The sequence below is a fragment of the Morus notabilis genome, unplaced genomic scaffold, assembly GCF_000414095.1.
Source record: "Morus notabilis unplaced genomic scaffold, ASM41409v2 Scaffold40, whole genome shotgun sequence".
Lineage (NCBI taxonomy): Eukaryota > Viridiplantae > Streptophyta > Magnoliopsida > Rosales > Moraceae > Morus > Morus notabilis.
The window spans coordinates 138,586-267,569 of record NW_010367845.1 but is presented as its reverse complement, the minus strand read 5'-3'; the positions used below and the strand labels follow the sequence as shown (position 1 = coordinate 267,569).

General features: G+C 33.4%; 16 protein-coding genes and 1 non-coding gene across 19 annotated transcripts in view; 9 read left to right on the top strand and 8 right to left on the bottom strand.

Moving 5' to 3' along the window:
- Positions 1 to 2,541: 2,541 nt before the first annotated feature.
- LOC21393119 (actin-depolymerizing factor) lies at positions 2,542 to 5,299 on the top strand. The gene is made up of 3 exons (XM_010113615.2): positions 2,542 to 2,824; positions 3,435 to 3,700; positions 4,934 to 5,299. Exons 1-3 carry the CDS (start codon positions 2,801 to 2,803, stop codon positions 5,082 to 5,084), a joined length of 441 nt encoding a protein of 146 aa, XP_010111917.2. The 5' UTR covers positions 2,542 to 2,800; the 3' UTR covers positions 5,085 to 5,299.
- A 1,096-nt stretch (positions 5,300 to 6,395) lies between these two features.
- LOC21393118 (inorganic phosphate transporter 1-4) lies at positions 6,396 to 10,568 on the bottom strand. The gene is made up of 2 exons (XM_010113614.2): positions 10,535 to 10,568; positions 6,396 to 8,345 (listed from the first exon to the last, which is right to left on the bottom strand). The coding sequence occupies exon 2, from the start codon at positions 8,295 to 8,297 to the stop codon at positions 6,672 to 6,674; it is 1,626 nt and encodes a 541-aa protein (XP_010111916.1). The 5' UTR covers positions 8,298 to 8,345; positions 10,535 to 10,568; the 3' UTR covers positions 6,396 to 6,671.
- A 24,024-nt stretch (positions 10,569 to 34,592) lies between these two features.
- LOC21393116 (ethylene-responsive transcription factor 1B) lies at positions 34,593 to 35,462 on the top strand. The gene has a single exon (XM_010113612.1). The coding sequence runs from the start codon at positions 34,593 to 34,595 to the stop codon at positions 35,460 to 35,462; it is 870 nt and encodes a 289-aa protein (XP_010111914.1).
- Positions 35,463 to 38,369: 2,907 nt separating this feature from the next.
- LOC21393115 (ethylene-responsive transcription factor 1B) lies at positions 38,370 to 39,152 on the bottom strand. The gene has a single exon (XM_010113611.1). It carries the CDS (start codon positions 39,150 to 39,152, stop codon positions 38,370 to 38,372), a length of 783 nt encoding a protein of 260 aa, XP_010111913.1.
- A 3,296-nt stretch (positions 39,153 to 42,448) lies between these two features.
- Positions 42,449 to 43,451, bottom strand: LOC21393114 (ethylene-responsive transcription factor 15). Its single transcript, XM_010113610.2, has one exon. It carries the CDS (start codon positions 43,403 to 43,405, stop codon positions 42,668 to 42,670), a length of 738 nt encoding a protein of 245 aa, XP_010111912.2. The 5' UTR covers positions 43,406 to 43,451; the 3' UTR covers positions 42,449 to 42,667.
- A 14,296-nt stretch (positions 43,452 to 57,747) lies between these two features.
- On the top strand, positions 57,748 to 58,230 carry LOC21393113 (ethylene-responsive transcription factor ERF098). Its single transcript, XM_010113609.1, has one exon. The coding sequence runs from the start codon at positions 57,748 to 57,750 to the stop codon at positions 58,228 to 58,230; it is 483 nt and encodes a 160-aa protein (XP_010111911.1).
- A 5,866-nt stretch (positions 58,231 to 64,096) lies between these two features.
- On the top strand, positions 64,097 to 64,760 carry LOC112094545 (ethylene-responsive transcription factor ERF098-like). Its single transcript, XM_024175728.1, has one exon. The coding sequence runs from the start codon at positions 64,213 to 64,215 to the stop codon at positions 64,639 to 64,641; it is 429 nt and encodes a 142-aa protein (XP_024031496.1). The 5' UTR covers positions 64,097 to 64,212; the 3' UTR covers positions 64,642 to 64,760.
- A 3,978-nt stretch (positions 64,761 to 68,738) lies between these two features.
- Positions 68,739 to 69,146, bottom strand: LOC21393112 (ethylene-responsive transcription factor ERF096). Its single transcript, XM_010113608.1, has one exon. It carries the CDS (start codon positions 69,144 to 69,146, stop codon positions 68,739 to 68,741), a length of 408 nt encoding a protein of 135 aa, XP_010111910.1.
- A 13,870-nt stretch (positions 69,147 to 83,016) lies between these two features.
- Positions 83,017 to 85,893, top strand: LOC21393109. The gene is made up of 5 exons (XM_010113605.2): positions 83,017 to 83,508; positions 83,768 to 83,818; positions 84,376 to 84,509; positions 85,165 to 85,265; positions 85,381 to 85,893. The coding sequence occupies exons 1-5, from the start codon at positions 83,092 to 83,094 to the stop codon at positions 85,557 to 85,559; spliced, it is 882 nt and encodes a 293-aa protein (XP_010111907.1). The 5' UTR covers positions 83,017 to 83,091; the 3' UTR covers positions 85,560 to 85,893.
- Positions 85,894 to 86,885: 992 nt separating this feature from the next.
- On the bottom strand, positions 86,886 to 89,222 carry LOC21393108 (hyoscyamine 6-dioxygenase). The gene is made up of 4 exons (XM_010113604.2): positions 88,987 to 89,222; positions 88,624 to 88,877; positions 87,870 to 88,188; positions 86,886 to 87,293 (listed from the first exon to the last, which is right to left on the bottom strand). Exons 1-4 carry the CDS (start codon positions 89,188 to 89,190, stop codon positions 87,039 to 87,041), a joined length of 1,032 nt encoding a protein of 343 aa, XP_010111906.1. The 5' UTR covers positions 89,191 to 89,222; the 3' UTR covers positions 86,886 to 87,038.
- Positions 89,223 to 94,680: 5,458 nt separating this feature from the next.
- Positions 94,681 to 95,745, top strand: LOC21393107 (RING-H2 finger protein ATL16). The gene has a single exon (XM_010113603.2). The coding sequence runs from the start codon at positions 94,681 to 94,683 to the stop codon at positions 95,743 to 95,745; it is 1,065 nt and encodes a 354-aa protein (XP_010111905.2).
- A 1,474-nt stretch (positions 95,746 to 97,219) lies between these two features.
- Positions 97,220 to 99,831, bottom strand: LOC21393106 (protein KINESIN LIGHT CHAIN-RELATED 1). Its single transcript, XM_010113602.2, has 2 exons — positions 98,074 to 99,831; positions 97,220 to 97,544 (listed from the first exon to the last, which is right to left on the bottom strand). The coding sequence occupies exons 1-2, from the start codon at positions 99,756 to 99,758 to the stop codon at positions 97,343 to 97,345; spliced, it is 1,887 nt and encodes a 628-aa protein (XP_010111904.1). The 5' UTR covers positions 99,759 to 99,831; the 3' UTR covers positions 97,220 to 97,342.
- A 553-nt stretch (positions 99,832 to 100,384) lies between these two features.
- LOC21393105 (autophagy-related protein 9) lies at positions 100,385 to 105,987 on the bottom strand. The gene is made up of 10 exons (XM_010113601.2): positions 105,565 to 105,987; positions 104,423 to 105,077; positions 103,983 to 104,303; positions 103,239 to 103,461; positions 102,824 to 103,003; positions 102,525 to 102,731; positions 102,168 to 102,245; positions 102,010 to 102,080; positions 101,755 to 101,865; positions 100,385 to 101,441 (listed from the first exon to the last, which is right to left on the bottom strand). Exons 2-10 carry the CDS (start codon positions 105,001 to 105,003, stop codon positions 100,598 to 100,600), a joined length of 2,616 nt encoding a protein of 871 aa, XP_010111903.2. The 5' UTR covers positions 105,004 to 105,077; positions 105,565 to 105,987; the 3' UTR covers positions 100,385 to 100,597.
- Positions 105,988 to 112,858: 6,871 nt separating this feature from the next.
- On the top strand, positions 112,859 to 116,533 carry LOC21393104 (CDT1-like protein a, chloroplastic). The gene is made up of 7 exons (XM_024175723.1): positions 112,859 to 113,236; positions 113,368 to 113,487; positions 113,914 to 114,148; positions 114,732 to 115,493; positions 115,653 to 115,854; positions 115,936 to 116,026; positions 116,185 to 116,533. The coding sequence occupies exons 1-7, from the start codon at positions 112,884 to 112,886 to the stop codon at positions 116,240 to 116,242; spliced, it is 1,821 nt and encodes a 606-aa protein (XP_024031491.1). The 5' UTR covers positions 112,859 to 112,883; the 3' UTR covers positions 116,243 to 116,533.
- A 2,720-nt stretch (positions 116,534 to 119,253) lies between these two features.
- On the bottom strand, positions 119,254 to 119,325 carry TRNAD-GUC. The gene has a single exon. It is a non-coding gene; the product is annotated as a tRNA-Asp (tRNA).
- A 415-nt stretch (positions 119,326 to 119,740) lies between these two features.
- LOC21393103 (hyoscyamine 6-dioxygenase) lies at positions 119,741 to 121,761 on the top strand. The gene is made up of 4 exons (XM_010113599.2): positions 119,741 to 119,991; positions 120,107 to 120,354; positions 120,468 to 120,789; positions 121,513 to 121,761. The coding sequence occupies exons 1-4, from the start codon at positions 119,788 to 119,790 to the stop codon at positions 121,759 to 121,761; spliced, it is 1,023 nt and encodes a 340-aa protein (XP_010111901.1). The 5' UTR covers positions 119,741 to 119,787.
- Positions 121,762 to 126,360: 4,599 nt separating this feature from the next.
- The window catches only part of LOC21393102 (transcription factor bHLH155), an 8,830-nt gene continuing 6,206 nt past the window's right edge, over positions 126,361 to 128,984 (top strand). For all 3 annotated transcript variants that reach the window (XM_010113598.2, XM_024175717.1, XM_024175719.1), the window contains exons 1-4: positions 126,361 to 127,290; positions 127,672 to 127,842; positions 128,066 to 128,150; positions 128,262 to 128,306. In XM_010113598.2, coding sequence (XP_010111900.1) covers positions 127,196 to 127,290; positions 127,672 to 127,842; positions 128,066 to 128,150; positions 128,262 to 128,306 — 396 coding nt within the window. In that variant the 5' untranslated portion in view covers positions 126,361 to 127,195. The remainder of the gene's footprint in view (positions 127,291 to 127,671; positions 127,843 to 128,065; positions 128,151 to 128,261; positions 128,307 to 128,984) is intronic.

Sequence of the window (128,984 nt, the reverse complement as noted above, 5' to 3'; positions counted from 1 at the left end):
AAAATAATAATTACAATATCATATTATAATTATAATATCATATTATTAAAATAATTATAATATTATTATAATATCATATTATATGGTAAAATAATAATATTATAGTTATTAATATAATTATGATATTATATTATATTATATTGTATTATGAGTCTAAATTTTAGATTGAGAATATTATAAATTTTAAATTTCATTAGCGGTATTGTGAAAGTTTTATTAATTGTACTATATTGATTCCCGCACAATCTAAAAGTTAAAATTGTCTTTAGACTGTTTCTGATTTTGGTTGTAGATTCTTGAAAAATTCTTCAAAAAACACTTTTGAGGAGATTTACCAAATACTAAAATCAGTTTCTGCTATAAGTAGAAGCTGATTTTGGAAAGGAAAAGTAATACCAAATTGAGCCAGAAGCAGCGTTTAAAAAGCTCTTTTGAATAGACTTTATATGTGGAACATACTTGCTATTGGTAATAGTTTTTAATACTAGTGGTATCCTAAATATTTTTTTATTTTTTTATCGGTTTTTTTTTTACATGAGATCTCTTAAAAAATCACTAGTAGAACACTCTGTTTTGACTATTAAATTATTTTTTTAACAATTAAATTTGTAAAGAGAATAATTTTATACAACGCGTAATAAAATTTTAAGATGAATACGTACAAATCTAACCGTTAATAACTTAATTTAACATTTAGAATATTATATTGATAAGTTTTTTTTTTAAAAGAGTCTTATAGCAGAGGCTCCCGTTTTCATTTGAGAGAAAAAGATGAATGAGACATTTGGTTTATGTATTAGAATCATATGATTAGAACTGTTTTTAATTTACGTGTATTTTTTATGAGAGAAAATACTGTAACGAATCATGAACTATAATTCAAATCATAATTTAAGAGTGCGTTTGGTTTATGGATTAGAACCATGTGATTAGAACTATTTTCAATTTACGTATATTTTTTATGAGAAAAAATACTGTAACGAATCACGAACTATGATTTAAATCAGGGAATGAATTCATCTACTAAATATCACAAATCTTCTAACCAAACATGCTTGAAGAATTGGTAGGGTTCTCAGTCCACTCCAGTGCGCACTTAGCTAGGCTACACGTGCTGGTTGGGATTAGATTCGCGGTCCCTGGTTTCTGGTTCTGGTTGGAGTCAATAAAATAACAACTTTACCAAAGTCAAAAAGGATTCCTTGCGTTGCTATAACGCACCTCCCCCTTTTCTTTTCTTGTCTTGTCTTTACTCTTTAGATGTCATACATCACAAACTCCACCGACTTTTCTCATCTTTATTTCTTTATTTATTGAATTTTCGTCTTCATTTTTTTATTAGATTGAACAAAAAAATAAAATAAAAATCAAAGTAGGCATACTATAACGTTTGATCTTTATTGTTTGGTACGACATATCGGTTCCACAATTAAATTTGGAGCCCATTTAGTTAGAAGATTCGTTCTCTGATTCGAATCATGATTCGTAATTCGTTTCAATATTTTTTTCATAAAAAATACACGTAAATTAAAAATAATTCTAATATCATAGTTCTAATTCATAAATTAAAAAGGCTCTTGATGATTAGAATTGCTCGCTGTGGAAAAACAATCAAACCCGTAACAAACTACCATTTAAAGGAAGATGATTATGGGAATTTTTCAAAAATTTGCTCATTCAAAGAACCTTATAAATTAATTAAAGAAAAAAAAGGAAAAATATGTATTTCGTTAGCCACCTCTTAGATGTTCATTGTATTGTACTTCCCATTTATTTATTATTTTCGGAAAGTTGCACATATTTTTTCTGTTATTTGATGCACATTTGGACGATCTATTCTGCGAATCATGGCAACGTGGCTGTGTCAGCGACTTTAAAGAAATTCCAAAAAAAGAAAGCTCCTCACACATCAAAATGAAAATATATATCTATATGTAGTTCCGATAAATTATTTTTTTTAGTCTTAGTGTGAAAATCTAAAGTCCCAGAGGGGGTAAAAACTCTAGGGTCCATAAATTGTTGCTTGTTAACGGTTACCACGCCATGTCATTTTCGGCTTTTGAGATCCGTTTAATTCGTTGATTTAAATTTTTAATTTGAGTTGAGATGTGATTTTATGTGAAATTTTTTTATTATAATAAAAAAAGTTAAATGTGATTGTTTCTGAGAGTTTTTTACTATAACAAAACTCAAATTATAAACTCAAATCGGTAAAATGAACAGAGTATGAGAATTATAAAAATAAGAGAATACAAATGATAGCGTATTTATCACTCTCATATTCCTTTATAACATTTAATATTTAATATATAAACTTTATTAACCTGATATATTATTATCTAAATAAAAAAAATAAGATAATGCAGTTTATAAATCAAACCGTAAGTATAAAAAATGACAAGAAAAAATGACATTACCATTTTTTGCATAGCGCTAGGCAGTGTTTAGCCAGTATTAAATAGGTGTATTTTTCTCTCCTTACAATACGAAGCTTCCACCTTTTGTTATTTTCTCCTTTTAGCCACCCAGAAAAAGGAAAAAAAAAAAAAGGAAAAAAAAGAAAAGAAGCAAGATAATAAAGTAAGGGAATATTTTGTGATCGTGTTGTTTTTTGTTCGTTTGTTTGGTACCATCCCTCCTGTGTTTTCTGTCTTTCTGGTTCCCCATAATTTGCCATTCCGTGCAATACTTACCCACCAAGGCCACCGCTCAGTCTTCCTAATTCTTCTACTTTGCTCTTATCTTCTCATTCTGCCATTTCTCATCACCATCTCAACTCAAAACTTTCTTGGTCGCCGCCATGTCTTTCAGATGGCTTAGTCGGGTATTCTCTTCTTTCTTTTCGTCTCTTTTGATTTGATTTTGTATTTTTATTTTATCTTTCTTTGTTTTTTGGTTGTTGGATTTGTTTAGTTATGTTTGCTTCTAGATCATGATTTTATATGTACGAAACAAAAGCTGTTTTTTTATTCTTTTTAATCTTCCAAAGGTTCTGCTTTTACTGCAGACACATTATATTTGGAAGATTTAGTTGTTAAAGATCTAGGCCACTTGTTTTTATATTTGTATATTTGGCGAGATTGGCCGGAGGATTTTGCTTTTTGCTTCCTTAGTAATGTAATGGTCACATTTTTTTAGCAATCACTGGTTCATGATGATCTCTGTTTCTTTGGTAAGAGTTGATAGAGATACTAAGAGAAAAATATTGGTAAGAGGGAAATGTTTTATTATTTGAAAAAAAAAAATTTATTCAAAAGGCCTTCTTCAATGGATGAGGACGTGTGATTTTAACGACAAGACCTTTTGGAAAATTGATTCAAAATACTTTTGTTATTCACGAACTTTGCTTACTGTGATATAAATAACATTGTTATGTTTGGGAGATTGGTTTTGATGGAATTGTGTTTTGAGCGCAAACTGGTTGTGTTATGCAGCCAAATGCTTCATCTGGCATGGGCGTTGCCGATCACGGCAAAAACGCGTTCATGGAACTGCAGAGGAAGAAGGTTCACCGCTATGTGATCTTCAAGGTTGATGAGAAGAAAAGAGAAATTTTGGTTGAAAAGACTGGTGGTCCAGCCGAGAGTTACGACGATTTCACTGCAGCTTTACCTGAGAATGATTGCCGATATGCTGTTTATGACTTCGATTTTGTGACCTCTGAGAACTGTCAAAAGAGCAAAATATTCTTCATTGCATGGTTAGCTTTAAACTCTTGACCAATACTCTTTGTTTATGATGTTATTGTTAGAGGCTATTGTTTCAAGCATTCACATTTGTGAAGAATCAAAGTTTGGCCCTGACATTGGCTTTCTGCTTGCATTTCCTCAACTTTCATATTGCCCTTCGCAGATGTGAATTTACCAGACCAAACTTCTACCAAAAATTATGAACAGAGAAAAATCGAGACACAAACAATTTACTTGGTTCGGATTTTCTTGAGAAAATCCTACATCTAGGGAAAATTCCCCAACAGATCCACTATCAGAAACAAGAACGATTACACCTTCTAAAATCTCACAGCACAATTACAGAGATAAGTCTCTCTCTCAGAATACAAGCTCTCAAAACCCAGAGCAAAAACCCGAAACTCACAATCTCTCTCTTGTTCTCTCACCAAGAATTCAATCTCTAGAGAATTACACAATATCTTGCTATGACTTTTTTTAGAATAAATAAAACTTAATGACTCAGCCTATTTATAATACAAATACAATAAACTAACTAAATGACTTAATCAGAGTTAGACTTCTAACCACTCATGGTTAGTTAAATATAAGTCAGTGGTTGTTGTCCTAATCCGTTACTAACTAACTTACTTAAGAATCAGTCTTATCAAGATAGAGTTATTTTTATTAACAACAGATAATTAGAGAAGGATCAAAATTGTGCCTGAACATTGGTTTTCTATTTGCATTTCTACAAATTTCTTATTGCCCTTCACAGATATTTGTGAAGGATCAAAGTTTGGCCTTAACATTGGTTTTCTGTTTGCATTTCTTCAACTTTTTTGTTGCACTTCACAGATAATTTTTAATGGATCAAAAGTTTCGCCTGAGCATTGGTTTTGTGTTTGCATTTCCTTAACTTTCATATTGCCTTTCACAGATATTTTCTGAAGGATCAAAATTTGACCTTAACATTGGTTTTCCGTTTGTGTTTTCTCAACTTTCATGTGGCCTTCCACAGATAATTAGTGAAGGATCAAAGTTTGGCCATAAAATTTGTTTCTGTTTGCAATTCCTCGATTTTCACTTATTGCCCTCGACAGATAATTAGTGAAGGATCAAAGTTTGGCCTTAACATTGGTTTTGTTTTTGCATTTCCTCAACTTCCATATTTTACCTTTCGCAGATGCATCGTTTCCGATGATATATATGTTTCAAATATCTTTCATTTCAATTGACTTTGCTCTTCGTACCAATTTGATAAGGTCCCCTTCAACGGCAGGAGTTCGTTCCAAGATGCTCTACGCCACATCCAAGGACAGGTTTAGAAGGGAGCTGGATGGCATCCACTATGAGATTCAGGCAACCGATCCCACAGAAATGGATCTCGAAGTGCTTAGAGAACGAGCAAACTGAACTGGTCTCTTCAGTTTGAACATTTCCTCCTCTATAACCACAGAATTCTCTGATTGCTGTCAGTTAATTCTACCTGTTGCTTCTTATAGATCACATTGTGAGGTTGTATTTTGCCCATCTGTTGAATAAACTAGCATGTGGGAATGGTGTGAATTGTGAAAGTTGGGCTAATGTTTTCTAGTCGCTGAAAATATTGAGTTTTTTTTTTTTTCTTCTCAGATGTATTATTACTTTTATGCAATCTCAAGGTACTATATAATTCTACATGTACTAGCCATATTATAAAATCAAGACACCAATTTCAAAACACTCAAAAGAAACTTCAGAGATCACATGACTAGAATTGTTCTTTACACAAGCAGAAAACTCAACTATGAGAAAACTCTTTAACTTGTATTGCTTGACCTTCTCTTGATTGATCATGATGCGGAAACTGTTTTGGCCTCGAACTACTTGTTGTTTATTAGTGTTCTTCAGCTTACTGTCGTTTCTATTGTCATTACTTGAATGTTGTCGTTTTGTTCATGTGTTGTCTCTTTTTTTTTTTTTTTTTTTTTTTTTTATGTTAAGCTTCTATTGTTCGAGAAAAGAGACAGACTTGGATTGGATTTAATTCATTAATGGTTAAGTAGTGCCATATCTTCAATTTCTGTGAAATGGAATACAAAGTTGTATGCAGTTTTTCGTGCAATTCATACTTCATAAAACAAGAAGAAAACAATTAATAAGTTAGAAAACCATGTTCACATGCGAATAACAGTAAAACGTGCTGAGATTCGAGCGTTGTTTTTTCTTTTCATATTTCTTAACAGCAAACAGAATCACTACACTATAGTAGATCACCATGTCCTCAAAGACTATAATTTATCCATTATAAAATTTATCTAATCTATAATGGCTAATGATGTCAAGGTAACACCTGGTCAAACAATAATATATCTTCACATATGAAATCGTACAATAAAAGAGAAATACTTTTGTATTCCATTCATGAAATGCAAGGGATGAATTTCAAACTCTTCATAACTACAAGCCAGGTAAACGACTTCACACGCAGGTGGATTTCAAATATCTTAAAAATCAGGTTTTTCTACGAAGTGTTTTTCAAAAGCGAAATCAAGGTCGAAAGTCAAATCTGTTGAAACTGGATAATATAGTAGCATTAAACTCACTGAACTGTCCGTGGTAATGGTCCTGATTCACCTTTCGTTTTGACCTTTACATGACTTTTGCAATCAAATGTGGGCCCCCCCCTTTAGTCAGACAATTTTTGGGGAAATTAAAGAAAAAGTATGATGAAAGACTACAAACTAGACTTCAGTCTCATACCAAACAAGAAAGTAGATGTTTTAGAACATTATTTTCAAAAATCGGCTGAAGTGGAACTTCAGGGCAGAGCAGTGAAAAATTATTTGAGACTTGATGTAAAACTGGTAATAGCTACATTTGCTATATTTTGCAAATTATAGAGCATCATAACAAATGTAAGATTCACTGGAACATTAAAAAAAAAAAAACAAAAAAAAAAAGGGGGCCTTAGAGCATTCCACTAAAAACTAACTCTTTCTTACACAAATGGCCGAAAGCCTAAACCGGAACTTTCCTATTGTTATAACCAGATTGTTGTTCCAGCTCCACTTCTTCAGCATTTTCATCTTCATTCTCGCCTGACATTTCCTCCAATGATCTTCCTTTGGATTCAGGTACCAAGAAAGTGAAAATCATGCCCAAAAAGTTGACCACCCCCAACACAAGGAGCGAATTCCTCACCCCAATCCCAGCAGGGTACCCTGCATCCGTCTTGGCCTTGTCCTTGTTCTGAGCCAAATACAAGAACCCGAACGCGCCCACCATCGCCCCGAGCTTCCCCGACGCCGCAGAGATGCCATGGCAAGTGGACCTTAGCCTGGCCGGGAAGATCTCGGCCGGCACAACGAAAGTGGTCGCATTAGGCCCGAAGTTCGCGAAGAAGAAGGTCAACGAGTACATCGCGACGAACCCGAATCTGTGGTCCCTATGAGTCCAGTGATCGTAAGGAATTGCGAGGGCAAACATGAAGACAGTCATGAAGAAGAACCCCATCAATTGGATAGCGAATCTCCCAATCTTGTCAATGAAGAACACCGTGAACCAATAGCCAGGAACGGTGCTGCAAAGAGCAATAAGAGTTTGAGCCCTGGCGATTCTGTAAACCTCTTCAAGAGCGTTCATGGTCTTAGAAGAAGGAATCCAACCAATTGCACTAAAGATGTCCTTTTGGAACAGATTTTGACTGTAGAACGCAATGTCAAGCAAGAACCAAGTACTTGTCGTCCCAAGCAAGTGAAGCCCATGTCTCCTCAAAAACTCCTTAGAAAACAACCCAAAAGAGTTGGCAGGTTTCCTAGACATCTGCTCAACTTTCTGCTGCTCAGCCTCGATCTCAACCTGCAAAACTTTCGCCATGTCGGAAGCCGCCTGCTTCGCATCTTTAGCCACAAGAGCCGTGTAACGAGCAGTTTCTGGCATTTTCATCCTCCAATAGTACGTCAACCCGGCAGGGAGAGCTCCGACCATTAGAATGATCCTCCAGACGAAATCAGCCTGCGGAACAGTCGATCCAACGGGGTCGAACTCGTACGCCGGCGCGTCGAATCTCGCTTTAAACGAAGCCGAAACGATGATGGCGAACAAGCCGCCGGCCAAAATCCCAAACCCTTGCATGGCAAACACAGCAGCGATGAATGCGCCGCGAGTCTTCTTGTTTGCGTACTCGGACATGATGGTGGCGGAGAGAGGGTAGTCCCCGCCGATGCCGAAGCCGAGCCAGAACCGGAAGAAGCAGAGTGTGGCCATGACGGACTTGGTGTTGTGTCCGAAGGAAAGACCTGAAGCGACAGAGCAAATGACCATGAGCATGAGGGTCATTCCGTAGACTCGTTTTCGGCCCATCTTGTCGCCGAGCCAACCGAAGAAGAGCTGACCGGCGAGTGTTCCGCAGAAGGCGACACCGTTGACAGCGGCGGAGACGTTGGGAGGGAGAGTTCCGGGCTTTTCGGAGCCGTCGACGTGGTAGTATATGCGGCCGAGGAGTTTGGTGACGAGGGAAATGCAGAAGAGGTCGTAAGCGTCGGTGAAGAAGCCCATTCCGGCGATGATGATGGCGGTGAAATGGTACCATTGTGTTTTCGCCACGTCTAGGGCGTTTAGAACCTGAAGTTGATCACCCGCCATGACTGGCTAGCTCACAAGGTCTTTTTTCCCCCTTCTTTTTTCTCCTCTCTGCAAAAGATGGAAAAAAATGTAGAGTAAGAATTGGTGAATCCAATAAAAAGATGATTTAGTTAAAAATTAATAATAACAAAAACAACAAGGTAATTCTTTTTTTTTTTTTTTGTCCTTCTAATTTAGTATGAGAAAAAAAAAAACATAAAAATACTTGGGACACCCGTGCTATCCAACAACACGAGATAAATCTATTTATAAATAAGCAGAGTAAATCTATTTATAAAAGTTAGGATATAATATTCACTTTTTATTAATGTGTAACGTTAGACATCGTTATTATATAGTTCAAAGTCGATGCTCAATTTTCATTAGTTTTCAACTAATCAAAGTGCAACCCAAGGACCATACAACTGTTGGGGGAGGGGGGAAGTAAGCATTTTTGACTTACCAAAATGCCCTTCAATTATTTATGCACAAATTATGACTATATTTTCAAATTAAGTGGGTAGTTGAGTCAACTCATGATATGGTTGGTCCCCCAAATTCAATTTTCTCTTTTCTTGTTTAATAATTTGGAAGATATTGGGGTCCACTAGGCAGCAGATGCACTTTCTACGGGTTAAACCAATATGAGGCTTTCAGCAAAAGATAACAATTAAAAAATAAATAAAACAGAAATTGAAGCCAACAAATGTAACTTCCATGCAAATAAAATGGGCAAAAAACTTGCACACGAATAGGACAAAACTCATTAGTTGTTAAAAGGCGTAAATATCTTTCAAATCCAATCCAAAAAATAAAAATAAAAATAAAATTTTCAAAGAGTCAAACCCTCCCTTAAGTAAAGGAAAAGTTGAAAGAAAGGACAAAATCCGTGATTTATTTTATTCCTTTAAATAAAAAATTCTGTAACGATTAAATGTGCACTACGGTCTCGTTCATTTGACCGATTCAGGTTTTTAATTTTAAGTTTTTACAGTAAAAAATTTTTAAAAAATATCACATTTAATTTTTTCTGCTACAGTTAAAAATTTTCAAAAAATATCACATCTCAACTCGAATCTTCGAAGTGAACGAGGCCTACAACACATAGCAAAACCGTGAAATGACACGTTAATACACACCAATTTGGGAAATCTACCACTTACACATAATTACATTAGGAATCAATCTTCCCAACCTACCATTCGCTTGAATTAGCTGGGAAAAAAATTATACATAAAAGTATTATGAGGCTGGAATTCAGTATTTACAATAATTCTTGTGATAAAAATGGAATAAAAATTTGTGTAAAATTAGCTAAGCAAGATAGTTTCCTAGGGGTTGTTGAACCATCGAAATTAAAGGAACCAGAACAGAGAGTAGTTCACCAAAGATCATTCCTAAAATGGAAATTTGAAAAATATTAAAAAGAAAAACAGATAAATAACAATTCAACATAAAAAAAATAGATAAAAGAGCATTAAATGCCATACGATTTGAAAATAGGTAGGTGCAGATCCAAGAATCATGGCCAAGAATATTATTCTCAACTTTTTTTCCTAAATTGCTATGAATGAATTACTTCCCGTTAACCAAGGCAATATATTCGGACGCAGCTTTACCTCAATCCGTATATTAAATTCATGTTTTAATACGAAATATTTTATCAACTCTGGTTCTCGCGAAAAAAAGAAAGAAAAAAAAAAAGCTAAAAGTTTTCATGAATTGCAATACAAAGAGAAAATTGATTACAAACATATGGAAAGACAAGCACACACAAAATATGAGGGTGTTTGGTATAAGGATTCGTATCATAGTTATAGCTTGTTATAGTGTATTCTCTAAAAAAAAACACGTAGACTGAGAATAATTCTGAATCATCGCTCTGAATTTGTGAATCAAACGTCCACTTAATTATCATGAAGTTGTACATTACTTCTTTTCAATGTTATTTCTTTATGATTGATTAATGCCACAAAAGAAAAAAAAAACCACATAAATCCCAAAAAGGAAAAAAAAAAAGAGAAAAGGAATATGATCTTTCAGGATTCCACTAACAAAGAGGAATAAACGCCCAAGAGTTTCTGGAGATTGTATGTGAATGCCAATGCCTCTAAAAGAACAATGATGAAGAACATTTACAAAACTATAATGACTTCAAGAAAGAAAGAAGAAAAGAAAAACAAGAATCTAATAAAACAAACAAAACAAAACAAAAACTAGCACGTTATGTTATGTAATAGGAAAATAGTGACACTAACCTTTTTTTGTTTCCTCTCCTTTTCCTCTTTTCTTTGTTGTTGATGGTAATGTTTCAATATAAAGGAGAAAAAAGGGTATTAAGAGAAAAAGAAGGTGAAAAATGGACAAGGAGAGAAAGAAGATGAAATAGAATGGTCGTGGGAAAAAAAGAGGACACACAATTAAGAATTTATAAGCAACGAAGGTTCACGTAAAGAATCCCAAAATATTCACCGGTATATTCTATATTCCCCACTTCATTAGCTATGTTTTTTTTTTTTTTTTTTTTTTTTTTAACAGTTCATTAGCTATGTTTAGGTCCAAAAAAAAAAAAGTTTAGTTCAGCCAATCCCGCACCTTTACGACGCCGCTTTACCTCTTTTCTTTCCACACCTTTTTTTTTCTTTTTCTTTTTTGGTTAGTTTTGAATAAAACGTTTTCTTATACATTCAATTTCTTAATTATTACTCTTCCATTTCTAGCCTAGCTAGCCCCACAAAACTTAGCCATTACACCTTCTAGCACGAAAAGAAAAGGTGGCAACTATTTCTTTTTTCTTTTTCTTTTTTCTTCTTCGAAATTTTTTATTTTTATTTTAAAGATTTTTTTAAGTAGTCAAACAATTTTTTTTTTTTAAATGAGAGTCTTTTTTTTTATTGGTATTCGTAGTGTTGTTTGTATGGCATTTTGGACGGTGGCCCCCAAAGTGCGAGTCTGTCCTGATATCAGCCATGCCTCAGCCATGCCTCGCGAGTACAATCGGTTTAAACAAATAAATAATAACGCGCATCAGTCAAAGTTGTACGCGTCATGCGTATCAGGAAACGAGTTGGTCGTTTACTTCTGAGAGCGACCGTTTTGTCATCTTAAGGATATTAAGGCCTTGTTTATTCAATGAATTTAAGTTTTTAATTTGAATTGAAATGTAATATTTTTTAAAATTTTTTTATTATAATAAAAAAGTTAGATGTGATATTTTTTAAAAATTTTTTACTGTAAAAATTTAAAACTGAAAATTCAAATCGATTAAATGAATGAGGCTTAACTTTTAAGAGAGAGAGAGCAAAGCAAACACTAATCTTTTGGTCTTTCCTTTCTTATTTTTAATTTCGACGATGTCTTGAATTTTAGATTTATTTTTAATTTGTCTCTTAAATTTTTAAAATTTTTACTTTTATTTTTTTAAAAATTTTAAATTATTCTCATTAATCTCTTTTATTGTAATTTTTATTAAAAACGGATAGAAAAAAAAAATAAAGTAATTAAGTGGTTTTTCTATTGAATTTCTCTTAAAGAAAATCAGATAAAAATTACACAGTCATACTTAATTCTTACTTTTTTTTGTTTGATTTTAACAAAAATTCTAGTAAAAAAGCTTAAACATGACAAATTCAAAATTTTAAAAGCAAAATTATAGCTTTCAAAATTTATGAGGACAAAGTGAGAATAATTCAAAAATTCAGTAGACAACATTGAGATTAATCATAATATAATTTATTTATATTTTCAGTTTCACCCCTAAATAAGCATTCCCTTATATATGTGTGAGTCAATAACTATGTAACGGAAACTCTCGTGGCATTCTCTCTCTCTAAATCTTGAAGGGGGTAGTTCTTGTTTCTGTTGGTACCAACAATGAATATCTTAGTTTAGCAAAAATGAATGCTGATTTTAAGGGTTGACTCATTTTTAAGGGACTTGTTAAAATCCTCCATCTCTGTGTAAGAAAACAAATAAAATTAAAATGAGATGTAAGCATCCAAGTTGGAAAGAGAAGGATAAGAATGAAAACAGAAAACTGGTATTTAGGGTGAGTTGGTGACAGATTGTTTCTCCTTCTTCTCACCAGCTTCACTGCACTATTATAGCTTTGAATTTTTAATTTGAGTTTATATGTAATTTTATGTGAGAATTTTTTATTATAGCAAAAAAAAAATAAATGTGACTGTTTCTGATAGCTTTTTACTGTAATATTAAGGTCTCATTTATTTCACAAATTTAAATTTTTAATTATAAATTTTTATAATTAAAAATTTTCATAAAATATCACATTTAATTTTTTTTATTATAGTTAAAAACTCTAAAAAATTTTACATCTCAACTCAAATTCGTAACGCAACAACACCTAAATCGGTGCTAATCATTATGGTTGGTGAAACCACGCACGAACGTACTTGAAACATATGTAAAAACAATACGTATTAAAAGAGGGATATATTGATTAGCAAAAAAAAAAAAAAAAAAAAATGAGAAAAACTTTTTTTCTTAAAAGTAATTTCTTAAGTAAAAGTACCTCATATTAATCGACACCCACCCGTCCGAATTTTTGTTTGTCTAGGACTTTGTTCACTAAATTACTTTCTTAAAGCACTAAAAATCTAAAAATTATTTTTCATTAACCCCCTGTCCCGACCCCCACGCCCCAAAAATATTGTGCAAGCACTATAAATACTGAATTATTTTTTATTATAATTTTTCCCTAATTCAAAAGTGGATTAAATTATGGTTGTTTAACTTAACAGTAAATAGGTCGACACCGAAAAGATTGATAAACACAGTAATTCCATATACATAATAAGAAAATGAAATAAAGGTTGTTTTATAAGCGTGATGGACCGTTAATTTGAATTTTGTTACAGTAAAAAGCTCTCACATAAAATCGCATCTCAACTCAAATTAAAAAATTGAATCAGTAACTAAACGGACCATAATCTCCTTTTCGATAGAACTCAGCCGCCCTTTATCGTTATAGATACGTGCATGGCCTTTATTTGCAATCACAGTCATCGTCTCGTGACCGATCTCTAAATTAATAGGATGTTGGAAAGTTTGATTTTTTAACATATGAGAGTCGAGGTTGATGTACCCTTGTCCGATTAGTTAACTTTCTATACGAGTAACAATTTGTTGGTTAAATTGAATAACATCAACTTTTCAATCGGAAGACAAAATGCTAATGAACAGTATTAAAGATTTCTTAGTGTCTATGGAAATAATTCGAAAGGTAAAATGCTAATAAATAATAATAAAGTAATTTAAATCATAAAATGTTAGTAAAAATTTAAGGGATATAGCCGATTAGAAGGGCACATCCACATGGTGTCATAGGGTAGGTGCACTGTCTCAATTTATTTATTTTTTTAAAAATTTGTGTAAAATTTGATGAAATTTTTAATACACGTCGTATCCTCTGACTTAATTTTCTGGCTCAGCCATGCAGCTTAGACCTTAACCTTTATTATATCGGTTTTTTTTTTTTTTTTTTCGTCGGATTGTAAGCTCCCGATGTTTCATATTTTCTCCAAATAGCAATATATTGCATACCTTACCTATAAAATAAAATGAGTTTCTCTGATAGGCCAGTTCTATTATTAGTGTCATATTCTAATTGTTAAATCATGTCAAAATTATATTAAATTAAAAAAATATAAAATATATATATATAACTTTTAATATAAATTTAACGGTTAAAAATAAAAAATTACTGATAGTTTATTTTTTTTTATTCTATCAAAAAAACTCCTTAGATAAATGAATGAGTTGACCAAAGACATTAAAAAGGAATTCAAATTTCTAAAGGCAATAAAAATATAAATAAAAGCATATTTATCGATAATTAATGTGATGCGGAATGGCTAAGGTTGTCGGGTTAAATTGACCTACATTGTAATGTATCTGTTTTTGCTACTAAATTTTTGGGTATTACATTCACTTCTTATTTTCTCATTGTACATTATATTTCCTTCCGCGTGTTATTAATTGCTAATAATGTAAATTCAGCATCTACAGTATAATAAGGACCGCATGAAGAAAACGTTATATATAATAAGGACCGCTTTGGCAAATTCCTACTTCCTTTTCTCTACCCAAAAAAAAAATAAAAAAATAAAAAATAAAATAAACTCTCCCACTTCGTTTGGTTATTGTCAATGGACCATATATCATGGCTTTGAAAGTTTTCATTTGACTTATCTGCATCTCATTGGGATAAATGGGTTGCTTGACATAAGTTTCTCATCGCTACATTCATTTATATGCAATATTATGATGTCCATTGACTTGCCTCTCCACGTGGGCACCATAGGTGGTTCTGCTGTATTGTGGAAAGTGACATCATTTAAGATACGTTTATTTACACAATTCAAGTTATGATTTGAGTTGTGTATGTAAGATAAAATCACTATAGTAAAAAATTAAATTTAAATTTAAATTTTTACGAGAGAAGACACTGTAATTATATGATTTGAATCATTACTTAAGTCATGAAATGAACAATGCCTTAATATTTATATTTTTCTCAAAGAGGCCCAAAAATAATTAATATTAAATAGTATTTTTGCTTTATTATGTAAAATAGTATATTTTTTTTTAACAGTTATGGAGTGGTAATCTAACGTGGTTTCATAATGTTCTCCTCTTCCGCACCACACGCTTCAAATATATTAGTTCATCATGTCCTAGATGTTCTCTTTAATTATCTTTTTTTGTTCTTCGTTAAATTATGTTTTATGGTTATCATTATGTGAGGATTTGAGCTAAAGTGAGTATTTGTGTTTTCAAAACGTGGGTGATTAATGTATAAATAGGATATATTAGATGTCAAAGGAGTTTTTTTTTTTTTTTTTTTTTTTTTTTTTTTTTTTTTTTTAAGAAAACACCCTCAGAGTATGATTATGGAGTCAACAAGAAATCCATTTACAAATCTCATGTTTGTGATGTTAGCCATATTATGAATCTAATTTCATGCTTTCACATGCTAACTAACAATTATAAGTATAAAGATTATAGAGCAATAATTGATCAGGAGGTTAGACATTATAACTATTCGTTTATTAATTAGAGATAAACACACACACATGTCCTCTAATGTCAAACCTAGTGGATATATATATATATATATATTGAAATAAGTAATGCAACGTTCAATACGTTGCTAATTTCAATGTCACACAAATTTTCGTGGATATATTCTAGTAACCAAGCATTCACATGGCTTTCATCTTTAATTAGTTGAAGCAAATCTTATCCATATTCTGATTTCTGATCGTTACTCGTTAGAGATAATTATCATGCAGAAGATTAAACTACAAAGAAGAAAATTTCAACTCGGCCTCGAACAAGGGGAAAAAAACAAATAAAAAAGAAGCAAACTTGAATTAGCAACATTCAAAATAATAAAAGCAGGAAAGGAGAGGAGAAAGAGAATCTGGTCAGATTGAGGTGATCGATATCAAATGGTAACTAGTGGTTGAAAAAAAACTCGAACGAACAATATGATTTTTAAGTCTTATCGATCTAACGATTGATATTTAAGTTGCATAATATATTTAAAAAAAAAAAAAATTACTCTAATCTTGCTTGCAAAAAGTAGTTCACAGCAAACCCGCTAACATATTCAAAGACATTACAAATGCAAATTCCAAACTTATGATGCCATAAATTTGGAATTGTAGGCTAGGCTTTCGGGATTCAGAATAGTTTCTACTTTTTTCATCTTTCTTTAAAAAAGGGAAAAAAAAAAAAAATTCGTGTCGCAGCGTTTCTCAAAAGAAGTCATAAGATCGAATTGGTTCTTAAACAATTCCTATGGTCCAGAATTTGACACTGTAACATAACCATTAATTTCCCATCACTACCTTTTTTTTTCTTTTTTTTTTTTTTTTTCCCCGCAAGGGCGTTAGTGTACACACAGATATATATTTTTTAATGAAATAGTATATTTTCTCTTTAAAAAAAAAAGAAAAGCGTGAAATAGGATATATATTTTTTAATCTATAGGTAATTGTCGACAAAGAAGTATACGGGGTTATTTTTTTGGAGTGTAACTTGAGTGTAGTTTTTGAGTTAAATTTGAATTATAACTTGAGTTGAAGTTATAACTTGAATAAAGTTAAAACTTAAAAGAACGTGAACTTGAATAAAATTAAAACTCGAATTGTTTTTTTTTTAATTTTTTGGACAAAAGAACATGCCCGACATTATTTTACAAAGGGATTACGATTTTTTTTTAATGGAAGGTCGAGAGGGCAGCCCGGTGATAATTAAGGGTCAAGATTCGATGTCACTATCGGGGCCATTCGGTGCAATGTTTTAAACCTTTTTTTTTTTCTTAGAGAATATTTAAACCTTCATTATTCTCTCTAAGTTGTAATCATCATGATATTCGCAATTTGATAGTTTGATTAACTGATTAGTTGGTGACTTTGAAGTATATTTGTCTTAAAATAACAAACGCGGTGCTTACAAAAGAAAAACTGTTGTCATTGGAATAAAGTATTAAATAATGGATCACTAATAAACAACGGCAGAGTTAGGGGACGTATATTAATTTTTTTTAATAAATTATCTTAGTGAGGGCATATAAAAAAATATATTTATTTTAGTGGGGACATATATTATTTTAATAGGGGTTTAAGTGTAAAATTTTAAAATTTTTTAAAGTAATATTTTTTTTTTAAAAATTTGAGTGAGGGCGGCTGCCTCTGCTCATCTTCAAGTGGCTCTGCCACTGCTAATAAGTATAGTCTAATATTACTTTAACACTTAACTTCATCTAAAAGTGTAGAGTTCAAATATTTAATCTCCAAATTTTTTTTTTTTTAAAACGTGATTAGTGTTATAATTAGCATTATTTGTATGTGAACTTTAAGTATTGTGACAGTTTCATCTTTAAACTTTTAAATTTAAGATATTATTCACTGAATTTTTATTTTTTTGGGCAGCTTTGGTCTCTTATGCTAAAACTGACAATTGTTCTTTGAAATTTAATATAAATAATCACGTCTATATTATATAATAATTAAAAATTTTACATAAAATAAAAAATGTTTTAGTTCTTAATGGGTAACTAAAATGAAGAGAGCATTTTACACATAATATAACTAGTTTTGTAAAATTCTAAGTTATCATGTGATGAACACATAATTATTGATTTTAAGGTCTCGTTTATTTCACCGATTCGAGTTTTTAGTTTTAGGTTTCTACAGTAAAAAGCTATCAGAAAATGTCACATCTAATTTTTTCTGATACAGTGAAAAACTCTCAGAAAAATATCACATCTCAGCTCGAATTTAAAACTCGAATCCGCAAAGTAAACGATACCAATTTTAGAAACACTTTATCAAACTTTAATGTCAGAATCAAAATTGTAAAAAAAGTCTCGTTTATTTCATCAATTTAAGTTTTGTTACAGTTAAAAATTCTCACAAAAAGTTATATCTATTTTTTTTTATTACATTAAAAATTTTTTAGATAAAATCACATATACACTCAAATTGAAAAATCGAATTAACAGATTAAACAAGGCCTGAATCTATATAAAATTACTAAAGAAAAATGGGTTTTTGAGCAGGTGTAACGAAAAGTTTCGTTATTATTTTTATTTTTTTGCTGTTAAGGAAAATGATTCAGTGCGCTTGGGTTCACTAAACTTCCCATGCGTCGGCCTATGATTGGAGACATCTTCAGTGGTATCCACGTGGCAGGATATGATTCAACAGTTCAATTAAGTGAACACTTGTCAATTTTCTATTGTCTACAAAAAGGAGCTCAGTAAGACATTCCGCAGCGGATCCTACGGAACAAGGGAGTGGCCGTGCGATCATTCGTTGGTGGGTGAAAGCGGCGGGGCCCGCTGGCCTGGCACTGCAGACCTCCACGTGCCCTTGTGTGGGTGTGACTTTCACGCGCGAATCTCAGCCGTCGAGTGTCTCGATTCCACGACCGAGATTTGTTCCGGATTTAATTATTAATATTATTATCTATTTTATTTAAAATTAAACAATAATACACTAAAATTAAATAAAAGCGCACTAAATTAAATAAAAAATGAGCAAAACAAATTAAAATAGAACTAATTTAAAACACAACAAAATAAGTTAAAATCTTTTTTTTTTCCGTCTCTCACTTCATATTTTTTTCCCTTTCTGCCTTAATTTCTTTCCGGCCTTTTTTTTCCTTCATTTTCTTTTCTCCTTAAATAATTTATATAACTGTTATTTTAAATGAATCACGCAAACGTCTCTCCACCCGATGACCATAATAATTATTAAATTTCTTTTATTATTATTATTTATTCTATTTGTTTTTTATTTTTAATTATTTTTTGTCTGATTTTGTCCCTTTTTACACAATCTTGCACCAAATTTTCAATTCCACTATAAATAATTTGAATAAAAAATAAAATTGAATAAAATACATTAAAATATAATAAAATCACACATGATTAAATAAAAAATAAATTAAAGAGAATAAAACTAATTTAAAACACAAGAAAATAAATTAAAATATTTGTTCCTTATTTTTTGATTAGGATCTTTTTTCCCTTTTGTTTTAATTTATTTTCTATCTTTTTTTAAATAATTTATTTAACTATTATTTTAAATAAATCGCGCGTGCATAGCGCACTAGTACATAAGTAAATGGAGATTAAAGGAATAATCTGTTAAGTTAAAAGTTCATGATTCTGTTTGTGTGTGTAAGAAGCTCAGTCAGCGAAGAAAAGTTTATATGTTTTTTAATTTTAGTTTTTTAATTTTATTTTTTTGAGTTATTTTAATGAACGTTTAGTTCATGAATTTAAAATTATTCTCAATTTATATATATTTTTTTTATAAAAAATATACTGTAATAAATTATAAAATATAATTTAAATTATGATACGAATACTCGTATTAAACACCCAATTAGTGGCATGAAAATGGTCTAATACAAAAGGCAACTACAAAATGCGAAATAAAAAAGGGCCCACCTCTTCCACCCCACTACGATATTTGCATTTTGCTGCAGGCCACGTGGTGGGAAACCCATTCGGCAGTCATATGAATTCATTCTCAAGGGCCATGGTTTAAAGTAGACCTTCCTTCCTAGATATTTCTCATCATATGGTGTGATTCATTCTTCACCTTCAAACCAAACCCCTCTACAGTAAAAGCTTCCCCACTTTTCACTTTAAAAACAAAAAAAGGGAAAAAAAAATTATTGAATTTACTGTGTATGAATATGAATTTTTACTCATTATTTTTAATTAACACAATTTTTATTAATTAGTTATTTGATTAAAAAAGACATTAATTAAAAGTAAAGAGTGAAAATCTAAACTCATATACTTTAAGAGATATTTATCTCATTTTCTCTTAAAATAAACATCCATTTTGATCTGAAATTTTGTGACTATACATACTTGCTTAGAGTTTTCAATTTGAGTTGAGATATGATATTTTCTGAGAGCTTTTCACTGTAGTAGAAAAAGTTAGATGTGACATTTTCTGAAAATTTTTTACTGTAAAAACTTAAAACTAAAAACTCGAATCGGTGAAATAAACGAGCCTTTAAAACTTTCAACTAAAGTTGATAGTGGGGAGCCCAATGAAAGGGAGTTAAGTAATTCAAACATGAATCACGCACAACTCAACAACTACAACTTTAATTACCCTCCCTATCTTTTTTGACCTTTTTAGCTTGTAGACTAATTGTTCATTATGAGCAGTCAAAAAAAGATTAATATTTCCTGTAAGGGTCTAGGAAACGTCAAGCTTTTTAGTAGATCGTTTATTTTATGTAGGTTTTAGGACATGGGTTTGACGAAAGACAAAAAATACACTGAATTGAGCTCCAAAATTCCTTGTTCAACTTGGCGGCCAATGTATGTCTCCATTAACTTTATCTATGGAGGTTTTACTTACCAATTAACGTGACATTTTAATGACATATAAAATAATAAAGACACTATTTGGCTCCGTTAAATACCGAGCCTAAAAGCAATGCTCATAAAATGAACTCCATGTCTTGGCAAACAACAAATGGTCCTTTGGTAACAAAATAAGAGTTACGACCTAGAAAAATAATAGAAGGTAATAAACTTTTCCACTAGTTTTTTCTCCATTATTTTTATTTTTGTAAATAGACGTGACAATTTTATAGCAACGCTTTCAATTGTAGTCACTAATGAAATTTGGCTTGGACTTCTAATGGGACATTTAGTTCATAGATTCAGAACTGTGATTTAGAACTATTTTCGTTTTACTTGTTATTTATGAGAGAAAATACTGTAGCGAGTTACGAACTATAGTTTGAATCATTATATGAATTTCCCTTCTAAACGTCCCATAAATGGTTTGCTAAATAAGAGGTTTTAAGTTTGAATCTAATAATGTATGAAAGCGCTCAAGATTTTTTTGTAACCCTTTTATTTCGCTTGTTCAAGTTACAATTAAAAAACTCAGAAAGGCTTGTGGATCCTCATTTTAAACACATGTAATTCAAAAGTTTAAGACTATTGCTATGTTTGGTTCGTGATTTAGACATGTTTACTATAATATTTTCTCAAACTATAATACGTCTTGTCAGTCCATTAAGCAAACGGGCCCTACTTCAAAGGTAGTGTCTATCGCATTATTCACGTTTTGCTCTCAGGTGAGTTGTGGTGAAGAAGGCCCACTGTGTTTCTGTTTTTGTTTGTTGCGCAAAACGTCTGGCACACAATAAGAATATGATACTGTAAATTAGAATGAATATTTTTCAAAGTCTGTAGTTATTAATCCCTATCACTTTCTTTAAAATTAGGCTCCTTTTTTTTTTTTACAAAAGGTAGTGTATTTGAATGTCAACCCTCTAAACTTGATAATCCTCTTATTCATGATTGAATATGATAAAAAGATGGGCCGATAAGAACTCAGATATTTTGAATCCGTTTAGTTCGCTGATTCGAGTTGAGATGTGATTTTATGTGATAGCCTTTTATTATAGTAAAAAATTAGATGTGACTGTTTTTAAAAAATTTTTACTATAACAAAATTTAAATTTTAAATTTAAATTAATGAAATGAACAGAGTCTTTATCTGTGAAAAATGGCCCAACTTTTCCTAATCGACCAAGGTTGATACCGGCACATGCCGCGCATCAAACAAGAACGTGGGTAATTGTGAAGAAACAGTGAGAGCACTTAAAACAATTAAAATTTCTTTTTAAAAAAAAAAACTTTGACATGAAATGGAAATAGTTCAAGAATGAATGGGCGTCTCTTTCTCGGCGATCAGTTCCTAAAAGTAATGCTCAATGATACGTGTTAAAACAGTCACCGTCACAATATGGGAAAGGACTCGTGCGACACTTTCTATCCGACAATAAAGATAAGTCTAAACCCATTTGATCAGTTTTTAATTTCGACGTTTAAGTTTCAGTCTTATCTAAAAAGGTGGCGATGTTGTTGGATAATGAATTTGTGTCACATCGTTAAGTTGTAAACTGTTGGCATATTTATATATGGTTTAGACACACCTTTTCTCTTTTAACTGATTTTTAGAAATGAGTTCAGTGTCAGTTGTTTTTATTTTTTAATTTTTTTTAATTTTTTTATATCAATTCATGTTGTATCGTATAGAATAACATACGAATAAAATGAACAAAAAGTTTACGTGTATCACTGTTGTTGTCACAAATAGATCAATTAGCAAATTATAAAAAGTGTGCCAATTGAGAATTTGAACTATGGATCTTCTCCCATTATATATATATATATATATTTTTTTTCTTAATACACGGTTATAAAACAAACTTATTGATCTTAAGTGTTTTTTTTTTTTTTTTTTTTTTTTTTTTTTTTTTTAATTTTTTTTTTTTTTTTTTTTTTTTTTTTTTTTTTTTTTTAAAGTTTATTACTGTGACGGGCAATCCATTTATGTAAAGCGAAAATATGAACGACTTGGATTAAGCGAAAATAAATCACAGGCCCAGAAATATGTTAAAGGCCAGCCATCGCAGGCCGAGAAATATGTAAAGGCCCAGCCATTCGTCTTATTGTTGGCCCTTCAACGACAATCTTGAAAAGGTTGAACGAAGTTTCTTCCCCCCCAAAAAAAAGAGGGAAGGTGAAATATGAGACACATAATAATCTTCACTTACTATTATATTTATACCAGTTGTTAAAATACGTTGTTAATTTACAAAAATTGAAAAATCTGTCTAACTGATAAACATATTAAATACGGCTCACAATCAAAAAGCATCATCTGTTGACAGTAACAAGATCGGATTTGCTTCAAATGAAAAAGAAGATATAAATAATATGCCTTTCATTCATGAAAAAAAAAGGCGAAAAACTAGCACGAGTTACATTTAAAAAAAAAAAAAAGAGCGTAAGAGAATATGATGCTTGTTTATTTTATTAATTCCAGGATAGCTGAGTTTTTTATGTGGTGGAAGTGAGTTTTTTTTTTTCCTTTTATGAGAAAGACAGATGACCTGTTTTGATAATATAAATTGTATTCAAATGTCTTATTTATTGACACAAACAGAAAAATTTAAATACTTATACTAAATATGAGCTGGCCTGGAATCAAAGTGCATTGTTTATTGATGGTAAACGACTATTCCATACACCTTAAAAATAAACATTAAATACGAATTGAAATCATAATGTATTATTTATTCTCTGTAACCGATAAATCTCTACACCTCTAAAAAAATGAAAAATGTAAATTAGAATCTAAATGCATTTTCATTCATGTAAACTGACAAATGCATACACCTCATAAAAGAAATAAGAAAATATGCGCATGGAAATTTTCTATACTCTATGGACAAACAAATTAGAAAAGGGGGAGGGAAATTAACTTATTTTCAGTTATTGTCATGGAGACTCTAGGACACTCTAGTGCTTTAAAGAGTACAATTCCTCAAACGAATGGACGGTATAGTAACATGGAAACTAGTAGCAAAAAAGTTCACCGATTCGAGTTTTTAATTCGAGTTGAGATGTGACTTTATGTGAGAGCTTTTTACTGTAGCGAAAAAGTTAAATGTAACTGTGTCTAAGAACTTTTTACTGTAATAAAACTCGAATCGGTAAAATAAACAGGGCCTAAGATTACAAAATTCTATCTCTAAATCTTAAGGTCTCACCTTAATTCTTTTCATTTCTTCACCGATATGCTTCATTTCCTTATAACTTGGAGAAGTTATGCAATATCAATAGGAAGGAACGCTGCTAAAAAAAAGAATTCAAATCATTAATAGCCGATCTTCTTGATAGGGTACTTGTATTGCAATAGATTCAGTGGTGATAGAAATGGATGTACAAAATACGAAGGTTTAAGGGAGAAGAGATTTAGAGGAATTAGCTAAGGAGGTTAACCAAAAATAGTAGTTTTGGACAATATATTAATTAAAGAGGTTTCTCAAGACAAATGAGAAATGTCTTTCCTTCTTTCTTTCTTTTTTTTTTTTTTTTTTTTTTGGGTAGAAACAAATAAATTATTATTCAAATCTCTTTTGATATGGGTGAGTTTTTCTGAATAAACACGTGTCACTACCTTTTTGTTGCGGGGAATTTTTTTTTTTTTTTTTTTTTTTTGTTAAATTTGTTCGTGGAATTTGTGTAAACAATTCAGGAGAAAAAGAAAATGTGAGTTTTGAATTGAGTCCATCATCCAAGGTTCAAGAACCAAAAGCGATAAAAATTAATTCACCAAAAAAAAAAAAAAGAGGCGAGAAAAACGAAACCTAAAAATTTGGTGATTACAAAAGTGGAAATTAGTGGCTTACGCAGAAAAAAGTTAGCTTTAACTTTTCATAAATTTCATTATAATAACCAAAAATCGAAGTTCTAAACACACACATATATTATTTGATTGTGGAAGTAATCATATTATAAATTTATATCTTGTGTATCTTGTCTGTGGCGCCGCCGCTACATGACAAGAGAATGAGAAAACATAAGCCTCCTATTTTCATAAACAAATGTGAAACAAATATTATATAATATTAAACAGTAGGATCACAGGGAGAGAGAGCTTGTTTTTTTATTACTTTTACAAGCGGGAAACTAAAATATTATGTTTTGTTTGAGAGTTCAAACCACTTTTGTTTTTATTCGTGTTTATTATCATAAAATTTTAAAAAATTCTACCATATTTTAACTAACAAAATTTGAATTCTGATTAAAACCATGTACTTATAAGGGAAATTCTGTGATCCTTGGTAGTTTGATTAAGATGTTTCTATAGTATAATATTTGATAGTTTGTGGGATGATGATGAATTGACGATGTCAAAAAATTTCCATTGCATAGTGGATTAAGTATACTTTATCATAAAGTTTGCACAAGTGATTAAGGAAAAAGCAGCAGCTAATTATTACACAATTCCATTATAGGTAGTACTGCTTGTGTCAAAACGAGATGAAAATATTATTTTTCCCAAAAGAAAAACTATAATTCAAACCGCTGCATTATTAGAGTTTAGAGGGTTGGGTGGCTCTCCCTTTCTTACCCATTCAATATTAACGTTTTTTTTTTTTTTTTTTTTTTTTTTTTTTAACATTGTTAGAAGATTAATATAAAACAGCTCTTAAAAGAGCAGCTAGATCTTAAGTTTATTCATTTATTTATTTATGCTAATCTAAGTTTAAGTTAAGAAGTAACACAGCATATGAGACACGTAATCTTCAATAAGTTTTAGATTATTACTAATTGTAAATAGAATGTATTGTTAATTTACAATAATTGATAAATCAGTCTACCTCATAAACATATGAAATACGACAAAGAATCAAAATACATCATGTATTGACACTGAACAATGAAAGAACGAAAGAAAAGGAGATAAAATTGCATTATTCGTCTATGAAAACCCAAGCTAGCACAAGAGCTTCATGAAAAACAAAAGAAGCTAGCATAGGAAAACATGACGCTCGTTTATTTCATCAATTTCAGGATAGCTTATAGTTTCTTCAATGGTGGGAGTAATTTTTTATTTCTTTCTTACTTTTTTTAAATGAGAGAGACACGGCACATGTTCTTATAGTATAACTTGTAATCAAGTGCATTATTTATTAATAACAACTGATAAACTTAAATACTGACATTAAATATGAGCTGGCCTGAAATCGAAATGCATTGTTTATTCTGGTACCTGACAAATCTATACGCTTTAAAAAATATTAAATACGAGTTGAAATCATAATGTATTATTTATTGTCAATATCTGACAAATGCATACACCTCTAAAAAAAAAAACTCACAAATATGAACCGGAATCTAGATGCGTTATTTGTTGATGTCAATTGATAAATTAATACGCCGCATGAAATGACTAAGAAAATTCGACGGAAATAAACATGCTTAGTTTTCTAAACATCTCCATAGACACAAATAAAGAAAGAGAGCAAGTCTAAAATGAGTTAATTTTCTGTGATTGTCATGGAAACTAGTGCTGTAATCAATATAATTCCACAAACAAATGGACCTTAGTAACATGGAAACTAGCAGGAGAGCTACAACATGCTTAATTCTTACCTGTCCTTCGTCTCTATTCTTCCTTGAAATTCTCCATAATCACCAGGGCTGCTAATTAAAAAGAGTTCAAATCATTAACGATCTTCTTGATGGAGTACTTGCATATAGAATTTTGAAATAGATTCTTGGTGAATGGTGATAAAAATGGATTGTATAAAATACGAAGGTTTAAGGAAGAAGAGATTTTAGGGGGAATCGTGGGAAAAAGCTATGGAAGTTAACTAAAAATACTAAAGTTTATGACAATATATATCAAGGGGCTATTCTCAAAATAAGTGAAATTTTTTGAAAGCTCTTTTGATACGAGTGGCTAACTTTTTCTGAACAAACACGTGTGCCACTCGACCTTTTGTGCGGGGACACTTTTTTTTTTTTTTTGAAGGGGAAAAAATGTTTTCGAGAATGAGTTTTGAATTGAGTCCATCATTCAAGGACCAAAAGCGTTAAAAACGAATTCACCAAAAAACAAAAAAAAAAAAAGGCGATAAAAACGTTCGAGCCCGTTTAGTTGGAGGATTCGTTATCTGATTCGAATCATGATTCATGGTTTGTTACAGTATTTTCTCTCATAAAAAACACACGTAAATCGAAAATAATTCTAATCTCACAGTTATAATCCATGAACCAAAAGGGCTCTCTAAAAATTTGAAGTGTACTTTCCAATTTTTTTTTTTTTGAAGTGATAGTAATTAAGTGGAAATTAGTGGCTTATGCAAAAAAAAAAAAAATTAGCTTTAACTCCCGGTAGTTTTCATTATAATAACGAAAAATCGAAGTTCCATTAACAGATATATATATATATATATTATGGAACACCAAAAACGGTTAGTTTGCTTGTATATTCTCACAAAAACGTGAATCAAAATAAAATATGTTAATCCCAGATATTTATAGTAATATACTTGGTGTCACATACATGTCAGTATCAACCGGCATGAATTACTGATTGTAATTAATCAATTTTGTATTTCAAAAACTTTGTTTTTTTCCTTTAAAAAAATCATTTTTTTTTTAAAATCTGGACTCATCATAATCTATTGAATTATCAAGGCGCTGTTGATCGGTTTCCGACCTTATCATTCCTTTTTTTTTTTTTTAATGAAAAGTCCTTATCAATTTTCTAAGCAACTACTTTATTTTTTCTTTTTCGATACCTAAAGTTGTGTGCTGCTATTAATTGAATAATAGAAAAATTATAGGAAGAAAAATGCAAGGAGATTTTTAAGGAATTGGTTTCCTTTTATCAAACATTAAGGTACTAAAATAATGGTCCTTCTGATAAAAAGCGACTAATTAATAATGGGGCCAATAGTTCAATATTCACAAAGATGTGTATCATTGAAGAGTTCATTAATTCGTTGTCTTCGGTCCCAGTCGTTAGTAAAGCTCAGGAATTCACAAATTCCTAACTTATACCGGCTTTATTAGTACGATAATAATAATAATAATAATTAACAGGGATTAGATAAAATAATTATCTAATTGGGAAAGTAATTACATTATAAATATATATTTATATATCTTACCTGTCTAGCGCCGCCGCTACATGACAAGAGAATGAGAAAACATAAGCGTCATATTTTATAAACAAATGCGAAACAAATATAATATATATTGAACAGTAGATTAAGACAGATAAGGATATGCTTTGGGGAACCTGCAAATATTATTATTATTATAATTGTATACGTAATAAGCTTAGATTTGAGCTTAATTTAGAACACAGGAATCTAGCTATGGTAGCCACATCTTGAGCATTTTACATATTAAAATTTTCTTGTGTCAACCCAATTTATTGATATCTTTTTTTAATTCATTGCCTACCCTTTAATTATTATTATTATTATTATGTTTTTTCGAATTTTGATACTATCTGCATTTGTTGAGCGCATTTACAAAAGGCTGTTGTTATATATAATATAGCTGTGCCTGTGGGACATGTTCATCTCCTTTCGAATATTTCTTTTTAAAGAAAGAAATCCTGTGGATTGAGCTCACGATTAAGTTTTTCCATTAATGAAATGAATTACTTTCATATCAGTACATAAAATACAATGTCATGTTCCCTTCAATTTTCATAACCTACTAGATTATCTTTTTATTTTCACTAAAAAAATTGTAAGTTGCCTCCCACTCTGACGTCGATCGCCGGTCACCAGCAATAGTCAAGCAAATTATGTTTTATTATCTGTCAGATTATTTTTTTAATTTCAACCAAAAAAATGAGAAGTTATTTTTGACACCGATATTGATCGCATGTGCCAGAAAGAGTCATAATTTGCAAGATTATTTTTTATTTTTACAAAAAATAGGAGGTTATTTTTGGCTCGACAGTGGTCACAGACATTCTGTCATAATCTGTCAGATTACTTTTTATAATGTACCGGAATTCTATATTACCCTTTTAGCGCTATGTATGTTTGTTCGCGGTCCTCTCTTTCCTCCTGATATATATGAAGAAAATTTGTCTTGAGTGGAATTCAAATCACACAATTCGAATACTTGAACTAAATAAGATCTTAATTTGAACAAAAAAACTTTAAGATGAGGTGATTTGAACTGCAATTAAAATGTAATTTGAATATCAACCATTTGAATTAAAAATAAAATATGAATTTGTGATTAGATAGAGTGTTGAAAACAATCATTTGAAAAAGTTTTGGGTTCAACAACAAATCTTATAAAAACTCTATATTCATGCAAGAATTATCTAAGCTTTATGGATCTAGATTTGTTCATTTTTTCATTTTAAATGCATAAAAAAAAATCATCTCAATCAAAATTAAAATGAACTAATTATAATATTTTAATACATGAGTTTCTTATCGATAGAATAGAGAGAAAAAAGCAATAATAATAATAATAAAATAAAAAATAAAACAGAATTAAACGTGTAACCGGTACACTTTTGACCCAGATTTGAATTTGCTCAAATGCCCACAATTTAGTATCAAACTAGTGGAATATCCGCGCGCGAATATTTAATAATTTAATTAACATTGCAAAAAAAAAAAATTTAAAAAGTGTTAAAAAATATGATACATAATAAAAAATTGTATAGAAAAGGTATTTAAACAGTTCAAAAAAGAATACCAACACAATTACAAACAATTTCATCCAAAAACAACAATTATATGTGAAAGAATTGGTTCATGTATTTTTTTTCCTCGCTACTAAGATATATCAATAATAACTCAAATATGACTTAACAAAAATTTTGGCTGCCAATGAAATTATTAAAGAATTTGTACATAATATGACTAAACTGGAACATCAACCAATGGAAGAAAACATGAAGAGGGTAATAATAGTTATATGTGAAAGAGTTGGTTCAAGTTTCTTTTTTTTTTCCTCACCACCAAGATATATCAATGAAATGAAGCCCAGAAGCTTCACAGAAAGGAAAAGAGAGAAGAAAAAGGATAAAAAAAAATGCCCAGAAAAAATGAAAGCTTAAGGAAAAGGAATAACAAAGGTCAGACATTGAAAACTGTAAAAGAAAGAGGACTAAATCAAATGACCAAAATGCCTAGAAGAAAAACACAAAAGCAAAATAAAACTGAGAGTAAAACAGTAAAAGCTTGGATGTTTAAGTTCGGCAGAGAACGGAAGCCGGACTGTAGACGTACTCTTTATATATATATATATATATAGATATATATTTATATAACCTCACGGTGTTGGATCTTATAGAGTTTTTTTTTTTTTTTTTGGTTTCTCTTTTTTATTTATATTATATTATGTGATTTTGATAAATATCTTGCATTTAATATATTTCTAGCTAGTTAGCCAAGTTTAATTACTTTCTCTTATTAAAAATAGGTAGAACAATCTTTTGTGTAAAAAGAAAATAAAAAAGAAATGGTAGACTATGTTATTCTTGGTAGTGCACAAGGTTTTATACTCCGTTTGTTTTGAGAGTTATGGTCTGGTTCTGGATCATGATTCTTAGTTCGTTACATTGTTTTTCTTTCACAAAAAATTTAAATTTTAAAAATTAGAATCATGAACCATAGTTCTTATATATAATGGATTAATTAAATTTTAATTTTATTATTTGTGATGGACTTAAAAAATATATATTCTATTTATTTCTGAACGCAGATATGATTAAAATGTCTCTTTAGTGTTAGAAATGATAGTTTGTGGATGATGAATTGATAGTTTGTGGATGACGAATTATAGTTTGTGGATGATGAATTGATGATATCAAAAAACTTCCATTTGTATAGTGGATTAAGTAGAAGCGATTAAGGAAAAAGCAGCATAATCCATTGTAGGTAGTACTGCTTGCATCAAAACAAGATAAGTATTCCCCCCAAAAAAAAAAAAAAAAAAAAAAAAAAAAACAAAACCCCCCAAAAAAAAAAAAAAAAAAAAAAAAAAAAACCATAATACAACAAATTGTTGCATTATCAGAATCTAGAGGGTTGGAAGGCTCTGCCTTTCTGACCTAATCAATATTAAGTTTATTTGGCTTTAAGATAATTTCTTGGAAGATTAATATAAACAGATTTAAAGAAATCTCCCTCATAAAAAAAAAAGAAAGCTTTTGTTTTGTTTTTTTTTTTCCCCCTAATTCCAACATACAGTATTTCTGCCTTTTCTTTTTGTTAAGTTTTTTTTTTTTTTTTTGATGGAGGCCTTTTTTTTGGGACTATTTCTGGTAGGCCGTTTTATTGATAGGATTAGTTTTCTCACCGTTAGATCTAATTAAAATTAAATAAGATTAAAAAATTATACATAATAGACAGTTTTTGATATAGATCTGACGGCTGAAAACAGTTGAAAAAAATTATACTACTGATAGTTTTATTTTTCTGATCTTATAGGAGAAACTCTCGTTTTGTTTTTATTTGTCTGTTTGTTTTTTTTTTTTTTCTCTCGAGTGAGTAGGTGGATGGATGATTCTACTCTTCTATTTCGGTTTTACAAGAGTGTTTCTTTGGTTTTTGCTTTAATTTTAGCTTTGTACTTTCGACCTTGCGGCAGATATGTGATATGTATTCTTAACTGTTTTTTTTTTGTTTGTTATTTTTCTTTTTTTGATAATATCCCAGTGGGGGTCTAGAGTTGGATGAACTAAAAATTTAGTGTCAATTACTTAACCGACCTTCTTTGGTACGCTAATATACTGATAGTTCAAATTTTTTATCCATTGAATTTTTACAAAATCACGTAAAGATTAAAAAATACGCAGATCTAATAATTAAAAAAACCTGACCTACTGTACGTTAGGCGTACTAGAAAATCTCTCATTATCTCATAGGATTTTTTTATATCTCATAATAATTATCTTCTCTTGTCATTAATTTAAAAAAAAAAAACACAAATCTACTTTAAGTTCAGAATATAAAAATTATTAATTAGAGAAAGAACATACACCTGTCTCACTTGTTCTAGCTTCTTTCAATTTATTTTCTCTACAACATTAATACAACTATTTAATACTGTTTTTGTTGCACGGTTTATTCAACCAATTAGGTGTCCTCAGGTATTATCTCCATGTGTGCATTGTTTTTGTTTTTAATTTGTTTTAGGAATAAAGGATTCACGCGCTTATGGACTCAGCAAGATTATTTCTTAAGCTTTTGCCTAATTTGGAGTGGTTTCCATAAATTAATCTGCTATTAATTGAGAATTCTACCATAAATTGAGAAATACAAGTGGCCGGGGTCCTTTTATGTTGTTGGGACACTTTTTTCTAGCATCGTGCAGGGAAATAGATAATTTGTTAAATGTTACGTTAAAACTTACAAACTCAAATAATAAAATTGTAAACTTGAACGATAATATGTGAAATTTTAAATTTTACGATGAATCGTTCGACTTTGTAAGTATTAACGTAAATTATCATAAAGTTTAAATTTCACGAATTATTGTAACTTTTACGACTTTATCGTTCGAGTTTATAAATTTTAACGTAAAATTTCACAAATTATTATATCTCTCAACACGGTGCAGATAATATTTTTCCGGACAACATAAAAGAATCTATACAATTGATAACACATGTACATTGTTTCGAATGATTAGTTGTTAAATAGACTTTGCTAATATCTAATGATAGTATATATCCTTTTTTTAATCTATCGCTTTCTAGTATGAACTCATCGTACTTCAATATATATATCCAAGTTGTATCATTATTCTTGTTGAGAAAAAACACACCAGAAAAATAAATTGAAATAAAAATAACAAAAAAAATAAAGAAGACAAAAATTTTAGTGGTTCGAAAAAATTTCTTATCCACAGAAAAAGGGGAAAAACTTCATTAACAGTTTTAGAATTATACACTTGCTAAACTTTCTCTCTCTACCCAAAACCCCTTACACCCTTACTTCCCTCTCTCTCTCTCAAAAGGAGGCACTCTGTCTCTGCACTTTTTCTCTGTACACACATAAAACCTTACACAAAGTACTTATTTATAGACCCCTAATAACCCTTGCCCAAAATAAAAAACAGTAACTTGCCCAAAAAAATACAAAATTATTACTTTCTCAAAACTAATTTGAGTCACTTACCAAAAATCTCTATCTTGACCCAAATTCTCTCAACTCACACATTTGGATATTCAATCTCAACAACCGTCATTGCATCGACAACGCAAACTTCAACAAGAATAAACACGTATCAAGTTCAGACTCTCATCAAACTTGACATGAGAATCTGTCTTCTTCTTCTTCTTCAAAGTATCTTCACTGCTACAAGTCTTTACCATCTTGTCTTTATCATCTTCAACTGTTATCATCTTGTTGCACTCTTTTACTCCTGTAACTTCTTTCACAACAGAATAAGATTCTCCACCTTCATAGCTCTACCTACAACCGTCTCAATCAGCTTATACAACTCCAACAAACATCTTCACCTTCATAGTACCTATTCCAACAGTTTTAGCACTAGAATCATTGGCCATCAACAAAATACCGGCATCACATGACTTATAAGAATCAAACCACTCCTTATATAGGCACATATGAAATGAGTATCCAGAATCCAAGATCCAAGAGTCAGATATATTTTCATCAGCAATAACATAATACACATTATCTCCTCTCTCATACTTGTCACCAACAACATTTACAGAATCTGAAGTCTCTTGAGTTTCTTACTTTCTCTTTTCCTTAAGGTGCTTTGTCAGCTCTTCACAATTTCTTCTAATATACCCCTTCTTATGACAGTTATAACACTCAATATTCTTCTTTGGATGGGATTGGAAATGATCATCTCTCTTATCATAAAATCTCCCTTGTGATTTGCTCCTACCCCCATTTGAATCTGACTGTGGCACTAAAACTTATTCAGTATGAGTTGTAACACTAGGCTTTTTCACATTTGTAATCTTTAATAGAGCAGTCGACACCTCAGCTACAATCAACGTTGTCTTTCCAACTAACAGTGTAGTTACTAAAGTCTCATATGATTTGGGTAGGGAGGCCAACAAAATTACTGTTTTATCTTCCTCATCAATTTTGACCTCTACACTTGATAATTGAGTTATGCACTTATTAAAATTATTTATATGATCCCTAACATCACTTTCCTCATCCATCTTCAACTCATAAAATTACTTCTTCAAATATAATCTATTTGGTAGGGATTTCGACATATAAATTTTTTCTAATTTTTTTCATAACTCAGAAGGATATATCTCATTCATAACACTATATTTCGGTTCAGGAAGCAAACTTAAACGAATAGTGCATACCACTTTCGCTTCCAATTCTTCTCAATCTTCATCTTTCATATTTTCTGGCTTCTTTCCTTACAACTCTTTCAGTAATCCCTGATGATTCAGAACATCTTTGACCGTACTCTGCTAGATGTTGAAATTACTCTTTCCATCAAACCGCTTAATCTGCTCAAATTTTATCCCAGACATCATCTTGACCTCTTTTTTTTTTCTTTTAATCTTCACCACAACTCTAATACTAGTTCTTAAGAAAAAAAACACTCCCCTACACCCACATAACAGAAAAATAAACTGAAATAAAAATAACAGAAAAATAGAGAAGACAAAGATTTAGGTGGTTCAGAAAAATTTCCTCCGTTTATGGAAGAGGGGGAAAAACTTCACTAACAATTTCAAAATTACACACTCAACAAACTTTCTCACTTTTTCTCTCTACTCAAAACGCTTTACACCCTTGTCTATCTCTCTCTCTCAAAAGGAGGCACTTTGTCTCAACACTTATTCTCTGAGCACACATAAAGCCATACACAATACACTTATTTATAGACTAAGTCATACACAAAGCACTTATTTATAGACTCCTAATAACTCTTGCCCAAAAACAGAAAATAATAACTTACCCAAAAAACACAAATACTTTTTCAAAACTAATTTGAGTTACTTAATTAGCCATTCTAGATATAAAAATATACATGTAATAAATATAGGAATTGTCTCCAATCCGGTATTGGATTAGAGCGACACATGTATATTTTCTTTAAAAACATGTATATTTCTTTTAAAAACATGTATATTTCTTTTAAAAATATGTATATTTCATCTTAAAAATATGTATATTTCATCTTAAAACATGTATAATGTAGAGAGACACCTATAATTTGTCTAAACACTTATATATATATTTTAAGAGGAAATATACATATTTTTAAAAGAAATATACATGCGCCGCTTCAAAGATTAGAAATTTTACCAATAAATATATAAACTTGTTACATGTAAGATTGTAGACATATAAATATATATGCAGAAACACGCACACAAAAATATATATGTGTGTGCTGAAGCAACACTCATCACACAGCTAGGATCCAAAATGGATTTTTATCCTAATTACAGTATCATAGACCATAACCTGGAAACTTTTCCGGATTTATCAGATGTTTTGTCCCCAAGATGTTACTCATGGGATGATCATAGGTTTCCCTATAACCAAGACTATTCACTTTCGTTTGACAGCTCCCCAATAGATGCTCCTGATCATGATGATCAAGATCCTCTTACAGATGATCACGAAGAGAAAAAATTACCACATCATCAGACGGTAATTTCCTCCCCAGCTGCAGATCATCACCATCAAGATCTACAAGAGACCAATGTAGCACATGAGGAGATCAGTAGTACTCGTACTAATATTACGACGGCAGACTCCAATAGAAAAGGCGCAAAGGGCGGAAGAGAGAAATCAATGTTCATAGGGATTCGGCGGCGGCCGTGGGGGAAGTACGCGGCGGAGATTAGGGATTCGACGCGGGGCGGCCACCGGGTTTGGCTGGGGACGTTCGACAGCGCAGAGGCGGCGGCGCTCGCCTACGACCAAGCGGCATTCTCCACGAGAGGCTCCGCAGCGGTGCTCAACTTTCCGGTGGAGAGGGTCCGACAGTCGCTCCAAGAGATGAAGTTGTTGAATGATTGCGAGTTTGGGCGTTCGCCGGCGGAGAAATTGAAGCAGAAACATTCTATGCGAAGAAAGAGATCGAAGAAAAATATCAATCATGATCATCATCAAGAAAAGAAAGGGAAAGACCACTTAGAAAATACCGCCCATGTTAAGAAGCTGGTTTTGGAGGATCTTGGAGCTGAGTATCTGGATCGGCTCTTAGATGCCTCCTGCTCAAGTACTGACCAGACTTCTCCTGATTCAGAATTAATATATAATCAACCAATTTATACAATCTTTGATTAATGTCTTTGATATTTTTTCGATCCTTTTATATTTTGTTTTATTAAATATATATATATATATATTTCCTGTGCCATTTATCATCTTCTTCTGAATTGGAGATTCAATTTTTCTTGTACTCTAACTGTATCATGTTCATCTTCTCTTTTTGTTGTGTGGGGGAGACATATTAATTAATTACCCTACAGCGCCGAAAAATGATCAGTTTTTTTTTTTTTAATTTATTTATAATTTCTTTCTTGATTTCAGTTAATACTTGATCGATATTAGCTTGCTGATCCTGGTTTTAATTCATATTCAAGCACCACTTAAAACGGTTAATTAAGCACTGGGCTTTAATCAAGGCCTACTTGCAAATTTGTTGAGGACGTTTGGTTGGAGGATTCAAACCATGTGATTCGAATCATTTTTTATTTACGTGAATTTTTTGTGAGAAAAAATACTGTAGCGAATCACGAATCATGATTCGAATCAGGGAATGAATCCCTCTAGCACGTTTGGTTGGAGGATTCAAACCATGTGATTCGAATTATTTTCGATTTACGTGAATTTTTTGTGAGAGAAAATACTGTAACGAACCACGAATCATGATTCGAATCAGGGAACGAATCCCTCTACCAAACATATTTGATTCGGCCTAGCTAGCTAGAATCCAAAGGAAATTACATTAGTTCTAGACTTTCTTTATGACGAAAAAGGACATGAAAGATCCTTTTCTTTTCCTTTTTACCACTGAAAGTTTTTTTTTTCTCTTCAAAAAAAAAAAAAAAAAAACAAAACTGAGTTTTTCTCAAAAACCCTAAAACTTATTTGGTAGGGGGAAATTAAGTTGAAGGGGTAGGGGTGGGAGTAATTTAGTGAAGGAATTTTAAGATTTATGTTTAGGTTTTAGGAAGGATTAGAAGAGAGAAACAAATTGAGTTTGGGGTTGGCCTATACGCCTTAAGCATTAAAGAAGTGTTTGAATTTGTTTGTTGGGTGTGCTCACAGTTTCATAAAAAACTACTCGAAATAACAGCCTAAAAGAATGGCCTTTTTTTTTTTTTTTTTTTTAGTGAATAAAATGATAATGTTTGGAGTGGATTCTCTTTTTATTAGTTGCAACTTTTAAAAAAAATGGTTGCATAAACTCTAACAGTATTTTTCTATCCTTCTTACCATGTACAATTTAACTTTCTTTCCGAGATAGATTCATAGAATAGTATTACATCTCATTTCCAATTTTAATGAAAAAGAAATTGGTGTGAAAACTAAATACATTAACAACATTAATGTTCAATATTGATACTAATGCACCATATATGTGATATATTCCAAAGAACTTTTTATTGCGAGTGTTTGGGACTTTTTCGAAACTACGAACTCATGAAGTGGACTATAATTAACTTATATAGTGGCAATTACTATCTAATTTGGTGATATGTCAAAAGTTCATAATTCAGAAAACAGAAAGAAGACAGATAAACTATATTATTACAGATGATGACATCTACAATTTAAATGCTTAATATCTTTTCAAACTAATAGCATTAGATATATTGTAGTAGATTTTCCACCGCCAGCATTGTACCCTCAAATCTTTGGTAATACAATTTACTCTGAGATCATAACAACTGAACCAGAAAGTCAAAACGCAAATCCTTTGTAGATTTTAATAAATAAAAACGGTTTACGCCTTATAATTGGATTGTATTTTTTTGGAACATGGCACATCACCAGACAGGAATGGGACATGTAATGTCATAACAAATTAAGAATTCGATCACCTTGTTGCAGCAAGCTCTAAATAGATGGATAACAAAATAAACACACTCAATAGTGATGAAGCCAGAAATTTTTGTGAGAAGGGGCTAATAATTGTAATAAGAATTAAAAAGGTATAAAATTGTAGTTTTAATTTTTCAGAAGGGCCTTTGTTCAAATTTTTTTTAAAGATATTCTTATATAAATATAGAGAAAAAAAGAAGAAGAAAAGAAATTTGAGGGGGGTTTGAGATCCCTAGTCATAATATAGCTACATTCCTAACTGTATTTGTGAACTTAATTTTTAACTAACAGTTGATAAAGTCACGATGTGCTTCTAACTTGTTAATGCCATTAAAAATCAACTGATTTATAATCCACTAATTAAAACTTTTATAATTAAAGGAAGAGTTGTATTTCACAAATTAACGTTGTTAAATTAATTTAATTGCTATATCATGGATTCATGTTAGTCAAATCTAGTTAACTACTTTTGGAGTTGAGAGTGGGGCGATTCGAACTCTAAAGTCTACACTTTATGGTAGAATAGAGTGGAAAAAAGAACTAATTAATGTTATTACCTATAACCCCGGCCCTTGCAATATTTTTTGAACGAAAAATTTCATTAATAAATTAATAAATTACACAAATAGTCACAGATAACCACACAATTTATAAGGAAATTTCACCTCATGAATCTATTAGTGAAGATAGATGAAGTTTAAGGATGAACATAAATATCGAGACTCAATAAAGAAAGATTTGTTTGGTACAAAAGTAAAAATAATTATTGCATATTGACATTGCATACCATGGTTCCACTTCCATCAAAGGGAAAAATAATTATTGTGTCTTCAGAAATCTAGTGACGATGACATTTTTTTTTGTTACACAAATAGTCACAGATAACCACAATTTAATGGTCATTTTCCAGACGTATTCGGAGAAGGAAAAATATGATGATCTCCAAGAAAACCCAAAAGCCTGATAACACAAAACCGAAAAGTACAAAAAGGGGGAAAAAAAAAAAACAACAACTACAACATAATTAAGAAAAGGATTGAGAAGATAATCACAAATTGATATCCATGTAGTTGGCTGAACATAGATTTTAATTCATTAAGGACTAGCTTGACCTTAATATTAATGAAAAGAACAAGAATAAAATTAGCAAGACCCTAAAAGTTCCTCCAGATATTCAGCTCCAAGGTCTTCCAATACAAGCTTCTTCATATTCGCTTTCCTCTCCAACTGATAATTTTTATTACCATTATTTACCAATATCTTCCGAGCACTCTTTTCTCTCTTTCTTCTCAAGTAATGCCTCTCCTTCAAGGCCTCCGCCGGAGACCGCCCAAAGTTGCAGTCATAAAACTGCATCTCTTGGAGTGACTGCCTCACCCTTTCAATGGGGAAGTTGAGGACGGCCGCCGGACCCCGCATCGAGAATGCCGCTTGGTCGTAGGCCAGCGCCGCCGCCTCGTCGCTCTCGAACGTCCCGAGCCAAACACGGTGGCTGTTCTTCGTCGAATCCCTAATCTCCGCCGCGTATTTTCCCCAAGGCCGCCTGCGGACTCCTATGTAAGATCTTCCCTTGTCGTATAGCTGCTTTGATGTTTTTCCTTCGTAATTTGATTTAGTAGTACTACTCATAATGATCTCCTGATCATGTACTTTATTCACGAGTTGCGGGCGAGATTTCTCTTCTTCATGATGGGGTTTTGGATTGTGATAATCAGGAGGAGATTCCTTTTGTCGAAAGCACTGATCATCAACGATGAGGTCAGACGAATTAGGTGAATATTCTAACTGGTCATAATAGCTGGGAAAGCACAATTCATCGTACGGCCAAGAGAAAAATGATGATGATGATGAACCGATATTATTCGGTGATAGACCATCTGATTCAGGCAAGAAATCAATATTTTGGTCAAGGAAGAGAGAATCCATGAGGGGATCTTGTGGGACTGATCAGGGCTTTTTTACTGTTTGATATAAAACCGGAGATCTAGCTGGTGTTATTTTATGTTTTCTAGGACATATTTATCAAAGTAGCAAAAAAGGAGAAGAAAAAGAAAAAAAAAGTTCGATAGGAGATATGTTTGACTTTGCTGTGTTTTGACAAAAAGTTGGATATACCTTATATATATATATATATATATATGTTCATATGCTCATACCACATGGATTTGATAGAGCAAAAGTTAAATAATTTTGATTACAATAAAAAGAGGGGATTAGCAACTAATTAATTATATAAAGAGTACGAAAGATAACTATATTAGCAAGGAAATGTAGTACATCACATGTGTTTCCACTTGCCAGACTATATACTCAATGCCTATCTCCTCTAATAATATGGCATATAGCAACAAGGGATACTAGGGCAGTCCCCCCTCCCATGGTCTTTTGTTTTCTTTCCAGGTTTTTCCTTTTTCTTAATTTGTACCAAAAATATATTTAAAAAAAAAAGAACCTGATTCTTCGTTGAGACTCGATCCATTATATAAAAAAGTCATGAACGCATATTCATATTATATATGCACATGGCCGTCATTTTATCAGCCAAGAATCCACAACAGAAACACAAGTAGCACAGAGAGAGAGAGAGAGAGAGAGAGAGAGAGAGAACGCTAAGTTTCGTTAATCCCTCATTGTCTGTGTTTTTTTTTTTTTTTTTTTTCAATCTAATAACATTGGCATGTTTACTTACCAAGATTAAAGAATGAGAATCAATCTCATGTTTACTTGTTATTTTTTATCCTGAAATAAGAGTGAGATTGATGGGTCCCACTCAAATTTAAGATTGAAGAATGAGATTGGTATTCTCATACTCCCTTGAGATTGAGACTCTCATTCCTAATATTAATATCAATTTACTATTATATCCTTATTTTACTTATAAATACACAATTAAAAATAAAATTCAAAAAATAATAAATGCAACATATATTTATTATTTTATTTATCTAATATTATAATATTAACATAATTATTATTAACTTCAATATAATAAATATGTACTTTATTTTTTAATAAATTAATAATATATTTTATTTTTTAACACTATTTTTTATTTTTATTTATTTTATTTAAAATTTTTTAAAATTTATTTTTATATTTTAAATAGTTGTACAATTTATATTTATTATTTTAGTACCCAATTATTACATTAAATATTTTAATTATGATTAATTTTAATATAATAAGTACACAATATATTTTTTAAATTGAAAATATCAAATTGATTTAAAAGGTATATTAATATTTTTACATTTTTTTATTCTGATTCTGGGTGTAAGTAAACGTATGAATGAAATTTGGAATGACTCTGATTCTGAATCCTATCACTAAGTAAACAACTTATTCTGATTTTGATTCCTCACTCCGAATCTTACCCACTCTAAATTCTGTCCACTTTAATTCATGTTTATTTTAATTACGCGTAAGTAAACATGCCACTCATGTATGCATATGTATGTGTGTGAGGGTGGTGTGATAAATAAGCAAGTAAACATGAATAATCAAAATAGAATGTTAACAACACGACGTTCAAGTTGAACTTAGAGTTGGGTGCGAAAGTGTGTACCGCTGCCACTTGCAACCTAGCTGTAATGATGAAGTCATTATATCGAATATATTAGTGTGTATATATCTATATATACACACAATATAGTACCATATTTCTAGGCTTGTAGCCAATTATGATTTACTGTAGCATGATGTTCCCTCTAAGGATCAGATAACTATGGTGTATATTGGCCATCACAAAAGATAAGTGTGGTGTATTTCCTTAATTTTAAAAGAAAAAGATAATATGGAAAAGGGATGAACTCCTTTTATTCAAGTGGGGACTGGGTGATCACTGATCACTTCGTTCTGCCAGACAAATTTAAACTACAGAAAGCGGATATATATACTTTAGAACGGATTGTTCTTTTAGAATAAAATTTTTAAAAAAATTTTAACTCAAATTATAATTTCATTTAAGTTTATGTTCGTTTATAAAATTTAAATTTAAATTTGAGTTTGAACTTAAATTTATGGTTAAAATCTGAGTTCAAGTTTTTCGTTCAACTCAAATTTTTAAAGGAAAATAGTAGAAAATAAGCCAATATAAAAAGTTTAAGAAAGTATATAGGCCAATTTTTAGTTATAGAAATTAATAGGCCATAACATGTCAAGTTATGATTCATAACCAGATAAGTTATGGACAAACTTGTCAAGTTATGGTTCATAGTCAGACAAGTTATGAACAATTATGGGCAATAACTTGTCAAGTTATGGTTCATAACCAGACAAGTTATGGACGAAAACAGTAATTTGGCCTATTTATTAACTTATGTAAACTATTGGCCTATTAATTTTAATTCATCTCAAGTCTTGGCCTATTTCCCTCTTTCTCCCATTTTTAAATTCAAACTCAAGTTAATGAATAATATTTTTTCTATTATTAAAAACGTCATAATTTTTTCGTTTTAATTCCGATTGAAATTATTATTTATATGCGTTTACAACGAAAAGAAGAATAAAACCCTATCTATATACCCTATTAAAATTTTTCATCACCATTGATTTTTTATTAAAATACTATCTAAATACAAATTTAAATTTTGACCCACTTAAACACAAATTAAAATATATTCTCAATTCAAATTATAATTCAAATGTGCACATTCAAACACAGACTCAAGTAACAACTTCAACTTAAATTATAACTCAAATTTAACTCAATATTTACACTCATGTTACCATCTCAAAAATACAACTGATCAAGCCCTATATATTAACTTCACCGTATGTAGATATATAGTTTGTTCTCTCGGCTAACAAGTAAGATGCACATTCGTACCACAAAATTTAGGAGCATGGTTTTTTCTTTCACAAAAGAGAAAAAAAAAGGAAAATTTTTTTATATGATCATATGCACATATGTATGTGTAAACAAGCATATAGATACAGATTCAGTGACAATTTGGTCAGATATCATTATGAAAGATATATAGACTTGATTCGTTTACTAATTTCATATTGATGTCTCCTTTTCAATTGATATTCCAAAGACAATTTCTACAGTAGTTTTTCTATGTCTTATTTTAGACAGCAATTATAAAGCCATGGGGCCAGATCACATTATTAATACTATTATTTTTCATTTCCTGTCCTTTTCAACCTTACAACCTAAGGAGCTAAACAAATCAAAAGCATTAATTAACTAATTGACAGGATTGCAATTAGATAATTACCCCACTACCATGACACCGTCAAATCTTTACAAAGATCTTCTCTCATTGGTCTTATCGACAGGGCTAATCAGAAACTCCAAAATTACCACCCCATAAAGAAAACAAAACAAAACAAAACAAAAAGAAGAAAAAAAAAAGTTAAAAATGAAAAAATTGGATAAGGGTGAAAGTTGAAGCTAAATTAACATCATGAACGAGATGGAGATGAAATTGTTACAATCACAATGATTGACTACTACTTGTACAAGTCTCGGACGATGAACTCAACATCAAAAGCTCTTCCAAATACTCAGCCCCTAAGTCCTCCAAAACCACCACATGATTTTTGGCCTCCGAATTAACCTCTTTACTTTCTTTACTCTTCTTCGCTATCCCGGCGGCCCGCCTCCGTCGCATGGAATGCTTCCTCTTGAGCGCCACCACCGGCGAGGCGTCAAGTTGATCGTGATGGTCCAAACGACACAACTTCATCTCTTGAAGCGACTGCCGTACAACCTCAATGGGGAAATTAAGCACCGCTAATGAACCCCTCAAGGCAAATGCGGCTTGGTCGTATGCCAGCGCCGCCGCCTCCGCGCTGTCAAAGGTTCCGAGCCAAACCCGAATGCCGTTCCTCGTCGAGTCCCTTATCTCGGCGGCAAACTTTCCCCATGGCCTTCTTCTGACCCCTCTGAAGGACTTCTCTTTAGCCACTACCACTTTTGGATTGGAAGTGACCTCCTCCACCTTAACGACGACGTATTGTTGGCTAACTAGTAGCTCCGGTTTTGCCTCAATATGATCATAATTATGATCAAATATAGGATTGAAAAAGGGAAGAGAATTAATAATTTTGTTGGTGTTTTGATCATCACAGAAAATCTCATCCCATGAGAGAGAGTCTAGAGAATTGTTCATGTTGCCAAAGGAAGATTCGGGAGAAATAGATGATTCCATTAATTCTAAGAGTGAGAACATTTTTGTAGAACTATATTGAGTTAATACTTGGTTTTCAGTACTGGCAAGTAACTTTGAGATTGGTATACCGAATTTTAACTCTTAATCCCTTTATATACCCGGAGAAAAAATAATGAGGGGTTTGAAAGTTTGAATGGAAGGATTAGAATAGGAATTGATAAAAGGAAAAAAATAAAAAAAAAATGATGAGCGAAAAGCGATTGAAAGGTGAGATTATTGGCAAAGGAGGATGTTCATCGACATTTTAACTTTTTGCAATGGTTCAATTCAAGACCATGTCTTACTTGGAGAGTTTGGGCACGTGCGTCAAAGTGACGTACGGCGGCGGGACTGGACCAAAATTGCGCGTGTCATAATTATGAGGTCATAATTCGATTATGTTGTCTTTATTTTTTCATGGCTCATTTCACCACTATCTTCTTGATATTATTGGTGATCAATATATGTGTATACAAATATATATTGAAATAATACTTTTCAATTGAAAAAATATATATATATACACATATATATGATCTAGATATATCCCATATATATAGCATGTGAATATAATTTTGACTAGCGTAAGCACAAGAAAATCTGTCGCCAAATGTATCCACTCCAAATGCCATTGCTAGAGCGTAACAAAATCTGTCCTAACGCTAACTTTTTAAGAAATTACATTTGTTACCCGCTAAATTACATATTCAACTGTATATATTATATCCATATAATTAGAGAAACACTATACGTCCCCGCGGAGCATCCCACCCTCTCAAAGGGGGTGGATTCCACCTTATTCCTTGATCGGGTCGGGTTGTAACCCCACAGGGTTATAAACATTTAAAAAAAAAAAAAAGATAATTAACCCCTAACGTGTTAAGCTCTACAATAGAGTAAATATATTTTCCTAAAGAAAAAAGAAGTATTTTGATATACTTTTAATGTGTTCCTTCTAGAACAAATGTGTACTGGCTAGCTAGGCAGGGCTTGTTTTGCTAGCAGACAATTTTTCCACCATTAATGATCTATTAACGAAGGCGTTGATAAAATAATGCCATTACTCTTGTTATGCTTTCGATTGGTTTCTATTAATGTTTGAATTCAAAACCCATTAATAATTATCTTATCCAAAACTTTCGGGGTGACTTTCAACAATTTCCAAAACGAAGAGTCAGTCAGAATCGTATACCTCATGTAATATTAATGCAAACCAAAAACTCTTCCTTTATATTAAATGGTATTTAATTATCGCCTGCCTCCTTTGTATTCTAACTATAAGAAGTTTTAGGCATTAGTTCATGTTTATATATTTAAGTATCTATATCTTAAAATAGAAAATATGGTAGAGTGAAATAAGTTCTAATGCACCGGTTTTCAAAACTACTTCCAGAAAATAAGCTTGATTTCCGAGAACACCTAGAAAAATTCTGCATCTATTTTAGTTAACCGAAAACTAATAACAACAACAAGTCACCTTGTGTGCGTTTAGAATTCGTTCTAAAATGATTCTATTTTTTATATGAAAATGAAAATGAAAATGAAAACGTTTTCAATTTCAGATAGAAATCATTTTTAAAAATGCGTGTGGTAGTTTTATCAAGAGATTGTTTTCAGTATAAAAAACTCATTAATGTCTCTCTCTCTTTGTGCTCGAGAGAGGAGAAAACGAAAACAAAAAATGAAAAACGACTAAAAGTCGTTTTTCATTTCTCTCTCATTTTATACTAAACTAAAAAATCGTTTTCATTTCCGTTTTTTGTCTTTAATTATACCAAATGTCGTTTAGAATCGTTTTCATTTTTCTTTCTCGAAAAACATGAAAAACAAAAACAAGAACAATTCCAAACACGATACTTGTTTCTTAGTTTCTAGTGTTCTTTCATGCAGTGGGGGAACCGTGATGTTTTGTTAGTGTGACACAAATTTTTTTTAATGGTGAAATTTTGTAATTTTATAAAGGATTATTATTAGTATTGATGCCCCCTGAACTTTAAAGTCATTCTTAGTTTGCCCTCTCAACTTTAAAAACCATCATTTTACCTCTTAAATTTTGAATTGTTTCCGCTTAACTTCTTCTATTGCAATTTCTGTGAAAAACATATAAAAAAAAAGAGAATAACGCATTCACGTAGTCTTTCTGTTTGGATTTCTATTAAAAAAAAGATAAAAATCACATGACCACACTTAACCCCTCTTTTTTCGTCTGATCTTAACATAAATTACAACAAAAGAGGTTAAGTGGGAACAATTCAAAGTTCAGGGCGACAAAGTGAGAGTTTTTAAAGTTCATGGTGCAAACTGAAAATGACCCCAAAGTTTAGGGGGCACCAGTGAGAATAATCCCTTTAAAAATTGAGTGAGGGACATGTCCCAAACAACTATTAGTGGCTCCGTCAATACTATCACATATAGAGGTGAATAAAATCCTAAATATTGGGGAGAATATAGTAAATAGTAGATTTTTGAAATTAAATTAAGTAAATAGCTTATTTCAAAACTATTTGAAGTAAATACCAGTTTACCGTGTAAATATTTTATTTACGACTAGGAAAAGTTTTTTCTTGCCTGTAAATTTTCTTTTTATGATCTAGTAATTAAAAAATCTTTTTCACGTAAATAAAACTCTTTTACCATATAAATTATTTTTTATTAGCCGTAAATGAAATATTTACATGGTAGATTACTTTAAATAATTTTAAAATATGTTGTTTACTTAATTTAGTTTTAAAAATCTTTTTATTTACTACAATTTCCAAATATTTACTTAAATTTGAAACTCAATGAGGTGTGACAAATCTTGACGTTGGACCCTTCAGAATAATGTTAAATTGACCTAAATTAAGGTCTTTCTTGGTTTAAGAAGTACCCATCAGAATTTTTTGCTCATTAGAAAATGTTTTAACCGTCAACAACTTAGAAAATAAGCGGGTGGTCAATTGTCAATACGTCCAAAACCCATATATAAAATGGAAATTAGAAACGGGTTAAATCACCAACATCGAATAAAAAGTATGCCTTGGCGATTAGGACACGCTTGATCGAGAGTTAAGACTTTAGCGTCGGCGGTAACATCCTCAAGGGCGCAAAATAGTGAAAAGAACCAAAATAATAAACAAATTAATTAGTAACTGAACAAGTTTCATCACAAGTTGCATATAATTGCATATTAAAGTAAATGTATTGGCGATGACGTTGACGTTACATGTCTATCAAAATACCCCTTATTCAAATAATTCGCTTACTTTTTTTTTTTTGTGTGTGTGCATATTTTTCAAGTTTTTATGGGTATAATTAATACTCGAATATTATATTATTCTTCATCTAATTCCTATTTAAGTTTTTTATTTTATTTTATTTTGTTTTATTTTTTTGCCTTAGACAGATTCTTCGAGGAACTATACTTGGGTTATGTAGTAAGAGGGGGAAAAAACCAGAAGAAGAAGAAGAAGATATAGATGTAATCTTGGTGAGGAAAATTATAAAGAGGAAAAAAGTTCTTATTATGTTTAGTATGAAGTCTGTTCCCTAATATCTCCATAATTAAGAAATTTAGGACCTGTTTGTTTTATATATTCAAACTCAAATCATTGATTTTACTATAATTTTTTTTCTCTTATAAAAAATTTAAATTTCAAACGTCGGAATCAAGAATCATGATTTAGTATATATTCTAAACATACCCTTAAATGAGGTTCTTTAAAAGATTTGAAATCGCTCAACTGAATTGATTTCCTCCTCTATTTTCTCCTACAACAACCATGAATTACAAAATCCTTTTGTCTAATCCCTTCTCTAGTCTCGCTCATTTCACTTTTTCTTTTGCCAAAAATTTTTCGATTTCATAGTATTTTTTTTTTCTCTAATGAATTTTCAAATTGATTATATGATCAGTAAGCAACCAACGGTATATATATAATTTTTTTTGTCAATGATCTATGACGTCCGAAAAGAGAGACAATATATCATTATTGGTTAACTAAATAGGATCCAATCATAGCGAAAATACGATCCACGACAACAAAATTGTATTTATAACGCAAAAGCAACTTTTTATAAGATGGAAAACAAAGTAATACTTAATTAGATTCTAAATCAACTTGTATATAAAATAATGCTACCGATATGTAAATTGATGTAATGAAATCCCCCCAACTATAGGCCTCGCTATCTACTCTAAATATCCTACGACATAAGACAAAACATTATATAAATATGTGTGTATTAAAAAAAGGCCGCCCATTATTTCAAAAACTCGAAATTCCTTATGAAAATTGAGAAAATTACGGTTCATACTTATTTTTTCAGTTGGAAGGTCTAATCCAGCTTTAGTGACGAAGCCAACTTGCAAATTTTTTTTTTTTTTTTTAATACATTGAATCGTGAGTGGAATAATCACTGCGATTGGGCCATAGGAATAATATTTTGATGACTTCGATCTAGCAAGTCTAAGGCTGAGTGCATGAACCCATATGATATACCCAAATTGAACATTTGCAAAGGCTTTCATATTTTTGAAACTAGATAATTAAGTAAGATTTGTCACTCGTGACCCCAATTCCATTATTAATAATTATATATCATGTCAATTTTTTTTTCTGAAAATATACACACATATATATTATCATGTCAAGTAATTGGTTGTGTTTAACATAAATATGTATGATGCCTGCGTCAAATTAACACATTGTCTTATCTAGCGATTAGTTAAGATTTAGTTCTTTTAAGTTGGGAATATAATAGTTGAGTTTAGACACACGAAATTGATTGTTAATAAGGACTATACAAAGCTCATCATCAAATCTTTCAATTTTAACCCGAAAAAGATAAATTTGTTTATTAGGACCGTCAAGTGCATGCATCTCTTTTTAACTTTTATAACCAGCAAGTTTAATATTCTTTTCATACGTATAAATTTTTATTTAGTTAAATAGAATAGGAGCTACATCACATTGCTTCAAAATACGTAATAGGTTTTTTTTTATATTAATTTTCTTTCTTTTTAAAAAAAAAAAAAAAAATTCAATCCTCAAACAGTCAAACTAATAGACACTCTAAATTGATAGTCTGTAATCAAAATATTAACGGACATGAAATTGATCTATTCATAATTTATATAATACTAAATATTGGTTAGGATTAAGCTAGTTACTTGGATAATAATCTTTCTGCCCTCTCAAATAATAAATCAATTATTTAATGAGCTAGCCATCGTATGGTTTTACAATTACGAGTAAATGCATGCATCTAGTGACTAGTGGTCAGCTAGCTAGTTTAATATTCTTCCCTTATTAAAAAACCAAACCAAACTAATTTAATTTATATTTATTTTTCTAAAATTATATATTTTATAGATCGGTAACGTATTTATATATAAAAAATACGTTTATTTCAATATTAAATGATCGTAACTCTAAAAGATTCTATTATAAGAAATATCTATCAAAATATCAGTACCGGTTAGGATAAGGAAATTTGAAATGATGTTGTAAAATATTTGTTCAAACTAATTAAAAAAATCAAGCCAAACCAAACCAATTATAATCGGTTTAGTTTGAATTGAATTAGATCTCTTAATTAGTTTGGCTTAGTTTGAAAATATCTAAACTAATTTTTAATTAGTTTGGTTTGCATTTCACTCAAAATAAGCAGTTTAGTTGGTTTACACACCCCTATTCTTTCCCAATCAAATACATACGATATTAGATAATGAGACAAAACAAGAATTGAGCAAAAACTAAAATAAAAAATAAAATAAAGAGACAAAACAAGAAAGTATTAAAGTCCGAAGTCGTTATTTGTTTTATCGAATTCTTTTTCTTAAAAAAATAAAAAAATGAATCCACAAGACATCAAGTATATAACGTATATCTTAAGTACATACTTCTTTGTTGATAAACACGACAGCATACAAAATCTATCTTCAGGATCTACAGAGCTTCAAAACAAACAACAGTACTAGATTGCGTTTAGGATACGATTATGTTTAATTTGTAACCAAATAAATGAATTATAAAAATTTATCTATTTTTTATTTTACGAATAGAAATTTAACTATTTGTAACGGAACAAGGAAGTCAAAACTAATTAGCATTACTGTTCACTAAATTAATTAGTATAATGTACACGTTGGACCCACTTTTATCTAATCTTCCAGATTAATTTTTAGCTCGATTGATCTCTTAACTAATTATAAATTCCCCTAAATCGAGAATCTTAGCCTTAGTAGCATGTGAAAATCATCAAAACTTAAAATAACTATTTTTGGATAATCATGCACCGATTAACACGACATTACATTAATTGCCCTGAGTCGACGTTATTAGTAGGGCGTTCATGGATTGAGTTGGTACGGGATAGGACCTTTTTTTTCTCCGCTCTAAAGGGTGCGGGTTGCACATATTTAGTCCCAACGATGTTAGCAAAATTTCACAACCCAATGATGTTTAGGTTGGGTTGGGGTGGTGCGGGGTGGGTTGGGTGGTCGGTTTCAACATTTAAAGAATCAAAGACTCAAAGTTCAATCCAACATTCAAAGTTCATCATCAAATAGAAATAATAACTCCGACATTCAAACAGATAGAAATTCAAAGTTCAATCCAACATCAAACATGAAGCAAGGTAGTCCATCCAACATCAAACATAAAGCAAACATAAATTAGTCTATACTCATAAATTAGTTTTAACATAAAGCAAACATAGAGGTTTAATTCAAACATGAATAAACTAGAGAGTAAAAATGAGTTGCCTGCCTTGGGTTAGATATTAAAGGAGGCAAGTTAGAGCACGGGTTGGGTTGGGGTGTGCGGGCCATTATAGGCCCAATCCACACCTCGTCCCAAAACTTCGGGCTAGCCATTGAATGGGCCGAAAAAAAAAATTAATACTAGAAATTGTATTTTTCAGGTTGGGTTGGGGTGAGGTGAGTTGGGCCTGCGGGTTTATGAACAACCCTAGTTATTAGCTTAATTTTTCCTCTTATTTACTGAAATCGAGTATCTTTCCTCATCCGTAATCTTAGCCTTACTTGTTTCAATTTTTTTTAATATAACACGATAGGGACGCCAATATTCCCCGTGAGGACGGCCCCACAGAAATTCGCACCGAATAAAGCAGTGATGAAGGATAATAATCAGGGTTGGGGATGAAGATGGGGACAAAATCTCATCCCCCTAATTTTAGTGGGGCGAGGACGGAAGAAGCACTCCCCATCCCATCCCCGCCCCGATATAATATGTTATATATAATATAATATATTTTATATAAATATTAGGGGCGGCAATACGGGTCACGACATGACAACACGAATCGAAATCGACATGAAAATCACGGGTTAGGGTTAAGAAAAATGGGATGCGGGTCGGAATCGGGTCGACTCGATTTTGACACAAAAAAAAACGTGTACATTTCGAGTTGCACCCGTATTACCCGAAATTGAATCGCAATTCAATTTCATGTCAATTTAGTATCAATTTTGACTTCAACCCGACCCTGGCCCGTAGTGACCTGTAGAAAAAAAAAAATATATATATATATATACTCAACTTAAAGAAACCCTAAGTTCCTCTCTGCCTGCCACTGGTATCTTCCCTATCTGCCCTTAAATTTTAACCCATGTCTTCTTCTTCTTCTTCGTCTTCTTCTCTCGAAATAGCGACAAGGTCTCTCGGGTTAGGGTTTTTCTTCTCCTTTCTACCCAAATTTTTGTTACCGCTGGTTTCTTCTCCTTTCTGCCCAAGTTTTTGCTTCTCCCTCATCTCAGTTGCCGCTGGTTTCTTCTTCTTGTCCGCCTTTGTTCCGCCCTATCCGCCTCTTTCTTCTCTCGACAATGAGTTTTTGGATTTGGAGCAACTCTTTCTCAAAATAACGATAAGGTAAGTTATGTTCTTCTCTATTTTTTTTCTTTTGTTTTGTTTTTCTTCTTGCTTCCATTAGAAAATTTTTGGTGCACACACATTGAAATACATTGAAATATATGATTTCTGTGTTAAAAGTTAAAACATTACCAATAACCATAGCTAATGAGTGATGAAGCTGATGTTATACTTATACATTAAAAGAGAATAATTTTTGCGTTAAATGAGTTGGTTCCTCCTCAGCAACAAAGGATGTTCCGAGGTTGTAATATTGAATATTTTTATGGCCATTTTTTATGCTTGGTTGAAAATTTCTAAAACTAATATGAAATTTTTTAGATATGTATATTGGACCTGTGTTTTATCGAATAGTAGATTGGTACCTTGCTGAGTGCTGAAAGTTTTTTTGATTTTATTACTATGTAGTTATGCTATTTTTTTCCCGACAAATTTAGTTGTCTCTAAATTCTATTGTAGATGAACAACAATGATTTAGAGGCACAAAGTGAGAACAATGATTTAGAAGAACCAATAGATGTCGATATTGAGCTTGAGGAGGATGTGGTTGAGCTCACAGGCGTCGGGGGCCAAAAACCTCTCAAGAAGAAGAAGTTGAAATCAAAAGTTTGGAACTTTTTTGACATCCTTCCTCTTGGTCCAGACAAAAAGCTTAGGAGTGCTTGCAAGAAGTGTGGGCAACAATATCTTGCTGCTAGTAAGTATGGAACATGTAACATGTTAAAGCATATTAAAACTTGTCCTAGATCAGACACTAGAGATATTGGTCAAATGCTTATTTCTTGTGACAATAGCTTTTCATTTTGCTCTTCTAGCTTTAATTCTGAAAAATGGCGTGAGTTGGTGACTACTTGTATTGTTATGGATAATTTACCTTTCTAATTTGTTGAGTATAAAGGATTAAGGGCTATGCTTCAATATATATATATATCCTGATGTGGAATTAGTGTCTAGGAACACTACTAAAGCTTACTCTCTTAAGTTGTATGCAAGGGAGAAAATGAAAATAAAAAATATGTTGGATGCATGTCCTGGAAGAATAAGTTTGACATCTGATCCATGGACTTCATTGACTACTGATGGGTATTTGTTACTAACTGCTCATTTTCTTGATAAGAATTGGAAGTTACATAAAAGAATCTTGAATTTTTGTCTTATGCCACCTCAGATAGCATTATCTGAGAAAATCTTTTCTTTATTAAGTAATTGGGGAATTAAGGAAAATATTTTCAGTATAACTTTATATAATGTTGCTTCGAATGATGTCTCTGTGGATGCATTGCAAAACTAATTGAACTTGCGTGATTTGTTACCTTTTCATGGTGAATTTTTTCATTTGAGATGTTGTGCCCATATACTTAACCTTGTTGTGCAAGATGGTTTGAAAAGTATTGATAAGTTATTTGAGAAGATTCGAGATAGTATTAAATATGTTAAAGGATCACAACAAAGGAAGCAAAATTTTTTAGAATGTGTTAAGTTGGTATCGATGGGAAGCAACAAAGGATTGTCTCAAGATGTTGTTACTAGATGGAATTCAACTTATCTTATGCTTGAAAGTGCTCTCTTTTATAGACGTGCTTTTCAACATTTGGAATTGAGTAATTCTAACTATAAGAATTGTCCCAACTCCGATGAGCGGGAAAGAGTTGAGAAAATATCCAAGTTCTTGAAATTCTTCTATGATACCACACTTTTGTTTTCTAGCACAAGATATCCGACAACAAGCTTGTATTTCCAAGCAATTATGGAATGTTATATAACCCTGAAAAATGCTGCCCAAGGTGGAGATGAGTACTTGAAGTCCATGGCTATGCATATGTGGCCTAAATTTCAGAAATATTGGTCACAATTCAACCCCATTTTAGGCATTGCACTTCTATTCGATCTACGGTATAAGATGCAGTTTATTGACTTTTGTTACAACAAACTTTTGGCATAACTCTGAGGAGTTGTTTTCATTGCGTGAGAAGTTGGAATCCCTTTTTGATGAGTATGCTTTGAAGCTTGATCATTCTGTCTCACCACCGACTTGCAAGAAAAAGGACAAGGGTAAAGCACCACATGGAATGGAAGTAGATGAGTCAGATTTGATGAAGGTAATATTTATTTTTCTTATATATTACATTCTTTTACATAGTAATATTTATCTTAGTTACTAATGTTTTATATATTTTTTTTTTCAAGAATTTGATGATGTTTCAAGTAATTTATTTTATGCTTCGAACTAAAATCACAGTTAGAATTGTATTTGGACGAGCCTAGAATGAAACGGAGTTATCAGTTGGATATTTTCTCCTATTGAAAGACAAATCAATGCGGCAACCCAATTCTTGCTGCCATGGCTCGTGATATATTATGCATTCTTGTATCAACAGTTCCTTCAGAGGCTGCATTTAGTGTTGGCAGTCGTGTGCTTGATCAGTTTCGTAGCTCTCTTAAACATGAGACTGTTGAAGCAATTGTATGTACAAGGGATTGGTTGTATGGACATGAAGGTATATTCTTTAAGTTTTTCATTGTTCTCTTAAATATTGTTACTCTCAGTCTCATAAATGCTAATAAGTTAAACTCTTTTTCTTAGATGGATTCAAAGTACTTCATCAAGATATGGCTGAGCTCATCAACAATGTGGTTGATCTTAACATACAAGAAGAAAAAACTGTCAACCAAGCTTCTAACTCCGGATGCACTTGAATTTAATTTTTATTATGGTTGTGTAATGGTTTTTTTGCTTCATTTGAACTATGTGGTTGTTAGGACTTTGTTATGCAGGTTTCATGTGATGTTTTCTTTTGCATGCATTTAAATTTTGTTGTTGCTGGAACTTTATTATGTAGATCTAGGTTTGGACTTTAGTGTTGGAACTTTATTATCTATGTTTAGACTTTGGTACTTTGTTAATTGTTATTATTTTTGGAGGGTTTTATCAATGAGTGATATCTGTAACAAATTATAAACTGTAAGATCTTTACAAAATGGACTGAAATCTACAATTTTGTATCAATTTCGGTTCAACAGATTCGTGTTGTGTCTCGGGTTCGCAGGTCAATTCATGTCGCGTGTCACTTTCGGTTCGTGTCGTGTCAACCCGCAACCTGACCGTGTCGTGTTCGTGTCGCGGTTCTCAATTCTTTTCGTGTCACGGGTGGTGTACGGGTCGCATGAAAAAAAACTGACACGGTACAAACATGACACGAACACAACATGAGACACGAATTGGCACCCCTAATAAATATACATATATATACTTCTTACATTTGTGTTAATTACTACTTTTAATAAGACCTTTCTCGACTTTACAACATCATTTATTTATTTGTTTATTTGCATGTGTTTTTTATTTAGTTTGTATTGAGAAACCTTTGATTTTGGTCATTTACTCATTTTTTACTTTAAGTTACAATAATTTTGAAATGCTTAATTATATTCGATGGGAAATAGGGTGGGTATGGAGAATGCCCCCAATGGAGAATTCCTGACTCCGTCCCCGCCTTTTCTTAAGTGAGGATAGAGGTGGGAATGGGATGGTTTTAAAGGGTGAGGATAGGGATAGTAAATAATTCACCACTCCTGCCCCGCCTCGTTACCATCTCTACAGCACGATTATTGAAATTCCATCCAAATCTTACCCCACTCGAACCTCTAAGTGCCACTAGACTAAGAGGTTTTAGGCCTTACTCGTTTCAATAAGCAAATAATATGAAGTCCCATCCCACCTAGAATATACAGGTGTGATGGAAACTTTTGGGCAGTTGAAAATTGTATGATAAATAAAAACTAGTATGTTTACCTATTAATTACGCAAAAAGTGTAAGTATGCCGCTGATGCTTATTTCGAAGAATAACTTGAACTTAATCATGTTATCTTTTTTTTTTTTTTTTTGAAAGGACATGTTAGCTTAATTTAGATTACATGCAAAAGAAGCAATAAAAGGAAATAATGGTTATATCAGGATTTGATCATGTATAAGCCTTGTTTTAACTTAGAATAGCTTCAATCAGTTTCTTATTTCCCTTTATTTGTTAAATATGGTTTATATGCCTTTTAGGTCTAATTTTTCTGTGTTACCCTTCAGGCTATTTTTTAATTGTTGTTTTAATAAATTGTGTGGGGATTTGCCGATTTGGTAATTCATCTCTTTCTTTCGCTTATATATACACATATATACATATATATATATATATATACATATATATATATATATATATATATGCATACATCCTTGTTTCCTATATTAATGTGTATGACCTAAATAGGGTTTGCAAATTATTGGGATTAGTTTGATTAGTTTTTCATCATTTATTTGTCTGCTACATAGTTATGGGCCTCAACATGAAATAATAGAAGAAAATCTACTTCCTGCACTTTTTCAAAAAAGGCTTTGCTGGAAAGCATTATTTTTAAACAATCGTATCCGAAGGGGAAGACGAATAATTTAATATAATATAATATTTGATCGTTTTGATATAGTCAACGGTCTTGCTTGAAAGTGATGGTCCTGGCCTGCAGTCAAAAAGGACCACATATAGAATTCCTTTGTCATCAGGACCACAGAAACCTAGGAATTAAAAAAACAAAAAAAGGAAAAAAAAATGGTTCTCTAACATGCTGAGTTATAAAAAGAACCAAGCTTTCGGCAAAATTGACTGATTAATATTATTTCCTATATATTAAGTTTTTATCAATCAAATTTCGAAAAATCATCTCAGATTTACGACAACACTAGAATAAAAATTAATTTTATTCGCAATTAAGATAAGATGATATACATTAATATTCCTTCAATTTAATTAATCTTGAGTATCAACTTTTAATCAAATACCATGATAAATGCAAATATTGGTTATATATCAGAAGAAAAATAAAATTAGGACAAAATCTAAACCGGTTGAAAGTTCTAAGCCCCCGTTTAGTTCGTTAGTGCGAATTTTGTTAATTTAAACTTTTTTGTTTAAAGAGAGAAATTCAAACCGTGCAGTTTAAATTATAGTTCGAATTGATATTTGGATATGCAGTTAAAATTTTAATCTGAACAAGAAATAAAATTTGAATTAGTATTTGGTAGGTGTGAAAAGCAGAGAGAGTGTGTATCTTTCTACTATTTAAAAATTGTTTAAACGGTTGAACTTAAAGAGAGAGTTAAACCACAGTTTAACTCAATTTAAACGGAGAATATAATTTAGACTGTGTTTACTAAACATGAGTTTAAATTGTACTCATTATTTAAACTAAACTGAGTTAAACTAGTGAAATAAACGAGAGTAAGTATTCATTGGCAAACGCAAAGGAATGGAAAGTACACGGTGTACATATTAATCAATTTGAAAAAAGTACTTGAAGAGGAATTTAAAACGAACTAAAGCGGAAACTTGAGTACGGGAAATCTACAATGCCCCTCATTAGAGGTTTATACGCTTCTTCTCACTTTATATCAACTAAAAGAAAAAATTGTATCAACTAAAAAAAAAAAAGAGTAAACTTCTAAAAAAAATAACATAAAACTAAAGAGATGAGTTTGGAGGGCAGATTCCTTACTTTGCTCTTTTATGTTGCAATAACACTCTCCTTGCTTGCAGGCTGGACAATAATCGTACTGTTTGTGGCCTAATCACTATAGCAACATATATCAGATTGCTAGCTAATTTTGGGGATCGTCTCCAATATACAACACGAGTACTCCTATACTTGTTTCTAAAGACAAATGTAGGCCATATTTGTAAGCCCTCTTTTACAGTATAGTTCAAATTATCTTTTCTCTTTTTGAGAAAATTACTGAATTTATCCGTTAAAGTGTATGGATCTAGATTTCTATCTCTTACTCTTGATTATTACTTTTTTGAGTAATATATTTTTTTGTGTAAAGAGTATTAATTAAGAGTACATAGTATAAAAATTCAATACCCATACAAATTTCAGGGGTATTTCTCGCTTTTTTTTCTTTCTTAAAAGATGGGAAGGAATAGTTTTCTGGCAAAAAAAAAAAAAAAAAAGATAAAAAGAGGGGAATGAAACTTACGTATAACTTACTGAAACCTTCCTGGAGACAAGAAATTAGAAAAGAAAAAAGAAAAAAAAAAACCTTATTATTGAACAAGTATCTCACTTTATAATTTGATTATCAAATTGTCACATTTTATATAATTGTTTCCTCGCACTAGCTAGTCACTTCTATCACCAAAAACAAAAATAAAAAATAAAAAAAAAGGCCAGCGAATCCTTGTGGCGGCGTATGCAATTAATAAAGCACATGGAAGAAATTTATGACGACGAATTCTAACCATCGGATATGACTGATAAATTAATTTCTGTATAGCAGCTCAAATACCTTTCATCTACTATATATTTGCATAGTCCCTGAATATTGTGCCATGCATGCCTACGTTGCAACCTTAAACATTTTTAGACGTTATAGGAATTGAGTTATAATTGCCGTTTGTTATTTTTATTTTTTGAAGATTACAGATTAAATACCTATTAACACGTCTATGGAGGGGAAGAGATCAGCAATAGTATTGCAGTCGGGAAACGAGCGGAAGCGAATTAGAGAAGCGAGGTACCGGGGGATCCGGCGGCGGCCGTGGGGGAAGTTCGCGGCGGAGATTCGCGACCCCGCGAGGAACGGAGCGCGGGTGTGGCTCGGGACATTCGAGACGGCGGAGGAGGCGGCTAGGGCTTATGACCGAGCGGCTTTTGCTTTCAGGGGTCATTTGGCCATCCTCAATTTCCCCAACGAAAACCATTATAACACAATTAGTCCAAGATTAATCTCTGATTCCAAGTACTACACGTCTTCGGCTGCTGCTTATTATTCTTCGTCTTCTAGTTCCTCGTGCGCTGCTGCTGCTGTGGCTGCTGGGCGTCCGAGTGACGTCATAGAGTTTGAGTATTTAGACGACAAGTTGTTGGAGGATCTCCTTGACACGCAAGATGATCAGGATGGGCACTTGAAGAAACTTAGAATTGGATGATGATGATGATGATCACTAATTTGTTCTCTTTGGTTGATGTTTCGGGATTAATTTTAATTCTTTTATTGGATATGTTTTATCGATCGATTTCATTCGTACATGGAAGAAATTATTAATATGCGAATCTTTGTTGTATGTATTTCTTAACTCTAAGGATTGAACTAATATTCTTTCAATTTTCAGATACATGAGCGTTTAGTTCATGAATTTAAACTATGTGTTTAAAATTATTTTCGATTTACGTATATTTTTTTTTATGAAAAGACCAATAAACGAACAAGAAAAACAAAGAACACAAGGCGATTTATACTTAGTTCGGATTAATCAATCCTACATCCAAGTCAGGGTATAACAGTTGATCCACTAATCAGATGTTGTAATTACACCCTCAGTGCTCACCAAAGATTAGCACTTACTTTCCTCTCAATACAAGAAATTTTCTCGAGAAACAAACACAGCCTGACACTCAGAAGGAAAACCTAAAAAACTTGATTCTGTTTTCTTTACAATCTCTCAACCCAGAGCACTCTCTAAACAAATGCAACGGAAAAATTAGGTAGCTAGCAATTTAAATTAGGTTGTCATCAGATCCAAGTATCCAATCACTTCGTCTTTAAAATCAATTAATACCTGCGAGCATATATAGATTACTTATCGCTTGCATAACAATTATTATAAGTATCATTTGTTTTATCCCTGCAAAACTCATTGCTTTTTTTTTATTTTCAAATGCAGCTATATGAAAGGGGCTTATACTGTTATACATCCTTTTTTCCAAGTGCCCAAAGATTCAGATGACAGTCGTGCCATATGTGTGTGTGTGTGTGTTTATATTTCAAGATCAATATATAGTTAATGCATAGTTCACCGGCCTGTGATTAATGGTAAGACGCATTCCTATTTGTAGGTAACAAAAACAAGTCAAACATAGACACTAAAATGTCGTTCTACTAGATATGTCTGGGACATGAATTTAGCAAAAAAGTTCGGATGTTGAACTAAGCCAATTGATATCTTGTCGACGAGCACTACCCCTAGACACTTAGTAGCTGTAAGATTTAACTTGTTCGTTGGTTAATTTCTGTAAGGTCTGATTTTCACCTAGATGTTACGAAGAGTGTTACAACACTTTTAGTAACATTTGCAATTAATGGTCAAGTTCTGTGGTGATCAAATGACAGTAAATAGAAACGTCCAGGAATCAAAAATAATGCAGGAAAAAATTAAAGAACACCAAAAAATGATATCGCAGTTCGGTGTGCACACCTACATCTGCGGGGCCACGCCCAGACAGTGAACAATCCACTACGATCAAAGGATTACAAACACCAATCGGACTTATACACCCAAAGACTCCCTCCTTGACGTTGTCCCTGCCGTGTCAAATCTTCTTAATGGCCTTGTCCAGCGAGCACCACTCGTCTTCAAAATTGCACAGTGAAATTCCTTCGGCTGGCGGTGCGCTTTCTCCCGAAAACTTCTAATCCTTCTCTCGAAGGACGATCTTCAATCACACTCAAAACTTCTAATCCTTCTCCCGAAGGACGATCTTCAATCACACTCAAAGGCTCACTAATTAAAGACTTTCTCTTTTGTAAATATTCTCTGTAAGAACACCCCTCATATAGGCAGCCTTGAATTGCTTTTAAAACCTCAAAAACATAAAAGCGCAATATTCTCACTTTCAAGGCTACAAAACTCACGTACACCCATATGCTATATATATATAACAATAATTCACGTGTAATCCACGTCAAGCGCCAATTCAATGATTTTTCAAATCAATGTGATAGCCAATTTCAAATCCTTCTTAATGGGCTAGATTTAATTTGCACACACACATATTACCTTACAAAGCACATACCCTCACATAAAAGCATAAGCCACTCTCACTCTTATTCTCCACGTTAATGCACCCACATATATATCACCAATATATATATATATATATATATATATATCCTTTATACATTTTTCTCCTTTTTCAATAATAGAAGCACTCACCAAGCAATTAATCTATTTTTATTTCCTTAAATAGATCTTATCCCGAATCTGTTGAAATTTCTATGATTGCATTAAATCTCTCAAATCTTTCATTGACCAAGTATGCTTTTCTTCTTCAAAACATTCCATATGCGGAGCAATTAGCATATCAAAATCGTCACAAAATCTAGTTCTACATCAATCATTAACTTGGCCCTATTTTTGAATTTTGTACAACTCATCTCTAAAAAATTGCTTTCCTAACAATTTCCTTGTTACTTATATATATATATATATATATATATATATGAATTGATGGATTTTGAACCAATTTCAAGAAGCAGGTAATCCATGTATATAATATTAAGTTCGTCGTACTTTTTCAAAACGAAAACATAACCAACTTAAGAAGTATTTCAACTTAATTCCATAACGGGGGTTTTTTTTTTTTTTTTTATATATATTTTTGCTCTGAAGTTTAAAAATAATCATAAACCATGTATTAATAAGTCAACTTAATATTATCCGAAGTGTTGACATTGGCGTTCTATAGATGGGTCATAGCAGTTTTTACCTTTCGGTCGGGACAAGAAAACCTCAGCGTCTAATTATAATTGGCATAAAGCTGGCCATGAGAAAAAAAAAAAAATGTCATAATTAAAGCTGGCAACCAATATTAGCCGCTTTTCTCTCTTCTTTTATGTATCGTTATGATCAGAAACACGGAAACGACCAAGCACATGCTGGTTTGCCAAATAGAAACGACCAAGCACAGTCCTATAATATATATAAATCAGAAGTTAACGTTTTGTTGTCTTGGTACTCCTCATACATTAACCACGAGATCTGCAGTCACAACTTGCGTATTCAACGACCCGCTTGTACGCCTTCCTTTCTGGTCACCACCTACCCATCAATAATTGCATGTGTCAAAATTGCTCAATGGTCAATACATGCTGATATAGTGAATAGTGGAAATTAAATGCCTGCGCAGGGAATGATTTTCATCCCCGTACCTTCCGCATAAACCCATCTTCATTCCTGCTTAAGGAGAGGCGGGTTCAGAGTCGAGGATTCTTTCATCAGAAGGCTTTGCTTTTTTATTTTTTATTTATTCTCATAATCCATTTCAATACCATAGAAACTTAAAATAAAGAAAAATTACTAAAAAATTCAATATAAATTTAAACAAAATAAAATACGGTAACCGACATCAAATCTTAATAATAAAGTCATAAAAGAACTAATTAAGTTTAAAAAAATTCATATCTTTATATAAAAAAATATTTGAATATTTAATATCGCAATAGAGACGGACGGAGATATTTCAACTGCCCCCGCTCTCTTATGACTTCAGAATAAGATTTTGTCCTTATCCCTATCTTATCTCAAATATAATCCTCAATTTTCATCCTTTTCAGAACGGGTGCCAATGGTAGTACCCATCCCATAAAAAATATTGTCATCTCCATACTATTACATACAGCTTAGAACTATCCGAAGCCCACCTATTATTAGCGTGACGTGACCTAATAAAAGATATTTTGCCAGTATATCAATTGGGATGTTTGTTTCAATGGTTCGTTTCTGGTTCTGAATTATGGTTCTTGATTCTTTACAGTATTTTTTTCTTATAAAAAATTTAAATTTTAAAAATCAAAATCATAAATTATGGTTTTAAATCTATGAACCAAACATCTCATTAATGATTGAGCTAGCTAGATATATATCCTTCAAATTCTTCAATTTTCCATAAGGGAAAAGAAAAGGCCGAGTAGCACCAAGATCTTAGCCGATACAACTATAAGCATAATGTCACCACCGCTCGTCTGCTCAGAAAGAGAACTTAGGTTATGTATGACACACAAGCCCATTGAATGTCCTGAAATTCAATGGAATATCCCTCTCTTCTCCCCAATCCTTTTTTTTTTTTTTTTTTTTGTAGAAAAGAAAGACAAGCTTTCAATTTTTTGAGAATATAAACTGTTATTATTAATGAAAATAAATATCAGTTACAATAACAGATTCTATAAATGCTGAAATTTCCTCTAACTAAAATAATTTATCATCAATATTAAGAGTATAATTAGCAGCCAAATACGAACAGCCCTATTAACTTTTTTATACACATGACATAACTTATTTCTTTAAAAATAATAATAATAAATTAGACACATCTGACAATAATAATCTCATATCATTCCAAAACAACAAGATTGTTTTATAACAAGCTTTCAATTTTAAGATACTTTTAAGTGGAGCTTTCAATTAAGGGCCTTAGACAAACTACTGCCAGATGCTAAACTGGGCTTCGGCCTTCTTATACGCACTGGTTTAGACTTCATAGGCTTTACCATCCCCAAGTGTCATGCTCACGAAACAAACGCGTCGGACACCTGATGTGTGGCTACGAATTGGATGACCAAGACATGTCGTTTTCTGGAACAATCGATTAGCTGTCTTTCAAATTTCATTGGTTAATGATAATATTCTAGTTCAGGCTTTAAATATATGTGCTTGATTAACAAAAGGAAACCTCTCCCCAACATACTAAACACGCAATAAATAAATAAGAATCATTATGTTTTCAAGTCAAAACATCATTAGAGATATTTATAGTGCTTTAAGAAATTGAAAAGGAGAATTTACCTAATATAAAATTTTAGATGACTATTTAATTATAACCAACCCCAATCTCATTTTAAGAGTAGATGTATGCTTTATTGCATGTACATATAGGGTGATAATCTAACATTATATATATATATATATATATTTAAGGGAATATATATATATTTTGAGATTACCTGCCTGACATTATAATCAAGAAATTACAAATTGTCAAACGAAAAAATTTGCGGACCTGAATCTGATAAAGTATATTTCTTTTTTATATTTCATATGCAATTTTAAGATATAGTATATATATAGTTTAATTGCGGTTTCGTATAATAATATCTTTTTCGTATTGGTGATCTTCAGTTAAAAAATGGACGAATCTGATCTTAAACAAGCATGTATGCATATATATACACACACACACACACACACACAAAACTTCGTTCACATATATAAACAACCCAAGCGTACGGCCCTCTTCCAACGACACCACCAAAAAAGGCAATTTTATGCCAGGAATTAGGAATACAATGGCGGCTACATAATACAAAATAAACAAATGGAGAGCAACAGTAGAAATGTCGCCAACCACAGAAAATAAAAAAATAAAAAAAAAATGAAAAGGCATTTTATAGTTTCTTTAATAGGATAATCTGACTATTAGTGTCAATTCATGGTTGTTAAATTTAGTTAAAATTACATTATATTAAAAAAAATATATAAAATAAAAAGTGTTTTTATACAAATTTAATAGCTGAAAATAAAAAATTAATGGTTGTTAATTTTTTCAGACCCCTTCAAAAAAGCTCCTCAACGTTATTATTATTCCGTCATCGCATGCATCCTATTATTCCACATTGCCTCCACAATTTCGCTTTTGCTTTACTAAAATGGTCAATCCATAAGACCACTAGATCTTCTCAGCCACCCGTGCACGCCACAGGGAATAATATTAATTATTATAGTAGGCATTATTAATCACAAAATTATTAACCAAAGATTTCCATGCAGCACTATGATTGTACCAAAGTATGTAGACACATATGCGGAACTTTCCTAGGAAAGACGCTATCCCACCATTAATAACCATCAGCCATGACTATATCAACAAATCAAAAATTAAAAACGTTGAAAAAAAAAACCATTGGATATGACCACTCAAACATTGTATATAGCACACCACAAGCCATACACACACACACACACACACACATATATATATATATATACACACACACACACACACACACATACCCGAGGAATGTAAAAGTGCTTTGCCACCAAATTTGAAATCAAAATATAGCTAGGACCACCAATATATAAAGGAATATTTACCTTGCTTTTGCAATTTCCACCACTCCCAAACTACACGAGACGCAAATGGAGGGAGATAAGAAGCCGGAGAGCAATCAGCAAAACAAGGGGAGGGAAATCCGGTACAGGGGAATTAGGCGGCGGCCGTGGGGGAAGTTTGCGGCGGAGATTCGAGACCCATCGAGGAACGGGGCGCGCCTGTGGCTCGGGACGTTCGAGACAGCGGAGGAGGCGGCTAGGGCTTACGACCGAGCAGCTTTTGCTTTCAGGGGTCACTTGGCCATCCTCAACTTCCCCAATGAGTTTCAGCACCATGACCAAAGCCCTAATTTCGCTTCTTCTTCGGTTTCTAATGCTCATGGACAGACCAGCTTTCGTGGAGATGATCAATTAGGGTCCAGAGGGAGAGAAAGTGGGGTTATAGAGTTTGAGTATTTGGATGACAAATTGTTGGAGGATCTTCTGGATTGCGAGAGTATGCAGAGGAAACAATAGTGAATTATAGCATATATATGACTGATCATTTTTATTGAATTAATTTATGGATTCTTTTCGTTTGTTTTGGTTTTATTTGTAAAATCAAGCTTCTAATCTGTATTGATCAGTGTGATAATGGAACAATAGTGTGTTTTCTTTAACTAATTCTTCATCGACTCTTCTACAAATTACCCACGTAAATATTGTGACAACATTCCACTTCTACATCACTGCATATTTAATGATGCAGATTGGGCTGGAAGTGCTGATGACAGGAAGAGTACTATTGGAGGATGTTTTTATCTTGGAAACAACCTGGTCTCTTGGCACAGTAAGAAGCAGAATTCCATTTCACTATCTACTGTCAAGGCTGAATACATTGCTGCAGGAAGCTGTTGTACACAACTGGTGTGGATGAAACAAATGTTGAATGATTATGGAATCCCACAAGAATTTTTGACTATATACTGTGATAACTTGAGTGCTATCAATATATCAAAAAACCCAGTTCAACATTCCAGAACAAAGCACATTGATATTCGGCATCACTTCATTCGGGACTTAGTGGAACGCAAAGTCATTCATTTGGAGTACGTTGCAACAGAAAAATAATTGGCAGACATTTTTACAAAGACATTAGATTCAGTAAGGTATGAGTCATTACGGTCTGCTCTGGGGATATGTGTTATATAATTAATATAAAAAAAAGGGGCCGAGAAGTTAAATTAAAAAAAATAAAAAAACTATTCTTCTTCTTCTTCTTCTTCACCACAAATCTCGACCATTCAGACCGAACCCTAGCCCAAAGTTTTTTTTCCCCAAATTTTTTTTTTCTGCAACAATGGTGTCTACTAGAAGCAGCTCCAGCGCCAAAATTGATGCAAATGTTGAACGCTTACGGAAAGAAATTCAAGCTCGTGTTCTCGCGGCTATGCAAAAACCCCCGTCATCGACCTCAACACCTCTGAAGATGAAAAAGAAACCACCTCCGCCTAAGTCCGCCTCTACGCACCGTTGCAACACTCCGCCCAACAATCCAGAGTCGACGCCTCTCTCCGTGATTCGGCCGTGGGAGATGGTTCATTACCATTTGCAATATTGGAAGAATCTTGAGGAAGAAGCACAGCCGCCGCTAGGTACTTCTCGGGGATCCTAGCACCGACTGATTTCTCAGCTTCCTTGTCGCAATCACCACCGACATCTCCCACATCTCCGAAAAGAGCAAATCAAGATAAGCCGCATGTTTCTCCACCAGATCTTCGAGACGACAGAATGGGTTCGATTGATCTAATGTCCACTCATATGATTCACTATGGAATGTAATGTCAAAAAGAAAAATTCACTCTGAGCAACTAATAAATCTGATTGAATATGAAGAATTGGGACTAGTCCAGCTTTTAAAAGCACAGAATCTATATGGTACTGTTTCGCGAGTTTAGCCTTATGTCAAGAATATTGTGATAGAATTTTATGCCAATCTGCTCAAAGCTATTCGAGAGCCAAATTCTGATATGTTTCACACCGTATATGTTAGAGGAGTAAAGTTTGAATTCTCACCAAAGGTGATTAATGATTTTTATAAAAGTCATGTGGAGACTGTGAATCTAGAAGTTGATTATGATAAGGTTGTTACTGAACTAACTGCTGGTGTTCGCTGTCAATGACCTCTAGTTAAAAGTACAAATTTTCTTGCTGCGAATCTAAGCTTGAAGTATTCAGCTCTACACAAAATTACAGTGGAAAATTGGCTCCCAAGTTTTCATACTACTGGTGTGCACAAATAACTGGCCGAGGTCCTGTATTTTATTGGCACAGGAGTCCCCATTGATATTGGAGAACTAGTCTTTAACGAGATCGTTGGTCATGCAGATGTGATAGCGTAAAAAGCAGCACTTTCTTTTCCATCCGTAATATATGGAGTCTTAATGTCACAAAAGGACATCAAGACAACAGATGATGTGTTGGAACCGTTGAATTGACCACTTAGAGTGTCTCAGAAACTCCGTGAAGGCAATCATGTGAATGAAGTGCAGGGGGAGTATGATAATCATGAAATAGAGATTGAGGGGGAGAGTGTTTTAGAAGACTTTGCCGGTCATGTGGCCTCTGGATCGTGTCTAAAAATGGCTACTGCTCAGAGACATCGCACCATTCAGTATCTGCAAAGGGAGTTGGCCAGGCTCACGAAGAAAGAAAAACTCCTAGCTCAGGAACAGAAAGAAGTTATTCAGCGAAAGAAAGAAGCTGCTGCGTTCCTTGCTGATTTGCTTGCTACTTCATCCGTCCCCGAGCCAACCTCTGTGTCTGCTCCAGAATGAAGGTCGGTTTGGTGTGTTAGTCCTTTGGCTTCGTTTTGTCAAAAAAAGGGAGATGTATGTAGGGTATTTTCTATATATTCTTTTCTGTTATGTGGTTTTATTTTTCTTGACCTTTTTGTTCTTTTTTTAGTTTTGCCAAAAACAGCTAAAGGAGGGGTTTGTTAGGATATTTTGTTAGTTGGTTGTTTGGCAAACCAAGTTCTTTTTTTATGCAAAGGTCCAGAAAATAGCAACTAGAGATCAAACATGGTATTTCGGATTGCCACAGTGGAATTGGTGGATTATGCAGATTAGTTGTTGCCAATAGATAAGGAGAAGATAAAGCAAAGCAAGTGAGGAAGTGAGGATCTCGATCTTTTGTTTGAATTTAAACTTGATCTGATTTTCTAAGAAGGTTCAGATTTAGAAATCAGGTAGGATAATCCGGAAGATTTGGAATTCAAATTTAAAAGAAGATTATGCAGAACACATCGGAGAGAATCGTGGAGAATAAGATAAGAGATTTGTATTTGAACAAGATTCTGTGAGCAATTTGAAAGTTGAGATAAAAGGCTTCGGTTTAGAAATAGTGAAGGACTTTTGAACGTACAGAATTTTCCAGAGGGTGTGCTGTTGAGAGAAGATAGAACTTGTTGAAAAGTTCTGCGCCCTGTTCCGTGATGAAAGTATGAACGACTGAAGGGAGCTCAGGAGTTGAATGTGAAGACACGTGGTACACGCTAAACAGAGTCATTGTGCGATTTCATCACAACGGCGTCATAGTCTAGGAGGGAGTACTTGAGTGAATAAGTCCGTCAGTGTTGTAATTCTTAAAGTATAGTGAAACTGTTTACTGTCTGGTCGTGGCCCCGCAGAGTAGGTGTACTCACCGAACTGCGATACCATATTGCGTGTCTATTTATTTTCTGCACCATTGTTCTTCGTTGGTTAAGTTGATAAGTATAGTAGTGTTTCAGATAGTGTTTCGACATCATCTGAAACATCAGACGTAACATCAAATTTAACAATAATAATAATAATAATAGTAAAAAAAGATGTCTAGAGCTATAGAGGATGGTGTCACGGCGATGAACAAATAATCTATAGTATTTCAACCAAACAAATGGGTCGCATGTTTTATCATAAAATATTGCCTTGATATTCCAAATCATATCGAAAATTCAAAGAAAACATTAAAAAAAAAAACAATAATTATAAGAGAAATTCGTTTGTACATTGGATATTCCAAATTCGCAAAAGAGAAGGAGGTCAATTCAACATAACATGGTCGTCAGAGCATGCATGCAGTTTTCTTTGACAGTTGAATTGTAATTATTAGTAAATCAAGTTTTTGGTGAATGGGTAATTAGTAAATCAAGTTGTTAGTAATAACTATTATACATGCTATCGCACTTGTACATCAATTATACACATTTTCCTAAGCGCTCGGAAAACGACGTTTTAATTTAGTCCTAACGAAAGTCCGCGAATGAAAAACGTAAGACAAACGAAAAAGTGAAAAATAACAAGAACGTCAAAACCACGTCCGAGAGTTCACAGCTCACTCTGTTTCTGAAGGCTGCGTTTAGAATTATGAGACACCAACTGTGATTTAATCACAACATTTTATACATCGAACCCAAAACAAATAATCCGATTTCTCATGTTGTTTTATTCTATTCATGATGAGACTTCACAAAACACCAGAAAGGCAGAAAGTTTCTCCTCTTCAATACTCTGTTTCGTGTTAAAAAAAAAAAAAAAAAAAAAACACACACACACACACACAAATAATAATAATAATAATAATAATGCCCTTCAATCTTTTTTCCCTTTGTTGTCGAAATCAAGAAGATCTTCCAACAACTTGTCATCAAAATATTCAAACTCAAAAACTTCCCTTCCCTGCTGCGCAGAAGACGACGACGAAACAGAAGCAGAAGCAGAAGCAGAAGCAGAAGAACCTTCCTGTGTCGGATACTCATCCGGGAAATTAAGAATCGCAAATGGGCCTCTCATTGAGAAAGCGGCTCTGTCGTAAGCCCTGGCAGCTTCTTCCGCAGTATTAAACGTCCCCAGCCAAACCCGAGCCCCGTTTCGATTACAGTCGCGAATCTCCGCCGCGAATTTCCCCCAAGGCCGTCTTCTGACGCCTCTGTAACTAACATCCTTTTGTCCTTCTCCTTCTTTAACGTTGTGCTCTTTTCCTCTCTGCTCTTTGTCCATGGCTGAGTATAATGAAAGAAATGGCGTTCTTTTCATTTATAACGAGTGGGAAAGGGACGTTATAGGGTAGAAAGAGATTCCGAGGTTGGCAATGGACAACACTTTTGATTATTTTGGTGAGGTGAGAGGGAATTCTTCAACGTGTCAAAAAACCAAATGCAACGAATATGGGAGAAGAAAGGTTGTGAAAAGATGAATTGGTGATGGCTTTTAAGCGGATTATGTTTGAGATTAGGGACTAATTATTTGATTAACATGCCTATTAGCTTTAGCACAAATATATATTGTACAATTTTATTTCAAATCAGGATGTGCTGACGCTTTTATGTGTGACGTGTGTATTGACGTCTCCTCGTCGCTAGTTTTTGTTTCTGTGTCAAGATTTGTGGTTGTTTTTTTGTCTAAAAAATTCAAAAAAATATAACTCGAGTTCTAACTTTATTTAAGGGCCCGTTCGCTTCGCTAATTCGAGTTTGTAATTCGAGTTGAGATGTGATTTTGTGTGAGAGCTTTTTACTGTAGCAAAAAAGTTAGATGTGACTGTTTCTGAGAGCTTTTTACTGTAGCAAAACTCGAATTTTAAACTCAAATCGGCGAAATGAACGGGGCCTAAGTTCATGTTCTTTTAAGTTTTAACTTTATTCAACTTTATTTAAGTTACAACTTTAACTCAAATTATAACTCAAATTCAACTTAAAAACTACACTCAAATTACACTCTAAAAGAACGAACCGTAATCTCAAAAGCCAAAGGAAAAGGAAAGAAAGAAAACCATGTTGGTAATGAACGGGGCCTAAGTTCATGTTCTTTTAAGTTTTAACTTTATTCAACTTTATTTAAGTTACAACTTTAACTCAAATTATAACTCAAATTCAACTTAAAAACTACACTCAAATTACACTCTAAAAGAACGAACCGTAATCTCAAAAGTCAAAGGAAAAGGAAAGAAAGAAAACCAGGTTGGTAATAAATTAACCTTTTTTTTTTTTTGGGTAGTACAAATTTTTTAATGTTTGTGTTACTTTCTTCTTTCGGAACATTCAGAAAGTCAGAAAGGAGGAGGTTCGTAATGACGTCATCGGATTAACATCATCGGATTACGTATCCCTAATTCATCATCATTCTTACATAATTAGCGTAGCTAGTTGGTGGGGATTAGTTTAAGTAGATTATAATTAACATTAATATAGGAAAGCATGAAAATATTCTGCGAGGACTAGAGCCCTGATTTGGTTATCAAGGCTCAGTCAAGACTGATTCTCCGTTAAATATGTTTTTGAGATTAATTAATGGGTGAAATCAGCAAAGCTTACGTTGCTTTGACAAACTATTTTGAGATGTCATGTGTTTTTGTCCTTTAGTTGACAGTGAAGTTCCTCTGGCTTTTTGGATTATGTGCTTTTGATTGAAAATGAAGGAGATTCTTCTGGTATTGCCCAGTGTCAGTCAAAAAATGGATGAAATTATGTGATCTCATATGCCTTACGTTATGTGATTGATCAGCAAGATGATGCTCAAATGCTAATGTTTACTATAAGAATAGATTAATTGTTAGTCGTTAATGGGCCCGTTCAGTTCGCTAATTTAAATTTTTAATTCGAGTTGAGATGTGATGTTGTGTGAGAATTTTTTACTGTAGTAAAAAGTTAGATGTGACTATTTTTAAGAACTTTTTACTGTAGCAAAACTCGAATCAGCGGGACCTGTCATGGGTTTTTGCCTTTTTCTCAGTTTGTTGTGACTTCAAAGGTTCTTGTTTATTATATGGGCAATTGATGTCTCTCTTTTTGGTTGGGTGAACGAATTGTGTTTGGGGTGATTTAGAACTTAGACCAAAGTACACTACACAGCGATTAGACATGATGTCGTTTTAGTCTGAAAAATAAAATAAAAAATAATAAAAAGAAGGTATTTTGAAATACCTTATGATATCTTCTTCTTCTCCCTCTACAACCCTTGAACCTCTAACCTGGTGGAAGGATGAAAGCACACCAACCGCCTAGAGAGGGCTGTACTAAATCTAATATTATAAAGTAATTTTGCAAACGAAAGAAGAAAAAAGTGACAGAGATATTTTAACATACCTTATTGTTTTCGTTTGTTGTTGATGACACACTCAACCACCATGGCACAAAGAGGGTTGTGATCGAATTTGTTTCACGTTTTATTAAGTATAGTATAATTGCAGTGGAATCGTCTTCCATTTCTGAACCTGGATAATTTTAAATTTTTGTCATTAAAAAGGAGCAATTTTTGTTTGGAAGAAAAAAAAAAGAGTTTATACTTTGTATTTAATAGTGTACTAAAAACCCGTCAAATCTTTCCACTCACCCTCACCACACCATCATTTTATGTGTCACATCATTAAATCATCATATCACAATTGTAAACTGTTCGTCCCGTCATATATAACGGGCTGTCTAGCTTAGGTTGGTTTTTTTTTTTCAAATAGTGGTTTATCAAAATCACATCGTCTCGTTAAAACTGCGATTTGTGTTATTTATTGTTAAGCATAAATTATGAAAGATAGATTATGATGATGATTGTTTTGATGTTGATGATCTTTTTTAGCTTAAAAATATATAATAAATTGATCATAATGAACATTAATATAGGAAAATATTGTTAAAAATTAATCATCTCTACTCAGTGTCTAAGACATACCAGATACAATAGGTTCGTGTGTTAATTGTCAGAATCGTTAGCGTCACCGTTAAGCTGTCAAAAGTTGTTAGTAAAACGGGTTTGAGAGTAATGAAACTCTCTTATTTTTTAGCCTCTCCGCACACAAATAATGCCTCACACAAAATAACCACACACCTCACACAAATACAAAGCCCCTAACACTTATATATAAAGTGTTTAACTTAACAACATAACGGACCTAATTGGTTTTTGGCCTATTGAGTTTATATTAATATACTATAGAGGTTTTTTGGCCCAATAGACTAACCAAAATACTTATAAGAGTGAAAGTCTATACACCTCAAATTAATTAATAAATAAAGTGTCCATCTCATTATGTTATTAAGGGGCTTTTATTCTATTTGAAAAAGAAGGTATTTTGAAATACCTCATACATGTCGTTAAGCTGTCGAAAGTACTTTATACGTAACTTAACAACAGAAGGGGCTTTTACTCTATTTGACATACATGTCGTTTTTTTGTTATGGAAAAAATTAATAAAAAGAAGGTATTTTGAAATACCTCATATTGAAATACCTCATATTTAAGTAGATTATAATTAACATTAATATAGGAAAGCACGAAAATATTCTGCGAGGACTAGAGCCCTGATTTGGTTATCAAGGCTCAGTAAAGACTGATTCTCCGTTAAATATGTTTTTGATATTAATTAGTGGGTGAAATCAGCAAAGCTTACGTTGCTTTTGACAAACTATTTTGAGATGTCATGTGTTTTTGTCCTTTAGTTGACAGTGAAGTTCCTCTGGCTTTTTAGATTATGTGCTTTTGATTGAAAGTGAAGGAGATTCTTCTGGTGATGCCCAGTGTCAGTTAAAAAATGGATGAAATTATGTGATCTCATATGCCTTACGTTATGTGATAGATCAGCAAGATGATGCTCAAATGCTAATGTCACTTTAGTGATTTTTAAGAATCTAATAAATTGTCAAAGAAAGAGGCAAATGGAAATAAGGTTGGAAACTTGGAATATATGTTTAAACTTGATTTACTATAAGAATAGATTAATTGTTAGTCGTTAATTTAGGGGGCGTTTGGTAGAGGGATTTGTTTCCTAATTCGAATCATGATTCGTAATTCGTTACAATATTTTCTCTCATAAAAAATACACGTAAATAAAAAATGATTCGAATCACATAGGTTTTTGCCTTTTTCTGAGTTTGTCGTGACTTCAACGGTTCTTGTTTATTATATGGGCAATTGATGTCTCTCTTTTTGGTTGGGTAAACGAATTGTGTTTAGGGTGATTTAGAGATGATGTCGTTTTAGTCTGAGAAATAAAAAAATAATAAAAAGAAGGTATTTTGAAATACCTTATTAGTCATCTTCTTCTTCTTCTTCTTCTCCCTCTACAACCCCTGAACCTCTAACCTGGTGGAAGGATGTAAGCACACCAACCGCCTAGGCCATAGAGAGGGCTGTACTAAATCTAATATTATAAAGTAATTGTGCAAATGAAAGAAGAAAAAAGTTGCAAAGATATTTTAAAATACCTTATTGTTTTCGTTTGTTGTTGATGACACACTCAACCACCATGGCACAAAGAGGGTTGTGATCGAATTTGTTTTACGTTTTATTAAGTATAGTATAATTGCAGTGGAATCATCTTCCATTTCTGGACTTGGATAATTTTAAATTTTTGTCGTTAAAAAGGAGCAATTTTTGTTTGGAAGAAAAAAAAAGAGTTTATACTTTGTATTTAATAGTGTACAAAAAACCAGTCAAATCTTTCCACTCACCCTCACCGCACCATCATTTATGTGTCACATTATTAAATCGCCATATCACAATTGTAAACTATTCATCCCGCCATGTATAACGGGCTGTCCAGCTTAGGTTTTTTTTTTTTTTTCAAATAGTGGTTTATCAAAATCACATCGTCTCGTTACTACTGCGATTTGTGTTATTTATTGTTAAGCATAAATTATGAAAGATAGATTATGATTATGATTGTTTTGATGTTGATGATCTTTTTTAGCTTAAAAATATATAATAAATTGATCATAATGAACATTAATATAGGAAAATATTGTTAAAAATTAATCATCTCTACTTAGTGTCTAAGACATACCAGATACAATAGGTTCGTGTGTTAATTGTCAGAATCGTTAGCGTCGCCGTTAAGCTGTCGAAAGTTGCCGATAGAACATGCTTGAGAGTCATGAAACTCTCTTTTAGCCTCTCCACACACACATAATGCCCCACACAAAATGACCATGCACCTCACACAAATACAAAGCCCCTAACACTTATATATAAAGTGTTTAACTTAACAACATAACGGGCTTAATTAGTTTTTGGCCTATTGAGTTTATATTAATATGCTAGAAAGGTTCTTTAACTTAATAGGTTGACCAAAGTACTTATGAAAGAGAGTTCATATGTCTTGAGTTAGTCAATAAATAGAGTGTTTATCCCATTATGGTGTTAAGTTGTTAAACACTCTATACATAACTTAACAACATAAGGGGCTTTTACTCTATTTGACATACATACATAAACTAATTTATATTAATAAAGTTATTTATAATATGTTTTATTTTATAATAGAATGAATTATTATAATTATAGAAATCTACGTAAAAATATTTCAATAAGGATGAGAATATTTTGAAGGACTAAAACCCTGAATTGGCTAATGACGGCTCAGCAAAGATTGATTATCCGTTAAATATGTTTTTGAGGGTTGTTAAAGGGTGAAATCAGCAAAGGTTACGTTGCTTTGGCAAACTACAATTCAGACGTCATGTGTTTGTCTTTTATAGTTGACGGTGAGTTCATTTGCCCTTTTGGATTATGTGCTTTTGATTGAAAATGAAGGAAATTTGTATGTAATGCCCAATGTCAGCTACAAAATGGATGAAATTTTGGGTCAGAATATGAGCTCATATGGCTTGCGTTATGTGATTGATCAGCGAGCTGATGCTCAAATGTCAGTGTCACTTTAGTGATTATATTTTTAAGAAATTCACGTAAAAAACTAAAATGTAAGAAAATTAGCAAAACAAAAAACAAAAAATATTTAAAAGATAAAAGAACAAAAATAAAAATAAAAAAGTAAAACAGGAAAAAAAAATTAAATATTTAAGAGAAACAAAAAGAGACCGTCACGTGACAATTTTATATAAAAAAATATTATAATAAGAGTTTTGATTCTTTTCTGTATTGTTAGATTAAAGATTTAATATAAATTATCAAAGAAAGAGGCGCTAAAAATAAGATTATAATATATTTAAAATGTGCATCCTAAAAATAGATTAGTTGTTAATTTGTTATATCCATGGGTTTTTGGGTGTTTGTTGCAACTTTCAAGGTTGTTGTTTATTATATGAGTGATGGTATCATGTATGTAAACTCTCTTCGGTTGGGTAAACGAATTATTTTTGGGGAGATTTTGGAAGTCAGACAAAAATAACTAGGCAGCAATTAAACAATAATGTCGTTTTTTGTTATGGAAAAAATCCATAAAAGAAGGTATTTTGAAATACCTCATGTTTACTTCTTCTGTCTCTCTCTCTCTCTCTCTCTACAACCCTCGAACCTCTGAGCTGGTGGAAAGATGAAAGTTCACCAACCGCCTAAGCTGCAGAGAGGGCTGTACTAAACACCATGATATAAAATATTTATATTAAACAAAGGAAAAGAAAAGGAGATCAAAGGTTTCTTTGCTGGTCTACAACGACCATTGAACCTTTGACCTGGTAAGGGGTTGTTTAGTTGAGGGATTTGTACCCCGATTCAAATCATGATTTATAGTTCGTTATAGTGTTTTCTCTTACAAAAAATACACGTAAATCGAAAATAATTCTAATTCATGAACTAAACTTCTCCTAAAATTGTTATCTACCTTCTTTTATTTTTCCTTTTTCCTACTTTTTTCTCTCATCTGACCAAAAAAAAAAATTTAGGGTTAAATATTTTTTTCAATTGAGTTTGCCGATCTTCCCCACCAAGAACAGAGATCTTCTTTTCTTTTCTATCACTTACGTTCAGTCACTCAAAGTTGCCAGTAACCAAAAAAAAAAAAAAATCACTCAAAGTTGTCATTTGCATTTCTACTGGGTATGAATAATTTGCTATTTTATCTTCTTAGAGGGCGACTTTTTAAAGAGAAAAGGATAAATAATAAAATAGGGGCATGCTTTAGCAAGGATAAATATAAGAAAAAGTATTTATCTCAACATGAACAAGTAAGAAAATATTTTGGAGTAAAATTCAAAGTACTGGATTTTTTCAAGTTTTTAATTTTTTTTTTTTAAAAAAATTGTACATTCATAAGACTAAAAAGGAGAAATTTTTTATGTCTTTCTTAGGCTGCCTAAAGATCAAGCGGACGCGTTGATCGATTTCTGACTTTTTTTTTTAAAAGATGTGTCGTTATGAAAGGTTTTTTTCTTTATAAGATTACTAAAGTTCATTTCTTTTTTTTTTAGGGGATGCTAAAGTTCATTGTTGTTCTTCAATTTTTGTTTCGCTTACAAATATTGTTGTACATTTTATCGCCGTTTATTTTTTTGTTCCAATTCTTTTTTCCGTTTCTGTATTTTTGATGATTGTTGTCGTTTTTCAAGTTGACGTCGTTTTTCATTTCATTGTTGTTTCTTTTGTGTGTATCGTTTTCAAGCTTTTACTAGGTTGATGTCGTTTTATGTTTCACTGTCTTTTCCTAAATTTCGTCCATTTCAAGTTTCATTGTTGTTTATTCTGTTTATATTTTTTGTCGTTTGTATGATCATTATTTGGGTGTTTGCTGCAACTTCCAAGGTTCTTGATTCTTCTTTATTTTATGGGCAAGTGATGATATTTTTGCTTGGGATAAAGGAATTCTGTTGGGGGAGATTTGGAACTCAGACGAAAGTACGCTGCACTGCGATTAGACAAAATGTCGTTTTAGTCTCAAAAAGAAAATAACAAATATATATATATATATATATTTTTTTTTTTTTTTTTGAAGTACCTCATTTGTTGTTCTTTGTTAACCTGGCAGCACATTCAACCACCACGGCACGAAGAGGGTTGTGATAAATTTTTTTTTCATATTCTATTTAAATAGATTAGAATTGCAGTGGAATGTCTTCCATCCTAGGACTTGGATGATTTAGATTTTCGGTCATAAAAGGAAAAAAAAAAAAAAAAAAGAAGAAATTTTCACTTGGAGGAAAGAAAAAGAGTTTATGCTTTGCACTGATTTTGTTTCCGTAGAAGGATTATGGAAAGGGGAACAAAAAAATTCTGAAATTCCTTACGTCCCCTCTTTTGTCTTCCTTTTTATATTTTTCAATAACATTTGACCATGTCAATTAAAATGTCATGTTGCACTAATTAAAATCTTATATCTCTTTTTTTCGTCCCATTTTATAACTACCCTAGTAACATCTTGTCATCTCAATTAAAATATCATGCGACCATATTTGTTATACCTTCATATTGTTTTCAAGTTTCTACCTTTTACTAGGTTGATGTCGTTTTACATTTAACTTTTTTTTTTTCCTAAATTTCGTCCATTTCAAGTCTTTTCTTTTTCCACGTTAATGTCGTTTTTATTCTGTTTATATCTTTTGTCGTTCATTGGATTGTGTCGTTTTGGAAGTTGATGTCGTTTCTTTTGGCACTTATTATGGTTTCTTATGTTTTTGTCGTTGTTAGGCTTATGTCCCATACAAAGTTTATATCCATTAATTATTTTGTATGCAATTGTTGTTTCCCATGTTATTCTCTTTTATGGTTGTTGTCTTTTACTTCTTTTTTTTTTCTTGCGAGTTGCTATCGTTTTGTTATTACCTCGAAGCACTAAGGTGATATCTGTTTTAAGGATTCTGCTTAGTTTAGAATCACGATTCTTAATTTTGCTACAATATTTTTCTCTCATAAAAAATTTAAATTTAAAAAATCAAAATTATAAACTATAATTTTAAACGCGACCATATTTGTATACCTTCATATGGTTTTCAACTTTTTACCTTTTACTAGGTTGATGTCGTTTTACATTTAACTTTTTTTTTTCCCTAAATTTCGTCCATTTCAAGTCTTTTCTTTTTCCACGTTAATGTCGCTTTTATTCTGTTTATATATTTTGTCGTTCATTGGATTTTGTCGTTTTGGAAGTTGATGTCGTTTCTTTTGGCACTTATTACGGCTTCTTATGTTTTTGTCGTTGTTAGGTTTATGTCCCATACAAAGTTTATATCCATTAATTATTTTGTATGCAATTGTTGTTTCCCATGTTATTCTCTTTTATGGTCATTGTCTTTTACTTCTTTTTTTTTTTTTCTTTTTTCGAGTTGCTATCATTTTGTTATTACCTCGAAGCACTAAGGTGATATTTGTTTTAAGAATTATGCTTAGTTTAGAATCACGATTCTTTTATGGTTGTTGTCTTTTACTTCTTCTTTTTTTTTTTTTGCCGAGTTGCTATCGTTTTGTTATTACCTCGAAGCACTAAGATGATGTATGTTTTAAGAATTCTGCTTGGTTTAAAATCACGATTCTTAATTCTGCTACAATATTTTTCTCTCATAAAAAATTTAAATTTTAAAAATCAAAATTATAAACTATAATTTTAAAGGCATAAACCAAACTGCAATTGCTGCCCGCCAAGCATGTGCTTATTTCTCAGCTCCAACTTCTCAAAAAATGAAAGCTCCAAGCTTTTTATCTTGCTCGTGTATTAATAAAAAGAAGGTATTGTAAAATACCTCATTTTTTTTTTTCCTTTCTTTTCTTCTACAACCCTCGAACCTCTGAGCTGGTGGAAGGATGTTGCACACCCAACCGCCTAGGCTACTAAGAAGGCTGTGCTAGGTATTGATAATATTATTTACATATAGTAAATAAAGGAAAATGTAAAGAGAGAACTTTTTCTTCCTCCTCTCCAGTTTCCACCACCCTTGAACCTTTTGACGTTGAGGAAAGCGATAACAAGCCCAACCACCAAGGCACAAAGAGGATTATGGCAAACTTTGCATCACTCTTCTTTAAAACTTGAAGAATTTGAGGATTGTTTTTTTGTATGACTTAAATTATAACTTGAGTTGTGTATGTGGGAGAAAAAGACCGTAATAAAAAAGTTAAATTTAAATTTTTGTGAGAAAAAACACTGTAATAATATGACTTAAGTCATGAAAAATATATAATGAGATATTAAAATCAGTAGTATAAATGCAAAGCTCAAAGATTTTAATAACATACCATATAATTTCCTCTTTCTTGTTTATTTCTTTGTTCAACCAATAAAAATATTGACGCGTAACTATCATTTAAAAGCAACTGGCAACACCGTTTACTCTTTACTGCATTACGATTAAGTAATTTAAGCCTTTTTCTTTTTTGTTAGCTTCAAGTGAAGTCCCAAATACATAGCAACCTTATTTCTCTTTCTCTCGTATATTTTGTTTATTTTACAGTCTCAACCCAATCGTAGAAAGTTATTGGCTTAAGAAAATGTAAGTAGACATTACCTTTGCTGGCCGAAAAAAGAGGCCTACAACCTCTGCTGGATACTTCAAGGTGTCTGTCGTTTTCAACTTTTGTTTCGTTTACAATATTGTTGTCGTTTTACATTTCATCTTCGTTTCATTGGAAGTTTTTTTGTTATTATTGAAAAGCGTCATCGTCGTTTCATAGTTGTTATCATTTATCAGGTTCTTTTTCCAAGTTGGCATCATTTCAATGTTTGTCGATCACATTCGTGTGTGTTTACAAGGTTGTTGTCGTTTTTCAGGTATGAGAGATTTTTTTATTTTAAAAAAGCGGTGATGTCAATGTAGTTTCCTTTGCCGGTGGAATGACTGAGATGCCTTGAGATGAAGTGGATTTACGTGGGTTTCTACTGTCCGCATAAAGGGCAAAAAATTATTATTATTATTATTTTTTTAAAAATAGTAGAAAGAAAAAAAGGTATTTTAGAATACCTCTTTCTTCTCCTTTTTTCTTCTCCTCTTCACAACCCTTGAACCCTTGATCTTGTAGTGGGTGACAACACGCCCAACCACCCAAGGCACAAGGAAAGTTGTGACGATCATTGCACTGCAATTTCATAAATATTAAGGATAATCAAGTGCCATCATCTTATGCCCGATAACTTGGAAAACTTTTTTATTTATCCTAAGAAAGGCGAAAATAATGCTCGGGCAAAATAGGAATATTGAAATAAAAAATGTGGGGTTTTGCAATACCTCTTGTTAACCTTTATCTCTCATATATTTATTATTTATTGTCTCGTTTTGAAATAGTAAAACTTATTTGCCTTTTTTCACTTCTTAAGTACATGAAGTTGTTGACTATAACGGAGAAAGTTTTTTTTAATAAGGGCGGTAGTTTCACTACTCGATCTATTTTTATTTTATTATTTGATGTTAAAGCCGTTTGTATGCTTTCAGAGTGTGTGGATTTCTTAGTTCAGTTAGAATTTTTCTATGTTGTGTTACTAATGACTCTCTTTATGAGGATTAGTGATCTGTCTTTTAAGAGTTTATAACTCTATCTCGATAGGAGGGGTTTCTTTAATTAGAACGTTAAGTGTGCTCGTTATTAGTATGTTGAGGTTTTTTTTTTCATTTTTAGGCCTCAGACGTGCGTTTGTTCTTCTGATGTGTCATTGTATTGTATTAGGTTGTATGTTTCTTAATTTTTGTTTAAATGCAAATTTCCTTAAAAAAAAAGATTGTTTACTATAATGTTATAAGTTTTTTTTTTTTCTTTTGTCTCTTGCTTGTAGCAGCCGAAAAAAAGTGGCCTATGATCTCTTCTACGCTTCTGCCTACAAAAACATCTATTTACATATGTAGTAAAATTAAAATATAACAAAATTTTAAAACATAAAATTTAATGTCATTATATAATTAGTTTTTTAGGAATGACTATAATTATATAGTACAAAACGTAATACTATTTTGATAACTTATGTATTTTTTGTTATTTTTATAATATTTTAAAATATTTATTAAATTTCAATTTAAGGTATAAATTTTTTCCAAATAGTGTAATTATCTCAAAAGAGTTAAATGCAAATAGGACTTTCTGAAAAAAAAAAAAAAAGAAAAAAAAGAGGCTAAATATGGACATTGCCTTGTAAAGCTAAATATGGAAGATCATATTTCCAACCTTCCAAGTAAAAATTTGGCACTTAATGTTGTAATAAATAAGATAATTAATTAAAAAAATTATGACAATTAATAAGATAATATTTTTATGACGTTACGTCATTAAATTACTATATTTAATAATAGTCACAGCTAAAAACGTAACCATTAAAAACTCATCACTACATATAATTTATACATATATATGGGCGTATAAATTGTTCTCTCTCAATCACTTTTTGCTTTCATTCTATGTTTTCCTCAGTGTGTCGCCCTAAGGTTTTTCGTGATCATGATGAGCAAGAATTTCAACTTGAGTTCTTTCTTCTTTCTCAGTTTTTTTTTTCGTCATACGTCCACGGCTTCAAAGTAGAAAGATCTTTCACGTTGCTCGGATTATAAAACATAATTTGACATTCTCTCAAGCACAATCAGAATATATTCTCAACTACAAACCAGACTATCCTATGTTAGAAATTGGAACAATATAGGAACTGGAAAAAAAAAAAAAAAAAAAAAAAAAAAAAAAAAAGGGAAAGGAAAAAAAAAAAAAAAAAAAAAAAAAAATGGCTCCCTTTGCTCATTAACATAAATGATAGAAATCATTCTTCTATTAGACTTGCTTCTATTACTATACTAGTAGAAGCAATCTAAACACTATTAAGACTTTCGTTTCTAATATGGCACATCAGCAATTGCAGGCCACACATACATTGATACATTGTCAAAAATACACTTTACAAGTTCTGTTTAATTCGTTGATTTGAGTTTTTAATTTGAGTTGAGATATAATTTTGTGTGAGAATTTTTTATTATAGTAAAAAAATTAAATGTGATTATTTTTAAAAAAATTTTATTGTAATAAAACTTAAATTAGTAAAATGAACCGGATATAAAAAGTACTGTTGTTTTTTTTTTTTTTTAGGAAACACGTTGCTGTCGTTTAGTTATGCCTTTTATATCCATGTAAAAAATTAAATTAAAAATAAGGATTACCACCTATTTATTTACCTTGTTTCAATATGCTCTTGACTTTTCAAAACGCTTTAAAACACTCCACGATTTATAAAAAACTGATCAAAATGCCCTTCTATTCATTTCTGTCTATAATCCAAACTGATTGCTGATGTGGTACTAATTTTAAAACGTTAAAACTTAATTAAGCTAAAAAACGGGATTGATTACTAAAAATTATTATTATTTTTTTAAATCTGAAATCTAAAGATTTCTCAAAGCACCCAAACTTATGAACACCAAGCAGCCTCCACCCCTCCTCTCGATGGCGACAGCCCCTTCTTCCGGAGGCGACCAAGCTTGCCTCCCTCCACTGCGCTGGCGAGATACTAAGGCAAGGGCGTTAGGTCGTCGACGCTCGGAGTCGCAGGAACGAAGGGCGGTGACTTGGGCTCGTGGTTGAGAATCTCGCAGGACGGTGGTTCGGGTCCTAGTGAGGAGGCACGATAAGCCATATCTATTGCCCTCAGATGTACTAGACCAGATGCTTGGAAGTCGCGACAATCTATGTCTCCCATCGCCGCCGCCGCAAGTGCCAGCCGCCAAGGAGAACCTGGTCCGCAAGTTCCAGCCGCCAACGAGAACCTGGTTACTAATCTTTCTCTCCCAAAACCTTGTACATCTTGGCCTTCTATATATAACAAGGAATGCGCAGTGCAGTCTTTTGATTTTGAGAATGACGATGATGGGAAATGTGGTCATGGGTCTTCTTCTTGTTTTGATTCAATTGGGTTTTTAGTTTTTGTATTTTGATTATTTGTCGTTTTGAACAAAACTCTGTTTTTAGATTTGGTTTGTTTATTGATTTGGTTTTTGTATATTGATTCTTGTTTTGATTATTCGATTGGGTACACGATTATTATTTTTATTTTGTATTAAGTTTTATATTTTATTTTTTTATCTGATTTCATATAAGGTTAATTGGGTTTTTATGAATAAAATAGGGCTTACTTGATACATTTTTTATATATTATAGGATGTTTTGAATCGTTTTAAAAAATCAGGAGCATTTTGAAATAAAGTACATAATTCGGGGGTTTTATGAAAATAATCCTAAAAATAATAAGCTCATGCTTTTCCACGCTCGCTTATCTGCAATGGCAGCCCGTCAAGCATGAGCTTTATTTCTCAGCTCTGGCGTCTGAACAATGAAAGCTCCTTCTTCTTCGTCTTATGCTTCAACAAGCTCTCATCTTTCTCGTGTCTTTGCTCCGTTTCGTGGATTTAATTCCTCTGGACCTAATAATAGAAATTCGGTCACTCTCCTCAGGCCAAGCAAACGCAATTCCCTTTCTTTGAGCTCCCGATTCAAATCCTCTCGATTGCTCACAGTTTCGGCTTCGAATTCCTCTCGATCGGCGTCTTCCGGCGCTGAATCGGTGAGCCAAATCGGTTCGTCGGAGGCGGCGGAGGGTTCGAATGAGGCAGTTGCCGGCGATAAGGTCGAAGCGTCGCAAGGGGGATTCCATGTGGGGGTGGGAAACCCTAGCCTTCCAATCCCATCGGTGGCGAAATTGAGCTTGAGCGACCAGGCTTTCTTTCTCCTTGCCTTCATTGCCTGCACGGTATTTCTTCTTAATCGTTACTTCGGCTCTCAAATTTTTGCTTTTCTTCGCTTTTTTAATGTTTCCTCGATTTTCTTGATTATCAGCTGTTCATTTTGCAATTAGAATTGAGTTTAATTGTATTTTTGGAAAGCAATTTGCGACCTTTATTTTATATGCGCCATCTTTATAAACAGTAACGATTCATTTTTTTTCCCTTTATCAATTTAGTTATTTTTCGTTACTTATGATAAAGCATGGTTTCATTGAATTTCCGCAGACTTCCGTGGCATTTGCAAGCCTTGCAGTTGCAGCTGTACCAACTCTCTATGTAAGTTGTCTACTCTTTTTGGATCTCTCTGAAGTCAAACGAAATGAGAAAATCAATATCTTGAGCAACCCAAAACTTTTTTTTGCATTTCAAAGTTAAAGGAGTGAGAGAGAATATTCCTAACTTTTAATGCATTTTCTTCTTTTTAATTCAACTCTTGAAACCCTGCATTGTCTCTATAAATTATATGTCTGTGTTAGGCTCCTTGATCAAAAGACATAGGCATCGTTTAGTTCACTGACTTAAACCATGACTTTACTCTCTCACAACAAATTTGAATCAAAAAAGTTCCTGCTAATGGGTTCTCTCACAAAATTTGAATTCAGAATCAAAGTCACAGACTTGAACCCATGAACCAAACGGGCCAATAGTTATCAGTTAACCCATAGTTAAGCAGTTAATTATCATGCAAGTATCAGCTCTGGCATTTTGTCATATTGGATTCTGCAGTGAAATTTTTGCTCGCACTATGAATTGAGGTCTACAAGCTATGATGGAGCGTTTATTTTTTCTCATTTCTGGTTACCAACATACTTGATCTCTTGTGTATCCCATAGGCAATGGGGAGAGCGGCAACGTCTCTCTCAAAGCTAGCCGATACAGCTCGCGAGGAGCTTCCCAGCACAATGGCGGCAATTAGGCTCTCGGGAATGGAAATTAGTGATCTGACCCTGGAATTAAGTGATTTGAGGTGAGACTTGTCCTATATTTTATATTGTTTCTCATGGTATTATACCTTGGGCTTTTAGAGACCTTAAATGAAATCGCACATCTGCGTTATGATAGTTGTTCCCCTTTCATTTCTGCACAGACACAATTAAGAAACGTGAGTAAGATCAGGGTCTGTTTGTTCTGCAGAAAGGCACAAAAGTAAGGCTGTGTTCAGTAAGAGGAAAAGAAAATTGAAAGGAAAGAAAGGCATATAACCTAGGTGAGGAAGATAGAGAGGAAGGGGAGAACCTTTCTTTTGTTATGTTTGGTATGGATTCCCTCCTCTAATCCCTTCATATTGGGAGAGATTAAAAGTTAGGTTTTTTAAAGGATTTGAAACTCCTGGCCCACTCCATTACCTCGTCTTTTCCCTCCTACCCCTTACACTAATCCTCAACCCTCTTCCTCCTTCCGAACAAGCTCTAAAGAGTTAAACTCCAGAAACAACAGAACAGACTTTTTTGGGATTTAAAATAGCATATGAACAGATTTTCTAGGAAGTGTTAGTACATAAAGTCATTAATTATTGATGATTCTATCTTATTCTTCTAACTTTATGTGTCTAACCTCCATTTATCAGGGATGATTTTTGTAATTCTTTCCGATTAACATAATTTTTATTTTGCTTTGAACAGCCAAGAGATAGCTGATGGGGTCAGCAAATCTACTCAAGCTGTGCAAGCAGCAGAGGCTGGAATTCGACAGATCGGTGCGCTTGCCCGGCAACAGACCATGTGTATGTTTAAAGCTATATCTGTTTGCAATAATGACATTCGCCGCTGACTTACATTTAATTAAGACGTTGTCATTTGCTGCTGAACTATGATAAGTTTATGGGTTATTTGATACAGCGATGATCGAAGAGAGGGCAAGCCTGCCTATCATCTCTTTGCAACCCGTCGTTGTTGGTGCAGCTAAGAAGACTTCTCGTGCTGTTGGCCAAGCCACAAAAACCTTTATGAATATGATCTCTAGAGGGGAATTTAGCCTTGAGAATGAAGATGACAGTGGAATTGATAGAGTGGATTAAGTTTGCTTCGCTCCTACTTATCAGTTCTGCTATCTGTTCATAAACCGTTTGTGCACAAATGTTGGGAAATCCATCTCCATTTCTTCCAATGAGTTTCATGCCTGGTTTCTTTTTGTATTGCAAATTCAAGCAGGAGATGAAACACTCCATAAGCCCTATGTGCCCATTGTCTGATATACCCTCGTAGGTTTTTTTTTTTTTTTCCCCCCTTAAATAACTTTTTCATTATTTGTATAGTATGTAAAGACATTTTTACTACCTGGTATGACGATAGCATCACAACCCAAATCAAGTTGGGCGAAATTTCCAAGACTGGCTTGCACGTGTCTATTATCTTTCTGAAATATTCTCAACATTTGTTTTATTTAAGATCCGTTTAATTTACGCGTTTAAATTATGATTCTGATTTTGCTATAGTGTTTTCTTTCACAAAAAATTTAAATAAAAAAAGTTATCATGTGGAGTCTCTCATAAAATCAATTTGAATTCAGAATTAAAATTATTGATTTGAACTCATAAACCAAATGGGCCCTTTAGTTTTGTAAATAAATCCCATTGCCCTTTAGTTTTATAAATAACTAGGAAAAAAAAGTTATAGAAGCTTCGTTCATTTCACCGATTCAAGTCTTTAATTTTAAGTTTTTATAGTTAAAAACTCTCAAAAAGTGTTATATCTCACTTTTTCTGCTACAATTAAAAGCTCAATTAAAATGTCATATTTCAATTCGAATTGAAAACTCGAATTCGCAAAACGAAGGAGGTTAGACCTTCCATAGACGTTGGAGAACTTGCACGATGAACGGCATGGTAGCGATATTAGAAAAAGAAACGATTTCTAATAAAGATTAGCTATTGACCTATTGTAGGATTGTAGCTGGATTCTTGGATTGCCTTTATATCCGTTTTCAAGCGAAGTTGTTCTCTCTTTAACCAAAACCAAAAAATTAAAGGCGAAATTGTTCTCTCTACACAGTTAAATATAAGTTATGGAGAGGTTTTGAGTCCCCGACCCTAAGTGTTTTAAAAAAAAAAAAAAAAAAAGTAGTAAAATTTCCTGCTTCCAAGATAAAGAAGGAATAAAAAATAGAAATTTGTATTCCTATAATTTCGTCGTTTGTTTTCTAACAATTTAATAGGGAGCTTGTAAAGTTCTGTGTATGTAGTTCCACCACCTTTTAACTTTCGTTGTCAAAGATTTGAAAAACTTGATCCTTTTAGATATTTTGGTAAAATCACGCCCATGAATTCCATGCAATTATTGAATGACTGATACAGTACTCGTCACATCTAATAACAGAACTTCTTTACTCAAAAGGCATGTACGTACTTTAAAATATTGCATAGATATATTAATAGACGTATCCTAACGTACTATACATGAAGAGTTATATAAAAACCTAAACAACCGAAACGAAACGTTTCGTTATTAATGATGCTACGTGATCTTGGTTTTATTTCTTGGGGGTACAATTAAAAAGATCACGAGTTGTACCTGTCCACAAACTCATGTACTTTTTTAGCATCGGCTCTATTAGATACATAGTAGCTACGGAAATCTTTGTATTGAAAGGCTCGATAGAGAGGCGGATTATTGGAGGCATCCGCTAAAGTCGCTGCTGGCTTTATAAGACTGTCGTTTGAAGGGTAAATAAACAATGATGCCGTCGTTCGAGGAACGCTTGAATTCGTCACCACTCGATGTTCTACACCTTTCAGCTTTCCGTTTGAAATGACCTATACAAACACGTGTCTTGACTATTTAAGTACCCCACACATAGATTTTTTTTTCATGAGATATGTACAAGTCAAAGTATAGATTTGAGTTGATCTTAAAAATCGTCCCCAAACTTTATCCATCCATAATTGACGTTTAACATATTTCAAACTTGAAGTTTCAGCCATTCGATCAGTTCGATATTCAAAACAAGAAAAATAAATAAATAAATAAATAAAAAATAAGAGGATATGCACGAGATGCTAACAAAATGTTAAAAAAACAATACTGTTTTAATCAAACATGGAACGTTATGTGATTATCATGATGAAAAATAAAACTATGCTAATGAAACAACATTCATGTTTTATCCTCTTTTTAACGGTTATTGATAGGAGGGCTAAAACTGAAATAAATTGATAAAACGAGATTAAGTCTAAGACGTATTAAAAGTTAAGAGACATTTAAAATACGATTGAGAGTAAATTTTTGAAATGACTTGTGAGATTAACCCTATAGTTTTTTACTGTGCAACTAATATATAATAATGATATATTGATTAGTAAGTTTATATAGTATTAATTTTACTTACGTACCTGTAAAATATAGCCAATGTTAACGATAAATGCATGGGGAAGAGGCTCGACAACAACCCATTGTCCATCCTTGGAAACTTGAAGGCCAGGCACATTCCCTTGAAGAAGAATGGTGATAAGGCTAGGGTCGCTGTGTTTTGCTAATCCCAAGGTTAAACTTGGCTCTGGACAAGGTGGGTAGTGATTAACTAATACAACTGGGTTTTCACTAAGCTCGCCGCTGAAATACCCGGGACTTAACCCTAATCCTTGGATTATCAACTCCAAAATCTTGTTAGCCAACTTCCTTACTTCCACTGTATATTTTCCAACAATCTCTCTGGAAAAGTATAATTAATGACCAATACATGAAGAGAGCAAAAGAAAAAAAAAAAAAAAAGAAATCAACTCAAGTATATCAAGGCCTTGCTTGGTAAACCTTGTGGTTTTTTAATTATATAGCCAACGTTTTTGACGAAAACATGATAATATTTTGCTTAATTAGAATATATAAAAGTTGATATTTAAAATGTGGACTTATTATTTTATATAAAAACTAAAAGGAACCAAGATGGTTTATGCAATCTGCTAGGAAAATAAATTAGATGCTATTTGATTCATAGATTCAAACCAAGAAGTACGTTAAAACAAATTCAAATTCAAATTTTCACAAGAGAAAACATTATAGTAAAAAGGTATGAACAATGGTTTAAATATGTGAAATGATACCTTAATACTTGAAAATATTAACAATTGTACGCAAGTTCGTACGTACCTGTACCGAATGGGATTTTGTGGCCAAAACTGCATGTGTTCATCTAGAGGATGACAAGGGTGTACCAATGCATCTCTCCAATAATGAAGCTCTTCAGTTGGGAAGTTTTCGCTGCTTGTGTAGAGCCTACATGATATCTTGTTCGGATCCTTGGAACATTCTCTTGCTTTGTCTTTTGCAGGCATCGCATGAAACTCCTCAAAAACTTTCATTGTCTCATCCACTAACTCTTTCGAAACTCCATGGTTTATCACCTATATGTACATATAGTAACGAATTAAATTTGGTCATGAGTTAAATATAACATGAAAGAAAAAGGAGAGATATATATATAGATAAGACTTGGCCGTCGTGTTGAGAGACCTGAAAAATTCCATACTCTTGACCAGCTTTCAAGATTTGCTCAATGGTAGAAGTTGGATCGTGATCGTAATTTGAAAGATCAATCACCGGAATTGTCTTGTCCAGCGGGAAATTGAGCTGACCGGGTCTTTTTTCCGGCGGGAAAATGTAAGATTTCGGTAACGTCCGAGCAGTACTAGACCAGTTGGAAACAAGACCCTCCATGTTGTAAAAAAAAATGGTTCGCTGGTGATATAATTGAGTTGTATGGAAGAATGAAATTCAAAGAAAAGAAGATATATATATATATATATATATACACACACGCATACACACATACATAAGCAAATATAATATTTAAAGCTTGCAAGGCATTGACTTAAAAATATTTTAATTAAATTATTATGCCTATAGCTACAAGCATATTGCTCATGATAATGTATCTAAGCTAACCATACATGCATCTACAGGCTGCAGCTAAAAAAGTATTGTAATACCAAGAAATATTCAAGGAACAACTTGCGGATTGCTTTCTCTTTGTTTAAGTTAATTATTTTTTTTAATATATTTTTTGAAGGTCCTGGATTTGCGTTTCCGTGATTACATTGCCATTACACATAAAAAGGTAAATAATTAGAAAACCACCACGCCAGAAGCTTTGTGAAAGTAGTATGAATACACCTTTTATTTTCTTGACTTGGCTTGACTCACTCTATCTTATCAGGTTTTGTTGATTATTTCCATAATTTACCATTTCCCATTTTTCACATTAGCGAAAGGGTATTATTCAACAAAAAAAAAAAAAAATAATAATGATATTGACTAGGAAAAAAAATCCATGAATTGTATAGTAGCTCCCTGTTTGGTTTCCATTTCAAAGTTATTGGTTTTCCAGTCAACATTATAGTTTTTTATTTTTATTTTTTTTTTGCTCTGAAAGTGGATATTATTTTGTTAAGTTCTCTTGAATACTATTCAATTTCTTTGAACTTCTATAAATTTTTTCGTTTGCTTCAGCTAGTGAAACTCATGATTCTGTTTTTCCTTATTATAATGTAATACGGAATTCCCTTTCATATCTGCGTGCATCATAAGTGCATCATTTTATTATGTATATGCATGGACATTATTTTAAGAAGATATTACGTGCTTAACAAATGTTTCAGAAAGGTGTATTTGGTGCAAAGTGATATCCTTATTTTCAGAAATCTAACTTGGAGAGAGAGAGGTAGATTGATCATATATATTTCCAATATCCTCGAAGGGTACTAAGAAAAGGACCTTATAAATATAAAATTCTACACAGAATTCATTTAAAAAAAAACAAAAAACAGTAGTCGAATTCGTGCAACATTATTTTTTAACAGCACATAGATAGACCAAGAATTTTCCAATATGATTCTAAATTTAATTTAATTTATAGGGGAAAAAAGTTGATATGCGAGGACTTTAATCGATTTATAAGTCATGAATTATCTCGCTTAGAACTATCATGACACATTTATTGAAAAGGAAAGAAAACATAAATTATAAAATTAGCCATAAAGGTAGGTTCCAGTCACACGTTATAATATTTTTCTTTCTTCTATTTGTTTTTTTTTTTTTGAAAGAAAAAAAAGTTCCTTAAGTTGACTATCGTCCATACGTTGCGTGTAATTTCAAATACATACCACAACAAGGATATACAGGGTTTTTCCCTTTCCTATGTATATGAAATATTAATTGGATTTTGATAGTTTAAGTAATTATTGTTTATACCCTCCCTCAAAAGAAAAAAGTTAAAGGGTCCGTTCGGTTTGCTAATTCGAGTTTTTAATTTGAGTTGAGATGTAATGTTGTGTGAGAGCTTTTTACTGTAGCAAAAAAGTTAGATGTAACTGTTTCTGAGAGCTTTTTACTGTAGCAAAACTCGAATTCTAAACTCGAATCAGCGAAAAGAACGGGGCCTTAAGTTATTGTTTATCTATTGATGATGAACATTACTAGGCACCAACACTTAAACAAAAGAACATCAAAACACAAGTCCGCATCAAAAACATTGCAGCTAAGACCTAAAACTTTTTGTAACAGTTTCTTTCTTATGAATGCTACTTATTTATGTGATATAATATGATACATAATATCAAAAAGTCTCTCTCTCTCCCTAATGAAATGTCTAATCCAAATTGTCAACGGGTTGATCTAATCCACTAATTAATTTTTTTTTCTCTTAAAAAGAATTGGGGGAAAATAATGTGCTGGCACGACGAATCTCAGTCATGGCAATGTTCATTGCCTTTGAATGAATTATCAAATAAACTTTTTTATTGACTTAAGAAAAGTATATATGAATAGACAGTTTACCTAATGATGCTTAAAAGAAGAAAAAAAAAAACGAAGGAAAAAAATCAGCCAACTGTTTTAAAAATTTTCCAGTGCATAAATTGCAAGTGGCGTATGATCGTCTATTTGGTTTTCATTCCGAGTGTTTGAAGCTGAAGAATATAAACATTGCTAACAAGTATGTAAGTCTGATTTTTACGCAAGTATTATAAAGAGTGTTACAACACTTTTAACAACACTTGCAATTAACAATCAAGTTCTGAAGTGATCAACGGACAATGAATTGAAATGTGCAGAAATAAAAAGTAATGCAGGAGAAAATTAAAGAACACTAAAAAATGATATCACAGTTTGGTGCGCACACCTATATCTGCGGAGCCACAATCAAACAGTGAACAATCCACTAAGATAAAAAATTTACAATCACCAATCGGTCTTACACACTCAAAGACTCATTCCTTGATGTTGTCACTGCTGTGAATAATTCTCCTAGTGGACTTGTCTAGCGAGCGTCACTCATCTTTGAAAGCTTTCTCCCGAAAGCAATACGTCATCCTCCTGAAAAACAACTTTTTGCTATTGCATCTCAAAGAACATGAAACACAAGACTTTTTCTGCAGAATACTTCTTTCAAAAGCACCTCATGTTGATGGGTACATTCCAGAATATACACACCACTAAAGTAGTCAACAGCCCCATGTTTTCTCACGAACAAAAACACCATAAACAAGACAACTTCTCCTCTAAGGATTCTTCCTATTCATAGAGTCCATCAATTAGCTAACAAAGTCAACCAAATCAATTAGAATTACTTGGCAATCAAATCCCTGAAAGCAACCCTTCCAAAAACTAATTTTTATCAACAAAAACATTTCATTTCGGAGCAATCAAACAACCAAAATCGCCTCTAATATTCTCCATAAACACAAGTTGCCAAATATACCTATTTTTTAATTTTTATAACTAATGCCAATAAATTACCAACTAAAGTCTTAACAGAGTATATAAGAACCCATCAATATTATTTTGTAAGTGTTACAAGCAAGAATATTTTGCTCGACTGATCAGCAAAGATAAATATTCATTAATCTCACCTCATAAGGAACCCCCCAAAGATTTTTATCATTAAAACTATTCAGACAAGCTTTTGAAAATTATCAGTGATCATCGTAAGCATGCGATTAGATTCAACATATTATCGTGCACTCTATATTTAAGACATGCAAATTTAATTATATAGTCATATTTTTTTTTTTAATTACAATGCATCCTTACCATTAATTAAGACATGCAAAAGTCATGTTGTAGGATATTTCACTCTGTAAACGTTCGCAGTAGGATCTGTTCAGCAATTTTGTCTTCAAAAATTGACACTAAACCCGGCTGGGTATGACTTTTGAGAAAAACCGGGATCAACTCTCGAATGAGCCCATGGTCTTAACAATTAAGGTGATGTTTGGTAAAGGATTCGTTTTCTAATTCGAATCATGATTCGTGATTCGCTATAGTATTTTCTCTCACAAAAAATACACATAAATCAAAAATAATTTTAATTCATGAACCAAACGGACTCTAAATGTGTTATAAAAGAGTTAGGGGTGCGCATAAAACCCACCGCCACCCACCTCTAATCCGTCCAATTTGTTTACATCGTTTGGGTGGTTTTTCGGGTTGGGATCTTTTTTATCTCCCTTTTTTTTTTTTTGTGGGGAGGATCGGTCCTCCTTCCCATTCCATGCATAGACGATAGCCCTATAGTCTATCAGGTTGTTGTCGTTTTTCACATTCTAGCAGTCTGTTGTGTCATGTCGTTTTTCATTCATTGCCGTTTTAAGAAAGAACAAATAAAATCTTTCTCCTACCGTTTACGCTGGAAAACGGCATGCCGTTTAATGTTTTGCTTTCTTTTTAACTTTTGAGTAGATAAACGACATGCTATAAAGTACTAGTCTCATATTATTTTTGTAAGTTGTCCTATTTCTGTAACCATTTCCTGTCGTTTGTTTGAAAATCGATGTGTTTTTTTGCATGAATTAACTGACTTTTCCCACGAATAAATTCGATAGAAATGAATTCCGATTTGCTACAACTCTTTTTTTTTTTTTTTTTTTTCTTAGACAACTCTTATTTTCCTTATCAGCGGCTGATTGCCTATTAGAGTTGTTTCTGAAAGACCAAGCCATTGAAACTCAAAAATAGGGTCATGAACAACGAGAATTTTGACTCCATCGAGCCAAATCTCAGTTGTCCTACTCTACATCAGTTTCGTTCATGGCATTTTGTCGTTTATTATGATTATTGTCGTTTTTATATTCCTCTCGTTCTTATTTTATGTTGTTTACTGTGATAGTTATCTTTCCACAGTTCGAATTGTTTCACAGCCCAGTGTCATTATCTTTTCATTTTAAGCCCCAAAAAGAAAAGAATCGAAGACATGTCGGTGGATATTTTATGTGCTAATTGTCGTTTCTGACATTCCTGTCATTACTTATTTACGTTGTTTACCCTAATTGTTGGGTTGTCATCTTCAGGTTCATGTAGATTTTAATTTTTTTTGTCGTTGATACTTAGTGTCGTTTATTAGGTTGTTGTCGTTTACTGATAGTTGTCGTTTTTAGTTCGTGCCGTTTTCAAGTCATCAATGTCGTATTGATAAATATTTATCGTTTTTGCCAAGTATGCTGTTGCAAAACGAGGAAACTGAAAGAGCACAGCAAATTCCTTTTTCATACACAAAGTAGAGATCTCCAAACTTTGAGAAACATAAACCACACTTTCTTAAACCTACTAAAAGAGCAAACATTTCCCGTTTCCTCAACTGAGTTGTGAATTAAATTGTACTTAAGTCTAATTTAAAAGTCTAAATTCAAAAGTAATGTTCTAGGCTACATTAAGTACTCCAAGAACTCGATCAATGGGTCTACCAAAGGGACTTTTTTTTATATATAAATTTCATAAAGATAGTATGACCTAGATGGTTTTGCTCAAGGGGTGACCACAAAAGCACAAACCAAATTCCAATTCAATGGACCAAACTCCACAGAAATTAAATACAACGAATTTCTCTCTCTACAATCTTGGGCTCTCTCTCATGTTCTTCATTCTCTTCAGTTTCTAGCCACTTTTTGAATATGTACAAAAAGATATAGATACATGTGCTTTTTTCCTCAAAGTTTTGGCTCTTTTTTTTTTTAAGGGGCTCTTCACTCTTAAATAAGTTACATCTTTGACTTTTTAAGTTCTACTCCCTTTATTTTATCTCTCGAGTTCTTCTGTAAGATCTCTCTCTCTATCTCTCTCTCTCTTTCACCCTCTCTTCCTCAAGCCTTTCTTTGTTACATATACATATCTGCATACATATATACACACACACACACACACACATATATGACCATGAATCTTGTAGTACACCACCCAAATTCACATCAGTTTCTTATGGCACAAAATTACAGGCATTTCCCACTGATCAAAACCCAAACAGACACAACTCATCCACCAGTTTTTCCAACGAATACAGGCTCAGCTTTTCCCATACTAGCAGTTGCTCTACTAAGTATAATGGGCACAGCTTTCTTGTTAGCTAGCTACTACATCTTTGTGGTCAAGTGCTGCTCAAACTGGCATCAACTTAATCTCCTTAGAAGATTTTCCATCTTGAGGTCAAGACAAGATGACAATGATTCCTTCATAGCTCTCTCTCCGGTGACGTGGAATCGGGGGCTTGATGAGTCGGTCATTCGAGAAATCCCGACTTTTCAGTTCAAAGGAGGGGATATGGAGGAGAGAAGTGTGTTTGGATGTGTGGTTTGTTTGAATGAGTTTCAAGTGCAAGACACTCTGAGAGTTCTTCCAAACTGCAACCATGCGTTTCACTTGGACTGCATTGATATATGGCTTCAAAGCAATGGAAATTGTCCACTTTGCAGGACCAGCATTGCAGGCACAATTCGCTGCCCAATTGATCAAATCATAGCGCCAAGCTCTTCACCTCAGGAGCTTCAGCTGTATTCAGAAAGTCTAATGGGAAGTGATGAAGATTTTGTGGTGATTGAATTGGGTGGAGAAGAAAATGGAGAAGTAGTGTTTCCACAAAGGCAGCAAGAGAGAAACAACAACTTCAGAGATGTTTTGGCGTCTAGAACTGATCATTCTCCAAGAAAAATGGAGCACAAGGTGAGAGTGAAAAAGTGTCACCATGTTTCAATCATGGGAGATGAGTGCATCGATGTTCGTAAGGATGATCAGTTCTGTATTCAGCCCATAAGGAGATCTTTCTCGTGGGATTCAGCCACCGATCGCCAGCTCTACTCGACGGTTCGGGAAATCATTCAGAAGAACAGGAGGCCTCTCAATGAGGTTAGTACTAGTGGAGAATGCGATGGAAGAATCCGAAGATCGTTCTTTCCGTTTCGACAAGGCAGAAGTTCCAGGAATGCAGTTGTTCCTTTTGAGATGTAATGTGAAGAACATACATATTTCTTAATTTGTTCCCCTTTTTTTTTTTTTTTACTTCAAATTTTCTGACTTGGGGTTCTTTTAGTTCATAGTTTTGAGGTTGAATGCTGGAATTGTTCTTTAGGCAGTGTGGATATTTGCATAAGATGAACCAAGCGAGTATAGCATTCACTTAGTTTTTTTTTTTTTTTTTTTTTAAATTTTAAACTTAATGAGAAGAGTTGAGAGGCGGAGAGTTTTTGCTTAGGGATAGGATTTGGTTTGGGAATTATGAATTGGACTGCTATGGTTTGATAAAATTGTATCTATTGGTGTTGGCTTCTTTCTCAATGAATGAGCATTATTACTTCCCACTTTACTTTCTGTGTGGAGTTTGAGTGAAAACATGAGGTAGAAAAGCAGCCACAACAGAGAGACCCAATTCCAAACCAAAATGTGAAAACATGAGAGAGAGATTCTTGGGAATGAACTTTTTTTTTCCTTGGGGCAATTATGAGAATTTAGGTGAAACATTGCAAGTATCATTTTTACAAGTCTAATAGTGGCGTATTACTTTCACAGTTTGCAACAAGTTAGCACAACAGAGAATGTTTTTTTTTTTTTTTGGCCAATATTCATTATTAGTTAGGTTTTATGACATTGATATCATTCATGAATGGCAGAATGGGAAAAGCAAAAGCAAAAGAAGAAAGCCAATATTGCTTAATTTGTAAGGAGAAATCATTACAAAGGAAATATAAGCAAAAGGAATGTGCATGAGCAGAGCCAACATCATTATTATAACCTCTTTCAATGTGAACATCATCAAGATATTCGAAGTGGATACGAAGTCTAATTATTACACTCAAACGGGGATTTCCCTACCTGTCAGGCTAATTGAAAACCACCGTCTCGCAAGTAAAAACATAACATGCAGACATACTATTAGTGAGGAAATCCTTGGTACATGACTAATTAGGAAACATAGGAAGATTCCAAAACCAAAACTAAGAACAGCCAATCTAGTATTTTAAACCATAATTATGCTGTCTATTATATATATATATATATATATATATATATATATGAATTGTCTCTGATCAAGCACTTACCTGACCGGAACGACAGTTGTATAATTCTACATAAATCGTGTATATTTACATATAAAGTCGTGTATATTTACATGTAAAGTCGTGTATATTTAACATGAAATACAACAAATCAGTCAATATACATATTTTTATGCTATGCGTTCACTAATTGCTATAAAAAATACATGTTTCGAGGATTAATATACATTGTCGTTTCTTAAAACTTAAACATATACATCTTTACATGTAAATATACACGACTTTATATGTAAATATACAGGACTTTACATGTAAATATACACGATTTATGTAGAATTATACAACTACCGTTCCGGTCAGGCACCTTACCTCTATATATATATATATATATATATAATAAAAAAAAACAGCACTTTCTAGTATGATCCTACCAAAAACCTCTGTATTGGTGTTCATTTAAAGGAAAAAGAAACTGCTACTATAGTAGATCAACTTGTTTCAAAGTCAAAAAAACATTGTTTTTGGTCACTTCTGATAATGGGAACATGAGGTTATGATCTCCTGGCAGATGCACTAGACTGGGGCAAGGGCAAGGCCTTTGTAGGAAGCTCATCAGTTAAATGAGCTCCAAGGGCTTTTTTCTTCAATTGTTCAAGCATTCTTTGGGCTTCTCTCAGTTCATCTCTAGCGCTTGGTCCATGGTTTTCCCAAGCATCAACCACCTGTTGCTGGAATGTGATCGCTAATTCATAGCTGCAAAATCCAAGATACAACTTTCAATTTGCAAAGATTTGCGCCAAGCAGCCAAACCGAAAAAGATAACATAGGACTAAGCTAACAAATTTAACACATCAACTCATCGTGACAAATAGCCACATAAGGATGGCATATGCTTGCACATCCACGTATTTCCATGGAGCATCAGAGTTAAATGAATAAAGTTTTTTCGTTAGTGAGAACTATAGGCGAACGATGATTAACTTTCAAGGTGCTGACCATCCTCCTGGTAAATCAACTATTAACTGACATGGAATCTAAACAACTAAATATAGGTTCTAATTTACATGGCACTTGGACAAATAAACATACGTTCTTTTTTCAACAAAAACATCCCAAGGATGGAAATATTTTGCATTTGAACAAACAACATGTTTATGAATTATGAAGCAGATTCACAATGCTAATGCAACTTAAGTTAGCAATGAACTAGAAAAAGGTGAATTAATAAGAGCAGCATGTATTAGTAATGACGTTGAAAAAAAAAAAGGTACTTATCTCGTACCTTCCCATGCCACCGTACGCTTTTGCGAGGTTGTGACATGCTTCGATTGAATCTGCATGGTGAGGGCCAAGAGAGACATCCATTATGTCCTTAGCAACTGCAAACATCTGTGCGGCCGATTGAGGTCTGTCTAGTTCCAAATATGCCGCCCCCAAGTTGTTGTAGATATACCCAACTCCGAAATGTTTGGAACCAAAGCTCTCTTTTAACCTCTCAGCAGCACCCTCCAAGTAAGGAATAGCCTGTTGGACCTTTCCAGTCAACAGAAGCAGCCACCCTAATCTGGCAGAAACACTTCCCTCCGTGTGCTGCTCCTGTGGAAGCTTCTCGAGTAGAGTCAACGTTCTCTTTAACAGCGAAATAGCAGTTTCAAACTCGTTCATATTCTCATATTGCATTGATATTTCAGCATAGGCATCAGCAACTTCCAACGGGGAACTCCTCTCCTTCTTCTCAAGGATTCCACTGGCAATCTCCAGACATCTTTTTGCATCTGCGAATTTCTCCTGGCTACAAAGCGCTTTTCCCATTGCAATAAACACCAACGCCCTAGTCTGGCTCTCCTTATCTGTCTGATTAACAACGGCCCTCAACGTATTTATAGCCTCATCGTATTTCTTCAACGCAATCTGTATATTCGCAGCATCAATCTCAGCAAAAACCAAATCAGAACTAAGACACCAATTCTTCAAGACTCTGCGCGAATGTCTGTTTTGCTCCAAGGCCTTCTCATGCTCCTCCATGCCAGTATAAATTACCCCAAGAAGCCTCCTATCATGAGCAACTTCCACCGAATTCTGCCCCAACTCTTCCTTATGCAACTCCAACGCCTTCAAACAAAAAGGCAACGCCTCCTTAAAATTCAAGACTGACGCATACCCTTCCGCCACATCCCGATTCGCTTGACCCAGTTCCACATTACCTTCCCCCAAAGTCTTCTCCTTAATTTCCAAACACTTCCTAAGATGTTCAATAGCCTCTTCTCTTCTTCCCATAGCCATCTTAACATTGGCCATAACTAAGAGTACCGCATGAAGAACTGGTCCGACATCCTCGGAACTAAGACCCTCTTCCTCTAACTTACCCAACATCCTATTAGCCCTACTAAGGTATCCCAAACTATCATTATACTTATTTAAGCTCAAATAAACAGAACCCAATAACTGTAAAGCCATGGCAACGGGCAAAGAGGGCTTACCGTCCTTATCCAAAGCTTTGAGGGCTCTGTCAGCAAAAGACAAAATCTTTTCAGGGTTTTCATCTTCTTGGTCAAGTTTGAGGCCAAGTTTCAAGGAAGCCAAGCCAAGCTCTTTTTCCTCGAAAATAGTTTCCATGGCTTTGAAGGCCCTTAGCATTTCGTCGGGGGTTTTGGCGGACTCGAAAGCTTCTTCTAGGTCAGCTTTTTCCTTGGCTTTTCTCTGCCTTGAGGACAAGTTCTGAGGTGATTTCTCGGCTATGGTGTCGATATTCCGAGATGGGTTTGATTGAAATGGTCTGGTTTTGAAGAATAAGCCATGCGTTTTTGTGCAGGGTTTAAGATGGGTCGATGAGAGAAGAGAAGATGGAGATGAAGATGAAGAGCAAGAGGAGGCATCGGGAATGAAGTCTCTGGAGAGAATAGACGTGAAGGATTTGAAGCGGTGACGAGAGAGATGTGAAAGAACGGAGATTGAAGCTTTTCTCATGGCGGATTTGAGAGAATTCTGGAGAATTTTGCGAAAGTTGCTTAAGCTTTCGTCGTGTGTTAAACCCTTCGCAAAACCCTACGACGGGCGGTAAATTTCGGTTAAATAACGCAAAAAAAGGGGAGAAAAGAGTCAACTCCAGTCGCAAGACAAAGTTAAGCATTCAACAAGTTAAATTGTTCCCAAAAAAAAAAAAAACACTCAATTGACAAAAATATTTTGAAATATAATTTTGCCGTTAATGATCATGTGAAATCAAAGTTGGTTATTTTTAGTGCTCTTTCGTTTACTTCCATTAATTTTAAAAATTCATCAGTCGATTTTGTGATTAAGGATAAAAAAAAAATCAACAGCTAATCGGTAAAAAAAAAAAAAAAGTTTGTTTTTCATATCTCTTAATTTTCGTTGTAAATTGAGTGCTAAAAAAATGGATTACAATAACACCACACATATTTATAACAATGTGCTAAACTTAAAAAAAAATAAAAAGGAAGAAAGAGACAAGTCCAAACTAAGCAATATATACAAGAGTCTGACTTGATGAATAACCTGGAATTGGTTTGTACAGTTTTGGAGGATCTTCCCAGCCAGGTTCTGTTTTGGAACCAGGTCCACCCTCAGAAATCAAAGCTGAAAGTCTATTTATAGGCATTGATGAATTTTATATACAGCAAAGAATGCCAAGAGTTTCCTGTTTCCTAAATGAATAGAATATAAACATGAAATCCAGTACTGCAAAAGGAAACCCATGCCATGCACATACCCACCAAAGTACCTAAAGAGCAACAACCTCTTGAAAAAACCGAAGAGGGGAAGCGTATAAATTAAAATTTAAAAGGTCATACAAAGCTTGGGGCTTCCGGATCTACTCTGGGAGTTTCTGGAGGTTTGCTATAAACATCATCGAAATGAAGGTTAAAGTCTCCGGTATCCAAGTTGTCCATATAAATGGAATGGGACAACTTGCCGGAATTTCTCCAGTCCAAGTGTTGCTCTTGTTCCTCCGAGCAGCTTCTATCCGAGAAATTGTCGTGGTAATTGTTGGAAGCCTGGCGGTTGAAATCAGGAGGCTCGAGAAAACTGGCCTGTGGGTGTGCACCTTTTGGACCACTTCTTGCCCACCAGTGACTCCGTGCTGGTGGGTGTGCCAGATTGCCGAATTCCTGATTCTGAAGAACACTCTCCCTGAAGAAAGGGGTTGACGTCGAGGCCCCGAGATTTGATTGTGAGCGATGATCATAATGTTGGTCTCCCCAGTAATCTTTGTATCTTGCATCATTTTGTGTCGAGTTGGATGGAATCATGTAATCTCCAAACTGTTGCTCGGTCGCTTCAGTTGGTTCCTCCGGAATGTCTCTTGGGTACGTAGTCCGACGGTGCTGCCATGAGGTGTAATACCAATCAAGAAGATAGGGGTGATTCTTTTGATCTGCATCAGTTAGCCAGAGAGAACCCAAATGATAGCCGGTTCCAGGGCTATATTGTGGCGGCATTTCTGTGGATAGCATGTTGAGTCTGTCTCCGTGACCTCTCAAACTCGGGCTCCCTCGCCAGATTCTCGGAGGAGAATACACAGGTCGGGAGACCTGCCCCTGCAAATTTTGCTCCCTGAAAGCTCGAAGATTTAGAATGAACTGCTTTCCCTCCACATTTGGTTCCCATGAAGGATAACTACTCTGGAAGCTGCAACGAAAATTATGGTCCATAAGAAATAAGCTTAGGAAATGATACCAGCGTTTAGAAGCAAAGCCTATGGCTTTTATGTACTAAATAGAAACTGTTCTTTGACAAAAGAGCAAAAAATGATACAGAAAAATGGTGGAAACCAGTTCCCTTCTTTGGACGGTTCCAGAATGAAGTAGATCTGGATAACTAAAGGCAAAATATGCGGTAATGAGATATCAAGGAAAAAAGCCAAAGGTTACTTTGCCTTAAAATTAAATGTCAATAATATCTTCCAAGAATAAGCTAATCCCATCATTGCTAAGAAGATTACCTCAAAAATGATTTCTCCATTTTCCCCTGAGAACTCCTCTCGGCGCGACTTGCATTGTAAGGCGATCCATAATTGCTATTGCCATGCTTTTGAAAATCAAAGGCACTAAAGCTGCCACAGAAAAAAGCAAATAACAAATAAATATAACGCGCTGTGTTGTCAAAGTCTGGGAGGGGATGAAAGATCACTACTCACTGATCACCGGTGACAAAATCAATATCCATTAATTATACAGGTGAATAAGATGATACTGACCTGCAAACATGACCAACGCCTTCCACATGCACCGTGAAATCTGTGATAAACTGCAAAATATCATCAACTCGCTGCACAATAAAACATCATATTAGCACATGAGAACTACCATTTCAATGCTCCAAAGTTGAAATAAATAAACTCTTAAATATTGATACCTTCGGGACAACAAATAAAAGCAAGTATGGTGTAAGGAAAATTGAGGCCATCTCCTCAAGTAACATCATTCCAGTATACTGCATTAATTAGATAAGAGAAAAAATTGATCATGAGAAATAAAATGCTAAACACAAACATGAACGCATTTGCGCCACCCAACTAACATTGTGAACACAATTCCTTTTATGCAAACACTAGCAGAAAGAAGTAGCTAGGTAGGACTTTTGAAATGCAGAGATATACAGAGACCAATTATACTATACAAAAACGGAAGCTCCAATTACTTCACTTTAACCATTCATATAAGTCAAGTCCATATTTATTGAAAATTTAAAACAAACCACTAAAAGCCGGACCTGAAACAGTGTTTCAAACTCTATGCGGACCATCTCGGTATTTTCTTTGCCACGCCATGTTTTTGGCATATAATGAGTATGCTGGACCACCATAGACATGGCTCCCTCCGGGTCAAGGACCAGAAGTTCATCTGTGACAGCAGCCCGGCTAATAGCTGTTATAGTTCCAAAAACAGCAGCATACCAGAACAAGTTGCGACCAAATATCTGCAAAATTTCAAATTAAACACGTAATTAAAAGTGGGGTTGTTCAGTCATATAGTAGTTGAAAAGTTATCAAGCAACCACAGGCATATTACATGACCCTCCAGTAGGGATTCCTCAAGAAATGCGATGATGATCAGAATAGCAGCAAAGCCACCAGAAACAAAAGATATGAACTTGGCAATAATAGAAATGATGGGAGAAGGAAATTGCTTCAAGTAATTTGATGCGAGTATAACACTGCTATTGATTCGATGCTTGAAGAAATGGTCCACCTGCAACACGCACATCGATAGCATTTATGAACAAAGACAATAACAATAAAGTAATAAATAAAGATCAACTAAGAAACAAACAAACCATAAAGCAAAACCAGAAAACTTGATTATCACCGTAAAGATCCCAAATATACAATGAATCTCAGCAACAACCCTCCGAAGGCACTTTAGGCCAGGGAAAGTGCTTAACTTGAACAAAAAAAAAAAAAACAAAAGGAAAAACTATTATTACCTCATTGAATTCCCTTAAAATCCACTTTGACAAATTTGACCATCTCCGAGATGATGCTGTGCTTGGATGGTTATAGAACTGCTCAGCATGCCTCAAGAAGAGATACACCAGCATGAAAATGACAATAAATGGTGAAAGAACTAGCATAGTGAGACCTACTACCATCAACCTTTTCCTTAAGGTTCTTGGATTAGATATGAAATCCCTTCTAACACAGAAGTTTCTGTGCAAAAGAAAAAAAAAAGAACCAATAAAAACAAAGTCTACAGATATATAAACATATAAGTTTTTCAGCAGAGCAATGTTCTCAATTCTCCAATGTTTGTGAATATGTGAACAGGCACTGGGATCAACAAAATTCTGCACAAAAGTCATGGGATTCAAAACTCAGATCCCTGTTTACTATTCCAAATCGGATTATAATACAATGTAGAGAGCTCTCATAAGAAATCACTGCCAATGTCAAGTTCAAACAATGGTTAACACTTAACAGGGTTTGACAAAAATATGTCTTTGTTAATTACCCAATTTTCCGCGTTATTCTACAGCTTTTTACAGTGTTAGAAGTTTGACAACTTTGTACGCTTTCTTCAAAATCTTCTATAAGATAAATGAGGTATGCAAGCTATAAATATGGCATCTATGTCCTGTGAACATACGGAGAAAACTATAAGCATTAATTAGAACTCACAATATATGACTGTAGATACCCATAAATTCATGTATATTCATGTCTCAACATACCGATCAAACATGCTCTGCAAGATGCACCAATTCAAGGTCCACTCGAGGGTCTTGGTCAGTATGAGACGATGCCTCTTTCCATTTGAGCGAAATTTGACAGTTGGACCCGCCCCCGGCACCCACTGCGAGATAGGAAATGCAAGCAGTCCCTTGTTGAGCATACCAATCAAGTAGTTTTCCTTTCGCATAAGCCGCATCACCACATCATGAGCAGAGAGATTCTTAACCACACAAAGCCGTTCTGAATTCTGTAACTGCACAACTTTTTCAAGAATGGTTGCCCACGGCATGGTTTGAATTTCATTGTCTGTAACATGAAGACTGCAGGAATACAACCTTGGTCATGCCATTTTCTTAAAGAGAAAATCTTACTACACTAAAATGTAAAAAATAGCGCTTCTAATTCGTAAAAGGGCTGTATATCATGATCGCACACACACCTGTTGTAATAGAAGTGACGGATTCCGAGGGTTTCATTTAACTGAGCAAAAAATCTCAAAAAGCAAAAGACCCAATAAATGGAAAATATACCCAAATAAACCACAATGATGGCTTTTGAAAGTGTTAAAGGGGTTAGTGGGTGCGAATGAAGTGCTTCCTTGGCAAGATCACAGGGCTTAATTCCAGACTCAACCGCATTTATCCCGCATTTGGCATTACGAAGACCGTTCCAATCGACATACAACAAGAAAAACCCTGAGAAACAAATGGTGAAACCCAAGCTGAGAAGCTCAACTATCCATTTTATGATAATACACCAAAGCCCTTTCTCGCAGTAGTAGCTGTAGAGCCTTTCAAAGAACAGATCCAGATCAGCAATCGGTTCCACATTCAAACTCTCGCCATTGAGAAGCCCCGAAGGGCTCTCACTACCGGGACTCGATAGTATCCTTCCGTAGTCAGAAAGTTCAATTTCAGGAGGCACATCCTTAAGTAATCCTTCTGACAATGATGATTGTCCATGCCACTTCCACTTAAATATGCCGCGAGAATTGGCACCCTTTGACCCGTTGAACATCATTTACAAAGACTGACTGTGGTCAAATACAGCCAGTCCATTCCCCAAACCAAACCATAAAAATTCGAAGCGAATCTCTGAAGGATGAACAACATCAAATAAGTCCCCAAAAAAACAAACTAACTATACATAACTAATCAATTGAACCAAACTGGAAATAGGACAATAAGAGAATTTTTGTTTCGTTATCTAGATGCATCAAAAAACACAATGCAACTATATAAGACCTCTCGTACAATTCACAAGAAATAAAATGTATTAATAATCTATGTCATACTTTGAGGAAGTGTTAACAACTATTCCATAACATATGATTACAAATACTTAAGCGCAGCCATTTGATTAAGGAACTAGTTTGTTTCTTTCAAGTCCAAAAAATAAATAAATTATGAAAGTAGAAACCCCAAGGAACTCTTTAAATAAGAAGAATAGAGATAAGAGAACGATTATTCAAAGAAATGGACGGTTGAAGAAAATCCATATCAAATTTTTTTAAATCAATCGTGTATTTCTCAAAGAAGAGATTTTAACACGAAAAATAGAGAGAAAAAGGACAAACTTTACCTCCAACGAAGCAAAAAAACAAGAGGCGTGAATCAATCACTTCGCCGACAAGAAAGAAAGTAAGCCGAAAATCTGCGAGTTTTGGAGATACCCACTAACGATTTCAGCTCCGAAACCGAAGATCTTAGACGATGAGAGACTGAGTGATAAAGGGTTTGAATCCAAATTGGAGATAAAAATTTCGATCAAAACCAGAGAAAGACCCAAGAAAGGAGGTTGGGTTGCGTGGAAGAAGAGGAATATTCTCAACTTACTCTTTTTTTTTTTTTTTTTTAAAAAGAAGAAAAAATTATATATTTCCGACTGGGAGAGGAAAAGAGAAAGAGGAAAATATGTTTTGTTTCAGTGCTTTTTATCGCTTTTCTTGTGTTTCTCTGTTTTTTTTTTTTTTTTAAAATTTGGAGGAAGACGTGAAGTTGGGTGAATTCTCTTCTTAATGCGTTTGAAAGTTGGAAGAAACCTGTGTTTAAAGCCCCAAGAGAAAAATGTTATTAACTAACACGCAAGACGGCGTTTAGTTGTAATCGTTTTTAATTAATTTTTTTTTAATTTCTTCTTTTTTCTTTTTTCTTTTTTTTTGTCCGCTGAAGTGTATAGTGTTAATGGGTTTTATATAGGGTAGCGATTCGTGTCACGTATTGTGTTCGTGTCGTATTTTGATCGTTTCTTTTTAAATTTACAATCAATCTGAACACGACCCGTGATACAAAATTTTTTAAAAATCGCAACACGAACACGACATGACCACTTTACGAGTTGACACGACACGACTCGAAAATGACCCGTGACACGAAATTAACCCGTGAATCTGAAATTGACACAAAAATTGTATACTTTTATTTAGTTTTTTACATATTAGAAATAACTTAAAATTCATAACACACTAAATTACAATAACATACATTGAAATTAAGCAAATAATAATATAAGATTTTAAGTATAACTATCATGATATCACAAGTTCATAATAAAATTTAAAATATAAAATGAAAAATATATGTATTTTTTAGTTTTTTACGAGTTTCGTGTCGTGTTCGGATTAAGCGGGTCCAACCCGAAATTGACCTGTGTTTTTCTTGTCAATTTCAAGTCGATCCAATTCTGACTCAAACTTCTTTTTTCTCAACCTTAACCCATAAAATTTATATCGTTTTTGAGTCATGTCGTGACCCATATTGCCGCCCTAGTTTTATACTCTTCTAAATCGAATGGGTTTCATTCACCACGCGACGCGACCAAACTAAGGATAATCAGATGAAGATGGGCCTTACCTGAGTCTTGCGAGCCCATTTTCCTAAGGGCTTGACCCAATTCGTTCTTTCCCATATTTGGGCTCTGGATTGAGTCGTAAGTTGGTCAACCGCAGTTTGAGTGTAAAATTAGGTTGGAAAAAATGGAAAATTTAGCGTGTGGTCTCGACTTTTATTTCTTATTTTTAATAATATTTTTTTATTAATATAATTATTTGATTAAAAAGTTATGAAGTAAGAATAAATGGTAAAAATTATCATTCATGCACTTTTAAAGAGTATTTATCAAGATTACCTAATAGAAAAAATTGGTGAAGTCACCCTTTAAATGCATTATTTTTAAATAAAATTACATAATTTACGTTTAAGAGTACATGGATTTAGATTTTTACCATTATTCTTGATTAATACCCTTTTAATAGTATAGTTATTTGACTAAAAAGATTATTAATCAATAATTAAAAATCCTGAACCATACACTTTTAATGGGTATTTGTCTTCAATCCTCATTATTTTAAGATTATTACCCTTTACTCTTGATTAATATGATTTTTTGACTAAAGGGTATTAATTAAGGGCGCGTTTACTAAACCGTAAAAAAATATAATGAGATTGGAAAAGAAAGTAAACTTATGCCTCATTCATTTTACCGATTCGAGTTTTCAGTTTTAAATTTCTACAGTAAAAAGTTCTCAGCAAATGTCACATCTAACTTTTTATGCTACAGTAAAAAGTTCTCATAAAATGTCACATCTCAGTTCGAATTAAAAACTCGAATTCCCGAAGTGAACGAGGCCAGAGGATTAAATTATTCCTTTTAATGTGTTTACTTGACCATTAAATTGTGTAATGAGAAACAATCCATTCCCTTTCTTATATTTACTAAAATTAGGAATAGTAATGTTAATGTAATCACTAAAATTAAATAATTATTGATTGTATAGTAATTTATTAATAGTAGATAAGTAAATTTAACATTCATTCCATTTGACAATGAGTCAATATTAAAAGGCGTGCAAGGATTGGTATTCCTTTATTTCATTCATTCTCCATATTGTGTGGGCTCACTAAATTTATATTACTAATTTTGTAAGTAAATACATTATTATTAAATGGGAATGGAATCACTACTTACTTCCCCTTTCCATTTAATGCAAAGAAAACATGCCCTAAATGTAAAGAGTAAAAGTCAAAGACTCGTGCATTTTGAGAAATATTTGTCATTTTCTTTTGAAAATAGCATTAACAATTTTTAGACTAACAATTAAAGAATTTCTAATATGGGAATATTGTCAATTTGTTCATTTTTATAACTATTAAGATAATAATTACGGATGTATCATTTTTTTTTTGTTCCTTATATAGACTTATGTACACATATCATAATTTGTGGACATTCATTTTATTTTTCATCCCAAGCATAATAGGCATATATGCAGTTCTTTAAACTGAAACGTAATTAGGTTTGGTATCACTTCCTTGCTCATTCAAGCGTATCACTGTTTTGTAGTTTTCTTTGAAACACATCACTCTTGGATAACAAAAAGACGATTTATCATGGCTGTTTTAGCATTCCAAATAACACAGTTACATAGATCGAGTATATTCACAATGACACTAGGAGGTTTAATTAGGAGGTTTAATTAGGAGTGTTTACAGAATCCGTCAATCTAATTGATCCGTCAAATTCAATCTAATCCAATTTGAAGTTTTCGATTGGATTATAAAAGATTTGTGTAATAATTGAGAAAATCCTAATGTTAAATCATAGATTTCATGGATGATAATATGTTTTGTAATTAAAATTCTACATAAAATTTTGTGTCAAACATTTTTATGTTATGACTTGGTTGATAATCCTCACTGCAATTTAAGACGGGATAAATTTTTGATTTGACTATGACTCGTAATTCTGTTCATGATTATTATACAGTGTTAGCAGTACTATGAGAAGCACTATAACATTTAAAGAAATCCTTAATTGCCAATTAGTAATATTGGTGTTACGCGAGTCGCGTTTTTAGTAAAACTGTAAAGCCGAGCTCAGAAATTGACACCGTCGGTTATTATGTTTTATTGAGAGTTTAAGACACGTATGTTAAACTCCGATTTTAAGTTATTTTAAGACAAATTTTAAAGTCTGGAAACAGTTTGAATAATCTACGCAATTTTAAATCTAAACCGGTATTAATTTCTTCCGAATATAGTGTTGAACTGTGATTTAAACAGTTGACTGAAAACCGTTGGAAATTATTTATCCTGTTAATTGATATAAAAATTACTGTCAGTATAAGTTTAATCAGTTTAATAATGAATTTTTGGGAGACAAAGGTTTAACCTTGATATGACAAGGGCATCATTAAGTGTAAATTTTATCTCTCTTCTCACTAGGTATGACCAGCCATACTAAGCATTTTTTAATCAAATTCTAGTCCATAGAGCTTGATTAAGAGGGCCTTAATTAGTGATGAGTTAGCTTAGCTATTTGTCTATATATACCACCATTTAGAATTAAGCTTACTTTTACTATTTTCTTATTATTCTTTTTTTCGTTTTCTCTCTCTTTCCCCTTGTTTGGCCGAACCCCTCAAGTTCTCTCTCTCAAAATTTTTCCATTTCTCTCACACAAGAAAGACTTCAAACCATAATCTAGAAGAATGAGAAAGAATTTGTGTAGGAATTCCTGACACTTTCAAAGGTAAGGATCAAAACTTTTCTCCTTTGATTTTATTTGTTCAAAGTTCTAACTTTTCCTTCAAGTTTAAATATTTGTAGGAATTTCTCACATTGGTGGTCAAAACCATTCATCTCCTAAGGTTTGTGGTATGATTCTTTAAAACTTATCTTGATCATTTCAACTTTAAGAACAAAGTTTGGTTTGGTTACAAAGTTTGTGTTTCTACTGTTTACATGTGTGTTAAAAGATTAGATCTTCACATGCAATGAGTTTTAATGTTAAATCTATGTTTTTGAATTTATATTTTATGGTATAAGGTTGCTATTTTGTGTGTTTAGAACAAGATCTAAGCTTCACATGTTAATTTTAAGAGGTTAAAGATGCAACAAAAAAAAAAATTAAGTTGACAAGTTTTGTAACACCCTGAAGAATTAATTGAGATTAATTAAGATAATTGAGATTATTAGTGTGCCTAATCTGGATTATTAATTGAGTATTAATTAATAAATGTTTCTGACACATGTGAATTTAAATAGTTCCAATGTATTTAAATTATTCTCAGTAATTTATTTTAACCCAGAAATGTGTATGGGCGCATTTCTGGACCGCTCTTTTAAAATATTGTACACATGTCATTTTCTTTTCTTTTTCCTTTTCTTTTCTTTTTCTTTTCTTTTCTTTTCCTTTTCTTTCCTTTTCCTTTCCCGTGCGTCTCTCTCCCTCACTCTCTCTCTCTTTCTCTTGTGCATCTCTCTCACTCTCTCTCTCTTATTTTCGTCCCAAATCAAACGGATCTTGAACTAAGGAAAGATTTAAAGAAGTTTTCAACGTCAAGAGAAGGATTCGAGGTAAGATTACTGAAAGAACCTCTCTTGAATCTTAAGTTTTTGAATTTCAAAACTCATTTTTTGTTCAAACCGGATTTTGATGGGTTTTTAGTAAAACTAGAGTAGAAATTGGAGATCTTGGGTTCTTTAGACTTGTTTTAGGACCTATAACCCAGATCTAGTGGTTTCCCTTTGAAATATCTCGATTTGGGACTAGATTTGCAGGTTTTGGACTGATTTCCGTGAGCTTCTCTCGTGCAGCTGGTTCCATCGGTCAACTTGTGCGGTCGACCGGATCACACGGAAACCGGTTGACCTATGCAGTCGACCGGATTGCAGGCTGACCGGTCGACCGGTCCGGTCGATTGGTGTGCACACTACCGGTCGATCGGTAGTGTTGCACTGCTCTGTCACCGGTTGACACGGGGTTTGACCCTGATTGGCTTGAAATTACTGTTTTGACCCCTGTTTTTGGGGAGAACCCAAATTAGCTTCATTTGGGGACTTGAGATAAATGGATTAGCATTGTTAATCCTTGATTTGAGATTGAAAACCCTTGAAATGATATTTTGAAACATGAAAATGGATTAGGGCACACTAATTGAAAATCTTGGAACATAAATGAGATTTGGATTGCTTTAGGAATGAGAATTGATCCTAAAGTGTTGTCTTGCATTAGTGATCGCTGAGGATTCAGACTAAAGGGGCTTGAGGAAGAGGAAGCCAGAAAAGGCAACGCTAGTCCTAGGTTTGATAGTGCGAGGTAGGATTTCTATCCCTTTTCCTTGTGAGCCTGTTTTCGAAAATGATTTTGGCCTTGAAAATGCTTTAAAGAAAGGGATTGGTTTGTGAAAAAAAACGTTTTGAAAACCATGGCTTGTTTAGTCATGGAACCTCATGGCTTGTCCAGTCATGGGGTCCTGCGGCTCGAGTAGTTCATGGGGTCGTATGAACGATTTCAAAATGTTAATGAATGATTTCTTAATAAAGAGATCTTGTGAACTGGTAATAAAGACTATTGCTGTAAGCCTAGATAGGATGCGGATAGTGCATCCTCGGGGGCAGAACCTGAAACTCAGTCCGGGTAGGCGAGGCACCTGGTTAGGTAAGTAATTTGTACTAATTACTTGTTGAAGCCTGTAATATGGAGATTTTACATTTATTTCCTTTGAGAAAAAGGATGTGAGGTTTCGGCTGTCTGTTAGAACTGAATGTCTATTTATTTACGTACCTATTTATTTATTTACTTACACTTTATCTATTTATTTACTTTACGTATTTGTAAATAACATCCTACTGGGCATTTCGCTCACGTTTTATGTTTCAAATGTATTAAATCCCTCCCAGGAGACTCTAGGAGCGGGGCACTGTAGCTGGATAACTGCCACGGAGCAGCTGAGTTATGCTGCTGTTGGAATCAAGTGAGGATCGTGGACATCCTCTTGGACAAATGTAAGGAATTTGAGAAATTCTGTAAACTTATGTAATATTTGGATTTACTAGACTGTGGTTGATGTCTGTTGTAATGATTATTTACATGAGCATGTATGTACGATATTGTATGTCATGTGGGGTGGAGCCCTGTGTGTCAGAGGCTCCGGGATTTTGTAGTAATATAATTATATTTTAATACAGTTGAGTAGGGCTCGTCTGGGAATCTGCTTTATTAATCCCTAATCGAGCTCCACGTCACCCACCCCGTTTGGGGGGGCGTGACAAGTTTTTGTTTTGGTTTAAAAATTTTAGTCTACTTTGATTTAAAATTTAGAGTTGTTAGAGACCAAGTTGAGAAAAAAGCTAACTTTTTAGACGACGTTTGTTTCCAGTATTCGTCATTGATTCTGAATCATGATTCATGGTTCTCTACAGTGTTTTCTCTCACAAAAAATACACGTAAAACGAGAATGATTCTGAATACATAAACCAAACGTCTCCTTCTGCACTAATTTTTGAAAATCATCATTAGCAAACACAAACCAAACGTCTCCTTCTGCACTAATTTTTGAAAATCATCATTAGCAAACACAAACCAAACGTCTCCTTCTGCACTAATTTTTGAAAATCATCATTAGCAAACACAAACGAAACGTCTCCTTCTGCACTAATTTTTGAAAATCATCATTAGCAAACACAAACGAAACATGCCCTTAAGAAACCTTATTTTTGCCCTTAAGAAACCTTATTTTCTTAAGAAAAATAAATAATAATATCTCAAGACACCAAAAGATAGGGAAAAAAAACCAGTATATGTGTGCGTTTATTTATTTATTTGTTTTTCAACTGTTTTTCCCTTTTTAGGAACAAGAGCCGTGTACTGGTCATACTAAACCGAAGCGCGGAAATCTTTATTCTTCGACTAGGACTCCACTAGTTCACTCCCCAAACAGGCACCAAAGAAAATGAGGGAAGCAACGGATCTTTTTGGCGGGAAACACGTGGCAGCCAAGAACACGATACCAGCTCAATTTTCCCGCCAAGAAAACCCTAAATATATGCCCCAAACCCTTTGTACCTACTCTCAATCTCTTCGAAACCTGCAATTCCCTCTATCTCTCTCTCTCCAAAATGAGCTCCTCGGAAGCTTCTTCTTCAATACCTTTCAAGTCGAAGAAGTCCCTGTGCTCAACCCCAAAGGCCAAAACCCTAGATCCCAATCTGCTGAGCTCCAAGCCTCCAGAGAAGCCTCTTCAGCTCCCTCGTCGGACTCGGAACCAGAACGTCGCGCTCTCGTTGAAGGAAGTGAGAAAGGCAGCCGAAAGCCGCCGCCAATCGGCTCGGAAGCAGTTCTTTGATCGGACGGACCAGATCGCTTCCGCTAGGCGCCATATCGTCGATAGCCCCTATGAAACCGCCGCCGGTGATAATGTCGCCGTTAAATCAAAAAGCGACGCCGGTGCGGAACCCAAGCTGCCGGAGAAGTAAGATTTCGTTGAAGTTTTGGCTGTATGAGTAGGAAATTTTTTTCGAAAGGAAATGAGTAGGAAATTTTTGCTGTTAGTTTATGCCTAATTAATCACAATTTTTGGAATTAATTGGGGGATTTTGGCAGGTACGAGATTCTGAGCGATTTTTTCAATAGCTTGGACAATTCGATTCGATTGCTGCGATTGAAGGGTTCCACGCCGACTTTTACCAATATATGCCCAAAAGTCGAATATTTTACTGATAGGTATCCTATTTCTCTTGATTGGTGCTAATTTTCTAGCAGTATCTTTTTGTTTGCTTTTAAGGGTAGCGGAGAAAAAAATGGGTATTGAAAATTCTTGATTTACCACAAAACATCCAACTTCAAATGTCCCCCGTTTGGCTGCTGGGAATCTGATAAAGAAAATGACCACAGGGCTTGTGATTTTTATTGTGATTTGAGTTTTTTTCTGGAAGAAAATCTAGGTTTTATTTATTCTTTATTATTTTTCTAATTGTACTTCCCGTGAATGAGAAACGTAGAATTGGGTTTGATTCAGTGGCGTATGTTTCTCAGAAATCAGTAGCCATACTTGTACCTTTCCAAAAACGAAGGAAAAAAAAACCGTCCAAATCAGGTTGCTTTTACTTGTGGATCATGATTTGTTAACTTTATCCACAATGTTTCCAGGAGATTTACATACCGCCACTTGGCTCAGTTGAAGTTTATTTTACCTGAGGTGATTGAGATAAAGAGAACACTAGTGTTCAATGAGCGAACAAGTTGTATGAAGCCAGATCTTCATATTACTATGAATCTTGAAGCAATAGAGAATGACGGGAAGTCAAAATCTGAAGGAGGGAATTTGTACCTGAGGAGGGTCTTCCAGTCACGGCTTGCAGAATTTTCAAGATCTCATCCCGAGGTATACGAATTTACTGTCAATGTGTGTCATGTTGGTTTATCCACTTGGTAAAATACCTGATTTGGGGAATCACAATGCATTCTTTAGTGTCCAACACTTAAGTAAGGCTTAAAAAGCTATACATTTCCATCAAACACGAACTTTTAAATCACATTTAGCTGCATTCAAGGTACTACTTGCTGATCATCTAGTTTGGCTGAATAATTTCGTACCCTGGCAATATTCAGATCTGGAAGAATTTAGTTCAATTCATTTTTCTTAAACTAAACAAATTTCATTGATTTAACGTTTCAAAAGAATTTAAGGAGTTTTAGTTTGCTGGAATTGTGCTTGTTGGTGGATGTAACTGCTCTAAGAGGATATAAAGTACCTATTACCTGGAAAATTTGGTAAACCCCACAGCTTTTTCTGAAACATTCTCGCAGTGAGAATGCTCAGTCCTAATAGTGTCTACCTCCTAACAGCAAAGATAGTTTTAAATTTTTACAATAAATTTTTTTTTTGATATTCGAATTAGCATTTTTTCTACTGCATAGTGTTTTCTCATATCACGTGCTCAGAAGGTTGTTTGATCTTGTTTCAGGGTTGTGAAGTTCCAGAAGAAATGTTGCCAGAACCGTTCAATGTTAAGCAAGGCCTACTTTCAAATTTGACCAGAATTCCCTCATCATCTTCTCCTTTTGAGGCAGCATCTGATTCACATTCAGCTGATCCAGCGTGTGATGGGATCCCCAAGGAAATGCATCCAGTTTCAGCAAGCAAAAAGACATTATCTGAGGCACCTAAAAATCAACAACCGGTGGTGGCATCTCATCTGTCTCCCTCTTTCCGGAGGCGCTTTTCTCAAAAGCCTAGAAGCAATGAAGTAGAGATCACTTCCCAAAAATCATCCGAGCCCCCCTTCAAACCTCCAGCTGATCCAGCTGCACTCTCGAGTCTCAACACGGTTTCCTCAGTAGAGGAAACTACTGAGGAAACCAGTTCTAATCAGGTCTTTGGCCCAGCGAATGTAACTCCAAGCAAAAAGCTATCTGTTCTCAAGACAGAAGAAGGTTCTCCGAGAAAAAGTGATAGTCTCCAGTCGACTCCTGCAAAACTAGCTTCTACTCCACTAAGACTCATGACTGCCACCCCTACGCTGCATCCACCAAAGAGAAGTTATAAGAGCCCAGAGGATAATTCTACCAGCTCACCAAACAAGTTGGTTAGACGTCCACCCCGCACTAGATCATTGAAATTCGACAGTCCTGTGAAGAACAAGGCTAGGGATGAAGACTTTGATGTTAATGGCGTGTCAGTCGATAATGACATTCTTGATATTCTTCCTGAGAATCTTTGGCAATCGGTATGTGCTATTAATTCTACCTAGAGTACAATATCTCTTAAGATTCTAGTTATCTTTCAAGGTGCCCACAAGCGAATAAATTCTGAATTGCCCCTTTTTGTTTCAAATGATAAGTAAGTAAAAAGGGGAGAGGATTTTAATGTGTATTTCTGTTTCCAGATCAGAGATAAAGAAAGAAAAGCAGCAGAGGAGCGGGATCCAGCCATCTCACAAGCAAAGAGGCGGAAACAGATGATTGCCTGCCTGCCTAAGCTCTTCAATATGATCCATTTCTTATTTCAGTCAATAAATCGTTCTGTTATCACAAAAGAAGAGCTTATGCACAAGATCATCTCAAGCCACATGGATGTCGTTGACAGAAGTAAGCCATGATACAAGCTCTTTTGGTTTTCCGTTATGTCGAAGCATTTCTGAGCTAAATTCTATTGCCATTTTTGTTCAGGAGAAGTTGAGGAGCAGCTTAGCTTGTTGCTAGAACTGGTTCCGGACTGGATTTCAGAGAAGTTGGCATCTGGTGGGGATTTGCTTTTCCGGTGAGCCTCTCTATGCTTGACGAGTTCTTTTACGAATACTAAGAATAACAGCGTACTTGAATTAAAAACTTAGAATTGCATAAAGAATTTTATTATCTTTCTAGTTAAATAGAAACTTCAGTGAATTATCTGTTCTCATATTGTCTTTCACCATGCAGCATCAATAAAATGTCAAGCCCCGAATCAGTACGCGCACGGCTTGAAGGAGCAAATTGAGCCCGAGCAGCTAGATCTCATCACATTTACTGGAAGGAAGTGAGACTTGTTGGGTGAACAATAGTGTATGGTTTCCCCTTTTGAAGAAGCAAAATGAGCCCGTGCAGCTAGATCTAGTCACAATTACTGTAAAGAAGTGAGACATGCAGATTAAATTGTGTATGGTTTCCCCTTTTAGGTGGGGAATTGTGTAAATTTTTTTGCTAATTGATTATCTATGTGAAGTTCATCCAGGAGGCTGGATCCTTGATCATCTTGACTAACTCAAAAAGAAAAAAAAAAAAAATTGTCCACGCAAAATTGGCATTGGCCGTTCAATTGGTTTCTAGTTATTGGTTTGAAACGACATCTGAAATTCCTCTTCTAGATATCTCAAAAAGTTGCCTATTTGGGCACACACCAGTCGACAAGAGTTTCTACATATGCCCATACTGCTAAATCATTGAAGTCAATTTAACTTCGTGTTTAAGCTCCCTCTCTTTAGAATCTAAACAAAATCTTGAACTAATCGTCCTCTTTTTGTCTCCACGAGTTAAAGGAGGCATTTTGAATTATTATATAGCAAAATTCATAACTAGGCGATGTATTCAAGGCTGTCGTGCCAAGACAACAACGATTCTCAGATTCTTATCTGTGCTGTTGGAGAAGAATCCAATGGTGCTTTGTGATTTCCTCCACAAATATGTGCTGGAGAAGAAAAACACCAGCATATACCACAAGGAGCAAAAGGAGATCACAAGGGTGGGAAACGAAATGAGGCGTAAGGAGCTGGTGGAATTTAGAACGCCACAACACCCGTCCTTGGGGACGAACCACTGGGGTGGTGCTTCTCCATTGCTGGCAAGAAACATTCCCAAGGAATCACTCGATCAGAGATATCTGAGGCTCAACTCAATTCGCACACGCGATGAGATCTTTCCGGTTTTGGAGGATCACTTCAACTGGGTGCTTGACTCTCATGCTGCCGAAAAGAAAGAAGACGCCGCAAAGACGCCCAGGCGTATCACCATCAGAGGACTTTTACCAAAGTTTACGTTACAAAAGGAGAAGAATGCCCGGTTGGGCTCGAAGAAAAGGAGTTGGTTCCCTAGACTTGATCCTCATAACAGGTGGCCTCAAGGATGGTGTTAACTGTTAAAACAGAGAGTTTCATTCATGTCAAGCATTTGAAGAAAGAATCAACACTAGTCCAGTTGACTGGAGAGGATATATGATAAGCGGCTAAGTGGGCTCATCCACTTGATGCAAAAATGGATCTTGAATCATTCACAATCAATACAAACTAAACAATAGACACAGGAGAGGTTCATGAAGTGTTGGAAGTTCCCTTTTCATTTTTTTTTTTTTTGTCAATACTAGACTTGGATCAAGATTGTGTGCAGAAAGTTTTTATTGGTTATTTGTGAAATTCACTTACTTTTTGCTGGAAAGTTAATGTAATTATCTATTACTTTGTATGTAACACCTTATGTGGAGAAAAAAGCTGGCAAAGGGAGTTGCCGACTATCAGCTTCTAACTTCTATTTTCACAGAAGATCAGAGTAGAAAATTGTCCTTTGGAAAAGCAGAGGTATAAAACTGTCAGCTGTGTTTTTAACTTCTTTCAATAAGAGATAATACGTTTAATACTTTAGGCCAAAAATCCAAGTCTATAAGAGCAATTACAATAGGGTTTTCTTTCCTTCACTCTTCACTATTACTTTTTCATCGAGAAAAAAGAATCAAGATGTATTCATTATTTATTTAAATAATTTTGTCATAGTCATTACCCTATCGGCACAATACAGTTTTGAATGTCAAATTACATCAAACTCATAATAAATTTTTTAAAAAATATATATATAATTCAATAGAGTTTAATGAAGATATTACATATACAAATTATGATCTACTGATAAAATATATATACAAATTAGAAAAAGCGAGTTTTGTTCTTATTTATAGAGACGATAGCGTCAATGGGATAAATAAAATCCATGCTAAATTTAGATGCATCGGCCTACGCTGGCTATTTGATTTGGAATTTGTCTTTAACTCTAAATTTTGTTTTATTTGAGATATAATAGACTAACTTAAATCTTTTCATCGTTAATCTATTACACAGAATCAAAGGAGATTACGACTCGTGAGGATAGGATGCAGCTGCCAACAAGTCTTAGAGCATGTTTGGTTTCGCTTAAAAAAACTGTTTTTGACTTATTTAGTTTAAAAACCGTTTTTGAACTTATTTGGATGGACAATCTTAAAATATTTTTAGTTTTTTAAGCATTATTATAACAAATTATCTCTTTAGTGCTTGTGAAAAGCTTATTTATTTATATTTTTTAATTTTTTATTTGTGAACAACAAACTAAATATCCTATTCGGATCATTTTATTATATTACTTTTTATATAAATCTATTCAAAAACTTTTCTTAGATATAACATTTTTCGACACTATCTAAATACTAATTAAAAAGTCCTAATTTATACTTATTTTTTTTTACTCTTAAAAGCACAAATACAAACTGTTCTAAACGGCCCTTAGTACCTTCCAGTTGATTTTTCGATTAACTTTATTGTTTTCCAGAAAGAAATAAATAAATTATATGTCGTTTCTGCCGACCACAAACGATATGTCGTCTTATCAAAACAAAACGATGTGACGTTTATTCTTTCTTGGCCCTTCAAAAAGCGACATGTCGTTCCATGTAAATAAAACTTGATCTGTCCTTGTGAGTTCTACGCGTCCACGGGAACGTCAAACGGCACACACTCATACGTCACGCTCCTGACAGTTGGTCGCAAAAATCATGTCGTTTTTAGCCGTATTATCTTTGTGCTTCTTTTTTTTCTCATAAAAAGAACATTCTCACCGTTGCCGGGGATCGAACCCGGGATCTCGTCCTTGTGAGTTCTACGCGTCCACGGGAGCGTCAAACGGCACACACTCATACTTCACGCTCTTGACAGTTGATCGTAAAAATCATGTCGTTTGTGCTTCTTTTTTTTCTCATAAAAAGAACATTCTCGCCGTTGCCGGGGATCGAACCCGGGTCACCCGCGTGACAGGCGGGAATACTCACCACTATACTACAACGACCCGATGATGCTTTAATGTATTATTGTTTATACTTGTTCTATGTACACTGTCGTTTATATTTCTCAAAGCAAATCTACATCTACATATACATACAACCTATACCGTCTCGGTCTTTACAAGGCGTACACGGCTCGTTTTGTTTAAACAATACATTTAACATTAATTTGACCATCTTTGTTAGCGCTAGGCTCCACATAAGTACAAATAAAATAAATAAAATGTTGTCTAAAAACGATTACAACAATTCCAGCGGTTTTAATTAACCACTTGCAAGGATTCTAACCTCACGGATACAACCTATATTTTCTAATTTAATTTTTAGGAAGTTGACTTCTATGTTATCAATGAACCAGATTAGCACATGGTATATGTTTTTCCCTTTGATATTATATTACAAGTGTTTGGATTAAAACCAGTGACCTTAAAATTTTGTTTCTAAGCAAAGTCTTTGCACAAGAGAAAATGGAGAAACTCATGTCAATAAGGAGAGACTTGGAATCCGTACCAGATTCCTACATATTGCCACCAGATAGTAGACCCGGGGAGACCGAAGTTCCTCTATGTAAGACCATTCCTGTGATTGATTGTAAAGGAGAATTTGGACGCGACCCCACGAAACTGATTCAGCAAATCATAGAAGCTAGTACAGAATTTGGACTTTTTCAGGTTTGAGATTCTGACCTTATTTATTTATTTGTTTTTTTTATTAATTTTTAATTTTTCCTCCGTAGTCCTTGATTGATTATAAACTTAAATCTGATAAACTACGTATTGAAAGTAGTTGATTAATCATGGGGTTGAAGAGAAGCTATTGCAAGATGCATTAAAAGTGGCAAAGGAGTTTTTTGGGCTGCCTGATGAGGACAAAGCAATTCTCTTCTCAGATGACCCCAAGAAAAGTTGTAGGCTATACACAAGCATTGACTATATGAAAGAGGAGGTACATTACTGGAGGGATAGTTTGAGACACCCTTGTCATCCTCTAGAGGAACACAGGCAATTTTGGCCTGAAAAGCCCGCACAATATCGGTATCCGATTTCTGATTTTTTTTTTGTTTTGTTTTTTGTTTTCTATCAATATCATGATTGTTTGCACTACTTTTCAAATAATATTAAAACGTGATATCCTTCATTTCTTTTAGAGATGTGATGGGAAGTTACTCAGCTGAGGTGAGGAAGCTGAGTTTGTATCTTTTGGATATGATTTGTGATGGATTAGGACTTGAACCAGGATACTTTAGAAACTCAACTCAACTCACTGAGGTCCAGCTTATGGCTGCTAACCATTATCCGCCGTGCCCGGATCCTAGCTTAACCTTGGGATTGCCTAAACATGGTGATTTTAATCTAATAACCATTCTTCTTCAAGAAATGGATGGTCTTCAAGTACTAAAAGATGGTCAATGGCTTGCAGTTGAGCCTCTCCCTAATGCATTTGTGGTCAACATAGGCCACACTTTGCAGGTGCATCTCTATGCTATTTACGTTTTCATTGTTACACTTATATGACTCACTTTACTAAAGCACGTAGTCCTTGCTTAGGACTAACTTTGAGGTTTTATGTATCATTGTAAGAAGCTTGAGTCGGGTTGTTCTTTTACAACGAAATTTATAAAAGTTTGAAGTCGAGTTATAACTTTATTTAAATTCACGTTCTTTTGTAAAATTTGAGTTTGAACTCGAGTTTAAGTTTCCCCTTCAACTCGAGTTCATAAACTCAAACTTAAGTTAATGAACAATATTTTTTCTATTCTTAAAAATGCTATAATTTTTTTGTTTTAATTTTGATTGAGATGATTTTTTTTTATGCATTCACAACGAAAAGACAAATAAAATCTCATCCATATACCCTATTAAAATTTTTCATCACCATTTAGTTTTTATTAAAATACTATCTAAATACAAATTTAAGTTTTGACCCACCCAAACACAAACTCAAATAGATTCTCAATTCAAATCATAATTTAAATGTGCACATCCAAACATAAACTGAAGTTACAACTTCAACATTCAGTTTACAACTTCAACACAAGTTATAACTCAAACTCAACTTAAGATCATCAATCAAGTCACTCTAACTCAAAAATACAAAAGAACAACCCCTAAATCTTCTTTCAACATTTGCTTTGAAACCTAAAGAACTATGTATTAATTGTCTCCTTGGTCACTTCGTCATTTGTACTGTAGATTATCAGCAATGGGAAGCTAAAAAGTGCTGAACACAGAGTTGTGACAAACCGAAAGCTTGCTCGGACAACGGTAACAAGCTTCATTGCTCCTTCAAATAGCTGCCAAATTGAACCTGCAAAAGAGCTTGTCAAGAAGTTTATTCCTCCACTCTATAGAGCATTCACATACAAAGATTTTCTTGCCACTTATGTAACAGATACTTATCAGAGAAAACCACCACTTGAGCGCTATAAGTTCCAAATTTAGTGATTATATAAGATTCTTTAGTCAAACTTGATCCACCTATGTAAACTGTGAGCAAAGGTGAATCTGAAGCAAATATTGATGGCTTTTATGTATCTGCTTTTACAATGGGAAGGTTGGTAGGCTCTTCAAGAGTCTTTTCATGAGTGTGAACTCTTTTCATTGTTAGTGCTTCACGTTCATAATGGGATTTTCTGTTTCTTTGGTGATTTAACTGCTTAATTACTCCCTACAGTTTAAGAGAAAGATGGTCCTTTTTCTTTCGGTAATCTAAGAGCAATTTTTCAGCTTCTTAGAATATAAAAGAAAAAAAGAAAAAAGAGGAGTAAGAAAGGAATCATGTATAGATTGATTACTTTCTCTGGCTCTTGAGGCTTGTGCCATTGGTAAAGAAGAACTGTTTTGGATAAACCAGAGCCTCAATTCTTTGCAAATGTACAAGAAAAACAAAAATAGTTACATTTCCTTCTTAGAAGGATTGTAAAAGTAGAATATGCTAAAGCTGTGATATAGACCTTTAATTCTTGCTTGATTACCTCCTTTTTTTTTTCGCTGAAATCATCAGAGAGAGAGAGAGAGAGAGAAAATATCAAAATTAATTTTGCATTGGATTATAGTGGTTTATCAACTTTTAGTAAGCTAATGAATGACAAATGCCACTAAGCCCACCTTATCTTGGAAGTGCACAAATTGGATTAAATCACACAAATCTTACTTGTGGTTAGAAATATTTCTACCTCCCTTAGTGGGTTTAGGAATCACTTTTTAGTATAAAGTTTATTCCTAAACTACATTAATCAGCTTGACTTTTTACTGAATAACAGTATCTTTTAAGATTACATTACATGATGCCGATATGGTCAATGCCTGCGTCCTTTGTATTAATCTAATCACTAGTTGAAATATTAATTTCATTATATTCCCCAAAAGTTAAAAAAAAAAGTAACTTTTCTAAAGTTTACGTATTTCTTGGGGTTTGAACTGCTGTCAAAGCATAGTAATTGCTTTTCATGTTTGAGGATTTTCAATGCTTAATGATCAAACAACAGAACATTTTTGATTTGAAGTTATTTGTCTCTAAACATTTTGCTTTAAATGAAATTGGTAATCTTACTATTGCAATTTGTAGTTGACTACTTTACTAGTACTTGAATAAGCTGTAAATGGTACCAACTTTTTGAAGCTGAAATAATCTCTAGATATCATTAATATCTCTCGTAGTAGAAGAGAAAAAAAAAAATGCCAACATTTTCATGATTACAAAAGTAAATTATGGCTCTCTACATCTTGATAAATATATTCAAATGTAAAGTAAATTATGATTCTCATGGAAAATACTTAAGAATTCCAATACATAAAGAGATAACATGCATGATGCCATTTCAAAGTATAGAAGCTGGTTTTTTATTTTGCAGGCCATATCGGTGCTCTTCTTATTTTATTTTTCCTAATTGATTTTTCCTTATATCTGTTGATTACTACGTGACTTGGTTTGTAAAGTTTAGTTCAATCAATGTAATCATGAATTTTTGCATCAAGTTATATTAAAAGTTGGTTAATCCCCACAATTTAAATTCATAACCATCATTGCATTGGATTCTCTACATGGCTTGATTTGTTTGGGCCACAGTGAGTCCACACTGAGAGAGTTTGGTATATTGAAAGAAGAAGCCCTATTGTGGGAAAGCATTTTATGGTTTCTCATGCTTTTAATTTTTTTTTTTTTTTTTTTTGGTGGTGTACTAGAAAGAAGATTGCATTTTTTTTTTCCTAATAAAAAAGAGATTAATGGTGTCCTAACATTCTGATTCAACAATTATTTGACAATCTATTAGGACTACAGATGAAATGAAAAGAAACCTGACACATGTTTTGAAATTGATTCTTAAATAAAAGTGGACCGAGTCTTGATAGGTCATTTTTTGTCGTTATATCATCACCACCAGTGGTGATTATAATTTTTTTCCCCTTAATTTATAGAAAAAAAATCATTTAAAAGGTGTAATTTTTCGTAACTAGGATATCTTTCTTATTCAAGTAATGGCCACTGCTGTCACACACAAATATACTTAACATTGGATTTCAAATGGGCTTGCCATATTCACGCCTATCAATATTGACTGAGAAATAGAAAGAGAGAGATATCAAAGCATTACTCATGACAATGAAGACTAAAGAGTCACCTCTCTAGATCACATGTTAGTAAAAAGCTAAGCTACAAAATCTGCATAAGATGATTTTGGTTCCCAACTGATTTAGGGAGAGAAAGAGTAAAGAGGAGAACAAAATTCATTTTAAAGAAAAAGAGGCCACTTTTGGAGCTTGAATGAGATTTGAAAACTTAGAAAAATTGTCACACCCACATCTTTATTATAAACTTTGCTACATTACATAAGACTTACCTCATATGGGATTCAGACCAATATGATGTTGTGGGATTATGTAAATAATAAATTGAATATTTCCCATTTTATTACATGTAGAGAAATCATTCTCCTTTGTCTCTTTGTATTCATGACCATTCTCTCATTATTTTTTTTTTCTTTTTTTTTTTTTTTTTTTTTTTTTTTTTTTTTTTTGTGGGGGTTTACCAGTGGGGGAAAATGACTTATCATTTACCATCAATACCTCAGCTAATTCATGCACAAGCTAGTTGACTTTGTTCAACCAATGGGAAGAAGCTAACTTCAAAGACATAAATTCCTCAAGAAAAATAATTGATTCATCACAAAAATTAAGAGCCGTCTGCAGCACTAGAGGAGAAAGATAATGATCAAATTATTGCATTTTTCGGCAATTTGGAGTGGTCTGTATATAATTCGGTATTTTGACTTGTAAAATCTTTTAGATGACAACTACAAGACCAAATGGACAGCAGGCTTTTTATCTTGTTGTAAGTTTCCAACCGAGTTGTGATTATTATCGTGATTCGATAATTACGGAAACTTTACTATTTTCTTTTATTTTTATTTTTTATGCTTCAACATATGAATAAACAAACTGCGAATACAAGGCACTCATGATGATCAGTGCATAGCTATGATATTGCTATTTGTTGGTTTTAAAAAAAAAAAAAAAAAAAAAAAAAAAAAAACTATGATAGGTTATCTTTATGTTCTCATCGATGCATTATTTAATCGGAATTCTTATTTTTTTTTTAAATATGATTTTTGATATCCGATAGTATATGTTTGGGAATATTAAATTTGATTAAAATTACGTCAAAATAAAACAAAAGATAATGTAAAATTAACATGATAAAAATATGATATAAATATACCTGCAGTAAAATTTTAAAGGAAAAGCAATAAAAAAAGAAACAGCCCTTAAATTACTTCCGACAAATTGAATCTTTTTGGACTAAAGCAACATGGGTAGGTGATTGTTTTTGATAATTGACCGAGTGATCATTTTCTTTTCTTCCTCCTTTTTTAACAACCTTTCGTTTTTTTGTGTGTTTTGTTTGTTTCTTCTTCATGAGTGGTAATTTGGTATTGATGCCCTATTAATTATCGCAAATTGTATTATAAAAAAATCTCCACAAAAAACGAAGAAAAATGATTAGAAATCAATGACAATAATAACATAAGATCGCACTGTTATAAAACAAATTATGGGATTCGATAAATGATGTCTAGTAGGTGCAACGCAAGAAAGGCTAGTTAAATGAATGTGTTGTAGGAACATTGGAACCATTTGAGTGACTCATCCTCTACCAAAATGAGAGAAAAGTATGGAGCCAATCTTAATAATTTTGAGGCATAATAATCTTTGATCAAATGGCACCATCGGATGAACATCTAGTGGCTAGAAACTATTCTTTCCTTTTCCTTTCTAAAACACAGAGAACAAGAAAACAACAATTGGAAATTGCAAGGGTGGGTGGCAAAGTATGAAAGGGAACATAGGAACAATGAGAGGTGAAAGGTGTCACAACTTTTGGGCAATAAAATCATTGTTAAAAGAAAGGACCATTTTAAGGGGGAGAGAGAGAGAGAGAGAGAGAGAGAGAGAGGAGAGAAGGGTAAGTATAATTTTTGAGGTTTTGAAAAGGGAGAGAGGATTCTTTCTAATTTCTATCCTTGAAAAATGAGGGCAAGATAAGAAGCAATTTCCACTCTTGGGCATCATGTTGTTGGCCATCAAAGGACACCACCTAGAAAGTGTACTCATAGCTCAAATTTTGATTTGCCATAAATATTTGCCCAAAAATCAAACCCACCCAAATACAATACAATTCAAGTCATTCTAATCCAAAAACAAAAGAGTCTTAATAAAACTCTTTTTCTTTCTTATTCTGTGCGCCTCTTTTTATGCCCTTCATCTTTCACACACACTAATACACTAACACCACTACTACCACACTCAAAGAAAAGACTCCTAAAAGTGTCTGGTTCTAAAGTGCGCACGATGCGCGGGATAACAAAGGATGGTTTTTCTAGGGGTGGAGGGAGACCAAGATAAAGAGGTGCGTACTGTAGCACCGGCGCAAGATAAAATTTCCTTCAAAATAAAAAAGCTAAAGTGAACAGAGCGCCAAGGTAACTCACATATATATAAAATGTACCTCCGATTTCTCTCGTTTTTCAGTTCACAGTTCACACCAAAAACTCTCTCTCTCCTCTCTCTCGCAAAAAAGTCTTTGGCCATTGGAGCTTCTCTCTCCTACTATCCACTTTATCTCTCCACTTTCTCTCATACTTTTTCTATTCTCTCTCTCTAGAAAACTGGTGAAAAGCTGCATTATTCTCTAATGGCAGTGAATGCTCAAACTTGAATTTCGTTTAATTTTCTATTCTTCCTCTGAACAAGCTCCGATAAACCCTTAGATCGCCGCTCTTCTCTGTTCTCTTACTTCAAATCTGAATCTTTCGTCGGTCAATTCTCTCTCTCTTTCTAATCACACTCCTCCATTTTCAGGAACGATTGAGCATACAATTTCTCTCCTTTTTGGTTCATCCATGTCGTCGGATATAAGCTAGATTTCATCTCAAAAGTCTCGTCGGAAGCCGTTGAAAGATTTTTCTTTTTTCCCTTTCGGATCTCCAATTGAAGTTTCCTCGCGAGTTTCATGGCTAATTGCAGAGAATGTACCGGAGCCTACTGCGCTGGAATATCGGAGTGTAAAGCTGAAACTTCTAGGTTTTGAAGGCTTGTCGAGAGAACTCCGGTTTTCTTGGGGGTGGGGGATTCGAGTTTAGTTTATCGGGTGAGGGATGGGCACGGATAGTCTGCTACTACCGACGGTGGAACCGCCAATAAAGCCGCGAGCAGGGTTACGGAGAAAGCAGGCGGGTAGAGGATCATATAGGGGAAGTTAGGGCCCGGATTTTCTCGGAAAATTGAGGTGGGGATCTTTTTCAACTCGGAGATTTTACGTTGGAAAGAAACCCGGTTTGGGTGTTGTCTAGTGCGTTTTAGAAAGCTTTTGGTGGAGATGGGTACTGACTTGCAGCAAATACTAAGAAGCCTCTGTTTCAATACAGAGTGGAAGTACGCCGTCTTTTGGAAGCTCAAGCATCGTGCTCGAATGTGAGTTTTTAGTTTTTATTTTTAAAATTTCTTTGTTTTGTTTGCTTGCTGGAGAAATGGGAAGTGAAAGGAAACAAAGTTTGTATGTATAGTACAGTGGGTTTAGTGAATTGGAAAAGTGAAAGAAGCTCGCAATTTTATTTACTCGTTCATTCCGTTCATTCCACGTTTTTAATTCCAATTTTATTAGTCTTTTTTTTTTGCTATAATTAAAAACTCTCACTTAAACTTACATATGAGCTCGATTTGAAAACTCCAATCGACTGGAGGCTTTAGTACAGAATTGGGTTTAGAATTGTGTTAATATCTTATGCTTGATGTTGTAGCAGATGCGTCTTTTCGTTTTGTCAGCTGGGTGTGATATTGGTGTATGCTGTGCAGGGTGTTGACTTGGGAAGACGCTTACTATGACAAGAGTGAGCAACATGATCCTGCAGAGAATAAGTGCTTTAGTAAGAAACTGGAAAAGTCGCATGATGGACTTTATTCACATGATCCCCTTGGATTAGCCGTAGCTAAGTTGTCGTATCATGTATATTCTCTAGGGGAAGGGTAATGTCTCTTCTGATTGCTTCACGTTCTGTATAAATAAGACGAGATTTTTTTTTTTTTTTTTTTTTTCAACAATCAGATGGGCTCTAGACTTTACTTTGTGCTGTTTCCAAAGCAACTTCCGTATTATCATCAACAGTTGCACAAAATCAAAACTTTTTTTTAGCCAAAAAAGTGTGTAATCTTGCAGAATGAATTTTATTCCTTTATTTTACACTTGCAGGATCGTTGGACAAGTGGCAGTGAGTGGAAAGCATCAGTGGATCTTTGCTGATAAGCATAAACTAAGTACCTATTCGTCATTTGAGGTAAATGATTATTTTATTTGTTTACATGTTCTCATTCTTGACTTATAAAGTGAAGAATCCATAAATACCTACACAAGCTGAGGATTAATGAAGATTCTTTTGGGTGATTAGCACTACTCTGACGGGTGGCAAAATCAATTTTCTGCTGGGATCAAGGTATGCATCGTTCCTTTCTAGTACACACACGCACATGCAGATCTATGATATGTATGCTTAACTATGCATGCACATTTATGATATGCATGTTTAATTATGTATTTGTTTATACAAATGAAAATAGCTAAGAGCTTGGGACATTTGCCTTAAAAATGAGATTTAGAATTAGAAGTTTGTCATTTTACGATGCACGTAATAACCGTGGTTTTTAGTTGAATTAGCGAGTCATATTTGGTAATTATATGTTTAAAGACGAAATCATGAATACAATGGAAGCAATGATATTATATCATATGTTCAAAAGTTGTCATTTCATTCACCAATGAAGATAGTTAAGTTAAAACCACAACCTCGGTATAAAGGATGGTCATATGCTTAAACATGGCGGTACATCACTGCAAATGGTAACATACTACTGGCTTGTCCGCGAGCTGCATCTAATTCAGGAGTTTTGGAATATTCCGAACTATGAAGTTGACTATATGTGCTCGTTATGCATATGGATGAAGTCTTAGGTATAGGCCACTCTGCTGAAAGCTATTCAAATTTGAACTATTTAGGCCCCGTTTTGTTGATTCGAGTTGTCAACTTGAGTTAAAAAGTTAAAAAGTGAATTTATGTGAGAGAAAACACTGAATTTATGTGAGAGAAAACACTATAGCAAAAAAAAAAGAAGGG

Coding starts and splice junctions, on each gene's coding strand:
- LOC21393109 (XM_010113605.2), top strand. CDS start 83,092: ATGAAAGCTCCTTCTTCTTCGTCTTATGCTTCAACAAGCTCTCATCTT. Junction 83,509..83,767: donor TTGCCTTCATTGCCTGCACG/GTATTTCTTCTT, acceptor GAATTTCCGCAG/ACTTCCGTGGCATTTGCAAG. Junction 83,819..84,375: donor CAGCTGTACCAACTCTCTAT/GTAAGTTGTCTA, acceptor TGTATCCCATAG/GCAATGGGGAGAGCGGCAAC.
- LOC21393118 (XM_010113614.2), bottom strand. CDS start 8,297: ATGGCGGGTGATCAACTTCAGGTTCTAAACGCCCTAGACGTGGCGAAA.
- LOC21393108 (XM_010113604.2), bottom strand. CDS start 89,190: ATGGAGGGTCTTGTTTCCAACTGGTCTAGTACTGCTCGGACGTTACCG. Junction 88,878..88,986: donor AAGAGTATGGAATTTTTCAG/GTCTCTCAACAC, acceptor ATGTACATATAG/GTGATAAACCATGGAGTTTC. Junction 87,294..87,869: donor ACATTGGCTATATTTTACAG/GTACGTAAGTAA, acceptor GTGTTTGTATAG/GTCATTTCAAACGGAAAGCT.
- LOC21393114 (XM_010113610.2), bottom strand. CDS start 43,405: ATGTTCTCACTCTTAGAATTAATGGAATCATCTATTTCTCCCGAATCT.
- LOC21393119 (XM_010113615.2), top strand. CDS start 2,801: ATGTCTTTCAGATGGCTTAGTCGG. Junction 2,825..3,434: donor CTTTCAGATGGCTTAGTCGG/GTATTCTCTTCT, acceptor TGTGTTATGCAG/CCAAATGCTTCATCTGGCAT. Junction 3,701..4,933: donor AAAATATTCTTCATTGCATG/GTTAGCTTTAAA, acceptor CAATTTGATAAG/GTCCCCTTCAACGGCAGGAG.
- LOC21393106 (XM_010113602.2), bottom strand. CDS start 99,758: ATGAGAAAAGCTTCAATCTCCGTTCTTTCACATCTCTCTCGTCACCGC. Junction 97,545..98,073: donor GCGTACGGTGGCATGGGAAG/GTACGAGATAAG, acceptor TGGATTTTGCAG/CTATGAATTAGCGATCACAT.
- LOC21393103 (XM_010113599.2), top strand. CDS start 119,788: ATGGAGAAACTCATGTCAATAAGGAGAGACTTGGAATCCGTACCAGAT. Junction 119,992..120,106: donor CAGAATTTGGACTTTTTCAG/GTTTGAGATTCT, acceptor TATTGAAAGTAG/TTGATTAATCATGGGGTTGA. Junction 120,355..120,467: donor GAAAAGCCCGCACAATATCG/GTATCCGATTTC, acceptor CATTTCTTTTAG/AGATGTGATGGGAAGTTACT.
- LOC21393113 (XM_010113609.1), top strand. CDS start 57,748: ATGGAGGGGAAGAGATCAGCAATAGTATTGCAGTCGGGAAACGAGCGG.
- LOC21393115 (XM_010113611.1), bottom strand. CDS start 39,152: ATGGATTCTCTCTTCCTTGACCAAAATATTGATTTCTTGCCTGAATCA.
- LOC112094545 (XM_024175728.1), top strand. CDS start 64,213: ATGGAGGGAGATAAGAAGCCGGAGAGCAATCAGCAAAACAAGGGGAGG.
- LOC21393105 (XM_010113601.2), bottom strand. CDS start 105,003: ATGATGTTCAACGGGTCAAAGGGTGCCAATTCTCGCGGCATATTTAAG. Junction 104,304..104,422: donor CGTCACTTCTATTACAACAG/GTGTGTGTGCGA, acceptor GTATTCCTGCAG/TCTTCATGTTACAGACAATG. Junction 101,866..102,009: donor GGCGTTGGTCATGTTTGCAG/GTCAGTATCATC, acceptor TTTCTGTGGCAG/CTTTAGTGCCTTTGATTTTC.
- LOC21393107 (XM_010113603.2), top strand. CDS start 94,681: ATGAATCTTGTAGTACACCACCCAAATTCACATCAGTTTCTTATGGCA.
- LOC21393112 (XM_010113608.1), bottom strand. CDS start 69,146: ATGGACAAAGAGCAGAGAGGAAAAGAGCACAACGTTAAAGAAGGAGAA.
- LOC21393104 (XM_024175723.1), top strand. CDS start 112,884: ATGAGCTCCTCGGAAGCTTCTTCTTCAATACCTTTCAAGTCGAAGAAG. Junction 113,488..113,913: donor GTCGAATATTTTACTGATAG/GTATCCTATTTC, acceptor CAATGTTTCCAG/GAGATTTACATACCGCCACT. Junction 116,027..116,184: donor GGTGGGGATTTGCTTTTCCG/GTGAGCCTCTCT, acceptor TTCACCATGCAG/CATCAATAAAATGTCAAGCC.
- LOC21393116 (XM_010113612.1), top strand. CDS start 34,593: ATGGATTTTTATCCTAATTACAGTATCATAGACCATAACCTGGAAACT.